The following is a 144,179-nucleotide window of genomic DNA, read 5'->3' as shown; positions in this document are numbered from 1 at the left end:
GTACGGTGCCCTCTGACATCAGAGCATGCCATAGTGCCCCTGACATCAGAGCATGGCCCAGTGCTCCCTGACATCAGAGTATGACCCAGTGCCCCTGACATCAGAGCATGGCACAGTAGTGCCTCCTTACATCAGAGAATGGCACAGTAGTGTCCCCTGACATCAGAGCATGGCACAGTGCTCCTTATTTCACAGCTAAGTAGCTAACTGGACAAGAAATCAACTTGGCAGCTCCTGGAGGGGGGAGCAGATGGGGGGAGAGAGGGGAGGGAGATGGGGGACTTCTCACTCACCTGGCTGGTATCTGCAGGATCACACAGGGGAATCGGTGTAGCAGCCCCCCACGGATCTGCCAGCTGCTGTACATAAACTCCCCCACCCACATATCTCCTTTCTCAGGCCAAGGCTGCACACAAGGATTGCAGTGTGGGAGGGGCAGACACTGGGGATGGGGCTGGAGGAACCAGAGAGGATCGAGCACTCTCTCCTCTCCTGTTCATGAGGTGTGGAGGGGGGGACGGAGGAAGGGTGGATTTTTGCTGTCAAGAGCATTGTAAATGATTGAAATCTACCCTCTAGATTCGACCATGCTCCCCACAAGATGCTGCTTACCTCCTATCCTATGACAGCAGGAGAGGCACTGGAGGGCAGGCGGAGTGCAGCTGTATCACTCCATCGCCTACAGTAAGAGATCACTTGCCGGAACTATAGAGGCAACATCAGGAAACGCGGCCAGCTGTCAGCAGCTGCAGTTCTCATAGGGTGAGTCTAGGAGTATACATACCAATCAAAATTGTCTCACTGGCAGCACTGTCACTGCCAGTGAGTGTCCATTAGCAAACCTCACCAGAAAAAAGCCCTGGCTGGCACATGGGGGATTAGGGTGTTCTCAGGCACACCTAGCACACCCCGTGCGCACGCCTATGATCTAGGAGATATTTCATCAAAAAGCAAACAAAAAAGCTGTGTAAAATGTTTGCAGAATAAGTTTCTTAGAGGTAACACTACAGGTGTATATTATTATAGAAGTGGTGGGTTAAAGCAGTGCTACATCTAATATACATCTAAACATCTAATATATAAGATATATGTACTATATATACACATACAATGCCTTGAAAAGTATTCATACCCCTTGAAATTTTCCACATTGTCATGTTACAACCAAAAATTGTACATTTATTTTATTGGGATTTTATGTGATAGACCAACACAAAGTGGCACATAATTGTGAAGTGGAAGGAAAATGATAAATGGTTTTCAATTTTTTTTTACAAATGAATATCTGAAAAGTGTGGAGTGCATTTGTATTCAGCCCCCCTGAGTCAATACTTTGTAGAACCACCTTTTATTGCAATTACAGCTGCAAGTCTTTTTGGGGATGTCTCTATCAGCTTTGCACATCTAGAGTGTAAAATTTTTGCCCACTCGTCTTTGAAAAATAGTTCAAGCTCTGACAGATTGGATGGAGAGCGTCTGTGAACAGCAGTTTTCAAGTCTTGCCACAGATTCTCAATTGGATTTAGGTCTGGACTTTGACTGAGCCATTCTACCACATGCATATGCTTTGATCTAAACCATTCCATTGTAGCTCTGGCTGTATGTTTAGGATTGTGGTTTTGCTGGAAGGTAAACCTCTGCCCCAGTCTCAAGTCTTTTGCAGACCCTAACAGGTTTTATTCTAAGCTTGCCCTGTATTTGGTTCCATCCATCTTCCCATCAAGTCTCTGCTCTAATTTATCCCAAAGGTGTTCTGTCAGGTTGAGGTCAGGACTCTGTTGTGCAGACCAGTCAAGTTCCTCCACCCCAAACTCCCTCGTCCATGTCTTTATGGACCTTGCTTTGTGCACTGGTGTGCAAGTCATGTTGGAACGGGAAGGGGCCATCTCCAAACTGTTCCCGCAAAGTTGGGAACATGAAATTGTCCAAAATGTCTTGGTATGCTGATGCCTTAAGAGTTCCCTTCACTGGAACTAAGGGGCCAAGCCCAACCCTTGAAAAACAATCCCACACCATAATCCCCCCTCCACCAAATGATTTGGACCAGTGCACAAAGCAAGGTCCATAAAGACAAGGATGAGCGAGTTTGGGATGGAGGAACTTGACTGGCCTGCACAGAGTCCTGACCTCAACCCGATAGAACACCTTTGGGATGAATTAGAGTGGAGACTGTGAGCTGGGCATACAATCTGCACCGGATTGCACCAGCCATTGGCCACACATAAAGCGATCCACAAAAGAAGAAAAAAATAATTTGCCTGGACATTCCGGAGGAGTGGCTCTAGAATTAGGGCGAAGAGAAGGGGAGAAAGGGAACACCCCTGTCTCGTGCCATTCCGAATGGGAAACCTAGAAGAAAAAAAGCCGTCGTCCTTGACCTGTACACTGGGAGTTGACCTTGCACTGGGAGTTGGGTTACCTGTGCTCCCTCTCTGTGTGTTCTAACTGTATGGGGGATGGCTCAAGGGCCTGTACACTGCGATCTGTGGGCGCATGCTCACATTGGCCAGTGGTGGAGCCAATCAGCAGGTCCGGTGGACTTGATGGCTGCCGGCCACCTGCAAACATACCCTGCAGTGACAGAATGGGGATCTGCCTGTGGAAACAAGGCAAATCTCCGTTCTGACAGGGGAGATCACACAGATCCTGTCTTTCTGCTATGCAATAAGATGGATCTGCGTGTCGTCCCAGTGAGCCATTCCCCATACAGTTAGAACACACAGAGAGGGAGCACAGGTAACCCCCTGATCGCCCTGATGTTAACCCCTTCCCTGCCAGTGTCATTAGTACAATAAGAGTGCATATTTTTAGCACTGATTACTGTAGTAATGTCACTGGTTCCCAAAAAAGTGTCAAAATTTCCGTTAAGTGTCCAATCTGTCCACTGCAATGTCGCAGTCCCACTAAAAATCACTAGTAAAAAAGAAATAAATAATTAAAATGCCATAAATCTATCCCCTATTTGGTAGACGCGGTAACGTTTGCGCAAACCAATCAATATACGCTTATTGGGATTCTCTTTACCAAAAATTCGTACCAGAATACAAATTGGTCTAAATTGATTAATACATTTATCTTTTTTTTTTTTTTTTTTTAATTTGGAAATGTTTTACAGCAGAAAGTAAAAAATTTGGGTTTTTTTTGTCGCTCTTTTTTTGTTTTTAGCGTAAAAAATAAAAACTGCAGAGGTAATCAATTATCACCAAAAGAAAGCTCTATTTGTGGGGAAAAAAGGACATCAGTTTTGTTTGGGTACAGTGTTGCGTGACCGCGCAATTGTCAGTTAAAGCGACACAGTGCCGTATTGCAAAAAATGGCCTGGTCATTAAAGAGGTAAATGGTAAATCTTTCCGGGTCTGAAGTGGTTAAAGTTCATGTGCGCGTAAAGGCAGGTATCCCAATACTGTTGGTAGTATAGTGTACATAGGAATCTGTTCTCCTATGCCTATTCTGATATCTTTGGGGGTTCATCCAGGATTTTTGTTCAAGTAATGCGCAGCTGTGCAGCAGCTCCAGTCTTTAGTCTTTATGGTGAATCTCAGGAGGTTTACCTTTGTTATAGTAAAACTGTATCTAAGTGTGGGGGGGGGAAATTTAATTTGCACAATGTATTAATTTTTACATGCATTTAAAGTAATCAGTCTAATAAATGCATATATTATTTCCCAAGAAGCTATATTTTAATCTTCAGTATTTTTTTTTTGTTATATAGTATTATAGCAATTGTTATTTAGTTTGACGTGAATTAGCAACTACCATGGCTTTTAATTTTCTTCTGAAACGACTACATTATATGCTATATTGCAACTGAGATTAACTATGTAATTTGAAATAATATTGTTCCTGTTAGGATAATAATCATATTGTTGTGAACATTTGAATTATATTCTAAAATAAATGTCTGAGTATTATAACATTTTATAACAATGAATACGGTTAACCCATTTGTACTATTCTATATTGCCCTGGCTGTAAATTGTGCAAGGCCTAAATGAAACAATCCAAGATTAAATATGTTTAAACAGTGTGGTTCTGGTAGTAGTTGTGTAATAGAATAAAATATATTCCCATAATCATGATGTTATCTTTTTTCTTATCTCTAAAACATACTGGTGGTGGGGTTCACACAGTATCCTATAGACTCCATTGGTGTCATGATGATGTTATGGTGGCAACAAGATTATAGTTAGCAGATAAGTTACTTTTTTTTTAATTGTTAACGGGTGGGATAAAAGTTAAGATTTTATTTTTGAAATAGAAATTTGCTTTAAAAAATCTCTATGGTTAAAATGTAAAATCACTTGACCTCCTGAAGATTTACCCCTTTCATGACCAGGCCATTTTTGCAATGCGGCACTGTGTTACTTTAACTGACAATTGCACGGTCATGCAACGCTGTACCCAAATAAAATGTGTGTCCTTTTTTTCCCACAAATAGAGCTTTCTTTTGGTGGTATTTGATCACCTCTGCATTTTTTATTTTTGTGCTATAAACAAAAAAGACAGACAATTTTGAAAAACAAACAATATTTTTTACTTTCTGCTATAAAACCTATCCAATAAAAAAAAAAAAAAATTTCTTCATAAATTTAGGCCAATATATATTCTGCTACATATGTTTGGTAAAAAAAAATCCCAAAAAGCGTATATTGATTGGTTATAGTTAAAGTTATAGTATCTATAAACTATGGGATATTTTTATTTATTTTTTTACTAGCAATGGCAGCGATCAGCGACTTTGCAATATTGCAGCAGACATTCTTACACTAACTGACACTTTTGACATTTTTTGGGGACCGGTGACACTAATACAGTGATTAGTGCTAAAAATATGCACTGTCACTGTACTCATGACAGTGACTGAGAAGGGGTTAACATGAGGGGCACTCAAAGGATTAACTGTGTGCCTAGCCAATGTTTTACTATACTGTGGAAAGTGCTTTTACTAGGGGAAGAGATGGAATTTATTCCCTGTTTTGCAAGGACACAAACTTCAAGGGCATCGAGGACCCGCCACCCACCGATCGGCTTTCTTCTGTGTGCAAACTGATAAAGGACGGACTTAAAGCAGTTAAAAATTGATAGTAAACAGCAGCGGAAAAGCAGCAAAACATGCAGGGAATCCAGGAAGTTATGGAAAGAGATGGCCAGCAGACAATCACAAAATGAGAGGCGTTTATATTGCTATTATAATGCTGATGTTATTAAATGAAAGTTTGTGCTGTGACCATAGATTTCCTTTAAGTTTCCAATGTGAATTGGATGTGGGTTTTCTGGCATCCACTTCACATGACAGGAGATTGTGACCGGCTCTCTATGGAGCCGGTTCACATATCTCTGTTGCAGCTGGAGAGCGCCTTGCGCAGTAGTCCTGTGTGTCTTTGGCTCCGTTTCAGGGCTGAATTCAGGCAAAAATTCTGCCCTGATTCGTCCCTGAAATGGAGAACAGGGACGCATCGGTCCTCTGCTGTGACCTGCATCCATCGGAGGTGTGAACCCAACCTTCAAAGGCTGATACATCCACTAATATTAATTACCAAGTGCTGAACTGAGAATTTGAACAATTCCAACCTAACACCAGTCTTCTTCTATGTTAGTCATACACTACATTGATAGGCAGTAACGCACTTAGCCAAACACTTGATAATTTCAGCACCTATCAGTCAGTAACTGTGGTGTTGACACAAACCAGTCAAAGCTACTATGATAGTAACCATCTGCTATGATAGTAAACATCTAATGGAAACTTTTTCATCAGTAGGACAGCCATAGTTACTGTAGGCTTCTATTCAACTGAGCCTAATGCCCCGTACACACGGTCGGACTTTGTTCGGACATTCCGACAACAAAATCCTAGGATTTTTTCCGACGGATGTTGGCTCAAACTTGTCTTGCATACACACGGTCACACAAAGTTGTCGGAAAATCCGATCATTCTGAACGCGGTGACGTAAAACACGTACGTCGGGACTATAAACGGGGCAGTGGCCAATAGCTTTCATCTGTTTATTCATTCTGAGCATGCGTGGCACTTTGTCCGTCGGATTTGTGTACACACAATCGGAATTTCCAACAACGGATTTTGTTGTCGGAAAATTTTATATCCTGCTCTCAAACTTTGTGTGTCGGAAAATCCAATGGAAAATGTCCGATGGAGCCCACACACGGTCGGAATTTCCGACAACATGCTCCGATCGGACATTTTCCATCGGAAAATCCGACCGTGTATACGGGGCATTACTCTGTAGATGTCTTGAACAAATTCTCTTATTCCAGTTAATGTTCTTCTTTGAGAATGGCAGCAATGCAAAAACAGTCTCATGGACTAATGGCAGCCTTAGTGCAGCACCCTTTAGCTTTACAGCTCAGCATGGCTCTCCCTGAATTGACACACACATCGCTAACAGCTTGGTCAAGCTGAGCTTAATCAATAGTTCTTGCAGGGATAAACTAGACATGATCCATGGGATTGGGAAGCCCTCCCACCCTGCTCATGACAGTTCCTTGTGAAAGCAGCCTCAGTTCACATTTTGTAATTAATGGGTTTTTACCACAAGGACTTGCTGGCTTTACCTTAGAATTAATATTTAAAGTGGTTGTAAACCTTTTACAACTACTTTAACCTACAGGTAAGCCTAGATCAAGGTTTACCTGTAGGTGCTTGAAATATCTCCCAGACCTGCACGGTCTAGGAAATATTTGCAAAGAGCCGTAGGGCGATTTCTTCTGCGCATGCGCCAGAGTTAGAAAGGGCATGCTGTGCCGTTTGTAGCTCAATTCATTTCGTTAAAAATGGCTCCCGCACGCATGCACGGGAGTGACGTCTCACGACGTCACGCGACACCGGCCAGTCACAAAGCCGGAGTTTGCGGCCACGGAAGGAAGAGGGGTGAAGAATGGACGCTCGCTACTAGCGAGGAAGACGGGGACATCACAGACTTCTCCTGCAGGTAAGTGTCACATAATGGGCTACTATGTGATGCATAGTAGCCCATTATGCTTTACCTTTGCAGGGAAACAAAGAGGAAGTAACACCCATCAGGGTTTACTTTCTCTTTAAGAAACCATGGAGCCACATACAGTAGCTCCTATCATACTCTCTTCTAGACAACATAACCAATTTATCAGTCACCATGTTACAAATTTTTTATATATATACTGTACATAAGAAAAACAAAAGTCCCAAATTACATTATTACATTAAAGCGTAATAAAATATCTAGTTTTAAAGGTTTTTTCCATCACCATTCTATCTGTAATCCATTCATGGAAACCGGCTGAATAAAATTTTAAATGTCAACATGCAGGATACGAATAGAATGTTTTGGTATGTTTCAGCTCAACTCATCTTCAACTGCTCAGCACTGTCCATGAAAATAGAAACAATTTAATTCGCCTGCTCAGATGCATGAGGAACTGGGTAATTCTGACAGATGCACCACTTGAATATCACCAAAGGCAATTGTTAACTCAGGCAAACATTCATTGTGGATTTTATTTCAGAACTAGAAATGTACTCATCATGTCACGACTCTGCCACTTCTATGTGGTTTTTGGACACCACCGTATGATGCAGCCAACAGAACACATTAATGTTGCATTCTTTCATTTGTTATGTCTTAAAAACATAATCATAAATGTAAACTACATTGTCCTAACATTATACAATACAGTATATCCTAGGCGCTCACACTACTCCTTTTCCAGAGGCAGAATCCAATATTACAATTTATATTTTCACAGAAAAGCTTATAAAGCTTTCTAGATTTCTTCCCATATTTTTAGAAAACATGAGACGTTTGGTTTTGTTTGTGACATGCAGCCTGTTCTATATTAGCCTCTTAGGTTGAAGGAACAATGGACAACAGTACAAGCATTTAGAATGTAGAATATGAACATTTATAAGGCTGCAAAATCATTGTTTTTACCAAATGATGCTGTTGTATTAACCACTTTAGCTCCGGAAGATTTGGCTGCTCAATGACCAGGCCATTTTTTGCGATACGGCACTGCGTCGCTTTAACTGACAATTGCACAGTCGTGCAACGCTGTACCCACACAAAATTTTTTGTTCTCACAAATAGAGCTTTCTTTTGGTAGTATTTGATCACCTCTGCAGTTTTTCATTTTTGCGCTATAAACAAAAGAAGAGCAACAATTTTGAAAAAAACACAATGGGGGTTATTTACAAAAGGCAAATCCACTTTGCACTACAAGTGCAAAGAGCACTTGAAATTGCACTAAAAGTGCACTTGGAAGTGCAGTCGCTGTAGATCCAAGGGGTACATGCAAGGAAGATAAAAGACAGCATTTTAGTCTGCACATGATTGGATGATAAAATCGGCAGAGCTTCCCCTCATTTCAGATCTATCCCTCAGATTTACAGAGACTGCACTTCCAAGTGCACTTTCAGTGCAATTTCAAGTGCACTTTGCAAAAGTGCAAAGTGGATTTGCCTTTCATAAATAACCTTCAATATCTGCCCCTAGTGACCAAAAGGCGAAGCGACGTAAGGTAACGTTATTTCGCCCAGCCGTGCCATTCTGCCACAGTAAAACTGCGGTGGCTGGTCGGCAACCAGTTAAGGGGAAAAAAAAAGAGCTATAAGAAGCTTCTGCCTATGTTTTAGGTGGTTACAGTATCTCACAAAAGTGAGTACACCGCTCACATTTTTGTAAATATTTTATTATATCTTTTCATGTGACAACACTGAAGAAATGATAATTTGCTACAATGTAAAGTAGTGAGTGTATAGCTTGTATAACAGTGTAAATTTTCTGTTCCCTCTGAACAACTCAACACACAGCCATTAATGTCTAAACCGCTGGCAATAAAAGTGAGTACACTCCTAAGTGAAAATGTCCAAATTGAGCCCAATTAGCCATTTTCCCTACCCGGTGTCATGTGACTCGTTAGTGTTACGAGGTCTCAGGTATGTTAAATTTGGTGTTATCGCTCTCACTCTCTCATACTGGTCACTGGAAGTTCAACATGGTACCTCATGCAAAGAACTCTGAGGATCTGAAAAAAAAGAATTGTTGCTCTATTTAAAGATGGCCTAGGCTCTAAAAACATTGCCAAGACCCTGAAACTGAGCTGCAGCATGGTGGCCAAGACCATACTGCAGTTTAACAGGACAGATTCCACTCAGAACAATCTTCGCCATAATCAACCAAAGAAGTTGAGTGCATGTGCTCAACGTCATATCCAGAGGTTGTCTTTGGCAAATAGACGTATGAGTGCTGCAAGCATTGCTGCAGAGGTTGAAGGGGTGGAAGGTCAGCCTGTCAGTGCTCAGACCATACACCGCACACTGCATGAAATTGGTTTGCATGGCTGTTGTCCCAGAAGGAAGCCTCTTCTAAAGATGATGCACAAGAAAGCCCGCAAACAGTTTGCTGAAGACAAGCAGACTAATGCCCCGTACACACGATCAGACATTGATTGGACATTCCGACAACAAAATCCATGGATTTTTTCGGATGGATGTTGGCTCAAACTTGTCTTGCATACACACGGTCACACAAATATTGTCGGAAATTCCAAACGTCAAAAACACGGTGACGTACAACACTTACGAAGAACTGAGAAATATGAAGTTCAATAGCCAGTGTGGCTCTGCTTGATTCTGAGCATGAGTGGCACTTTGTTCGTCGCAATTGTGTACACACAATCGGAATTTACGCAAACGGATTTTGTTGTCAGAAAATTCAAGAACCAGATCTCAAATTTTGTGCAACGGAAATTCCGATGCAAACTGTCCAATGGAGCCTACACACGGTCGGAATTTCTGACAACAAGCTCCGATCACACATTTTGTGCTGGAAAGTCCGACTGTCTGTACGCGGCATAAGGACATGGATTACTGGAACCATGTCCTGTGGTCTGATGAGACCAAGATAAACGTATTTGGTACAGTTGAGCAGTACAAAGACAAGTGTGTCTTGTCTACAGTCAAGCATGGTGGTGGGAGTGTCATGGTCTGGGGCTGCATGAGTGCTGCCAGCACTGGGGAGCTACAGTTAATTGAGGGGACGATGAATGCCAACATGTACTGTGACATACTGAAGCAGAGCATGATCCCCTCCCTTCGGAGACTGGGCCGCAGGGCAGTATTCCAACATGATAATGACCCCAAACACACCTCCAAGATGACCACTGCCTTGCTAAAGAAGCTGAGAGTAAAGGAGATAGACTGCCTAAGCATGTCTCCAGACCTAAACCCTATTGAGCATCTGTGGGGAATCCTCAAACAGAAGGTGGAGGAGCGTATGGTCTCTAACATCCACTAACTCTGTGATGTCGTCATTGAGGAGTGGAAGAGGACTCCAGTGGCAACCTGTGAAGCTCTGGTTAACTCCATGCCCAAGAGGGTTAAGGCAGTGCTAAAAAATAATGGTGATCACACAAAATATTGACACTTTGGGCCCAATTTGGACATTTTCACTTAGGGGTGTACTCACTTTTTTTGCCAGCAGTTTAGACATTAATGGCTGTATGTTGAGTTATTTTGAGGGGACAGCAAATTTATACTGTTATACAAGCTGTACACTCACTACTTTACATTGTAGCAAAGTGTCATTTCTTCAGTGTTTTTTACATGAAAAGATATAATAAAATATTTAAAAAATGTGAGGGGTATACTCACTTTTGTGAGATACTGTATCTGCTGAATATTATCATTGTTGGATTGACAACAAAATTTTAAATATGCAGTGATAAATCAACAGCAGCAGCTATAGAGAGCCTAAAGGGTTATTAAAAATTAAATTCATAGATATTGCACTATGAAGTAGTAGTAGAACTACAGATCCATGGACATTGTAACCCTTATGACTATCTTTGTCTCTTAGATACAGTGAGGGGAAAAAAGTATTTGATCCACTGCTGATTTTATATGTTTTGCCCACTGACAAAAAAACGATCAGTCTATAATTTTAATGGTAGGTTCATTTTAACAGTAAGAGATGGAATAACAACAAAAATATCCAGAAAAATGCATTTCAAAAAAGTTATAAATTGATTTGCATTTTAATGAGTGAAATTAGTATTTGATCCCCTATCAATCAGAAAGATTTCTGTCTCCCAGGTGTCTTCTATACAGTTAACGAGCAGAAATTAGGAGCACTCTCTTAAAGGGAGTGCTCCTAATCTCAGCTTGTTACCTGTATTAAAGACACCTGTCCACCGAAGCAATCAATCAGATTCCAATCTCTCCACCATGTCCAAGACCAAAGAGCTGTCCAAGGATGTCAGGGACAAGACTGTAGACCTACATAAGGCTGAAATGGGCTACGAGACCATTGTCAAGCAGCTTGGTGAGAGGATGACAACAGTTGGTGCGATCATTCGCAAATATTAAATAACTGTCACTTTCTCTCGGTCTGGGGCTCCATGCCAGATCTCACCTTGTGGAGTTTCAATGATCATGAGAGGAGAGACTTGTCAATGATCTCAAGGCAGCTGGGACCATAGTCACCAAGAAAACAATTGATAAAACACTACGTCATGAAGGACTAAAATCCTTCAGCGCCGCAAGGTCTCCCTGCTCAAGAAAGCACATATAAAGGCCTGTCTGAAGTTTTCTAATAAACATCTGAATTATTCAAAGGAGAACTGGGTGAAAGTGTTGTGGTCAGATGAGACCAAAATTGAACTCAATTGAAAATTGAGGAATGCTGCCTATGAACACCATCCCCACCATCAAACATGGAGGTGGAAACATTATGCCTTGGGGGTGTTTTGCTGCTAAGGGGACAGGACAACTTCACCGCATCAAAGGGACGATGGACGGGGCCATGTACCATCAATTCTTGGGCGAGAACCTCCTTCCCTCAGCCAGGGCATTGAAGATGGGTCGTGGATGGGTATTCCGGCATGACAATGACCCAAAACACACGGCCAAGGCAACAAAGGAGTCGCTGAAGAAGAAGCGCATTAAGATCCGACTCCTGGAGTTGCCTGGCCAGTCTCCAAACTTTCATCCCGTAGAAAATATGTGGAGGGAGCTGAAGTTTTTACCTTTTGTTATAGTAAATGGAGAAATTATCTGGGGTGTACAGAATAAACAAAGTTTATGCTTCCCAGATCAAGATTTCCTGCATATATATTTACTTGCATGTACACATACAGTATACCATTTAAAATTGACATGCTTTTATGTGCCTTTAAATATTCTATAAACAAATGTATGTCATTGCCATTGTGAATGAGGCCTAATCTCCATTATTATACATGTGTTTGTATATGTATGTAATTTTATGTTATTTACAAAGAATTGCTAAAGACTTTTTCCTTTACATTTTTATTTATTGAAAGTGTATGTCCAGTCAGAACTTTTAAGTTCTGGGAAGGATTTCAGTGACAATGGTTTCACCAGACATAAAATTAATGAAAGTTTGCAACAGGGGTATGGGCAGCTATATAAAAAAAAACCTCCTACTAAAACATAGCATTTTGTCTGTATTGCTGTTGGAGATTTTTCCTCTCCTCCTATGTGGCGAAATCATCGCCAGCAGGGCAGTAAGCAAGGTGAAATCTGAAAATTTAGAGACCCCAATAGCAGGAAAAAAACAAAAGGAGTTCTAAAATTGAAAAAAATGTTTAATCTGGACATCCAATGTAATAGAGGTTTGGCGAAAGCATGTCTATTTTGTCCAAATTAAAGTTTCCATTTTAAATAGTAGGCCTATTGCCCACTGCTCATGTAATGATTATACTCTGAGTGATATTCAGAGTGAACTAGCAGAGATAACTGCATGTACCGCCATCACATGGGTAAGCAAGAGAGTAAAACACAATACAATGTTGGGACAACTGTAAGAAGGATGCATGCAGTTTAGTCATACCGAAGAGAACCAGATCCACTACTATTCTGTCTTGATACAGCGTTAGTAAAATGCAGGGATATGGTGTTTTTAAGCTGTTTATTGCATATGTACAGTGCCTTGAAAAAGTATTCATACTCTTTGAAATCAATGGGCAGTGCCGCCGAAGCGCCCGCTGGTGGGGGTTAAAAGCATCCTGCTAGCACCCGAAAAGCACACAAAAACAAGGGTAAAGCACCGCTAAGACTAGCGACACTTTACCATCGGCGCTTTACCGCCAACACCCCCTGCACTGGCGGGGCTCTTAATGAAATGTGAGCTGACACACACAGCTCTGCATTCAGTAGCCTCTCTTGTGCCCCTATTAGCCGGAAGAGGAAAAACAATTAATGCACAGTTACAACAGCCAATGGAAGAGATTGTACTGAACTGCAGGTAGAGCTGCAATGGATTCTGGGACATGCAGTTCACACACAAAAATGGCCTCATAGACTGGTATACATGGAGAAATACAAATCCCAGCAGGCTTTCCTAACAGGAAAGTAAAAGACTCCATTTTTTGTCCTGAGGTAAAGTTCAGTCAGCCATGAGGTAGTAAAGAGACCAGACCTGAGGGAGAGGTGCTGTCTCTCAGATGATCTCCCCATGCGATTCAGGCCTCCACCGCGAGTTGGGATGTCCAGCCTGAGAGAGGTGGATCCTAGGTGACTATTGAGGCGCATCTCCACCAACGGTAAACCGTTCCAGTGTGGGCAGACCGGTCAGGTCGCCATGAAAGCCTGCCTGTTCCAGGACGTTCGCTTGGGCCCTGATCGCTGGATTTGGTGAGAGGGCATTTCTGCCCATCTGCAGGGAACAGAGACACTGCACTACAGAAAGAGTTATTTGAACATGGTATACAAACATCATTGCTGGTAGTCATCTTGCTGACACTTGTAGTACTACAGGGATAAAGGGATAAGGCTATCCATTTCTGAGACAATGTATACAGACACCATTGTCCTCTCACCTTGCAGAACAAAATCCTATCTGTTTCACTTGATAATCTGAGCCAGTTATATTGTTTGCCCTGCCACCCAGGAGTTAAAGTGCACCAACGAAAGTGGCTAGCTGAAGACACCAAAGCTTATCTTTGCTTCAAAAAGGACTCAAGCTGTTGGGGCTATACGGATCCGTACATACATATTCAAGGCTCTGCATATGTATTGGGTGTGTGGGACAGTTTATCTATAAAGTTAAGCCATTATTTGCTGACTTGAATAGGTGTGTAAAATTGGGACTGTGGTGTCAGGGGACAGTAGATAGAGGCCCGACACAAAGGGAGTCATTCCTCTGCTCTTCTCCTGCTTGGACTCATAGAGCCAACCTGAGTAGAGGTAACCACTAGAGGTAGAGGTAAATCTAAATTTGAAGTGCCATATTGTGCTTTATTTACTATTAAAGTGTGCCTCTGTTCTTGGGGACATTCTCAGGTTTGGAATCCCCTGCAAGCAGCTTGAATATAGGATTGAGCGCTCTGATACTCTTAAATCTTGGTTACTGATCTCTAGTTGATCACTTGACTATATACTGTTACTGTTTGTTATTCTTCCACAGAAATACTGCAGTAAAGACAATTTCTGTGTTTTATTATAACGTTTGTGTTTTTCATTGGCCATTGCACTTACACTATTGCCAGATGTGCCAGAGGGGGCTGAGGTTATTATTAGGTTTGAGAGGCAGAGTGACGGACTGAACATACAAAAGCAGCTCCTTCGGGGGTATCACTACACAGTCTTTTTCGGTATGTCTCTACCAGCTTTGCACATCTAGAGAGTGAAAGTTTTGCCCATTCTTCTTTGCAAAATAGCTCAAGCTCTGTCAGATTGGATGGAGAGCGTCTGAACAGTAATTTTCAAGTCTTGCCACAGATTCTCAATTAAATTTAGATCTGGACTTTGACTGGGTCATTCTAACACATGAATTTGCTTTGATCTAAACCATTCTATTGTAGCTTTGGCTGTATGTTTAGGGTCGTTGTCCTGCTGGAAGGGAAAACTCCGCCCCAGTCTCATGTCTTTTGCAGACTCTAACAGGTTTTCTTCTAAGATTACCCTGTATTTGGCTCCATCCATCTTCCCATCAACTCTGACCAGCTTCCCTGTTGCTTTTGAAGAAAAGAATTCCCACAACATGATGCTGCCACCACCATGTTTCATGGTGGGGATGGTGTGTTCAGGGTGATGTGCAATGTTAATTTTCTGCCACACTTAGGGCACTTTCACACTGGGGCATTGGGGACCTCGGCAATAAAGCGCCGCTATTTTTATCAGCGCTTTACCCCCGCTAGCGGCTGAAAAGGGGTTCAAAGCGCAGCTGCAGCGGCATTTTGCCAGCGCTACCCATTAATTTCAATTGCCAGGGGCTATTTAGGAGCAGTAAATACACCACTCCTAAAGCGCCTCAAAGATTCTGCTTGCAGGACTTTTTTTAGCCTCCTGAGTTTAGCCCTCAGGCTTTCCTACTAGAGTGACAGGAGAGGTGCTTTACAGATGCTTTGCAGGTGCTATTTTTAGCGCTATAGCGCCTGTAAATCGTCTCAGTGTGAAAGTAGCCATAGTGTTTTTCTTTTAGGCCAAAATGTCCAACTTTGGTCTCATCTGACCAGAGCACCTTCTTCCACATGTTTTTTGTGCCATCCACATGGCTTCTCCCAAACTGCAAAAGGGACTTATGGCTTTCTTTCAACAATGGCTTTCTTCTTGCCACACTTCCATAAAGGCCAGATTTGTGGAGTGCATGACTAATAGTTGTCCTCTAAACAGATTCTCCCACTTGAGCTGTGGATCTCTGCAGCTCCTCCAGAGTTACCATGGACCTCTTGGCTGCTTCTCTGATCAATGCTCCCCTTGCACGGTCTGTCAGTTTAGGTGGACTGCCACGCCATTTTCCTTCCACTTCACAATTATGTGCCACTTTGTGTTGGTCTATCACATGAAATCCCAATAAAATACATTTACATTTTTGGTTGTAACATGACAAAATGTGGAAAAATTCAAGGGGTATAAATACTTTTTCAAGGTACGGTATTTGATGTGTGTTACTGTATATCAACAATGTAATCCTGCTGAGCCTAAAGGATAGCTTGTTTGCAAGATGTGCTTTGATTGATTACACCCTTTTTCCCAGCTGCAGGAACACTAGGAGGCAATGTTGAGGTAACATTTTGCATTACATTGTTAAGTAAACATATGCTAAGCTTACATTTGCAATGACTAACTATATGGGCTAATTGCTAGTTTTTACCATTATCTGTATTTTCAGAGTGAGATCTTCTTAATTGGATAATTAGTGTTCACAGCAATATTCTTCTTCGATCTATGTTTTTTTTTTTGTTTTGTTTTTTCGCACACAAGGAAAACAGTAGATTATAAAAAATAATAATAATTATAGACTTTCATATTAATTGGTCCTGAAAATAGAATGTGACTATTTTCTACAGTATTTAATGCACCAAAATAAAAGTGGAAATATAATACCTAAAAATCATTATTTTACTTATTTATTAAAGTGGAACTTTACCCATAACAACTTGATAAAAAAAATGTCATAAGAAAAGAGAAGGGGGGTTCAACAAGGACCCCCCTGAGCGGACTTTAGAGGCACAAAAAACCTGAGAAAGCATAATCAAAATAACAATATAATCAATTGTATTCAATATAAATACATACAATACAAAGACATTGACAAAAGATAATAAAAAATCATCTATATAAAAAAATATACATGATACAGGCCCCGATGTGTGGACAATGTCTTTGTATTGTATGTATTTATATTGAATTAAATGGATTATATTGTTATTTTGATTATGCTTTCTCAGGTTTGTTGTGCCTCTAAAGTCCACTCAGGGGGTCCTTTTTGAACCCCCTTCTCTTTTCTTATGACATACAATTTATACGGATGTGGCCATAGGAGTGTCCCTTTTTCTCTATTTTTTTGTCTTGATAAAAAAAATGTTCTTCAGCAAGGAACATATGGTACATACCACATTAATAAACTATGCTGCCAAATTTAGTGTGTGCTGTAAATTGCCTCCAGCATTGCTCCTGTTAATTCTTACTGGAGGCTGCCATTTTGCTGAAGCCCAGAGCCCCTGAACAGCAGAAAATCTTTAGGCTGTCATCAGATCGGCCTCTTTAAATTCGGCACAGTGTCTGAAAATAGAGAGCAACTGAGCATGTGCAGAGCAGGGTGAGGCCGTGTATTACTGGATTTTAAACAGTATAGGTACTTCTTTTTAATGCTTTACATAGCTATACCTGCAAAATTGGCCAGCCTGAAGTGATCTGGCAGGACTTCATTTTCTGACTAAAGGTCCACTTTAAGTATTAAGTGAGCAGGTGTAGCGCTGAATTTATTCCACTGCATTCTTTCACTAATATGTTTTTAAAAATAAAGTATTCCAGCTGCCAAGTGCCCGGTGACCCCAATCAGCCCTAGAAGGCCAAAAAGTGAGACTCTAAAAAGATAGGATTCAGAAAAATATTGTGCTATTTTCTTTCTTTTTTTTGTTTTGCAGCTGTTAACACATACATATTAATGTATATAGGTCATCTGTGCTTTTTCATTGCCAGGCTGAGTGATTTGTCCTTTCCTGTCTTCCTTCAAAATGACACATATTTCTAAACATTTAGCACTTCACTTTGAATATTTTAAAATGCTTCAAAGCCATTATCATAGCAAGTCTCATAAAGAATCAGTCTTTGAATCTATATGTCTAGTGGAGCAGGTTGTATCATTACTAAATAAAAACAAGTATATAGTCTATGTTATAATGTGACAAAAAAAATCAGTTTATTCTAAATTGATTGCACTAATCATTTACAAAATTTTAAATATATTTGTTAAGAAGCCTGATAATTTATAATCTATTTTGTCACCAATTTGTGACAAAACCTCACAACTCTATTTTGTATTATTAAAGTGATTGTAAAGGATCCTTTTTTATTTTTTTTAGATAACAAGCATATCATACTTACCTCCACTGTGCAGCTCATTTTGCACAGAGTGACCCTGAACATCCTCTGCTTGGGTCCCCCGGCGGCTCTCGTGGCTCCTCCCTGCATCAGATGACACCCTAGGAGAAGCGTTCTCCCAAGGGGGTTACCTTGCGGGACCGCTCCCGAGTTCAGCATTTGCATGCAGAGACACGAATGTCGTACTCGGGCCCGCCCCTGGCGCCTACGTCATTGGATTTGATTGACAGCAGCAGGAGCCAATGGCTGTGCTGCTATCAATCTATCCAATCAAGAGCCAGGACCCCGTGGAGAGAGGGACAGTGCTTCCCCATCAAGGAGATGAAGGGGCTCAGATAAGTAAAACAAGGGGGCTGGGAGGATGCATTAAGGTGAAAAAACACGAGGGTTTACAACCCCTTTAAGAGGCATTGTTCCTTCTAATATTTAGTACAGCTAACAAATATGAATATTTGCATAGATCATATAGACCATATCCTATGCTGGCAGCCAACTGTCAATATACTATGTAATAAACCAAATAAAACATGTAATGATTTTCAACTGCATCCAGGAGGGTCATACCTAAAATAATGAATTTATTTTACAATGCAACCTTTAAACCTGTTTTTCCAGAAACGGAGGGCCGTTTCTTCACAGCGCATGTGCTGATAACATCATAGACGCACTACAAGGTAAATATCTCCTAAACGGCGCACATTTAGGAGATTTACTGTACCTATAGGTAAGCCTTATTATAGGCTTACCTATAGGTACAACTTCTGCATTGGGGGTTTACAACCACTTTAAATGACCTGATTGAGATCTGTATGTGGTGTTATCCAATAGTACAATTTTCATTGACACTGTCAGCATCACTTTGTTTTGGCAGCACATATTTTGGATGTATAATTGATTTTCTTTTTTTTTTTAACTTTCACGTTTTAACTTGGTTTAAATATGTCAGAAGCACTCACTTCAAGGTAGTTATGGTTTTGGTTTATCAAGTGCTAAAAGTCCTGAATTGACTGGTAAGAGTAGCAGCCTCAATAGAATGAAAATCTAAAGCACTCAATTTAGCAGTTTAGAGACACATCAGTACATTTAGGACTGTCTGTTTGTGTGTGTCAGCTACAACTAGTTGCTGTTTAGCTGCTATGTCACTCTTGCAGTGTTTTTTATTTTGTTTAGTTTTTTTTTAATTTCCTTTATTTGAGGTTTATTAGTGTTTCCAAGGTTTTTCTTTTTTTTTTTGAGAGAGAGAGATATATTTTATTATATTTTTCTACACCTTTTTTTTTCATTCCAAAGTGCTCAATGTACACTTGTCACTAACTAAGGCAAAGCTGTATGTTATTGCATAAAATAAGACTCTCTGTGTAGTCACAGTAGGGGAGAAGCTAGTAGTGATTACAATAGCAGTATCTCAGCCTCGAGCTGCCCAGAGCCAGAGGTATTTCTGAGGATACCTATGTAAACTACCTTCATACACAAGTTACTGTGCACAGAAAAATGTGAGTGTTTTGTTTTATTTTATTATAACTTTAATAAAAACTTTTTTTTTTTTTTTTTTTTAAGGACTATAGGATCCCTGTATGTTTTGTTCTGAATCTTTAAAAAACAAAAGTTGTCTCAAGGGCCTGTCAGGAAGGCTCTGTCAGAAAACAGAATAATAGCAGCAGTCAAATAACTGTTCCCCAAATCTCTGGAAGAAGAGATGTGCTAGCGCAAGCTAATGCATATGCGCATGCGCAGATGAATCAATATGTGCTGGAATGCGAACAAATGTGCATGGCACATCTCGTGACAGATAAGGGCACCAAATGAGCTATTTAAGCTGGGTCAGCACCCAGGATCAGTGCTGTCTCATCTACAGCATTCTGTGATTGTCCTGTTCCCTGTTACCTGCATCTTCTCTTGAAATACTGACCCGGCTTGTTCCTTACTGTTCCTGTTCTTCATCTGCATTCACCCGGGCTTGTTCTTTGACCATTCTCCTGCCTCTGTATCTGTACTTGATCTGATTGTTCCGTGTATGACCCGGATTGTCTGACTCTGCTTATGTTTCAATCTATTCGGAGCTACCAAGTTGCTAGCACCTGTCCATCTGCCACTGGGATCTGCTCTATGCCTAAAGTACCAGCCTTTTCCTGCCCTCGGGAGATCCGTTGCCATCTGGCGTACCACTCGACCAGCAGCAAGCACATCTACCGGCACTTGTGTGACTCTGCACTCCTGCGCCACCTGTATACTCTACCAGGGGCCCCGAGTCAGAGGTGTAAGAGAGGCCTTCCTCTGCATAGACCAGGCTCTACCCATCAGGTACATGTCAGGGACTTTACACTTGATTATTATCACAGTATTACTTTATGGTTGCACGGAGCTCTCAGTACAAAACATCTTTATCGCTTTTAAGCCCATTTCACACGAGGCAAATCAGTTTTGACGGACTCCGCTTGCTTCACTAAGCAGGCGGATGACAGGTTCGTCTCGGCTCACTTTACAGAGATGGACCTGTCAGAATCCCAATCTCCTCTATGGGGAGATCGGATGAAAAGGAACATCTTTTTTTTTTTGTCCATTTTCATCCGGTACGGCCCGCTGGACGGATGGCGAACGTATAGACATATGTCTGTTTACAGTGGATTTTGTCGGATCGGATGTCAGCGGATACATATCTGCTGGTATCCACCTCGCCATAGAGCACAATAAGTGGCCTAATCGGGTATGCCTGAAAAACCGACAGGCCTACACGATCGGTCCGTTTGTGTGAAAGAGGCCTAAGACCAATTATCCCATTTATTATGGGATGCAGGAGGTGGATTCTAACTCCTAAAAAGAATTGTCATCAAATAATGTTTAGCAAGGTTAAAGGAAAGTGCAGCGCTAATGAATGAAAAATAAATGTACAACTGTTATGAATACAGAATACTAAATACAAATCTCCATAAGTGAAATATGGGGACCACAGAGGTCCTAATGTGGAGAAAAAAACATGTATATGTTTCAGTGAAGTGAATAACAGTTTGTTTAGATCATAGAAGTGTGGCAAAAAATATGTGACAAATAAATTGATAGAAGATCCACCACCAGTATCACCAATCTCTTACCGAATAGTTTGAACTCAAATAGGTGTACACCTAATGAGTCAATCAAGCTTATATGAAGTACCCGAGATGATTCAGGTTCAGAGTGAAGATACAGCCTTTCAGGGCAATGGATATCAGCAGGTAGGATATTAGAGGGCAGACAGCCCAACCATTAGTATATAAAAAGAAGAAAGAAGGCACATAGCGTAATTCTGTATGGAATGGATAAAAATTTAATAAGCAAATAAGAGAACTTCACTCACTTTTTTCAAGGTATAAAAGCGCTAGTAGGACAGCAACAGTGGAATCAGCATAGCAGGGATGCCTGAAACACCCCCTGGAGGCTGTACTGTATCTTCACTCTGAACCTGAATCATCTCGGGTACTTCATCATTAGGTGTACACCTATTTGAGTTAAATCTATTCGGTAAGCGATTGGTGATACTGGTGGTGGATCTTCTATCAATTTATTTGTCACATATTTTTTGCCACACTTCTATGAACCAAACGGACTGTTATTCACTTCACTGGAACATACATATGATTTTTTCTCCACATTAGGACCTCTGTGGTCCCCATATTTCACTTATGGACATTTGTATTTAGTATTCTGTATTCATAACAGTTGAACATTTATTTTTCATTCATTAGTGCTGCACTTTCCTTTAACCTTGTTACACTTTTGCAATTGAATCACTGCTGTGCTGGCTGCTTTATTTTGTATGTTTTGACAGCGCGGTATATGTTTGTATAGTTCAAATAATGTTTAGTCTCTACTAAATGGTCATTTCATCCTGTGAAATATTGTGTTTGTTAACAGACTGTAACATGTACTCACAGGAAAATATGGATGCATTTATAAATCCTGCCTGAAGGGAGGTTTTGCTGAAAGTATCATAAATGCCTCAGCCATATTATCTCACTCCCTAAGCTTTTTTGAATGGACAGGGGCTGGCTCAGTGACACAGTCTAGAACACAGGTGTCAAATTAGCAGCCCTCCAGCTGTTGCAGAACTACAAATCCCAGGCATTGCAAGGCTGACAGTTACAAGCATGACTCCCACAGGCAGAGGCGTGATGGGACTTGTAGTTCCACGCAGCTGGAGGGTCACCAATTTGACGCCCCTGCTCTAGTAGGTCCAAAAAAGATGCTGCAATTCAACGGCGCTCTCAATTCTTTTTGAGGGCCCAGTGACTCTGGTACACCAGCATGGGCATGTGCAATGTTAAATTGAGATCTGCTGGATCACAGAGATACATCAAAACCTTGTTATATACTCTTTTCTTCAATTTATTTTATTGTTGCCATTGATTGTCTATTTTTGTTATATCTTTTTCCTGTAAATATTTTTCCTGCTGCAATTCGCTGGAGCTCCCAGTTATCTCTGAGGGCCCAGTAACCCAGGTACACCAGCTTAGACATGTGCTGCATTAAATTGAACTCTGCTGGATCACAGAGATCAGTCAAAACCTTGGTAAATACTTTTTTTTATTCTCATATTTTTTTGTTGCCATTGACTGTCCATTTCTGTAATATATTTCTCTGTAAATATTTTTTCTGCATCATTTTTCTCATTACATAGTTACATAGTTAGTCTGTTTGAAAAAAAAAAAAAAGTCCATCTAGTTCAACAAATTAAACCAATAAAAGGGAAAAAAATCCTAAGAAAAAAAAATCATACAATCCTATATACATAATCCAATAACGCAGTTGATCCAGAGGAAAGCAAAAAGCCCCAATAAAGCATGATTGAATTTGCTCCAGCAGGGGAAAAAAATTACTTCCTGATCTCCTGAGAGGCAATTAGATGTTTCCTGGATAAACTTAGATATCCAATTATATTATGTACATTTAGGAAAGAATCCAGGCCTTTTTTAAAGCGATCTACTGAGCTGGCCAGAACCAGCTCTTTAGGGAGTCTATTCCACATTTTCACATCTCTTATGCCCTGTACACACGGTCAGATTTTCGGACTGAAAATGTGCAATCGGAGCTTGTTGTCGGAAATTCCGTCTGTGTGTGGGCTCCATCGGACTTTTTCCATCGGATTTTCAGACACACAAAGTTAGAGAGCAGGCTATAAAATTTTCCCACAACAAAATCCGATCGCGTCAATTCCGACCGTGTGTGGACAATTCCGACGCACAAAGTGCCACGCATGCTCAGAATAAATTCCGAGACGGAACTGCTCAGTCTGGTAAAATTAGCGTTCGGAATGGATATAGCACTTTCGTCATGCTGCATTGTTTTAAAATGTTTAATGCAGCACACTCTGTTCTTCTTTATAATGCTAGAAGAATGAAGTAGTTTTGCTGCTCATATTCACACAGAGTTCTCACAAACTTCTTTCTTTATTATTTCTCGTGATTTCATCAATATAATATTTTTATTTGTCACATCTACCGAAAAAACATTATTTTTTGGACGTTTTTATATTAAATATGTTTTTTTTTTATTTTTTTAAAGCCTGATCTTGTGTTTTATTTTTCATTTTATTTTTTTTTTTACTCCAGAATAGTTTTGGGTGTGTTTTGTGTGTCAACTTACCACAACACCATTATTATCTTGTATTATTGAATCTCAAGGAAATTGTTTGGTGTCTCTTGTTAATTTGACATTGTATTTTTGAAATGTACCTGCCTCCTCACAAACAAACTGTCCTTTTTGGAAGGAAAACACACATAGGCGAGTATAATAAAACAAACCAAAAATTTATTAAGGGCTCATAACCAAACAAAGAGGGAGGCAATGCTGGAGAAACAGCAGAAATTGGCAAAGCCTTTGGCCCCCAGGGCACACATCAATTATTTCCAGGCAAAATTGGTGGCCTGAGGAGTCCATATATAAGGGAGTACAATCTGGTCCAGAAGTCCAAGAGATCATGAACAGCAGCAGATGACATGTATGTCCCCAGGCTGTGGTCATACAAGAGCCTGCATCTTTTGTCAGACCAGACTGAACCCAGGTCATAACTCTCTGGTCTTCCTTCCACACTTCCTTCCACACTGTGTCTGTGGTGGTGGAGTTGTGGAAGGAGGAGGAGGAGGAGGATGCAACTCATTCAGGTGGGTATTGGGTGTGATTTCTCCCCTCAACCCCTTATTTAATGTTTGATAAATGAGTTCCTCACACATGAGGTGTTGGCCCTCCTGCATGCCCTGCAGTTTGGTGGCAGCCATGCAGGCAAAGGCCTCTTCAGGAGTGGGGGTGGCTCTCAGGGACGCAGAAGCCTCCTGAATCAGCCTGAGTGCTGAATCCTGCACGTTACTCCCCTTTCTGGGTCTTTTGTTTGGAAGGCGTAGGGGAGGGACCTGCGAATCTGTCAGGCTCCTACTGGGCCCTGCCTTCTCCTGGCTGCCACTTAGCCCCGCCTCCTCCTGTTTGCTACTAACCCCCGCCTCCTCCTGTGTGTCACATTCCACAGCCTCCTCCTGTGTGCCACATTCCACAGCCTCCCCCTGGCTGAGGTCTTCCTGTGTATGAAAAAGGGACATAGGGGGTTATTTAAAATCCACTTTGCACTGCAAGTGCAGTTGAAAGTGCATTGAAAGTGCACTTGGAAGTGCAGTTGCTGTAGATCCGAGGGGGACATGCAAGAAAAATAAAAAACAGCATTTTAGCTTGCACATGATTGGATGATAAAATCAGCAGAGCTTCCACTCATTTCAGATCTACCCCTTAGATTCAGAGCGACTGTACTTCCAAGTGCACTTGCAGTGTAAAGTGGATTTGCCTTTCGTAAATAACCCCCATAGTTTTAGTTTTTTCTTCATCAGTCATACACAATTTTCATCTCATGACTGTTGCAAATTGAATGTTAACAAATATAACAGACTATCATTCTGAGCCCAGCATTTTTCATTCTTGTCCCAATTATTTTTGCCCACTACTGTCTATTGATATGTAAAACACTTTATTAAATCAGCAATTAGTGATCAATAATAACATCTAGGAAACATCATTAATTTCTTGACCAGAAATCTGTAGATCAATGCTATACCTGGCTCCAGCTGGGCTCCACCACTTCTTCCTGGCTGGAACTCCCAGGTTGGACATCGGAAGCCTCAGCTGGGGTGGAAGATAGGGTGGAAGGAAGGGTGGAAGTAAGAGTGGAGAGTGATTCCCTGACTTCAGTCTGCTCTGACAGAAATCGCAGTCTCTCATAGTACCACAGCCTGGGGACATAAACGTCATCTGCTGCAGCTCCTGATCTCTGGGAATCCTGGACCTTCTTGCACTCCCTAAGATAAGTGCTCCTCAGGCCACGAATTTTGGCTTTTAAATAGGGGATGGTTGCCGTGGGGACCACCGGCTTCACCAACTCCAGCAGTTTCTCCAGCGCTGCCTCCCTCTTTTGTTTATGATTATACTGTGGATGTTTCACCTCCCACAGACAGGGCAGCTCCCTGTATTTGTCTATGAACAGGGGGAGGAAGTTGTGGTCATTGAAGCCATCCATTTTATCTGCAATACACAAGACAAACCTTAATGTCAGGCTAAAGTTTCCTAATCTTGTCCCAATATAGGCCTCAATCTATAAGCAGTATAGGCCCAAGTTTAAATGTTACCTTCGTTATCACGATCAGCACTTCCTATACTCCTTCCTCCACTCACAGATCGTACGTACGACGAATGCGTGTTACGCTTTATATACACTGCGCATGCGTGAAACTCTGCCCGCCCCTGACGTTCTTTCTAGTCTATTCCCCACCCCTTCTCTTTAGGCGCAGTGGGGAAGAGCACATGACGGAGACAGAGCAGGTACGTGCTAATTACAGCAACGAGGAGGAGGAGGAAAGCCCGGAGCCAGAAATGTCACGATCCCGGAGGAGACGATTTAAGGCCTCAAATATGGCCTTTGTTGAGATGGCGGAGATGGTCGACAAACTGAAGAGGGCCGACTATGATGGGAAGTATGGACCTTACCCAAACCCCAATGTCAGAAAGGCCAAGATCATGGCGAAAGTTGTGAAGAGTCTGCACAGAAATTTTGGGGTACGTCGATCCAAGGATCAACTGAGGAAGCGGTGGTCGGACCTCAAATTAAGGGAGCACGATCAATATAGAAGGATCAGGAGAGTGCTTCAAAAAAGTAAGTAGTTGTCCTGTGTTTCTATTCTTTTTTTTATTACGTTCGTGCTGCTCCATGTGCTTTCCTTTACTGTTGTACAGTTTAAAATGTCAACTTTCATGTTCATGGACACATTATTCGTTCATAGGGAACATTGTTCGTTCGGCCTATAAAACACCATGTTTTGTCCAGATGCAGTTCAATACATTTTTTCTGGCCTACTTCTCTTAAAATAATTTTGGTGTCTAGATCGGTTTGTAACTATAATGAAATGCAAACTAGATTCTGTGTAAGGAGAGGACACTCAGCAGCTGTTTACACATCTGGACGCTGGAGCACTAGTGTGGGACACCAGAACACCCTTTTTATTAGGGGGCCCACACAGGTGCTCCAGTGTATACTATAGGGGTGTCTCCATCTTTGAAGCTTGTACAAAACAGGTAAGTATTCAAGCTTGACAAAGGTAAACAATATTTCTTCATCTTGGAACTCTGACAAAACAGACAATTGTACCCCACTTCCAAGCAATGTTTCATATTCCTATTTCTGCCATCAAATATCTGCGTGCTAAGTATACCTATTTTTTTTAACATAGGGGAGAAAAGACTCGGAGGACACCACTCATCAGAGGAGACAACAGACCCCCCACCTCATGAAGAAGTGGAAATGCCACAAAGCCAACCAGAGGAGGAGGAGGAGGAGGAGGGAGACATTATCGAAATTGTCACTACAACAGGTGAGTGTCTGCGACCAGAGGCTCAGGTAAGAGATGGATGCCTGCATATTTATAATACATGGTGTGTTTTTGTTTCTATATTTTTAGGTGATCGTGATGTTGTGGATGGAGGTCATTTGAGCAGTGAAAGTGCCCAGATTGTGATAGGGGAAATCATGGGGTGTAATAGGGACTTGGAAAACATCAAGCAAAACATCAATGATGTTCAAAACAAAATGAAGAACATCATTGATGTTTTAGGGAGAGTTTAAAACCCCTTGAAAACCCTAATTTTTTTGGCTTTTTTTCCCGAAAACTTTTTTCACATTTTTTAACATATTCTCGAAAAGTCAAATTTTGAAGATGCACACAGTGTGTCAACATGTGCTATCTGCCATCATGGGAGATCAATGTATGCGTTTTGGGGGTGCAACCCCTTTCTCAATAACAAAGTAGCTGAGAGGAAGGGGTTGCACCCACATAACACGTCCATTGATCCCCCATGATGGCAGCTAGCACATGTGGACATTTGTCAATTTTTGTGCATCTTCAAAATTTGGCTTTTCCAGGGGTGACTTCACCCCATCTGAACGCAATTTTAAACACAGTTTATAAATACTCATGTCTGATATTGTCTTCAATTTCTACAAAAGTTGAACTTTGTAAGTTCCAGATTTGTGTATTTCTTGTTGGTTTTAAACATGCCTGTTTTATCTTAAAAGGACATTTCTGCTTTTATTAATGTGACCTAAAAATTTGTCATACAACAAACATGTTAGTTTGTTTTTAAAACCTTTTATAAATGCACATGTGATTGTGCTTGTATTAAAAAGATTGATAATCAACAATGTGTGGCTTCTTCTTTCAATACTCATAAACATTTTTTCGAGGTAAAATTGGCGTTTTCAGTGACAATGGGTATTATTTCCTAAGGGCAAATCCACTTTGCACTACAAGCGCAGTTTCAGTGTAGTCTCAAGTGCACTTGTAGTGCAAAGTGTCTTTGCCTTTAGTAAATAACACCCAACAGTGCTTTTTAATTTTACACAATCATGCCATTTTCAGGACTCCCCAAATTGCAGTCATGGTCAGCTAAAAGAAACACAAGCAGTAAATGTAAGCAAATATTTGTTCAGTTTTAAAAATATTTTTATTTAAAAAATGTCTCAGACATTGTCTGGCATATTGATGGCCCCCCTACCTGAAAAGTATTCCATGTATTTTATATGGACCTCGCGGGCACTCAGGGGGGGGCAAGCCAGGACGGCCAGCTTCAAGCGCCATCAGGGTTGGTTCATTGAGATTAATTCCGGCTTCAGGCCTAACTGAGCAAGCATAGTTCACAGAATTTCTCCTTAAAAAGTTGTGGAGAACACAGGATGATGTGATTGAGTTTATACTGCGCCATGTGTATCGGTGTAAGAAATAGGCGGAACCGGCTGGCCATTATTCCAAATGTGTTCTCCATCACTCTTCTGGCTCTGGCCAGCCAGTAATTAAAAACCCTCTGGTCCGGGGTGAGGGTCCTCATAGGGAATGGCCGCATAAGATGGTCCCCCAGCACAAACGCTTCATCCACAAGGAAGACGAATGGGAGTCCTTCCACATTGTCTTCTGGAGGTGGCAAGTCCAAGCTGCCATTCTGGAGACGCCTGTAGAACTCCATGTGGGCAATGACTCCACCATCTGACATCCAGCCATTCTTCCCCACGTCCACATACAGGAACTCGTAAGTAGCCGACACCACCGCCAACATCACAATACTATTGAACCCCTTGTAGTTGTAATAGTATGACCCCGAGTTGGGTGGTTGGACGATGTGGACGTGTTTCCCATAAATTGCCCCTCCGCAGTTATGAAAGTCCCACCGCTGGGCAAAGTGGGAGGCCACAGTCTGCCATTCCTGTGGGTTGCAAAGAAACTGTGGAGTCAAACAAGAAAAAAAAATCATAATTTTGCACATAAACATGGAAAGTAGACACAAACATTCTTGGCCAATATCAGTATAACATTTATTTTAGGGAGTATTTAAAGACAAAGGTATAAGGTCCACCTATCAGATTCCTCCCCCCTCTCATGGGCCATTTTATACATTTTATGGGGGGGAGATGTTTTGGACAGGTAACCCTCTCCACTTCATTGAGAGATGAATGCCTAAATAATGTGTATTACTTTGGCCAGCCCCTCCTTACGTTACACTATTGGCAGCCCACTGGACAGGTAAGAAGTGTCATAATACAAAGCGATAAATACACACTGTACACATTTTAGCACATTTTTACATTCTGCTATTACCTATCAAGATAATAATAGCATACAAAAACTTTAAACAGTACCATTTGAAAGTATTTAGGCAGGCCCTTGCACTACATGCTTTGGGGAATTCATCTATAAATCTGACCACAAAAGAGGTGGGTATAGTGTGTATGGGTTTGGCAAAGTCAGCAGATAGAGGATTGGTATCAGCTGAGTTAGCAGTTGGGGGGGAGGGTTCCAAATGATTTTGGGACCCAAAAAAAAAAACCTTTGGCACTCTGCCTGAATTTAAAGCACACATCACAATTTTCAACATTTTAGGGGGTATTTAGGGTAAAGCACTACTATGGAGCTGACAAAATACATTGTTAAGTGACTACACTAGGTGAATATAGGCCCAGGAGAGCATGCTGGGGAGGTTAGTAAAGGCAAATATGTATGAGGGACAAAAAAAATTACATAAAAATCCAGCATGCATGAGGACAAAGGGGACATTCACAGCATATTACAATCATGGTAATTAGGGAATGAGGAAAGAAATACAATATATTATCAAACATTAAATACAATAAAATGTAATGTAAAAGGATAAAATTCTTACCCTAATATACTTCTTCTGCAGGACCTGGATGATGGCAGAACAGGTCTCCGGGATAATGATCCCCAGAGCCTGGGGGGAGATGCCTGTTGAGAACTTAAGGTCCTGCAGGCTTCTCCCCATCGCCAAGTACCACAGGGTGGCGACTAGCCTCTGCTCCGGAATGATGGCTTGCCTCATGCAGGTATCCTGCCTGCTGATATAGGGGGTCAGCAAAGCCAACAAACGGTGAAATACGGGGTCCGTCATCCTGAGAAAGTTCCTGAAATCGTCAGGATTATTCTCACGGATCTCACGGAGCAAAGGCATGTGGCAGAACTGGTCAGGCTGGAGCAACCAATTATTGGTCCATGAACTCCTCCCCACCCTGTTCATGGACTGGGCTTGTGTCAAAGTAAGAACCCCAACACCAAGCCCCCACACAGTATGAACTCTATAATGAGTACATATACGCAACATGGCTAGAAAACGGTTAGCTGCTCAGCACGCAGTAACAGAACGCACTGAAGAACAGCAAGGCCTGTGAAGAACGACCTGAAAATCAGTAACGAACAAACAAGAACACAATGACAAGTCAATGGTAACTCGCTGCACGCACTGAAGAACAGATACAAACCCACAAGCACAAACTGAACAGCATAAATACGATCTGAAAACCACGAGTCTGAAAAAGCGCAAATCGTCTCTCACCAAACTTTTACTAACACGAGATTAGCAAAAGGAGCCCAAAGGGTGCCGCGCTTAGTACTGAACTGCCCTTTTATAGTCTCGACGTACGTGGTGTACGTCACCGCGTTCTTGGTGGTCGGAAATTCCGACAACTTTGTGCACCGTGTGTATGCAAAACAAGTTTGAGCCAACATCCGTTGGAAAAAATTCATGGATTTTGTTGTCGGAATGTCCGATCAATGTCTGACCGTGTGTACGGTGCATTAGTGTGAAGAAACCTTTCCATATTTGGAGAATAAATCTCTTTTCCTATAGACGTAAAGAGTGCCCGCTTGTACTTTGTGATTACCTTAAAGTGAATAACTCAACACCAAGTTCACTAGATGGACCACTTATGTATTTATACATGTTGATCATATCCCCCCCCTAATCTCCTCTTCTCAGGAGAGAATAAATTCAGTTCCTCTAATCATTCCTCCATGACTCTTATTAGTTAGGTTGCCCTTCTCTGCACTTTCTCCAGTTCCCTGATATCCTTGTTGTGAACTGGTGCCCAAAACGTATACTATTATCTCCAAATGCTCTTAAATCAGAACTTCAAGAATGATTGCTCCTTAAGAACTATACCATATTTTTAACTTATGTCATATAGCTCCCTGGGGTGACAGCAAGTATAACAGACATTTCTTAGAAGCCAGAATAGCTACGGCAGATACTGTGAATGGTGATATTGATTTCATCTAATGGATGTAGTGAGGTTCTGAAAAGAAAAGGAAACTCTAAAACCGACTGTCAGCAACAACTTCCTAAAAAAAAGGGAAAATACTCCAGTGAACAGATAAAATGTGGTTAAGGTGTTGTCAGGTAAAAAGTCAGTCAGTAGCAGTTTACTTTTACATACCTGCCAGAGCCCTCAAGCCCTACAATAATCTTTCCCATGCACTTTGTCAGCAGCACTCTCTGTTTTTCCTATCATAGATGAAGCACATTGTCAATTTGTTTGCCGTGACCTCACTGTTTTATGGTGAAGGAGCTGCTATTCCAACAGCACCCTTCTAAGCCAGTTGACCAAAGTTCAAAGGCCAGGCAGTGTAATATTTAACTTGGACACCAACCTTCAAACATGTAGGGTTCACCTCAACCCAATGGTAGCAGCAAAAGCCAAACCTCATCCCTACTCTCATCTTTTTTTCCAGGCAATTGTTAGTTTGTGAAATGCACTCTTTTACACACGCCACGTGGTTATGCATGTACAGATTTATTTTAACTATTTTGGCTGTTTTTTACAAATGCTTTGGTTGTATTTGCAAACAACTATGCATTAGGAGACACTAATAAAGGACTAGGGTCCATTCACACAACAACACCATGTGCTTCAGTGCACACATTTTTGTCTTTTGGTGCATGTTGTGTAAGGCAACTCATTATATTTTTTTGAATAGCTGTCATTGCACTACAATGCACAAAAGAGTACATCTTGCATTGCACCACAATGTACAGAGCATTTGTATCTGTGCATTCTGGTAAGCTGTAGCACAAGTGTGCTTCTGCACATTGTACAGCATGTGTGTATTAGAGTACAATTAACAATGAACAGTGATGGCCAATACATTATCATTATGTGTATTTTAAAACATGTTGTGGCGTGAATGAGCCCTTATGTATGAAACATATTCAGCATGAGTCGGAGCGTAAGTCAAAATGAAGGAAGAATTTTTCATATAGCTCAAAGCAACTAAATGGATCTTTTTTCTTATCTTCCACTGGAAAAAAGGAAGGTAACATCTAAAGGTTGTTATGGAATTAGCATAAAAATCTGTCAGATACAGTTTTTTCAGTGATGCAACTCTGAGGTAACCCCTCACATTTTTGTTGCATGCTTGGGTGCATAGCATTCTTTAAAATCCTTCTGACATACACTCTCACAGACAAACAATAGCACAGCTTGATATAAAATGGCATTCCTATTATGATACTGTACAATGCCGACTGAGTATAATGATCAGTAGGCTGCTACAATTGTTCTTTACGAGTCTTCAACCCATAAGGACATCTTCATTTTACGGATTGCTAAGAGGATCTAAAATTATGTTAATTGTACTGGACTGTAAACACACCATCTTATGAAAAGCTTCATTTAGATGTGCGCTTGAGGGGGAAGTAAATATGCGCAGTTGAGCTGTGTTTTTGCCACCAGCCAACCCCTCCCTCAAAGCTGCAATAAGCAGCAGATGGGGTGTTACGCAACACATTCAGGTAAACTGGGAAGAGCTGCAAACACCCTGCATTCACTTGCAATGCACACCATTGCACATTGTTTGTTGGCAAAAACGGGTTTAAAACGGGTAGTAAGGAAGTGTCACTTTCCCACTGCCTGTTAGTAGCCTCTGAAGCACAACCTGAATGCAGCTCATTCTTCAGATGAAGGTAGATTTGTATGCACATCTAATGCCCCGTACACACGGTCGGACTTTGTTCGGACATTCCGACAACAAAATCCTAGGATTTTTTCCGACGGATGTTGGCTCAAACTTGTTTTGCCTACACACGGTCGCACAAAGTTGTCGGAATTTCCGATCGCCAACAACGCGGTGACGTACACCACGTACGACGAGACTAGAAAAGGAAGGTTCAGAACCAAGCGCGGCACCCTTTGGGCTCCTTTTGCTAATCTCGTGTTAGTAAAAGTTTGGTGAGAGACGATTCGCGCTTTTTCAGACTCGTGGCTTTCAGATCGTTTTCTGCCGTTCAGTTTGTGCTTGTGGGTTTGAATCTGCTCTTCAGTGCGTGCAGTCAGTTCGTATCGGAGTTTTCTGTGCGCTCGTTGCTGTTTTTCAGGTCGCTTTTCACAGGCCTTGCTGTTCTTCAGTGCGTTCTGTTACTTCGTTCTGAGCAGCCGACCGTTTTCTAGCCATGTTTCGTATGCGTACTCCTCGTAGAGTTCGTGCTGTGCGGGGGCTTGGTGTTGGGGTCCTGACCTTGACACAAGTCCAGTCCATGAACAGGGTGGGGAGGAGTTCATGGACCAAGAATTGGTTGCTTCAGCGTGACCAGTTCTCTCATATGCCTTTGCTCCGTGAGATCCGTGACAATAATCCTGATGATTTCAGGAACTTTCTCAGGATGACGGACCCCGTGTTTCACCGTCTGTTGGCTTCGCTGACCCCCTATATCAGCAGGCAGGATACCTGCATGAGGCAAGCCATCACTCCAGAGCAGAGGTTGGTCGCTACCTTGCGGTATTTGGCCACAGGGAGAAGTCTGCAGGACTTAAAGTTCTCGACAGGCATCTCCCCCCAGGCTCTGGGTATCATCATCCCAGAGACCTGTTCTGCCATCATACAGGTCCTGCAGAAGGAGTATATGAAGGTAAGATTTTTATCCTTTTATATCACATTTTATTGTATTGAATGTTTGATAATATATTGTATTTCTTCCCTCATTCCCTAATTACCATGATTGTAATATGCTGTGAATGTCCCCTTTGTCCTCATGCATGCTGGATTGTTATGTAATTATTATGTTAGGTCCTTCATACATATTTGCCCTTCAATAACCTCTCCAGCATGGTGTCTCCTGCCCTATATTCACCTCATGTAGTCACTTAACAATGTATTTTATCACCTCTATAGTAGTGCTTTACCCCAAACACCCCCTAAAATGTTTGGAAATGTGATTTTTGATTTCAATTCAGGCAGCGTGCCAGAGGGGTTTTTTTGTGGTGTCCCCCAATTTTTTTTAACCCTCCCTCCCCCAACTGCTAAGTCAGCTGATCCCAATTCTCTATCCTCAATCATCTATCTGCTGACTTTGCCAAACCCATACACACTATACCCATCTCTTTACTGGTCAGATGTATGGATGAATTCCCCAAAGCATGTAGTGCAAGGGCCTGCCTGTATACTTTCCAATGGTACTGTTTAAAGTTTTGTTATTCTATTATTATCTTGATAGGTAATAGCAGAATGTCCAAATGTCCTCAAATGTGTACTGTGTGTATTTATATCTTTGTATTATGACACTTCTTACCTGTCCAGTGGGCTGCCAATAGTGTAACTAAGGAGGGGCTGTTACAAGTAATACCCTGTATTTAGGCATTCATCTCTCAATGAAGTGAAGAGGGTTACCTGTCCAAGAGTTCCCCCCCCTATAATGTTAGAAATGGCCCATGAGAGGGGGGAGGGGGAATATGATAGGTGTACCTTATACTTTGGCCTTGTTAAATTCCCCTTAGTAAATGCTATCTGGAGGTTGCCCCATAATGTTTGTGTCTAATCTGCTTGCCATGTATCTTAGAAAAAATAGTAATGTTTATTGTTTTTTCCTCAACAGTTTCCTTCAACGCCACAGGAATGGCAGACTGTGGCCTCCCACTTTGCCCAGCGGTGGGACTTTCCTAACTGCGGAGGGGCAATTGATGGGAAACACGTCCACATCGTCCCACCACCCAACTCGGGGTCGTACTATTATAATTACAAAGGGTTTAATAGTATAGTGATGTTGGCGGTGGTGTCGGCAAATTACGAGTTCTTGTATGTGGACGTGGGGAAAAATGGCCGGATGTCCAATGGTGGAGTGATCACCCAGACGGAGTTCTACAGGCGTCTCCAGAATGGTAGCTTGGACTTGCCAGCTCCAGAGGACAATGTTGAAGGTCTCCCATTTGTGTTCGTTGCTGATGAAGCATTTGCGCTGGGGGACCACCTGATGCGGCCATTCCCGATGAGGACCCTCACCCCGGAACAGAGGGTTTTTAATTACCGGCTGGCCAGAGCCCGAAGAGTGGTGGAGAACACATTTGGAATCCTGACCAGCCGGTTCCGATTATTTCTGACACCCATCCATATGGCGGAGTATAAACTGAACCATATAATACTTGCCTGCTGTGTTCTCCATAATTTTTTAAGAAAACATTCAGCCAACTATGCTGGCTCAGTTGGGCCTGAGGCCGGAATCCCTAATCCATCAACACTGACGGCGCTTGAAAATGGCCGTCCTGGCTTGCCCTCCCTGAATGCCCGTGATGTCCGGTTACGCTACCTGGAGTTCTTTGCGGGTAGGGGGGCTATCAATATGCCAGACAATCTGTGACACCTTTTTCATATAAAAAACAACCAAAAGAAATTCTTTGTGGACATTTACTGCTTGTGTTTGTTTTAGCTGACCCTGACAGAAATGTGTTGAGTGCAGAAAATGTTGTGATTGGGTAACCTTATAAAAAACAGTGTTGGCTGGTATTTCTTAAATGCCAAAACACATTTCACTACAAGTGCACTTGCAACTGCACTGAACCTGCACTTGTAGTGCAAAGTGTATTTGCCCTTAGGAAATAACCCCCATTTTTGCATAAAACAGCAATTACATCACCCCAAAAGTGTTGTAGTGTTGAGACAATAATCCACACATTCTTGAGTAAGGCACTTTTTTATACCTGCACAATCACATGTGCATTTCCCAAAGGTTTTTAAAACAAACCAACATGTTTGTTGTATAACAATGTTTGCAGTAGCATTCTCAAAAATCGAAATATACATTTCAGATAAAACAGGCCTGTGTAAAACCAACAAGAAAGCCAAAAAACTTGAACTTACAAAGTTCACATATGGTAAAACCTGAAGGCTATATCAGACATGAGTATTTAGGAACTGTGTTTGATATAGCGTTCAGATGGGGGGAAATCACCCCTGGAAAAGCCAAATTTGGAAGATGCACACCAATTTACGAATGTCAACATGTGCTATCTGCCATCAGGGGGGATCAAGGGACGTGTTTTGGGGGAGCAAGCCCTTCCTCAATGCGACTTTATAATTGAGGAAGGGGTTGCAGCCCCAAAACGCGTCCATTGATCTCCCGTGATGGCAGATAGCACATGTTGGCACACTGTGTGCATCCTCCAAATTTGGCTTTTCTAAACATTGTAAACATTTTCGTAAAATAAAACAGGTGATTTTGTGGGGTTTAAATTCGCCCCAAAACATCAATGATGTTATTATTTTTTTTAATAACATCACTGATTTGTTGCTGGATGTTTTGCAATTGGAGATTACACCCCGTGATCTCCCCGATGAGTATCTGGGCACTTTCAGATGTAAAGCGTTCTGGATCACGATCACCTAAAAAGAGATAAAGAACAAAAAAAAAGGTCTCAAAAATCTGCCAACATCCATCTCTTTTACCTGAGCCTGTGGTCGCAGACACTCACCTGTTGTGGTGCCAATCTCCACCACATCTTCTTCTTCCTCCTGCTCAGCTTCTTGGGTTGGTATTTCCCCTTCTTCCAGAGGGGGGGGCTCTGGTCTCCTGGGATGAGGGGTGTCCTCCGAGTCTTTTCTCCCCTATGTAAAACAAAAATGGTATACTTAGCACACAGATATTTGATGGCAGAACTAGAAATAGGAAACATTGCTTGGAAGTGGGGTACAATTGTCTATTTTAGCCGAGTTCCAAGATGTATCTTTTTTAGTGTCCTTTGTCAAGCTGCAATACTTTACCTGTTTGGTACAAGCTTCACAGATGGAGACCCCCCTATAGTATACACTGGAGCACCTGTGTGGCCCCCCTAATAAAAATGGTGTTCTTGTGTCCCACACTAGTGCTCCAGTGTCCAGATGTGAAAACAGCTGCTCAGTGTCCTCTCCTTACACACAATCTAGTTTGCATTTCATTCTAGTAACAAATCCATCTACACAAACAAATATTTGGCATCCAAGTAGGCCCCCAAAAATGTGTGAAAATGCATATGGCCTAAACAATGGTGTTCTAGAGGCCGAAAGAAAAATGTTTGATACGAACGAATAATGGGCCCATGAACATTAAAGTTGACCTTTTTAAACGTTACAATTAATAAAAGCATATGGAGCAGAACGAACGGAATAAAGACAGAAAGAATAGGAACACAGTACAACTACTTACTTTTTTGCAGCACTCTCCGGATCTTTCGGTACTGCTCTGGCTCTCTCAACTTCAGGTCCGACCACCGCTTCCTGAGCTGATCTTTTGATCTTCGTACCCCGAAATTCCTCTCAAGACTCCTGACCACTTTCGCCATGATCTTGGCCTTTTGGATGTTGGGGTTGGGGTAAGGCCCATATTTTCCGTCATAGTCGGACTTCTTCATGATGTCGACCATCTCCAACATCTCCCCAAACGACATATTTGTGGCCTTAAAACGTCTCCTTCTGGATCAGGACGTGCCTGGATCCGGGATTTCCTCCTCCTCCTCCTCGTTGCTAGAATTAGCACGCACCTGCTGTAACTCCGCCATGTGCTCTTCACCCACTGCGCCAAACGAAAAGGGGCGGGGAATACACTAGAAAGAAAGTCAGGGGCGGGCGGAGTTACACGCATGCGCAGTGTGTATAAAGCGTAACACGCGTGCGTATTACGTACGATCTGTGAGCGGAGGAAGGAGCATTGGACGCGACGATCGTAAGAACGAAGGTAAGAGACAAACTTGTGCCTATACTGCTTCTAGATTGAGGCCTATATTGTAACAAGATTAGGAGAGTTTTGTCTGACATTAGGCTTAGTCTTGTGTTGTGTCTTGCAGTGAACATGGATATCTTAATGAAAGATAATGACTTCATGTCAGTATTCATAGATATGCTAAGGGAGCTGCCCTGTCTATGGGAGATTAACCACCCCCATTTCAAGAACCAAGCAAAGAGGAAGGCAGCACTGGAGCAATTGTGTGAAATTGTGAAGCAGGTGATCCCCACGGCAGACATCACTTATTTAAAGATTTTCATTGGTGGCCTGAGGAGCACATATCTAAGGGAGCGCAAGAAAGTCCTGGATTCACAGAGATCCGGAGCAGCAGATGACATCTATGTCCCCAGGATGTTGTACTACGACAGGCTGCATTTTCTGGCAGGCCAGACTGAACCCAGGCCATCCCTCTCCAGTCTTCCTTCCACGCTTCCTTCCCCCCCGGCTGAGGCTTCTGACGCCCAACCTGGGCCTTCCAGGCCACATGTGGAGGAGCCCAGATTGAGCCAGGTATAGCATTCCTCTAAATATTTCTGCTTGTCCAATCAATGATGTTAACTAGATGTTAGTTGGGAGTACTAATTTAGGATTGTGATTGATGAAGCAAAAACTAAAACCATGTCCCTTTTTCATACACAGGAAAGTCTCAGCCAGGAGGTGGCCGGGCCGAGCCAGCTGGCTGATATCAAGGTCCCTCCACCCCCCCTGAAAAGAGAAAGTGGCAGTAGGACGAGTACCCTAGAGGAGGCGGCTATAGCAATCTTTTGGAGGGCTACAGAGGTCCTGGGGGCACCCCACACCATGCAGGAGAACATTGCTGCCTTCATAGCCTATAAAATGCAGAGGATGGAGGAGGGCCAAAAAGTCTTGTGTGAGGCCCTCATATCGGAGGCTCTGGAGAAAGGTATGAGGGGCCAAATTACACCTCACACACATCTTTTGGATGGTCCTCCTCCTGCAGGTCCTCCTCCTCCTCCTCCCTCTCCTCCAGGTCCTCCCAGTCCTCCTCCAGGTCCTCCCAGTCCTCCTCCTCCTGCAGGTCCTCCTCCTCCTCCAGGTCCTACTCCTCCTCCTGCCACATCCCCAACTGCACAGCCACAGCCCGGAATGAAGCGTGAAAGGAAGACCAGAAAGTGAGGACCCTGGATCCAGTCTGGTCGGCCAAAAAATGCAGCCTCTTGTGGTACCACAGCCTGGGGACACAGATGTCATCTGCTGCTATCCGAGTCTCTGTGAATCCCGGACCAGACTGCACTCCCTTACATATGGACTCCTCAGGCCACCAATTTTGATGTTGAAGAATTGATGTCTGCCGTGGGGGTCCCAGGCTTCGCTAATTTCTCATGTTGATCCAGTGTTGCCTTCCTCTTTGTTTGGTTCTGATCCCTTAATAAAGGGTTTTTGTTTTGAATTATACTCTCCTATGTGTTTTACTTCAAAAATGACAGTTGGTTTGTGAGGATTCAGGTACATTTCAAATATACAATGTGAAATGAACAAGGGACACCAACACCAAACAATCTCCTGGAGATTAAATAATAAAAGATATCAATGGTGTTGGGGTAACTTGACACACAAAACACACACAAAAATATTCGGGAGTAAAAATAAAAATAACATTGAACAAAGATCAGCCTTGGAAAAAATCCAAACATTAAAGAAAAAAAAAGGCTTAAAATCCAAAATAAAAAAAAATGTAAAAATATAAAACTGTCAGATGTGACAACTAATAACAATATATTCAGGGAATCCCAGTAAAAAAAACACAAATAAAAGTTTGTGAGAAGTGTGTGTGAATATGAGCAGCAAAACGACTTAATTCTTGTCACATTATAAAGAAGAAGAGAGTGCGCTGTATTAAACCATTTTTAACATTGTAGCGTGACGAAAATGCTGTATCCATTGCGAACGCTAAGTTTACCAGAACGAGCTGTCCCGTGTCGGAATTTCTTCTGAGCATGCGTGGCACTTTGTGCGTCGGAACAGGCCACACAGGGTCGGAATTGACGCGATCGGATTTTGTTGTCGGAAAATTTTATCTCCTGCTCTCCAACTTTGTGTGTCGGAAAATCCGATGGAAAATGTCCGATGGAGCCCACACACAGTCGGAATTTCCGACAACATGCTCCGATCGGACAATGTCCATCGGAAAATCCGACCGTGTGTACGGAGGGCATCATTCTACCATAAAAGTTTTTTTGTTTTTTTCTGATATTGTAAATCATTTGTACAGCTGAAAAAAAAATTGTTGCTGTGCAAAAGGAATCTTCTGAAAAGTTTCCAAACACTTAAGAGAAATACAATGTAACACAATTATTGTTACATTGTATTTACTGTTTCATTCATATGCAAATTTAATTGGTTGTTTCTTCTTAACCCTTTATTAATTAGCCCTAGTAAAGTCATTCCACCCTTCAACTTTTAAGTATTATTCATATGCAATAATACAGCTGTTGATTGCTTTTCATTTTTATTTTTTAATCATAAATATTTTACCTTTTTTGCTTGTAAATTTATTTTGTGTCACATTAAAAAAAAAAAAAAAAAAGGTGTGAACCGAATTCAAACTTCTAATAAGGTAAAAGAATGAATAGTGGTGCTAACGTGATACTAATAAACTGTAATGCCGCGTACACACGGTCGGACTTTTCGTCTACAAAAGTCCGACAGCCTGTCCGACAGACTTCCGGCGGACTTTCGGCGGACTTGCAGCAGACTTTCTAACGAACGGACTTGCCTACACACGACCACACAAAAGTCCGACGGATTCGTACGTGATGACGTACACCGGACTAAAATAAGGAAGTTCATAGCCAGTAGCCAATAGCTGCCCTAGCATGGGTTTTTGTCCGTCGGACTAGCACACAGACGAGCGGATTTCGGGGTCCGTCGTAGTTACGACGTAAAGATTTGAAGCATGTTTCAAATCTAAAGTCCGTCGGATTTGAGGCTGAAAAAGTCTGCTGAAAGTCCGGAGAAGCCCACACACGATCGGATTACCAGCCAGCTTTAGTCCGTCGGCGTCCGTTGGACTTTTGTAGACGAAAAGTCCGACCGTGTGTACGCGGCATAAGTGAAAAAATGAATAAAGTATTACTAATGATGTGACCCTATGATCAATACCATAGTGTAATGAATGTTAAACATAGAGAAAATGTGTAAATGCATTCAAAACCTAAATAAAGTGACTAAACAAAAAAAAAACACCCTGTGACAAGTGTGAACTTCATATATCACTCCTGAAAAAAATTAAAATATATGATGCATAAAAAAAGCCCATATTCAGTGTGAACGAAAGTCCAAATAGTGATAAGATCTTCAGTATGAGAAAAGAAGTGATTCTTGTAATCATCCACCACACCTCAGTGCCGTGATTCCACTCCCCTCAAAGAAACGTACTTACCAGCTGCTATAGCGTCACACTCTCGTGTTTGGCCAGAATCACCTCAACCCACTCAAATGGGGGTTAAAATCAGATCTCCAATATCCAATGGTGTGTATTTCAAGCACTCTCCATGAAGTAATTGCTCCACATGGGAATGAAAAAAAAAAAAAAAGTGCTCCAATAGTGTGATACCATTCAGGCAAAAAGGCAAATCACATCAAGGCAATCCATGCAGTGGTTAGAACATTTAACTACGGTCGCGGCGGACCCAGGGAGTATGAAGATGAATGCTGGTGATACTCTCACCCGCTCCTAGAACCGATCCTCTGCTTCCCAATGCACCGTGTCTCGTCACACCCTCTTACGTCACACGTGCTAGATTGCCGTATAGCCATGCCGCAACATGTTTCTTCACTAGAACTTAATCATGGGATCGGCTATCCAGGACAGCAATCATTCCTTTATTCGTTTTGTGTTTCAAGTGGGCAGACACAAATCGCGCAATAATACAGCTGTTGATTGCTTTTAATTTTTATTTTTTAACCATAAATATTTTACCTTTTTTGCTTGTAAATTTATTTTGTGTCACATTAAAAAAAAAAAAAAACACATTCACAATTTAAAAAAAAAAAAAAAACTTGAATTTGTAAATAAGGTTGCCATGCTTTTTACAGGAATCAAAATTTTATTGTCATTATAAATGGGACATACACAAATATGTTGGACCTTATGCTGTAAAGGTCATGTCTTGCTTAATGCATTTCAAAAGCTAGTCAAGTGATCTGTTAGTCACATGACCAACCAGCTCTCTCTGTTGGCAGACAAAACATCACCGCACAGCCTACATTTTGTGAATGGGCTGTACAATGTTGATTGTGTTGTGTTTAACCTAGGGGGGTATAAAAAAGTGCTGAATAACTCCAAAAGACAAAATGACAAGTTCACCTTAACCCAAACTCAAAAAACAAAAACCTGGCAAGTGTAGTTGGATGTGTAAATGATATAAGTACAACAAAAGAATGCTGTTAAATGAACCAGTAGAGTTTGGTAATATAATACAGAAGCAAACATAGAAGAGAACAGCACAAATTGTGTTCACTATTGCATAATTTTGTTAATTTCCTTATAAGTTTGCTTGCTGTATGTTCAATTGCCATGAGTTAATTTGCATTGCTTTCTTCTATGTTTGTTTCTTGTTTCACCCAAGCTTGGTGACTCTCCAAGGAATGTACTGTGATTACCTAAATTTTTTAAACATTTAATCTGCTCATTTGCCTAATGCAACACTAATAAGCATATCAAATTGAAATTTATACTTTTGGAACTTTGCATATAAAATCCTTTTTTCTTCAACCTAGAAACCTTAACTGACTAAATGGCAATATTGTTATTTACATTAAATAAAGAGACAATCATTGTCTCTTTAAACCAACAGAAGAGCTAAACTGCATTGTGATAAGGAAAACACCTTTACAGGTTTCAGTTCAAGGGTAAACTTTGGGAACACAAACCTGGACTCATTCTTTAAGAAGCAATTGCCCAGCATACAGTTATTATTTTAAAGAGTGTACGCTAGAGCAATACAATTTGTCAAAAGTGTCCAGCGTATATATTGATGCACACAAAAATGATGGTAGCAGTCAGTAATCGCATGGCCCACCAGTTCCAGTTATTCTAATTGGCATCTATAAAGACTGCTGGCTGAAGCTTGCATTGGAAAGAGGCAGTTGTGATAATGCAAACTGGACACCCCAAAACTCTGTGAGAAGACACAGGGCAGCCATGTTATTCAGAATTCATAAGTCAGCCATGACATTTTTTAGACTAGGAGACACAAGAGCCAGCTTACCCCACAGCCATGACCCCAGAACATGACTCAGAAATGCACAACTTTTCCAGCAGGGAAAAAAAAACATACTTATCCCTGACCTGTTAGTAGCAAATCTGTAAATTACTAACGGAATGCCTTAACAGGAGGTCTGGATTGGAACACTATAGTATATCAGGGTTTGCTTTTCATCTCAATGTCTGTTAACGATAAATAGCTAGAAATGTTACCCATTCCTCCTCGGAGAGGTAGATGGGATTAGCCCATTATAAAACTGTAAAACATTTCAGTTCTGTCACACTGTGGACTGTAGGGAAAATAAACCCATTAGGAATACGTGTAAGGCGTGTCATAAAATGCCTTACATAGAACTAATAAATATTGTAAAAGCCATTTAGGCCAGATAGATATCCTACCTGACCTGCAAAAGACCCCTTCTCCAATTCACAGTTTCAAAATCTACACATAATTCATAAAATCAGACATGACAAAGATACATTATTATTGATTATATACAGTGGGGACGGAAAGTATTCAGACCCCCTTACATTTTTCACTCTTTGTTATATTGCAGCCATTTGCTAAAATCATTTAAGTTCATTTTTTTCCTCATTAATGTACACACAGCACCTCATATTGACAGAAAAACACAGAATTGTTGACATGTTTGCAGATTTATTAAAAAAGAAAAACTGAAATATCACATGGTCCTAAGTATTCAGACCCTTTGCTGTGACACTCATATATTTAACTCAGGTGCTGTCCATTTCTTCTGATCATCCTTGAGATGGTTCTACACCTTCATTTGAGTCCAGCTGTGTTTGATTATACTCATTGGACTTGATTAGGAAAGCCACACACCTGTCTATATAAGATCTTACAGCTCACAGTGCATGTCAGAGCAAATGAGAATCATGAGGTCAAAGGAACTGCCTGAAGAGCTCAGAGACAGAATTGTGGCAAGGCACAGATCTGGCCAAGGTTACAAAAACATTTCTGCTGCACTTAAGGTTCTTAGGAGCACAGTGGCCTCCATAATTCTTAAATGGAAGATGTTTGGGATGACCAGAACCCTTCCTAGAGCTGGCCATCCGGCCAAACTGAGCTATCGCGGGAGAAGAGCCTTGGTGACAGAGGTAAAGAAGAACCAAAAGATCACTGTGGCTGAGCTCCAGAGATGCAGTCTGGAGAAGGGAGAAAGTTGTAGAAAGTCAACCATCACTGCAGCCCTGCACCAGTCGGGGCTTTATGGCAGAGTGGCCTGACGGAAGCCTGTCCTCAGTGCAAGACACATGAAAGCCCGCATGGAGTTTGCTAAAAAACACCTGAAGGACTCCAAGATGGTGAGCAATAAGATTCTCTGGTCTGATGAGACCAAGATAAAACTTTTTGGCCTTAATTCTAAGCGGTATGTATGGAGAAAACCAGGCACTGCTCATCACCTGTCCAATACAGGCCCAACAGTGAAGCATGGTGGTGGCAGCATCATGCTGTGGGGGTGTTTTTCAGCTGCAGGGACAGGATGACTGGTTGCAATCGAGGGAAAGATGAATGAGGCCAATTACAGGGATATCCTGGACGAAAACCTTCTCCAGAGTGCTCAGCACCTCAGACTGGGCCGAAGGTTTACCTTTCAACAAGACAATGACCCTAAGCACACAGCTAAAATAACGAAGGAGTGGCTTCACAACAACTCTGTGACTGTTCTTGAATGGCCCAGCTAGAGCCCTGACTTAAACCCAATTGAGCATCTCTGGAGAGACCTAAAAATGGCTGTCCACCAACTTTTACCATCCAACCTGACAGAACTGGAGAGGATCTGCAAGGAGGAATGGCAGAGGATCCCCAAATCCAGGTGTGAAAAACTTGTTGCATCTTTCCCAAAAAGACTCATGGCTGTATTAGATCAAAAGGGTGCTTCTACTAAATACTGAGCAAAGGGTCTGAATATTAAAGACCATGTGATATTTCAATTTTTCTTTTTAATAAATCTGCCACAGATTGTCAACAATTCTGTGTTTTTCTGTCAGTATGGGGTGCTGTGTGTATATTAATGAGGAAAAAAATGAACTTAAATGATTTTAGCAAATGGCTGCAATATAACAAAGAGTGAAAAATTTAAGGGGGTCTAAATACGTTCCTTCCCCACTGTATATGAATGTGGAAGAAAATATTGCACTGATGAAGATCACACATGACTAGGCTATTATATACAGGAGGCGGAATAGATGTCTTCCACTTCCTGGATGGCCTGCCTATTTGAGGCATATCATGTTAAGTATCTCTGGTATACTCAGAATATTAATATGTTTAGAAAACTGTATCTGACAGGGACAACCGAATGGTCATAAACACATCCTATCAGTTACTTCTCAGACCTTCTGAGTGGTCAGATCATTTTTGACCCCCCCCCCCCCCCCCCTCAGAAACAAGAAAAGAGGGACAGCATCAGAAGTCTAGAGCTCTCTTTTTTACCATTAAACAAGGAACATCAGCCAAGATTTATGAGAGCCACAGATCCATCTTATACTTATTGACTGGACTTTGCTGAGTTAAAGAACCAGGCCTTTTAGTATTTTCATTCTTAAACCCTTTTTGTTGTCTGTCGCGTTATTGTTTTTTCCTTTGTAATACCCTTTTTCTGTAAATATTCTTTTTGCATCTTTTCACCTGCTTACTTCATAAACATTATTTTTAAAATCGTAACATGATCTCTGCCTTCCTTTACCACTTCAATACCAGGCACTTTCGCCCCTTCCTGCCCAGGACAATTTTCAGCTTTTAGCACTGTCACACTTTGAATGACAATTGCGCGGTCATGTAACACTATACCCAAACAAAATTTTTATAATTTTCTTCCCACAAATAGAGCTTTCTTTTGGTGGTATTTGATCACCTCTGGGGTTTTCATTTTTTGATAAACAATCTACATTTTTGAAAAAAAAAAGGTTTATCTTAGTTTTTGTCAAAAAATATTGTTTTCCCCTTCACTGATCGGCACTAATGAGGCGGCACTGATGGGCACTGATGAGTTGGCACCGAAAAGGCACTGATAGGTGGCACTGATATGCAGCACTGATGGGCACCAATAGGCGGTACTGATATGCAGCACTGATGGGCACTGATAGGCGGCACTGATGGGCACTAATAGGCAGCACTGATGGGCACTGACGGGGCACTGATGGGCACTGACAGGCGGGTGTGATGGGCACTGACAGGCGACACTGATTGGCACTGATAAGTGGTACTGATTTGCACTGACAGGTGGTACTGATGGGCAGCACTGATGAGGTACTGATGTGTGACTGACACGCCGCACTCGCGATCGCCGGCATATTATCCTGCTGGACGTCATATGACACTCACTCAGGATAACAGAACCACTTCCTGGCCATCATTCTGCTATAGGCCAGGCGGGAAGTGGTTAGTCACTTGCCCTCTGGAAGGTTTATCCCCTTCATGACCAGGCCATTTTTTGCAAAAAGGTACTGTGTTACTTTAACTGATAATTGCGCGGTTGTGCAATGCTGTACCCAAATAAAATGTATTTCCTTTTTTCCCACAAATAGAGCTTTCTTTTGGTTTGTATTTGATCACATCTGCCATTTTTATTTTTTGAGCTATAAACAAAAAAGACCAACAATTTTGAAAAAAAAAAACAATATTTTTTTACTTTCTGCTATAAAACACATCCAATAAAAAATGTAAAAATCTAATTTCTTCATCAATTTTGGCCAATATGTATTCTGCTGTATATTTTTGGTAAAAAAAAATCCCAATAAGCATATATTGATTGGTTTGTGCAAAAGTTATAGCATCTACAAACTATGGGATATTTTTATGGAATTTTTATTATTTATTTTTTTTTACTAGTAATGGCAGCGTTCAGTGACTTATATCGGGACTGCAACATTGCAGTGGACAAATTGGACACCAAGTGACACTTTTGGGGACCAGTGATACCAATACAGTGATCAGTGCTAAAAATTTACAGTGTTACTGTACTGATGACACCGGCAGGGAATGGGTTAACATCAGGGGCGATCAAAGAGTTAAATATGTTCCTAGGGAGTGTTTGTTAACTGTGTGGGGGATATGCTTTAACTGTGGGAAGACAGAGATTTGTGTTCCTGCTAGCAGAAACACAGGATCTCTGTCTTCACTACTAACAGAATGACGATGTGCCTTGTTTACATAGGCAGACCGCAGTTTTGTCTCTGTCGGGAATGATCGGCATGTCCCCACAGACATTGGGTCCACCGAACCCATATATTGACTCCTGCTGTGTCTAATCACAGCGGGAGCGGGTTGCCATGCGCACCGCAGACCTGGAAGTGCAGAATCACATACCTGTACGTGATTCTTCGCAGAGGAGCCAACGTCCCGCAGTAAATGTACGTGACGCAGTCAACAGGCTAAAGAATCCTTGTCTCTTTGAAGAGCGCTACTGCACTGTAAATTTCTGGAATATTCCTGTCTGTGGTAACAGTGTGCATTACAGATATTTATTAAAAGGCATAATTGGTATTGTGAATATTGATATTCATGTTGATATTTGTATCTGGAGTAAAGAATAAACTGCATAGTTAACAAAACCCAGGGGTGATCACTCTTAAGCCCCATACACACTTTTAGATTTTCTGCAGATTTTTGTCTTCAGATTTACCAAAACCATATAATGTGAGATCAAACCTTAAGGCACATATCGGCCGCATCCGTTGCACAGCAAGGGTCCAGTGTATGCTGGTTCACCTTTTCAGGTCCCATTTCAGTCCGAATTTTGGGCTGAATTCGGACCAAAAAAAATGCACACGTTTTTCCTGCAAAACGCACCAGACTTGCTGCGGAAATGTGTGACCCGGCTCCATAGAGAGCCGGTCACAATCTCCTGCTATGCCAATTGGATGCAGGGTAGTGGATAGTGACGTACTAGACGTACTACGAGCCGATAAAGAGGAAGTTGTCATGCGTCACCCTTTGGGCTCCTTCTGCTAATTTTGTGTTAGTAGAAGTTTGGCGAGTGTTGCTTCGTGCTTTTCAGTTTGTGTCTGTCAGTACTTTTCTGAACGGCCGTTTGTCAACCAGCCATGTTGCGGAATCAGAGGAGAGAACATGCTATTATTGGGCTTAGAGTTATTGCTTTGACCCAAGTCCAGTCCAGGAACAGGAGGAGGAGGAGTTCTTGGACCAAAAATTGGTTGCTTAATCATGACCAATTCTGTCATATGCCATTGCTGGGGGAGCTCCAGGAGAATAATCCTAATGATTTTAGGAATTGTCTCCGGATGACAGACCCCTGCTTTCACCAACTCTTGGCAATGTTTATATATTCTATATTAAGAAGCAGGACACACGCGTGAGGCGTGCCATTACTCCAGAGCAAAGGCTAATAGCCACCTTGTGGTACTTAGCAATGGGGAGAAGTCTCCAGGACCTCAAGTTTACCACTGGGATCTTCCCCAGGCTCTGGGACTCATTATTCCAGAGACCTGTTCAGCCATTTTTCAAGTGCTGCAGAAGGACTATATTAGTGTAAGTTTTTTCCTTTAACATCACATTCTATGTGTTTAATGTTTGCTAATGTATTGTATTCATCTTATTCCATAATTAGCAATATTGTAATATGGTATGAATGTCCTCTTTGTCCTAATGCATGCTGTAATCTTTATCTTTTTGGCCTATATGTATATTTTCCTTCATTAACTTCCCCAGCATGCTATTCTGGGCCCATACCCACCTACCCTAGTAACTTAACAATGTTTATTGTCAGCTACATTTTTGGACTTACCCTAAACACCCCCTAAAATGTGTCCAAATGTTATTGTTGTCCTCAAATTCATGCAAAGTCCAATAAGCCATTTTTTGGTGGCCCAAACTCATTTGGAACCCCCCCAAATGCAAAGTCACCAGATACAAGTACTCTATCTGCTGACTTTGCAAAACCCATACACGCTATCCCTCTTTTGTGGTCACATTTCTTGATGAATTTACCAAAGCATTTAGTGCAAGGACCTGCCTGATTACCTTCAAATTGTAAAGTAGAATATTTTTTGTCTCCTATTATCTTGATAGGTAATTTCATTTATGAATGTCAAAATGTGCTTCAATTTGGACAGTGTGTATCCATGTTTTTAGATTATGACACTTCTTACCTGTCCACTGGGCTGGCAATAGTGTAAGTAAGGAGGAGCTGGCCAAAGCCTCACACATTATTTATGCAAACAGCTCTCATGGAAGTGGAGAGGATTACCTGTCCAAAACATCTGCCCATTACCTCCCCCCACCATAACATTTTTAGAATAGGCCACCAGAGGGGGTGAGGAATCAGATAAGTTGACCTTACACTTTTGTCACTAAATACTCCTTTAAGTTTTATACTTATGTTGGCCAAGAATGTTTGTGTCAAATCTGCTTGGAATGTTATGTGCAGAAGTAGTCATTTCTTTTTGCTTTTTTTACTCTACAGTTTCCTTCCAACCCACAGCAATGGCAGGACGTTGCAGCCCAGTTCCAGCATCAGCGGGACTTTCCCAACTGTGGTGTGCTATTGATGGAAAACATGCCTGGATTGTCCCACCACCCAGCTCGGGCTCATATTATTTCAACTACAAGGGCTTTTGCAGTACAGTCCTGCTAGCTGTAGTGTCTGCCACGTATGAGTTCTTGTTTCTGGATGTTGGGAAGAACGGCCACAGCTCTGATGGAGGAGTCATAATGCAGACAGAGTCCTACAAGTGGCTCCAGAATGGCACCTTAAACTTGCCACCTGCTGAGGACAATGTTGAGGGCCTCAATTTTGTTTTTGTTGCAGATGAGGCCTTTGTTCTGGGGGAACAGTTTCCTAGGAGGAACCTCATCCCAGAGCAGGGAATCTACAATTACAGGCTCTCTCGTGCCAGAAGGGTGGTTGAAAACACTTTTGGCATCCTCACAATTTGTGGGCATCTTCAATTTTTGGCTTTGCGATTCTTCAAAACACAGAAAGATTACAATTAACATTACTTAGGGCAGAGTTTCCCAACTCTCCTTCTCAAGATGCATTCCCAGGTCATGTTTTCTATATTTTTTGATTTTGGCACAGGAGATGCTGTCATTTTCTAGGTTAGTAATTCACACAGCCGTTTTTATACTGCGAAAAATACATAAAGCAGAACCTACTGGTGCATCTAGAGAAGTGGAGTGGAGAAACACTGACCTCAGACACTAAAGCCTAGGTTCACATTGGAGCAATTTGTCATGCGATTTGAGAGATTAAATCGCATGAGAAGTCGCAGCCTATTGGAGGCAATGGCACTGTTCCAATCGGTGTGACACTGATTTTGCAAAAGTATTTCCTGCACTACTTTTGCCGATTTCAGGTGCGACTCCAATAGACATCTGTGCATGAAGCCACACAAATGTCTATCAAGTAGCACCTTAATTGGGCTGACCTTGCTACTTAGAAATCGTGCTGCTTCAAGTGAAGTAGTGCAATTTCAAAAGTAGCATCAATGTGAAGCAGGGCTTAAAAGTCCTAAAAACATAAATATGAAAAGTGCAAACAGGAGTCAACAAGTTGAACAAGAAACCAACATCCTGGTTGAGCTGACCACACTCACTTTCCTCTAAAAAAAACACAATACACCATTCATTAAACCACCCCAAGTCACATGTGTTTCTAGCATTCATTTTGCTGCATTAGTTGACCAACCTTGCACTTGGTCTGATGACAATGTTTGATCCTGACTAGTGGATTCCACCATGCTGCACTGTGTTTTTTTTCAGTGAAAAATGCATTGAAAAGGGAAGGTGATGTCATTTTACAGAGAGCAAACACTGGACAAGTGCCAACATTGAAAAAGTCCTGCAGTTGCCCCCACCCCTCTTGTCTCCTATGGGATAGGGTATATATGATGATCATTCTAACAGACGGTGACTCTGTGTGACTGTGATCCCCGGGGCCTCTCCTCTACCCATGCCTACACTGGCAAGGCTGCATTAATGGGCACTGATGAGCCAGGCAGCAACCAGAAAGTGTTCTTTACCTCTTAAGTTCCTGCTTAAGCCCATGGTCTTTGGCCCACCTAGCATTGGTGGCTAAATGAGTGGTTTGGAAGTTGTCACTTACATTTTTGGGGGGAAGATGGCCTTGTTGGGGCCAGAGCGAGGGTAGCCTCCCTTCGTCCCCTATTCTGGCTTGTCTGTAGCCTCATTTTTTTCTGCCTCCCTGTTGAAAGAAGAGAAAAAAAAGTTTAAAAAATAAATACATGGCAAAATTTATAAGATTTAAAAAAATGTGCATATCTGCTTTATATTTAACTTCATCTTTAAAATACAAATTCAGACAAAGATTAGAGAAAACATTATCTCAAATTTATCGAGACTTACTTGGAGAAAGCACATATACAGACAGCTAATTTACACATATACATATTGGTTAGATACAAATATTGCTTACTTTTTTTTGATTATGTGATGGATGGACTCCATCTGATCTTGGTCGCGGTGCTTTAGATCAGACCATCGCTTTCCAATTTTGGTCCTTTGTTCGTTGCACTGAAGCTTCTACTTGCAAAACGGCGATGACCGTCTCCAAAATGAGATCCTTTCGGGTGTTGGGCCTTTCGTAGTTGCGCAGATTTCCAGTCGTAGTCGTGCTTCTCAAGGATGCACATCTCCACCATCTCATCCTTGCTCATGGGGGTTGCTTTGTGCCTCCTATAAGCCTCCCCACGACTGCGGGGCTGCCTAGAATTTGCAGAATCTGCCATGTTGTCCCTCCCGAATGTTCCGCCATGTGTGTCACATGCAGAAGAGAGCTGGTTATGCCCCAGCTTCATGATGCACTGAGAGCGGAGAGAGCGGAGTTTCACGCATGGGTAGTGTATATAAAGCCATAACGAACGGTCGATGTAACGGCTGTAGAAACAATCTAGGAGTGGAGGATGAACAATTGCCATCACCATCACGCGAAAGGAGCCAGAAAACGAAGGTACAAATGGAAATTGGGGTATATGTGGTTAGTGGCCTATACTGCTTAGATTGAGGCCTATATTGGGAGTAATTTATGAGTTATGCCAGACATTATGTTTTATCTTGTGTTCTGTCTTGCAGGCATCTGATCATTTATCATGGTTAATAAATTTACATCGCCAGATTTTTTGCCATGCTTCATTGACCTGTCCTGGGAGCTGCCCTGTCTGTGGAAGGTCAAAAGTCGAGACTACTCAAATAAAATCTTGAGAAAGGCAGCGTTGGAAAAACTCTGAGTTGATCAAACCAGTGCAACCCTAGGCAGACATTGTGTATATCAAGAACAAAATCTCCAATCTGAGCAGTACCTTTAAAAGAGAGCTCAAGAAGGTCCAGGACTCAGAGATCTGGAGCATCAGCTGATGATATCTATGTCCCCAGGCTGTGGTATTACCACAGCCTGCGGTTTTTGACCAACCAGAACGAACCCAGGCCATCGCTGTCAATGCTCCTTTTCACATCGGCTGAGGCCACAGCTCCTGAGGTACACCCTGGTCCTTCTACACAGGATGAAGATGTGGAGGAGCCCAGCTTGACCCAGGTATAGCATTGTTGAACATATTTGTATCCAAAAATACAATGATGATAACTGGACGTTATTGTTCAAATATTTTTGCCTTAACAAAGTGGTTTCCATATCAATAGAAAGTAGTGCCCAAAAATGATTTGTACAAGAACGAAAAATGCTGGGGTCAGAATGATAGTCTTTTCCATTTGTCCACATTCAATTTGCAACAGTCAGGAGATCAAAATTGTGTGTGATTGATGACCAAAAACAAAAACCAAAACTAAAACTAATTATGTCCCATTTTCATCCACAGGAAAGTGGCAGTCAGGAGGAGCCCGTGGCCAACAGCCACACTGAGTCCCAAATCCCTCCCCTGCGCCCACCCGCTAAAAGGGCCAGGAAGAGCAGTAACCTGGATGAGGCCATAGCTGCCTTCCTCAGCCAGGCCACTAGTGCCATCAGAATGGACCCAGATGCAGCTGAGGCATTTGGGTGTCTGACGGCAAATAAGTTAAGGGAGATGGATGTGGATCAAAGGAGAATGTGTGAGGAACTCATGATGCAGCTCCTCAACAAGGGGGGGGGGCAAATTACATGAAAAACCCACATTTCTGATTTTGATACCCCACCTCCACAGCCACCACAGCAACCCCACCCACCACAGCAACCCCACCTACCACAGCAGCATGGCAGACAGTGGCAATTCCAGCCACAAGACCCCAACAAGGCCGCTAGGCTGGGGATTTTCAGACCTTCAATTACTAATTTTCTTTTTTTTTTTTTTTTTAATTATGATTTTATTTGTTATACTTTATTTATTTTTGTATGCATAGAATGCACTTTTTGGTTAAGTTAGATTTGTATGTCAGATAGCATGTTTAATTTATTTTATTTAAGTTTTTGAATAATGCACAATAAAAATCAATTATGTAGAATAATACTTGGCTATGTGTTTTACTTCAAATGACAGTTTGGGAGTAAGCAGTTACATTTTAAATGTAAATCAACATAAAATACTGTGCTGAACTAAAACTAAACAAAATAAAAATGAAATAAAAAAGAAAAGAAAAAAGCAGCCACTAAAAGTGAGAAACACACATAAGATAAATAGAAAAAATGTAGCAGTGCTAAAAAAAGAACCAAAAAAAACTGTACATTGATAAGCAAAATTAACCAGTATCAGTGAATATATTACCATCCAGAAAAAAATTAATACTTGAATATAGGAGGTAAGAGTCCAAGATATAAATCCAAAATGAAATGAATCAATTAAGGAATAAATATAAAATGTCTATAATATGAGGTAGAACTCTTCTGCCCCGTACACACGGTCGGACATTGATCGGACATTCCAACAACAAAATCCATGGATTTTTTCCGACGGATGTTGGCTCAAACTTGTCTTGCACACACACGGTCACACAAAGTTGTCGGAAAATCCGATCGTTCTGACGTAAAACACGTACGTCGGGACTATAAACGGGGCAATAGCCAATAGCTTTCGTCTCTTAATTTATTCTGAGCATGCGTGGCACTTTGTCCGTCGGATTTGTCTACACACGATCGGAATTTAAAGGATCGGATTTTGTTGTCGGAAAATTTTATAGCATGCTCTCAAACTTTGTGTGTCGGAAATTCCGATGGAAAAAGTCTGATGGAGCCCACACACGGTCGGAATTTCCATAAACAAGCCCCGATCGCACATATTCCGTCGGAATGTCCGACCGTGTGTGCAGGGCATTCCACAGTGAATTCAGTTTAAATCCTTAAACGAGTGAACATACAAGATGAATAACTGTGACAATTCCACAGGCCGAGTGTGAACACCACATAAAATGCATGCTTACCATGGTGAGTTCCTCTCTTCTGGATTATATCTGACCACTTTGTTGGAACCTTCCTGACAGGGTATTCATACTGTCTGGTTGGCTATATCCCTCGGATCATTTTGAGGTATTATTTTCTACCCTGGGATAAAGACCCTGACCGGAGGCACCGATTTCCAATCTGGGACAAAGGCCCTGACCGGGTTATTGGTCACAAGCCTACTTAGCTTGCCACATTGTAAGCGTACATTTTACGTGGTGTTCACACTCGGGCTGTGGTGGTGGAGTTGTCACAATTATTCATCTTGTATGTTCACTCGTTTAAGGATTTAAACTGAATTCACAGTGGAAGAGTTCTATCTCATATTAATAGTTAATTTTGCTTATCAATGTACTGTTTTTTTGGTACATTTAAAAAGTACAATGTAAAATTAACACGGGACACCAACATAGTTGTATCTTTGATCTAAAAACTATGGGATAATGGTGCTGTGGTAACTTGACCAAAAAAAAAATGAATAATAATAATAATAATAATATTATTATTCTTGATATCACTAGGAAAAAAAAAAGCTGTTTTAAATACGTTTGGCAGAACTCCGTCAGTATCACCAGCAAAGCTGCTTCATTATTGTCCCATTAAAGAAGAAGAGAATGTGCACTGCATTTCTAGATTTCATAATTTGCCGTTAATTCTCCATTACGAATGCTAGTTTACAAGACCAACCACTTCCGGCTCGTCCTTCCTTCCGAGCATGTGTGTTTTGACTTTTATCTGATGGACTTGTGTACACACGATCCGAAAATCTGACAACAGACGTTTGTCCTTGGAAAATTTATAAGCCTGCCATCCAACATTTGTCCGCGGAAAATCCGACAACAATTGTCCAATGGAGCATACAAACGGTCGGATTTTAGGCCAACAGTCTGTCATCACACAATTCCTGGTGGAAAATCCAATCGTGTGTACGAGGCTTAAGAGTTTAAATTTGTATGCAATCAGGCAGGCCCTTGCACTACATGGTTTTGGTAAATCTGAAGACAAAAATCTGCAGAAAATCGAATAGTGTGTATGGGGTCCAAGTCTGTTGGCACTTAGATTGTGCTCCAGTGAGCTGGAAAATCTTTGTGCAGGGTGAGGCTAAGAGTGTCATTGCTGTGTGAGTTTGAACAGCCATTTGTCACAAGTTGGTAAAGGTGGCCGGGGTCTGATGCCGTGTCCGTCACAGCAATTGGGCATGTTAGAAAAAGCTTTGCTGATGACTTTTGTATTCCCCTTTGAGTGCTGAAGGAAGTGTATATTGTGTGCTTCCCTGCCTCTCTCTATAGACATGTGTTTATGAAAGCTCTGTACTTTTCAGATTCCCAATACTGCCTTCAAATATCTATGACAGCTCCTACATTTCCTTCATATACTATTCTTTACAAAACTCATGGGGTTCTTGCTACAAGGTGCAAGCCCCTTAGAATAGGAGATTTAAAGCAGTAGTACAAGTGAGTATTTAGTAAGTTTGCAAATGTGAGCAATTGTAAACAATTTAAAGCGGTAGTAAACTCAGCCATATACATTTTTAAACTCCACGTAGCCAGTACACAAAAGCATTGTACATCATTCTGGATCATTATTTATCCCCCTCCGTTTAGTCCTGTTCAACAACATAATTTCTGTTTCATGCTTCCCATCCAAAGCCGGCTCCATATTAGCGGCTGTCTTCTGCATCTACACTGTGGTTTACTTCCGCCCTTCCTTTCAGAACTCTCGCACATGCGCATTGAATATTAATATTGAAGGGGGATGTACTCTCGCAGGATTGTGGGAATGCAATGAGACTGGAAGACGCAGGCACAGCATTGGAGGCACAGGCTGGAAAGAACCCACCTCACACAGATCATGCCGTTAATGGCTGCTAGTATAGTATGCGCATGTCCGGGTGACATCATTAAAGAGGACATTGCTCGATAAATGGAGAACAGCAAAGGTTAGGCAGAATATAAAAAGAGAAGCATGTATATTGTCTCAAAGTGATTTAAATGTAGGAAAGTCGCAATGCAGAGTTTACTACCTCTTTAAAAAGGTTTACCAGGGCACATATGTTCTATTAGAACAAAAACAAATGAAGCAAAAGAACTATACTGCCCCGTACACACGGTCGGATTTTCCGATGGACAATGTCCGATCGGAGCGTGTTGTCGGAAATTCCGACCGTGTGTGGGCGCCATCGGACATTTTCCATCGGATTTTCCGACACACAAAGTTGGACAGCAGGAGATAAAATTTTCCGACAACAAAATCCGATCGCGTCAATTCCGACCGTGTGTGGCCTGTTCCGACGCACAAAGTGCCACGCGTGCTCAGAATAAATTCCGACACGGGACAGCTCGTTCTGGTAAACTTAGCGTTCGCAATGGATACAGCACTTTCGTCACGCTGCAATGTAAAAAATGGTTTAATACAGCGCACTCTCTTCTTCTTTATAATGTGACAAGAATGAAGTAGTTTTGCTGCTCATATTCACACACACTTCTCACAAAGTTTTATTTGTGTTTTTTTAGTGGGATTCCCTGAATATATTGTTATTAGTTGTCACATCTGACAGTTTTATATATTTTTTTTTTTTTTTTGATTTTAAACCTTTTTTTTTCTTTAATGTTTGGATTTTTTCCAAGGCTGATCTTTGTTCAATGTTATTTTTATTTTTACTCCAGAATATTTTTGTGTGTGTTTTGTGTGTCAAGTTACCCCAACACCATTGATATCTTTTATTATTTAATCTCAAGGAGATTGTTGTTGGTGACCCTTGTTCATTTCACATTGTATATTAGAAATGTACCTGAATCCTCACAAACCAACTGTCATTTTTGAAGTAAAACACATAGGAGAGTATAATTCAAAACAAAAATCCTTTATTAAGGGATCAGAACCAAACAAAGAGGAAGGCAACACTGGATCAACAGCAGAAATTAGTGAAGCCTGGGACCCCCACGGCAGACATCAATTCTTAAACATCAAAATTGGTGGCCTGAGGAGTCCATATGTAAGGGAGTGCAGTCTGGTCCGGGATTCACAGAGACTCGGATAGCAGCAGATGACATCTGTGTCCGCAGGCTGTGGTACCACAAGAGGCTGCATCTTTTGGCCGACCAGACTGGATCCAGGGCAATCACTCTCTGGTCTTCCTTTCACACTTCCTTCCGGGCTGTGGCTGTGCAGTTGGAGATGTGGCAGGAGGAGGAGTAGGACCTGGAGGAGGAGTAGGACCTGCAGGAGGAGGAGGACCATCCCAAAGCTGTGTGTGAGGTGTAATTTGGCCCCTCATACCTTTCGCCAGAGCCTCAGATATGAGGGCCTCACACATGGCTTTTTGGCCCTCCTCCATCCTCTGCATTTTATATGCTATGAATGCAGCAATGTTCTCCTGCCTGGTGTGTGGTGCTCCCAGGACCTCTGTAGCCCTCCAAAAGAATCTGATAGCCGCCTCCTCTAGGGTACTCCTCCTACTGCCACTTTCTGTTTCCAGGGGGGATGGAGGGACCTGCAGATCAGCCAGCCGTCTCGGCCCGGCCACCTCCTGGCTGAGACTTCCCGGTGTATGAAAAAGGGACATAGTTGTAATGTTTTGCATCATCAATCACAATCCTTAATTAGTACTCCCAACTAACATATAGTTCACATCACTGATTGGACAAGCAGAAATATTTAGAGGAATGCTATACCTGGCTCAATCTGGGCTCCTCCACATGTGGCCTGGAAGGCCCAGGTTGGGCGTCAGAAGCCTCAGCCGGGGGGAAGGAAGCGTGGAAGGAAGACTGGAGAGGGATGGCCTGGGTTCAGTCTGGCCTGCCAGAAAGTGCAGCCTGTCGTAGTACAACATCCTGGGGACATAGATGTCACCTGCTGCTCCGGATCTCTGCGAATCAAGGACTTTATTGCGCTCCCTCAGATATGTGCTCCTCAGGCCACCAATGAAAATCTTTAAAAAAGTGATGTCTGCCGTGGGGATCACCTGCTTCACAATTTCACACAATTGCTCCAGTGCTGCCTTCCTCTTTGCTTGGTTCTTGTAATGGGGGTGTTTAATCTCCCACAGACAGGGCACCTCCCTTAGCATCTCTATGAAGACTGAAATGAAGTCCTTATCTTTCAGTACCATATCCATGTTCACTGCAAGACACAACACAAGACAAAGCCTAATGTCACACAAAACTCTCCTAATCTTGTTACAATATAGGCCTCAATCTAGAAGCAGTATAGGCCCAAGTTTGTCTCTTACCTTCGTTCTTACGATCGCCGCATCCAATGCTCCTTCCTCCGCTCACAGATCAAACGTAATACGCACGCGTGTTACGCTTTATATACACTGCGCATGCGTGTAACTCCGCCCGCCCCTGACGTTCTTTCTAGTGTATTCCCCGCCCCTTTTCGTTCGGCGCAGTGGGGGAAAAGCATGATGGCGGACATACAGCAGGTGCGGGCTAATTGTAGCAACGAGGAGGAGGAAAGGGCGGATCCAGGCACGTCCCGATCCAGAAGGAGACGTTTTAAGGCCACAAATATGTCGTTTGTGGGAGATGTTGGAGATGGTCGACATCATGAGGAAGTCCGACTATGACGGAAAATATGGGCCTTACCCCAACCCGAACATCCGAAAGGCCAAGATCATGGCGAAAGTGGTCAGGAGTCTAGAGCGGAATTTCGGGGTACGAAGGTCTAAAGATCAGCTTAGGAAGCGGTGGTCGGACCTGAAGTTGAGAGAGCCAGAGCAGTACCGAAAGATCCGGAGAGTGCTGCAAAAAAGTAAGTAGTTGTGCTGTGTTCCTATTCTTTCTGTCTTTATTATGTTCGTTCTGCTCCATATGCTTTTATTAGTTGTAACGTTTCAAAAGGTCAACTTTAATGTTCATGGGCACATTATTCGTTCGTATCAAACATTTTTCTTTCGGCCTCTAGAACACCATTGTTTAGGCCATATGCATTTTCACACATTTTTGGGGGCCTACTTGGATGCCAAATATTTAGATGGGTTTGTTACTAGAATGAAATGCAAACTAGATTGTGTGTAAGGAGAGGACACTGAGCAGCTGTTTTCACATCTGGACACTGGAGCACTAGTGTGGGACACAAGAACACCATTTTTATTAGGGGGGGCCACACAGGTGCTCCAGTGTATACTATAGGGGGGGTTACATCTGTGAAGCTTGTACCAAACAGGTAAAGTATTGCAGCTTGACAAAGGGCAATAAAAAATATACACCTTGGAACTCTGCTAAAATAGACAATTGTACCCCACTTCCGAGCAATGTTTCCTATTTCTATAGTTCTGCCATCAAATATCTGTGTGCTAAGTATACCATTTTTGTTTTACATAGGGGATAAAAGACTCGGAGGACACCCCTCATCCCAGGAGACCAGAGACCCCCCCCCTCTGGAAGAAGGGGAAATACCCCCAACCCAGGAAGCTGAGCAGGAGGAAGAAGAAGATGTGGTGGAGATTGGCACCACAACAGGTGAGTGTCTGCGACCACAGACTCAGGTAAAAGAGATGGCTGGTGGCAGATTTTTGAGACCTTTTTTTTTGTTCTTTATCTCTTTTTAGGTGATCGTGATCCAGAATGCTTTACATCTGAAAGTGCCCAGATACTGATCGGGGAGATCATGGGGTGTAATCTCCAATTGCAAAACATCCAGCAACAAATCAGTGATGTTATTAAAAAAAATAATAACATCATTGATGTTTTGGGGCGAATTTAAACCCCACAAAATCACCTGTTTTATCGTACCAAAATTTTTTAAATGTTTAGAAAAGCCAAATTTGGAGGATGCACACAGTCTGCCATCACGGGATATCAATGGACGCGTTTTGGGGGTGCAACCCCTTCCTCAATTATAAAGTAGCGTTGAGGAAGGGCTTGCTCCCCCCAAACACGTCCCTTGATCCCCCCTGATGGCAGATAGCACATGTTGACATTCGTAAGTTGGTGTGCATCTTCCAAATTTGGCTTTTCCAGGGGTGATTTCCCCCCATCTGAACGCTATATCAAACCCAGTTCCTAAATACTGATGTCTGATATAGCCTTCAGGTTTTACCTAATGTGAACTTTGTAAGTTCAAGTTTTTTGGCTTTCTTGTTGGTTTTACACAGGCCTGTTTTATCTGAAATGGATATTTTGATTTTTCATAATGCTACTGCAAACATTGTTATACAACAAACATGTTGGTTTGTTTTAAAAACCTTTGGGAAATGCACATGTGATTGTGCACGTATAAAAAAGTGCCTTACTCAAGAATGTGTGGATTATTGTCTCAACACTACAACACTTTTGGGGTGATGTAATTGCTGTTTTATGCAAAAATGGGGGTTATTTCCTAAGGGCAAATCCTCTTTGCACTACAAGTGCAGGTTCAGCGCAGTTGCAAGTGCACTTGTAGTGAAATGTGTTTTTGCATTTAGGAAGTACCAGCCAACACTGTTTTTTATAAGGTTACCCAATCACGACATTTTCTGCACTCAACACATTTCTGTCAGGGTCAGCTAAAACAAACACAAGCAGTAAATGTCCACCAAGAATTTCTTTTGGTTGTTTTTTATTTGAAAAAGGTGTCACAGATTGTCTGGCATATTGATAGCCCCCCTACCCGCAAAGAACTCCAGGTAGCGTAACCGGACATCACGGGCATTCAGGGAGGGCAAGCCAGGGCGGCCACTTTCAAGCGCCGTCAGTGTTGATGGATTAGGGATTCCGGCCTCAGGCCCAACTGAGCCAGCATAGTTGGCTGAATGTTTTCTTAAAAAATTATGGAGAACACAGCAGGCAAGTATTATATGGTTCAGTTTATACTCCGCCATATGGATGGGTGTCAGAAATAATCGGAACCGGCTGGCCAGGATTCCAAATGTGTTCTCCACCACTCTTCGGGCTCTGACCAGCCGGTAATTAAAAACCCTCTGTTCCGGGGTGAGGGTCCTCATCGGGAATGGCCGCGTCAGGTGGTCCCCCAGCGCAAATGCTTCATCAGCAACAAACACAAATGGGAGACCTTCAACATTGTCCTCTGGAGGTGGCAAGTCCAAGCTGCCATTCTGGAGACGCCTGTAGAACTCCGTCTGGGCGATCACTCCCCCATCGGACATCCGGCCATTCTTCCCCACAACCACATACAAGAACTCGTAATTAGCCGACACCACCGCCAACATCACTATACTATTAAACCCCTTGTAATTATAATAGTACGACCCCAAGTTGGGTGGTGGGACGATGTGGACGTGTTTCCCATCAATTGCCCCTCAGCAGTTAGGAAAGTCCCACCGCTGGGCAAAGTGGGAGGCCACAGTCTGCCATTCCTGTGGCGTTGAAGGAAACTGTTGAGGAAAAAAAATAAACCTTACTATTTTTTCACAGAAACATGGCAAGCAGATTAGACACAAACATTATGGGGCAACCTCCAGATAGCATTTACTAAGGGGAATTTAACAAGGCCAAAGTATAAGGTACACCTATCATATTCCCCCTCCCCCCCTCTCATGGGCCATTTCTAACATTATGGGGGGGGAACTCTTGGACAGGTAACCCTCTTCACTTCATTGAGAGATGAATGCCTAAATACAGGGTATTACTTGGAACAGCCCCTCCTTAGTTACACTATTGGCAGACCACTGGACAGGTAAGAAGTGTCATAATACAAAGATATAAATACACACTGTACACATTTGAGGACATTTGAACATTCTGCTATTACCTATCAAGATAATAATAGGATACAAAAACTTTAAACAGTACCATTGGAAAGTATACAGGCAGGCCCTTGCACTACATGCTTTGGGGAATTCATCCCTAAATCTGACCAGTAAAGAGGTGGGTATAGTGTGTATGGGTTTGGCAAAGTCAGCAGATAGATGATTGAGGATAGATAGAGAATTGGGATCAGCTGACTTAGCAGTTGGGGGGGGAGGGTTAAAAAAAATTTGGGGACACCACAAAAAAAGTCTCTGGCACTTTGCCTGAATTTAAATAAAAAATAACATTTCCAAACATTTTAGGGGGTGTTTGGGGTAAAGCACTACTATGGAACTGATAAAATACATTGTTAAGTGACTACATGAGGTGGATATAGGCCAGGAGACACCATGCTGGGGAGGTTATTGAAGGGCAAATATGTATGAAGGACATAAAATAATAATTACCTAAAAATCCAGCATGCATGAGGACAAAAGGGACATTCACAGCATATTACAATCATGGTAATTAGGGAATGAGGGAAGAAATACAATATATTATCAAACATTAAATACAATAAAATGGGATATAAAAGGATAAAAATCTTACCTTCATATACTCCTTCTGCAGGACCTGGATGATGGCAGAACAGGTCTCTGGGATAATGATCCCCAGAGCCTGGGGGGAGATGCCTGTCGAGAACTTCAAGTCCTGCAGACTTCTCCCTGTGGCCAAATACCGCAGGGTAGCGACCAACCTCTGCTCCGGAGTGATGACTTGCCTCATGCAGGTATCCTGCCTGCTGATATAGGGGGTCAGCAAAGCCAACAAACGGTGAAACACGGGGTCCGTCATCCTGAGAAAGTTCCTGAAATCATCAGGATTATTCTCACGGATCTCACGGAGCAAAGGCATATGACAGAACTGGTCACGCTGAAGCAACCAATTCTTGGTCCATGAACTCCTCCCCACCCTGTTCATGGACTGGACTTGTGTCAAGGTCAGGACCCCAACACCAAGCCCCCGCACAGCACGAACTCTACGAGGAGTACGCATACGAAACATGGCTAGAAAACGGTCGGCTGCTCAGAAAGAAGTAACAGAACGCACTGAAGAACAGCAAGGCCTGTGAAGAGCGACCTGAAAAACAGCAACGAGCAGGCAAGATCACACAGAAAACTCCGATACGAACTGACTGCACGCACTGAAGAGCAGATACAAAGCCACGAGTCTGAAAAAGCGCGAATCGTCTCTCACCAAACTTTTACTAACACGAGATTAGCAAAAGGAGCCCAAAGGGTGCCGCGCTTGGTTCTGAACCGGCCTTTTCTAGTCTCGTCGTACGTGGTGTACGTCACCGCGTTCTTGGCGATCGGAAATTCCGACAACTTTGTGCGACCGTGTGTAGGCAAAACAAGTTTGAGCCAACATCCGTCGGAAAAAATCCTAGGATTTTGTTGTCGGAATGTCCGAACAAAGTCTGACCGTGTGTACGGGGCATACAACTTTGTTTAATCCCAATTCTTTTCCATATACACACGTACATGCTTACATATAATCAATTAGCAAATTACCAGATTAATCTTTAATAATACATTGTTCAAAATGTTAACCCATCCTAATTCAACTAAGCAGGCAATATTCAAATCATATTTGTTTCTGAAAGATACTAGAGTGTATACTAAAAGAATTGGTGTACTACATGCATACATGCATATGTGCTGAAAAGAAACATACTGAGAGTACAGTGAACAGAAGGGGTGAATTCATCACTCTGCTGCTGTTTCTTCCCTGTTTATTCAGCACTAGGAACCAGTTGGGTATGTTGCATACCCATGTACTGACAAGTAACGTGGCAACAGGAGGACAGAGCAGTGTGAAGTGAACTACTGCTGCTCTTCCACTGTCCAATCACAGTCTAGGGGCAGCAAGGTGATCTAGATTTATTGCTTAGCTGCCTCAGTTAGGCCACTGGCCTGGCTGTACAGTTTAGCAAGGTTCTATTAATATATGGACTACATAGACAGATGGTTTAGTAGGTAAAAATGTTACATATATTATTTTAACTGTAGCTAATTGGCTAGAATTCATCTTCATCAAAAGAATATGAAATTGTGATTTCAGCTGACCACAGAATAGCTTTCCACTTTGCAACAGAGCATTTTAAATGAGCTTTGGCCCAGAGAAGACAGTGGTGTTTCTGGATCATGTTCAGATATGGCTTCTTCTTTATATAATAGAGCTTTAAGTTTCATTTTTCTATGGCACAGCAAACTGTGTTCATAGACAGTGATTTTTGAAAGTATTCCTGAGCCTATGCAGTGATGTCCATCACAGAATCATGCCTGTTTTTAATGCAGGGCCGTCTGAGAGCCTGAAAATCACAGGCATCTAATATTATGTCTAGACCTTGTGCTCTTGTGCACAGTTTTCTTCGGATTCTCAGAATCCTTTGATTATATTATGTACTGTAGACAATGATATACTTGTAGATAAATTAGATATTAATGACCTTCTCACAATAGTCTTGAGAGGATATATGCAAGTATATTGTATTCATGTTCTGAATCTGTTGCAAGGCATTCAAGAAATAAAAAACACAGAGATGTAGCACAGGTATTTACATATACATGACCAGAATGTCTGTATAGTCCTTAATGAAAGGCTCCTAATAACCCATGAAAAAATCTTGGAGAGTAATAACCTATCCTACAGTGCCTTGTATGAATTAGTGAATACAGCTAGTGCAAATGTAAGACAAAACAGAAGCACATGGGAAAGGGTTAATCTTAAAGCAAATTTAATCAATTATAAAAAAAAAATAATATTCACTTGCATGTTCAAAATCCAAAGTAAAGCATAGCAACCAGAAGAGCTGAAGCCCGGCAATCCCCACTTTGCTGTCAAAGGCAGACGTGGGGGAGGATGATCACTAGGGAATAGAAGGCAATGCATTTCAGGGACACGCCCCCTTTCTCAAGCCTTACAACTAGAGCCTGGCATGCAAGAATTGAACTATGAAAGGTATATTTAAGTGTGCAAAAGTACTTATCTCCATGAGAGATCTTACAACATGTAAACAAATATGATTTGGAGACGGTCTGAATTAGGAGGAGTTTACATCTGATCACATGTATTATTAAATTCTGTCTTTATCTGGTAATTTGCTATATTATTATTTTTTCTTTTTCTTTTTACATGGAAGCATGGACTTGTGATGATTAATTCACTGCTCTCCAGGTAAAAAAGGTAAAAGATTAAAATTATTTTTGCAGCATATGTGGTGACATGACACATTACTGAAGTTGGGTCCAGGACAAGGTAGCTCATCTCCTCATTACCAGAGATAATTATCCCATTTATCACCAGTTTTAGTCTTTGCTTCTCTGTTTGCCTATAAACATTTGCCTGTATACCCATAATCCGTATAAAAAGTTGTTTTTTTTATTATTTACTGGTATGAAGAGCCAAACCAGTGGAAAGCGAGTCTAGAGAATTATATGCTGTGTAATGGTGTATTAAATAAAATCTCTGTTTTCTCCAACCTTTAGCTAGAGGAATTCTAAATAATTATGGGAACTCAGGCTTGCTTTATACAGTAGATATCAGTATATATAAGAACTGAGCAACACATGGATTAATCATCTATGCTAAATATAAGTTGTTTTTTTAAATGGACATATTTATAGAAGCAGTAAGTGTACACTGAAAGGCTCTAAAAATAAAAATCTTGACAGTATTGAAAACATCTTGCTGGGCGCCTATACAAGCCATATCTCATTTTTTCAATTAATGTATGAGGATGCACAAATGCTAAAAATATTTACTGTAGATCGCGATGTATGTTTGCCTAGCAGGACCATGCATCAATATGGGCAGGCAGTGACTCAAAATATGTATTTGCCTGGCAGGCAAAACACATTACAGCCAGAAAACTTGTTTGTGCATTTTTCCAGAAGGCAGGGCATCAGCATATTCATCTTTCTGGCATTAAAAGCATCGAGATACATCATTCACATAAAAATGTACCTGTGGCTGATAGTTCACTACAATATACAGCATGCATGTAAGTCATGTTTGGTTTCCAAACTGGGACATTAGGACATAAACATTGCCTATATTTTTTTATTATTTGCTTAAAATCTGCACGCACAGCTCTGTGAGCCAAAGCGCTTACTCTTCCTTTGCCTTCCACCCTCATGTTTCCATACAAAATTTCAACTCAAGAGAGATTGTCTCAAAAGGAAAGCGACTGATGTGGTCTTTTAAAAAAAGAAAAAAAAAAAAAAAGAAAAAAAAAAAACACTTTCTTTTATTTGTTTATTTTTGCATTACCACCGGGAACAGAACTGTTATCTATTGAGGGAACCTTTTCTTTTATGAGTCCTATTAATTTGCACATAATTTAATGGTGCCCAGCAACTAATAGATTTTACTAACACGTTGAATATGCTGCAACTTTTATCCCATTTAACATGCACGTATGGGGAATAAACATACAGATAAATGTACAGACTCTCAATGTATTTTAACCTGTAGATAGCTACTGTGATAGATGTGAAGTGCATGTGAGAATTACACAATTTCTATTGTTTACTGCCTGATTCACAATCATACATCTGCAGAGTTCTTTGCAGTGTTGTGGATGCCTCTTGTATGTAAATTGTCACAGAACAAAGCACTGACAATGGTACAAGTGCAATATACCATAATGGAATTGGCTATGCTTCACATCAACTATAAATGTGCATGAAAGATCTGCCATGCAACACCTAATATTACAGGAACATCGCTGTAATTGCAAAAGTTTAATATTGGAATAGGACAATTGCTCTTCCTGTTGGCTTCAAAATGGATAGTAAAGTCTGCTGTCAATATAGCAACCCATTCCAGTGACTCAACATAAGAACTACATCTATTTAAGGTAAACCTGTGGTGCCATTGACAAATGGACAAATCCAGACAGCTTTTTAATTGAGGTAGATTTATGGTACTGTGCGGTACAATGGTTGCAGCAACTCTATAACAGGGGATATCCTTTATTAGCAGTAATAAGAGTTTTATTCATATTTGAGGAGGAACAACTGGGCTGTTATGCATTATCCCAGGTTATTGAACATTTGTCAACATTGAATATCTGGAGATGAAAAAAAGCATGGCTTTTTTTTACTTCATTGATACTTATACATGTTTGCTTGATATGTTACATACAGACTCATTTTTCACCAGATCTGCTAAGAATAGTCCTGGTAAATGCCAGGTGCCTAGAACTCTACCTGCTGGCTGGAAACAGTAAATGTTAAATATTTGCAATTTCAATTTTTACTCTTATCTGACCAAATGAAGACAAATAACTTTGTTATTCTTTTAGACATAAGCATAACAAATAATGAAAATCTATATACAAAAATACTATACATTCCCTTTTAAGTAAAGCCCCCCTCATTGGGCATCACAAGACCTTTGTTGAAGTTTGATGCCTATTGCCTAACCATGCTCAAAAATCATAGTCTACTTTGACACAATCAGACAAAAAAATAATACATAAAAATGTTCTGTTTCTCATTTCATGTTTCTGAAGGTGTGAAAACAATGTGTTATTATTTATTTTTTACATGTGACATTTGCACCAATTATCCTTCAAATGAAAATATTCAATGAAATGTTTATTAACACACATCTGCAGTCTAATTTATATTCTTTTACAAATGCAAGTATGGTTATTTTCTTGGTGAGAAACATAATAGAGAAACCCATGCAGATAAAATAAGGAGCACACAATAATTCAAATGTATAGTTCACTCAATGAATGTCCTCTCTTTCAACAAGAGGCAATTTTTAAGTGCCATAATTACCTGTGACTATGCGTTCCTTTTATATACACATAAAGATTGACAGCAATAACTATAGTGCTAGCTGAAATGATTGCACTCATTGTACATGACAAATGAAATATAACCAATGTCATTATTTTACAGTATGGAGTATTGTATATGTACGATGCATTGAAACAGATCAGTATGAATGATTTATTTTTGTATGAAAAACTGCTTTATATAAAAGATAATATGGAAGTGTTATTGTTAAAAAAAAAAAATATCTGCTGTATATTGGGAATCTGTTGCTTTTCTGGAGATTTATACAGTTTGGTTCAAAAATTAAACAAATCCATTGAGTTCAACCAATGAAGAAATTAGTACATAAATCAAAAACCCGCATATACTGAACCCTAAACCCTCAGTTGATTCAGAGGAATACGAAATCCCCTATAAAGCATAATTTAATGTATTCTACCAGGGGAAAAAATAATTAATGATCTCTAAGGCAATTTCCAGAGGCAGCAGTTAAACCTATTTTCATCCAGACCTAAATAGTGCCCCTTTGCTGACTAGAACTATCTCTTCAGGAACCCAAGGAAGTCTTTTGCAGATTCCCACACCACTTACTGTGAAAGAGCATTTGCAGAGGCAGTAGTTAAACCTATTTGCCTCCAGACTTAAATAGTGACCCTTTTCCTTTGCAATGACCTTAAAGTAATCAACTTTGCACCAAGTTCATTATATGGATCATTTATGTTTTTAGGTGATCATATCCCCTTCTCATGACGGAATACATTCTGTTACATGAATATTTCCTCATAGCTGAGGTTCTGCATGCCTTTTTTCATTTTATTTGTCCTTTGCTGTACTTTCTCCAGTTCCACAAAATCCTTTTTGTGAACTGGTGTCCAAAAAGACATATTTCAGATGAGGTCTTACTAGAAGTTGCCCAATCAAATGGTAAATTCAGGTCTGCTTGTAGAGATACATCTTTTGGGGATTTTTTTCCACTTCATAATTTTGTATAATCTGAAAAGACATAAATTATACTTTTAAGCTAAAACTCTGTATGATTCTTTAATTACTATTATCTGAATATGGGCTTTAAGAAAGTTATCTACCCATTTACAGACCCAATTTTGTAAGCCTATATACCTTTACTTACAAATGATAAATTTTTGGGGAAATCCATTAATGTTTTAGTAAAGTCTAAGGGGCTGATTTTCGTTTTTCAAATTTGGCAAATGTCTGATTCTTGGTGCAAGTGTAACAAATAATATCTGTTTGTGATATATGTGTAATAGTTTAGGTAATGCTTTTACTGGGGGAATATAACAACCACTAAATCTCAGTCTTAAGAGAAAATAGCTTAAGAACATTTGACCATGAGAATTAAGAGGCTAAGAACATTCAACCAACAGGGAACATATTGTGAGGGAGACTTCTGCACCGTGTGCAGTCTATGGAGAATCTTGTGTAAACGGCCGAATGTACCTCTAGTTGCAGAGCAAAGCAAAACATTTAGCAGTGATATTATTACCACTACTAAATGTGACTGTTTCCTCCTGGTTGTTAGGGATCCGGTATGAAAAAAAAAAAAAGGGGGGGGTGACTGAAGCAGCCCCTGGATAGCCAACAAAAGGGAGAAGCTGCAACGTTATGTGATCAATTACAAAAAACTTTATTGAAAAAATTCCATCAAAGTAAAAAAAGAGGGGGATCCCACATATGTGGAGCATCGCCACACAGGTGGGGTCCATACCTCCGCGATATCTGAGAGATATGCAGGCAAATGACAATGATCAGACAGTATATATAAAACAACGTTGAATTGTTAAAAATAAACGCTGGTGGTACACTACTCCCCCCCAGTCCCCGTGTGGAAAACGCTGACTATGCTTGGAAGCTAGGTAATGGATGGAATGGAAAAGAGTGCTCCTGAGTAAGCTATGCAACTAAATAATATCCCGAATCACATCTGGGAATAAACGTGTCCTAACATGGGCTTAATGGTAATGACGTATACCCAAACTGATCCCGATCGGGATATAAAAAAGCATAAAAAGGTGCTGCCGAGAAGATAGAAACAGTGGAAAAATCACAATGATGATCCTGCCAGTGCGGGCAGGAAACTGCTGTATAGGTATTATGAATTCCTGAAAAGATGAAACAAGAAGAAAATGTCCACCTGGGTTGTCAGAGTCCCTGTTATTTATCCCAATACCTGGCTGAAAGTGTGCATGCCCTAGTCAGGGCTTGGCAAAACACATGAACGTGCTGTAATAAGCTTAGATGGGATATGTAGATACAGTGTTGCTGACTGTCTTGGGATAATAAAAATCTCATCATGATGGTCCTGCCAGAATGAGCCTGGAGTCAGAGCACAATCGTATAGTGAATTTGAACATGATAGTTCCCTTTTGAGGGATAGGTGAAGTTGTGCCGTTCAGACAAGGTTAGCTAAATACTGACAGTCTTAAATACCTGGTAGCATGAAGCTTATCACTGTATCCTACAGGTCACTGAACCGCTAAAGATTCTGAGCAGAATAAATAAGCATAGAGGCATACAAAAGAGGATAAAGCCAGTCCAAGTCAAATTCTCACCCATCCTATTGTTGTAAAGATCCAGCGGCAGCTCTGCTCCACGATTCAGGCCTGTATGAGTCCGGTTAGCCGAGATGGACACATGTCCAGATGTGTTTCAGGAAGTCGGCCGTATATTCTGGGAAGCACAGATACCAAAAGCATCCGGGATTGTTAGGGATCCAGCACCCACCGATGTCCTACCAATGATAAAATTGGTTATCTGTATGTAAGGCAAGTTGTGAGAATTCCCCAGCTCTGACATATGTTGTTGCAATTCAGGGTTAACCTGTTCTAAGGTTTCTGGTCTGGTATTGAAAGAAGAAATTCCTTGTTTGACCCCAGCAAGATCATTTTCATAGGCTGATTCCATGCAAACATTATATACATTACATCAAAGTCTACTTTGGTAAGAATTAATACCTACACATCTTTGTTAGGTAGCTCTTTGAGAAGGGCCCCAGTATCTCTTTCTGCCTGCTGCCAGGCAGCCAACATTTGGCAGTGATGACTGGCATAAAACCTGAGTTGTGGGAAAAGGAGGTTCCGAGGGCCAGAAGCCGAGAGTGTCCTCTGCCATGGTCCAAGTAGTAGAAAGCACCCAGGTCCCATGAGGGGCATGTTCATAGAGCACCTGAGAGATCTTCTGTCATTAGGAAGAGCTTTAGCAGAGCAAGGAGGAAAGTTTTTTTTTTTTTACCCAAGTATGACCCAGGCTGCAGCGTAGAGGGAGACTGGGCATTGGCATGTGTGTTCATTGTGTGACCTAGAGATATAGATCACACAATATCTTTAGCTAATAATTGCTCAAGTCTTGAAGGAGAAGAAGCTTTGTGTGGTGGTGAGTCTGGCAGGGGCAGTGATAAACCAGGGGAGCTCACAATTGCTGCAGTGTTGTGGTCTGACATAGTGGGTGCTGAGAGAATTGCCTTCTGTGATAAAAGCTGTCAGTTTGCTAATTTTGTTGTGCCTCCTAAGAGCTGTTTGCCCCAGAAGTCCATCATGAAGATCCACTAACTCTTGCGAAAATTCTCTCTGGGTCCCAGGTTTCGATGGATGGCTGACAAGGGAGCTGCACACTGGTGTGGCGCTTCTCGAGTAGCAGACTGCAGGTCCAGATGCTGCCATGCTGTATCAAATAGACACTGGAAAGCAGCCTTAGAGGTAGACTACAGACCCCTATATTTGCTTTGTTTAGCCATGGAGGTAACAGAGCAAGAAGAGAGGGTGTTTAACCACTTCAATACCAAGGACGTCATATGACGTCCTTGGCTTTGAGCAGGTATATCTGAATGATGCCTGTAGTTACAGACATCATTCAGATATTGCTGGTTTCAGCCGGCGAATTTCTACACCATAGGAATGATCATAGCGGCCGTTCCGCCGCTTGATCATTCCTATGGGAGGCGAGAAGGGACGTCCCCCCCCTCCCGCCGCCCTCCGGTGCCTGCTCCGACTCACCGTTACGATCGGTGAGGCGGAGAGTGGATCCGCTGGCGCCGGATGTAGATCATAGAGATTTCCGGCGGACCAGATGGTCCCCGGAGTCTCTATGATCGTCGGAGGCCGGGCGTGATGTTATGACGTCCCGTCCGGCCTCTCCATTAAAAAAAACGGCGCCGCTTCCAAAAGATCGTTTTATTTTTTTTTTATTTCAGGCTTCCCAGCCTAGTGGTGAGATATGGGGTCTTATTGACCCCATATCTCACTATTAAGAGCACCTGACATGTCATATTGCTATTACAAGGGATGTTTACATTCCTTGTAATAGGAATAAAAGTGATCAATTTTTTTTTTTCAAAAAAGTGTCAAAATAAAAAAAATAAAATATAATTAACAATAAAAAAAAAAAAAATTTTTTAAAGCGCCGCTGTCCCCGTGTGCACGCACGCAGAAGCAAACGCATACGTAAGTCCCGCCCACATATGAAAACGGTGTTCAAACCATACATGTGAGGTATCGCCGCGAACGTTGGAGCAAGAGCAATCATTTTGGCCCTAGACCTCCTCTGTAACTCAAAACATGTAACCAGTAAAAAAATTTCAAGCGTCGCCTATGGGGATTTTTAAGTACTGAACATTGGCACCATTCCACGAGCGTGTGCAATTTTGAAGCGTGACATGTTAGGTATCTATTTACTCGGCGTAACTTCATCTTTCACAAAATGCAAAAACATTGGGCTAACTTTACTGTTTTGTTTTTTTTTAAACACAAAACAGTTTTTTTTCCCAAAAAAACACGTTCGAAAAATTCCTGCGCAAATACTGTGTGAGATAAAAAGTTGCAACAACCGCCATTGTATTCTCTAGGGTCTTTGCTAAAAAACATATATAATGTTTGGGGGTTCTATGTAATTTTCTAGCAAAAAAATGTTGATTTTTACATGTAGGAGCAAAGTGTCAGAATTGGCCCGGTATTGAAGCGGCTAGCCTAGGAGCTAACCTGCATGTAAAGCAAGTTAATTCAGCAGAGTAAGCACCTTACTAACATAAAAGAATCACAATGTTAGGCACCTACACAATGTGTTGTTTTCAGTCAGTATAAGTTATTTAGAGAAAATTAGTAATGCTCAATCACTGTGCGACACTATCAAGCAGAAATACTCACATACAGTATTTGCAGTAAGCAAATATGGGTGCTCTACCCTCCTTGTACATATGCTTATATGGATGAAAACTAGACATACTGTTGACACAAGCTTGTAATATGTTAACTATATATACACATTCAATTACATTATACAAAAAATAAATAAATATACATTATATTGATCACAAGCATATACAAAAACCCTTTTAAAAGACTTCAGGTTTAATTTTAAATTTGTGATTTACTTCTGATCAGGTAAAGTGTACCAAAGTCTATGGTACATTAGTGCTCAAAAAGGCAAATGTAATTCAGAATTCATGTACTTTGAATAGCCACTTGTTTTAGAAATAACTGCAGTGTTAAGGCATGCTGCCTCTAGGGATTTAGCTGGGTCTCTAGCCTTTCTAATAGCATCTTTGACATTTCCTTAATTATTCTTTCTTTCTTTATTTCACATAACTTTGCTTCACTTTTTTTGCAGTCTATACTTGTAAAATGAACCCTGGAGACTGTCGTTGTGCGTTTATTCTTAAAATACTAGTGAGGCCAATTCATTGGATTTAACACTGTCTGAGACACCTGTAGTTAGTAGTCATCTCAAGACTTTTCCCTGACTTTCTGTATGCTTTTTTTAACATTCAGTTAGACAATCAGAAAGGTGTAAAAATAGCAGCCTTCATATTTATAGTAGATTTATGAGAAAATTCTAATAAAGGTACCAAGTTGCAGTTGATGAGAAAGCATACAACCAATTCCACTTATTGCAACAATACCTTCTCTTGACTGTTGACGGTCTTTAGTTGACATTGAAGTAACAAGTGGAAATCAGAGCATTAGTTTGAAAATGAAATACTGTTAGCAATACTGCATTATGTGTGCAATGCCTTAAGTACACGTACATGTGTATGTGTGAAATGCCTTAAGTGCATGTACATGTATACAATGTAGTAACTAACCCAGCCCTCAAAATTTGCACTCACCTACTCGCATTTGGCGAGTAAACAAATGAGGAGGGCGAGTAATGACAGGGTTGTGCTGTCCCAGGAATGTATAGCCAGTGCCCCCCCGTCGCACACAGCCCCGCAGCGAGGCCATTTCAATACATACACAGTCAGCCACCTAGGACTGCCCCCATCCACCTCCTGCCATCCCCGCCCAGGCTCGCAGAGCGTGCTGTTCAATAGGCATGAAAGAGCCGCCTGGGACCGCCCCTCTCCACCTCCGTTCTGCTGCACATCCCCACCCAGGCACACAGACCGTGCACTTCACGAATGTGGACCACCACATTCCACAGCCTCCTCCTGTGTACCACATTCCAGAGCCTCCTCCTGGCTGAGGTCTTCCTGTGTATGAAAAAGGGACATAGTTTTAGTTTTTTCTTCATCAGTCACACACAATTTTCACCTCATGACTGTTGCAAATTGAATGTTAACAAATATAACAGACTATCCTTCTGAGCCCAGCATTTTTCATTCTTGTCCCAATTATTTTTGCCCACTACTCTCTATTGATATGTAAAAAATTGTATTAAATCAGCAATTAGTGATCAATAATAACATCTAGTAAAGATCATTTCTTTATTGACCAGAAATCTATAGAACAATGCTATACCTGGCTCAAGCTGGGCTCCTCCACTTCTTCCTGGCTGGAAGTCCCAGGTTGGACATCGGAAGCCTCAGCTGAGGTGGAAGGAAGAGTGGAAGGAAGGGTTGAGTGGGATTCCCTGACTCCAGTCTGGTCTGACAGAAATTGCAGTCTCTCATAGTACCACAGCCTGGGGACATAAACGTCATCTGCTGCAGCTCCTGATCTCTGGTAATCAGTGACCTTCTTGCGCTCCCTAAGATAAGTGCTCCTCAGGCCACCAATTTTGGCTTTTAAATAGGGGATAGTTACTGTGGGGATCACCGGCTTCACCAACTCCAGCAGTTTCTCCAGCGCTGTCTGCCTCTTTTGTTTGTGACAGGTGAAACATCCACATTATAATCATAGACAGGGCAGCTCCTTGTACTTGTCTATGAACAGGGGGAGGAAGTTGTGGTCATTGAAGCCATCCATTTTATCTGCAAGACATAACACAAGACAAACCCTAATGTCAGGCAAAACTCTCCTAATCTTGTTACAATATAGGCCTCAATCTAGAAGCAGTATAGGCCCAAGTTTAGATCTTACATTCGCTATCATGATCGGCGCCTCCGATACTCCTTCCTCTGCTCACAGATCATACGTACTATTCACCCGTGTTATGCTTTATACACACTGCGCATGAGTGTAACTCCGCCTGCCCCTGACGTTCTTTCTAGTCTATTCCCCGCCCCTTTTCGTTCGGTACAGTGGGGGAAGAGCACATGGCGGAGACACAGCAGGTGTGTGCTAATTACAGCAACGAGGAGGAGGAAGGCCCGGAGCCTGAAATGTCTGGATCCAGAAGTAGAAGATTTAAGGCATTGAATATGTGCTTTGGGGAGATGTTGGAGATGGTCGACATCCTGAAGAAGAACGACTATGACGGGAAGTATGGACCTTACCTCAACCCCAATGTCAGAAAGGCCAAGATCATGGCGAAAGTGGTCAAGAGTCTGCACCGGAATTTTGGGGTACGACGATCGAAAGATCAGCTCAGGAAGCGGTGGTCGGACCTGAAATTAAGAGAGCATGAGCAGTACCGAAAGATCCGGAGAGTGCTGCAAAAAAGTAAGTAGCTGTCCTGTGTTCCTATTCTTTATGTTTATTATGTTTGTGCTGCTCCATGTGCTTTTCTTAACTGTTATCCAGTTTCAAAAGGCAACTTTCATGTTCATGGGCACAATATTCGTTCGTATAAAACATTGTTCGTTCGGCCTAGAAAACACCATTGTTTTGGCTATATGCATTTGCCCACATTTTTTAGGGCCTACTTGTCTGAAACTAATTTGGTTGTGTAGATGTGTTTGTTACTAGAATGAAATGCAAACTAGATTTTGTGTAAGGAGAGGACACTCAGCAGCTGGTTACACATCTGGACGCTGGAGCACTAGTGTGGGACACAAGAACACCCTTTTTATTAGGGGGCCCACACAGGTGCTCCAATGTATACTATAGGGGTGTCTCCATCTGTGAACCTTGTACAAAACAGGTAACGTATTGAAGCTTGACAAAGGACACTAAAAATTCTACATCTTGGAACTCTGCCAAAATAGACAATTGTACCCCACTTCCAAGCAATGTTTCATATTTATAGTTCTGCCATCAAATATCTGTGTGCTAAGTATACCAATTTTTTTTTACATAGGGGAGAAAAGACACGGAGGACACCCCTCATCCGAGGAGACCACAGACCCCCCACCTCTGGAAGAAGGGGAAATCCACCCAAGACAAGCAGAGCAGGAGGAGGAAGACATGGTGAAAATTGGCACCACAAAAGGTGAGTGTCTGCGACCACAGGCTCAAGTAAGAAATGGATGCCGGCATATTTATAATACATGGTGTTGTTTGGTTTCTATCTTTTTAGGTGATCGTGATGTTGTGGATCCAGATCCTTTCACCTCAGAAAGTGCACAGATCCTGATCGGGGAGATTATGGGGTGTAATAGGGACTTGGAAAACATCAATGATGTTCTTCAGAAAATGAAGAACATCATTGATGTTTTAGGGAGAGTTTAAAACCCCTCCAAATCCCTTTGTTTTTTTGTGTGCTACAAATTTGAGAAAAGCCACATTTTGAAGATGCACACAGTGTGTCAACATGTGCTATCTGCCATCACGGGAGATCAATGGACGTGTTTTGGGGGTGCAACCCCTTCCTCAATAATAAAGTAGCTGTGAGGAAGGGGTTGCGCCCCCCAAACACGTCCCTTTATCCCCCGTGATGGCAGGTAGCACATGTTGACATTCGTAAATTTGTGTGCATCTTCAAAATTTGGCTTTTCCTGGGGTGACTTCACCCCATCTGAACGCAATATCAAACACAGTTTGTAAATACTCATGTCTGATATTGCCTTCAAGTTCTACCAAATGTGAACTTTTTAAGTTCAAGATTTGTGTCTTTCTTGTTGGTTTTAAACATGCCTGTTTTATCTTAAATGGACATTTCTACTTTTTCTAATGTGACCCCAAAAATTGTTATACAACAAACATGTTGGTTTGTTTTAAAAACCTTTTCTAAATGCACATGTGATTGTGCTGGTATTAAAATGATTGTTAATCAAGAATGTGTGGATTATTGTCTCAACGCTACAACACTTTTGTGGTGCTCTAATTGGTGTTTTCTGTGACAATGGGTGTTATTTCCTAAGGGCAAATCCACTTTGCATTACAAGTGCAGTTTCAAGTGCACTTGTAGTGCAAAGTGTCTTTGCCTTTAGTAAATAACACCCAACAGTGCTTTGTAAGGTTACACAATCACGCCATTTTCAGGACTCACCACATTTCTGTCAGGGTCAGCTAAAACAAACACAAGCAGTAAATGTCACCAAAGATTTGAGTAGTTTTTTTTTTTAATTTGAAAAAGGTTTTAGACATTGTCTGGCATATTAATAGCCCCCCTACCCGCAAAGAATTCAAGGTATCTTAGCCGGACATCACGGGCACTCAGGGGGGGCAAGCCAGGACGGCCACTTTCAAGCGCCGTCAGGGTTGGTTCATTTGGAATTCCAGCCTCAGGCCCAACTGAGCCAGCATAGTTGGCAGAATGTTGCCGTAAAAAGTTGTGTAGAACACAGCATGCCAGGATAATATGATTCAGTTTGTACTCCGCCATGTGTATGGGGGTAAGAAATAGGCGGAACCGGCTGGCCATGATTCCAAACGTGTTCTCCACCACTCTTCTGGCTCTGGCCAGCCGGTAATTAAAAACCCTCTGGTCTGGGGTGAGGGTCCTCATCGGGAATGGCCACATAAGATGGTCCCCCAGCGCAAATGCTTCATCCGCAACAAAGACAAATGGGAGTCCTTCCACATTGTCTTCTGGAGGTGGCAAGTCCAAGCTGCCATTCTGGAGACACCTGTAGAACTCCGTCTGGGTGATGACTCCTCCATCGGACATACGGCCATTCTTCCCCACGTCCACACACAGGAACTCATAAGTAGCCGATACCACCGCCAACATCACAATACTATTGAACCCCTTATAATTATAATAGTACGACCCCGAGTTGGGTGGTGGGACGATGTGGACGTGTTTCCCATCAATTGCCCCTCAGCAGTTAGGAAAGTCCCACCGGTGGGGAAAGTGGGAGGTCACAGTCTGCCATTCCTGTGGCGTGGAAGGAAACTGTGGAGTCAAACCAAAAAAAAACAATTATTCATTTTGCACATAAACAAGGAAAGCAGATTAGACACAAACATTCTTGGCCAACATCAAGATAACATTTAATTGAGGGAGTTTTTAAAGACCAAAGTATAAGGTACACCTATCAGATTCCCCCCTCCCATGGGCCATTTCTAACATTATAGGGGGGGAGCTCTTGGACAGGTAACCCTCTCCACTTCATTGAGAGATGAATGCCTAAATAATGGGTATTGCTTTGAACAGTCCCTCCTTAGTTGCACTATTGGCAGCCCACTGGACAGGTAAGAAGTATCATAATACAAAGATATAAATACACATTGTACACATTTGAGCACATTTGGACATTCTGCTATTACCTATCAAGATAATAATAGGATACAAAAACTTTAAACAGTACCATTTGAAAGTATACAGGCAGGCCCTTGCACTACATGCTTTGGGGAATTCATCCATAAATCTAACAAAAGAGATGGGTATAGTGTGTATGGGTTTGGCAAAGTCAGCAGATAGATGATTGAGGATAGATAGAGAATTGGTATCAGCTGACTTAGCAGTTGGGGGAGGGAGGGTTAAAAATGATTTGGGGACACCCAAAAAAAGCCTCTGGTACTCTGCCTGAATTTAAAGCACAAATCACATTTATAAACATTTTAGGGGGTATTTAGGGTAAAGCACTACTATGGAGCTGATAAAATACATTGTTAAGTGACTACATGAGGTGAATATAGGGGCAGGAGACCATGCTGGGGAGGTAAGTGAAGGCAAATATGTATGAAGGACAAAAAAAATAATTACATAAAAATCCAGCATGCATGAGGACAAAGGGGACATTCACAGCATATTACAATCATGGTAATTAGGGAATGAGGAAAGAAATACAATATATTATCAAACATTATATACAATAAAATGTGATGTTAACCACTTCAGCCCCGGAAGGTTTTACCCCCTTCCTGACCAGAGCATTTTTTACAATTCGGCACTGCGTCGCTTTAACTGCTAATTGCGCGGTCATGCAATGCTGTACCCAAACGAAATTTCCGTCCTTTTCTTCCCACAAATAGAGCTTTCTTTTGATGGTATTTGATCACCTCTGCCGTTTTTATTTTTTGCGCTATAAACGGAAAAAGACCGAAAATTTTGAAAAAAAATGATATTTTCTACTTTTTGTTATAAAAAAAATCCAATAAACTCAATTTTAGTCATACATTTAGGCCAAAATGTATTCGGCCACATGTCTTTGGTAAAAAAATGTCAATAAGCGTATATTTATTGGTTTGCACAAAAGTTATAGCGTCTACAAACTAGGGTACATTTTCTGGAATTTACACAGCTTTTATTTTATGACTGCCTATGTCATTTCATGAGGTGCTAAAATGGCAGGGCAGTACAAAACCCCCCCAAATGACCCCATTTTGGAAAGTAGACACCCCAAGGAAATTGTTGAGAGGCATGTTGAACCCATTGAATATTTATTTTTTTTGTCCCAAGTGATTGAATAATGACAAAAAAAAAAAAAAATTACAAAAAGTTGTCACTAAATGATATATTGCTCACACAGGCCATGCGCATATGTGGAATTGCACCCCAAAATACATTTAGCTGCTTCTCCTGAGTATGTGTGGGACTTTTTGGGAGCCTAGCCGCGTACGGGGCCCCGAAAACCAAGCACCGCCTTCAGGATTTCTAAGGGCATACATTTTTGATTTCACTCCTTACTACCCCCCCAAATGACCCCATTTTGGAAAGTAGACACCCCAAGCTATTTGCTGAGAGGCATGTTGAGTCCATGGCATATTTTATATTTTGACACAAGTTGCGGGAAAGTGACAATTTTTTTTTTTTGCACAAAGTTGTCACAAAATGATATATTGCTCAAACATGCCATGGGCATATGTGGAATTACACCCCAAAATACATTCTGCTGCTTCTCCCGAGTACGGGGATACCACATGTGTGGGACTTTTTGGGAGCCTAGCCGCGTACGGGGCCCCGAAAACCAAGCACCGCCTTCAGGATTTCTAAGGGCATAAATTTTTGATTTCACTCCTCACTACCTATCACAGTTTTGAAGGCCATAAAATGCCAAGATGGCACAAAACCCCCCCAAATGACACCATTTTGGAAAGTAGACACCCCAAGCTATTTGCTGAGAGGCATGGTGAGTATTTTGCAGCTCTCATTTGTTTTTGAAAATGAAGACAGACAAGAAAAACATATTTTTTTTTCTTTTTTCAAAAGTTTGTGACAAAAAGTGAGGTCTGCAAAGGACTCACTATACCTCTCAGCAAATAGCTTTGGGTGTCTATTTTCCAAAATGGGGTCATTTGGGGGGGGTTTGTGCCATCTAGGCATTCCATGGCCTCCGAAACTGTGATAGGCAGTGAAGAGTGAAATCAAAAATTTACGCCCTTAGAAAGCCTGAAGGCGGTGCTTGGTTTTCGGGGTCCCGTACGCGGCTAGGCTCCCAAAAAGTCCCACACATGTGGTATCCCCATACTCAGGAGAAGCAACAGGATGCATTTTGGGGTGTAATTTCACATATTCCCATGGCATGTTTGAGCAATATATCATTTAGTGACAACTTTGTGCAAAAAAAAAAAAAAATTGTCTTTTTCCCGCAACTTGTGTCACAATATAAAATATTCCATGGACTCAACATGACTCTCAGCAAATAGCTTGGGGTGTCTACTTTCCAAAATGGGGTCATTTGGGGGGGTTTTGAACTGTCCTGACATTTTATGCACAACATTTAGAAGCTTATGTCACACATCACCCACTCTTCTAACCACTTGAAGACAAAGCCCTTTCTGACACTTTTTTTTGCAAGAAAATTACTTTGAACCCCCAAACATTATATTTTTTTTTAAAGCAAATGCCCTACAGATGAAAATGGTGGGTGTTTCATTTTTTTTTTTTTTCACACAGTATTTGCGCAGCGATTTTTCAAACGCATTTTTTGGGGAAAAAACACACTTTTTAAAATTTTAATGCACTAAAACACACTATATTGCCCAAATGTTTGATGAAATAAAAAAGATGATCTTAGGCCGAGTACATGGATACCAAACATGACATGCTTTAAAATTGCGCACAAACGTGCAGTGGCGACAACTAAATACATTTTTAAAAGCCTTTAAAAGCCTTTACAGGTTACCACTTTAGATTTACAGAGGAGGTCTACTGCTAAAATTACTGCCCTCGATCTGACCTTCGTGGTGATACCTCACATGCATGGGGCAATTGCTGTTTACATTTGACGCCAGACCGACGCTTGTGTTCGCCTTTGCGCGAGAGCAGGGGTGCTTTTTCTTTTTTTTTTTTTTCTTTATTAATTTTTTGATTTTTTTATCTTATTTTTAAACTGTTCCTTTCATTTTTATTTTTTTTTTATCATTTTTGTTATCTCAGGGAATGTAAATATCCCCTATGATAGCAATAGGTAGTGACAGGTACTCTTTTCTGAAAAAATTGGGGTCTATTAGACCCTAGATCTCTCCTCTGCCCTCAAAGCATCTGACCACACCAAGATCGGTGTGATAAAATGCTTTCCCAATTTCCCAATGGCGCTGTTTACATCCGGCGAAATCTAAGTCATGAAATGCTCGTAGCTTCCGGTTTCTTAGGCCATAGAGATGATTGGAGCCATTCTGGTCTCTGATCAGCTCTATGGTCAGCTGGCCGAATCACCAGCTGCATTCTCAGGTTCCCTGTTGGGACAGGAGAGCCAGAGAAAAACATGGAAGACGGTGGGGGGGGGGGAATCCTTCCCACTGCTTGTAAAAGCAGTCTAGAGGCTAATTAGCCGCTAGGATTGCTTTTACATGAAAGCCGACCGCTGGCTGAAAAGAATGATACCAAGATGATACCTAAACCTGCAGGCATCATTCTGGTATAACCACTCAAAGTCCAGCAACATACCAGTACGTTGCTGGTCCTTGTATTGTAAACTTTTTTTTCATGCAGCCTGTGAGTTGAACGAAAAAAAGATATTGATCGGTGGGTATGCCCACCATTAGAATACCTCCCTTCATCCGCCCACTTCTAATTATGGGCATACATGCACCATTTATATATGCCGAAGCATGGGGGCATCCTCCCGCAAAAGGCAGGAGCAAATTGCTCCTCCACCCACTGCTGCCCCCACGCATATATGCTGAAGTATGTAACTGTGGTGGTGAAATCACCTCCGACAGCACTGGAGTCACGGCTTTATATATCGTGGGAGCAAACTCTGTTGCTGTCAAGATAAATAAATCTGCTCTGCAGCTGAATGGCGTACCTGAAAACAAAAAAGTGGTTAACAATAAAAAAACAAAGTATAAAAAAATTGCATACCTATAAAGCAAACATGATAAAAACATAACAATAAAACATTGCAGTATAGAATACAATAAAAAAAGAGCAGAACAATAGAGAGAGAATAGAGAGATAGAACAATAAAACGACAACTATTTTTGGTTTTTTTATTTTATTTTTTTTTTGTATTTTTATTTTTTTATTTTTTAGTAACTTTAACTTTTAACTGTAACTGTACCAGGTTTGGGTCTCTCAAAATGCGATGGCATCTTGGGAGACCCTGTGTTAGTGTGCCTAGTCTGTGCAGTGCTGAACCCTACGCTAATACTCCACTAGTGTATGGTAGCGTTCAAAACATTAACCAATGCATAGACCAGGATTGTCAGGAGGGACAACAATACCGGGTGTCACGCCTAAATCCGCGCTTGCTGCAGACACGACATCTTTTTTGGGGGGCTCGTTGGGTAGGGGTACCCTGGAGGACATAAGGAAAATGCCTCCCATGCAGCCGGCTTACTGCATTTGGATTGGGAAGGTGAGGTGGAGCACCATCTGGAAACAGAAGGGCTCTGACGATCTCTTCCTGGAATTTAAGGAAGGATCCAGTCCGTCCTGAAGCTCTGTATAGCACATGAGCATTCAGCAAAGCCAATTGAAATAAATAAACAGACACTTTTTTGTACCAGCATCTGGCCTTACGGGCAACTAGGTATGGCGCCAACAACTGGTCGTTGAGGTCCACTCCTCCCATATTAAGGTTGTATTCGTGGACACAGAGGGGTTTCTCCACAACACCAGTCGCCGTAGTAATTTGGGTCGTCGTGTCTGCATGAAGGGAGGCAAGAACGAAAACATTCTTATTGTCCCTCCACTTCATAGCGAGCAAATTATTATACTTCAAGCAGGCTCTCTCCCCCAGCCTAAGATGGGACTCTACAAGCCGCTGGGGAAAGCCCCGGCGATTAGGTCGCACGGTGCCACATGCTCCAATCTGATGATCAAACAAGTGACTAAAAAGTGGCACGCTCGTATAATAATTGTCCACGTACAAGTGGTACCCCTTTCCGAATAAGGGTGACACCAAGTCCCACACTATCTTGCCAGCGCTTCCTATGTAGTCAGGGCAGTTTATCGGCTCTACGTGACTATCTTTTCCCTCGTAAACCATAAATCTACATGTATAGCCTAGTGGCCCTGTCACAGAGCTTATACATCTTGACCCCGTATCTGGCACGCTTGCTGGGAAGGTACTGTTTGAATGACAAGCGGCCAGAAAATGTAATCAGGGACTCATCAACGCAGACAACTTGATGGGGAGTAAACAAGTCTGTAAAACACTGGTTGAAGTGGTTTACGAGGGGCCGAATTTTGTAGAGCCGATCGTATGCAGGGTCTTCACGAGGACGACAGAGTTCATTGTCGTTGAAGTGCATGAACCGCAAAATCTGCTCGTATCGTGCCCTGGTCATGGAGGCAGAGAACACGGGCATATGGTGAATTGGGTCAGTGGACCAATATGACCGCAACTCACTCTTTTTGGTTATGCCCATGAGGAGGGAAAGGCCCAGAAAGATCTTAAATTCGGAGACCGTAATTGGTCTCCAATCTCTGGCAAGGGAGGACTGGGGAATAGTGGCGATGTGTTGACCAGCGTACAAATTGCTTTGGTCCACAATAGATCTATAGAGATCTTCGGTGAAAACAGCGAATAAAAATCCAGTGGCGTAAAGTCAACTGTTTCCACCTGAATTCCGGGTTGGCCAGTGAAAGGGGGAAGTACGGGTGCTGCAGAAGTGGTGGGTTCCCAATTCGGATTGGCGAATGCAGCAGGAAGGGCACTATGGGCAGGACGGGCCTGTGTTCGTCTTCTTCTTGGTGGCAGCGGGACACTACTTGTGCTTGCCACCTCGCCAGCTTGAACTGCACTTATGGGACTCGTCACGTCACCACGTGATACTGCAGTGCTGGATGTACGACCAGGGTGTACTAGGCCGCTGGTGCTTGCCAGTTCACCAGAAGGAGTAGCGGCACTAGTACTTCTCTGCTCCATACGAGAGCCCTGCGGTTCTTGCACTTCAAGGACAGAAGAAGTTCGGGGTCTGGTACGCCTGACCCTAGCAGGGACCACAACTCCGTCGTCAGAGCTATCTGTCATGGAGCCGCTGTCCTCTACAGGTTCGTATTCTGAGCCTGAACTTGACAGATGAGTGACTTCCTCTTCACTATCTGTCATACTCAGAAACGTGTAGGCCTCTTCACTAGTGTACCTTCGATTTGCCATTTTGGCCTCTAAATTTAGGGGTACACTAGTGAGACTCACAGGCAAAAAAGCTCCTGACTGTTAGCGACTGATTCAAAACGCTACCAAAAAACTGTTAGCGATCGCAGGGATCAGGCCTGACTCTGCGAACGCTGCAGTTATGTGTGCTTAGTGCTTTGTAAGTGTCAGTTATCGATCGATACTGCACTTGGGTGGGCTGGGCTGGGCCGAGGGGCAAAACGCAGGTGCTAGCAGGTATCTGGGCTGATCCCGCTTACACTGTGTTTCAGGGAACCCTAAACTGCTGGGGAGTATAGATCTGATCGGATCAGATATCGATCCGTTCAGATACTATAGCACTAAGGGAGGTGTATGCTGCGTGCGTGGGTTTTAGCGGTACTGGCGCTAACCTGACGCTGCCTGGGGCGACGCAGACCTTATCAGATCCTAAAAACTTAACTTATATCACCGCCGGGCAATTAGGGGGTTAAACCTTTATAAGGTAATAAACGGCGGGTGCCCTAAAACTATAATAAACTATAATAAAACTGTAATAAACTACAAAAAACAAACTAGCTAACCAGCGTCACCCGTAACACTTATACGGTGATCGCTGGTGAAAGGGTTAACTAGGGGGCAATCAAGGGGTTAAAACCTTTAGCAGGTAGTATATGGGGGTCCCTGTCGCTATAAAACACTGACAGCGAACCTATATACTTACCTCCCTAACTAGCGTCACCTGTGTCACTAATACAGCGATCAGAAAAACGATCGCTTAGCGACACTGGCGACGGGGGGTAATCAAGGGGTTAACTTTTATTAGGGGGGGTTAGGGGGGTACCCTGGACCTAAAGGGGGGTACCCTAGACCTAAAGGGGGCTAACCTAACTGCCCTAACACTTGTAACTGACACAAACTGACACCAATGCAAAAAAAAAAAAACTGCTATTGGTGTCAGAGTGACAGGGGGTACAGGGGGGTGATCGGGGGTGAAAAGTGTGCCTGCGTGTTCTACTGTAAGTGTAGTGTTGGTGCACTTACTTGGATGTCTTCTCTCCTCTGCGCCGGGACGAAAAGACCGGCTCGAGGAGGGATGACATCACTTCCTTTCCCACTGTTTACATTACAGAGGGAAAGGAAGCGTTTTCATTCGCCGGGAGCGATCGGGAGGGGGTGGCCAACAATGGATGGCTTCCCCTCTCACCTCTCATCGCCCGCGAACGAGAGCCGACCGCCTATGGCACCGGGGGGGGTCCAAACGGACCCCCCACCCGCGGGAGGCAGATCACGTACGGGTACGTGATTCTGCCTGCCCGTGCCATTCTGCCGCAGTATATATGCGTTAGGCGGTCGGCAAGTGGTTAAAGGATAAAAATCTTACCTTAATATACTCCTTCTGCAGGACCTGGATGATGGCAGAACAGGTCTCTGGGATAATGATCCCCAGAGCCTGGGGGGAGATGCCTGTCGAGAACTTCAAGTCCTGTAGGCTTCTCACCCTCGCCAAGTACCGCAGGGTGGCGACGAGCCTCTGCTCCGGAGTGATGGCTTGCCTCATGCAGGTATCCTACCTGATAATATAGGGGGTCAGCAAAGCCAACAAACGGTGAAATATGGGGTCCGTCATCCGGAGAAAGTTCCTGAAATCATCAGGATTATTCTCACGAATCTCACAGAGCAAAGGCATGTGACAGAACTGGTCACGCTGGAGCAACCAATTCTTGGTCCATGAACTCCTCCCCACCCTGTTCATGGACTGGACTTGTGTCAAGGTAAGGACCCCAACACCAAGCCCCCGCACAGCATGAACTCTACGAGGAGTACGTATACGCAATATGGCTAGAAAACGGTCGGCTGCTCAGAAGGAAGTAACAGAACACACTGAAGAACAGCAAGGCCTGTGAAGAGCGACCTGAAAAACAGTAACGAACGAACAAGAACACAAATGACAGAGTCACGCGTAGCTTGCTGCACGCACTGAAGAGCAGATACAAACCCACAAGTACAAACTGAACAGCAGAAAACGATCTGAAAACCACGAGTCTGAAAAAGCGCGAATTGTCTCTCACCAAACTTTTACTAACACGAGATTAGCAAAAGGAGCCCAAAGGGTGCCGTGCTTGGTTCTGAATTGGCCTTTTCTAGTCTTGTCATACGTGGTGTACGTCATCGCGTTCTTGGCGAGCGGAAATTCTGACAACTTTGTGTGACCATGTGTACGCAAAACAAGTTTGAACCAACATCCGCCGGAAAAAATCCATGGATTTTGTTGTCGGAATGTCCGATCGTTTGTACGGGGCATAAGGGCCCATTCACACCTGAGCGTTTTGTAGCTTGAAGCCTAAAGAAAACGCTTGAGGGGAAAAAATCCATTATTCTCTATGGAGATGGTTCACATCTCCACTCCAAGTCGCCTGAAGCCCTACGCCTGAAGCTCAAACAAGTTCTGGACCCTTTTTTGTCGTGCGAATCGGGCAGATTTGGGCGTTTTTTGGAGCAGGAAGCAGATGACAAAATCTAATAACAAAGCAACAAATGATGAAACAGATGACCATTTTTCCTATTGGCTAATTAAAAAAATGCCAAAGCTCAAAAATGCCAGACAACGCTGCATGGAAACGCGCAAATATGCCCGAAACAATGCGCAACAAAACGCTGGAAGGAACGCTCAAAAACGCTACGCTCAGGTGTGAATGCAGCCTTAAGGCCCGGCTAGTAGGTCAGGACTTGAAATGTTGAGCACTGAACTAACCAATTTCAACTTTCATCAGTTTTTTTGTAGAAAAAAAAAATAATATTTTTGATTGATTATTATGTGTTAGTGCACTGTGCACAATGCTCTTTACCTGATTAAAGTGGACTTAATCCCAAATCATTCTAAACTGTCAATGTGTGCTATGTTGCATTGTGTTCATATTCCCTTTGGCACTTTTCTAAAGATTGCAAAAAAACTGGTTGAACACGCTGATCACAGTCCCTCCCTACTTGCCTGTGTCACTGCTGAAGCCTGAGATTGTATAGACCAGTCATTACCAAATCTACTGAGCATGCTCCAGTTTCAGCTGTTCATTTCCTCTTTTTTTTTTTTATCTGTGCAGCCCATGTGAGTGTAAAGTTACACATGTGGGCATATACGCAATGGTAAATGACACTCCCCTCACTCCCTCGTCCTTCATGCCCTCCTATTGTTAAACACTAAGGGTGACTGATGGAGGTTTCACCTTAGCCCATGCACACCATAGACACAGGCTGGAGGGCATGACACAGCCAGTGATTGACAGAACCCCCTCCAGATATATGTGTGAACAAAGTGATAGCTACTGTCAGTCAGTTCAAACTCCACCTACACCATGTTACTGCAAAAGAAAAAAAAATGCTTTCAAATATAAAAGTTGTGATAAGCTTTAAAACACTTTGTTAACGTTTTTTTTAATTCTCTGTTCTGAAAGCCATATTTTATGTCATGTGACACATGGCACAGCACCAATCAGTGTCTGGACATCCTCCGCTGCTATAGAGCATAACTAAGTAGAGCACTAGAATCTGCTCTCTCAGACCTTTCCCTGAGGATAGCAAAGACCTGGAAAATGTTGTGTGACCACTGAACAGCAATGATAAAAAAAAAAAGATACTCAGATGCTTTTTATATTAAAATGAAATACATTGACATGATAGTTATACGTAAATAAAAGGGATAATGGCAATTAAACATTATATGTTTAGTATCACTTTAAAAAAATTAGTAAGTGTTAAAGTCAGTAAATACCTAAAATGGAATAAAATGTGTATGATGCAATGTAGAAATCAAGGTGATTTCTTTTTGTTTCCACTGAAGTCACTTTAAGTATACGTCACATTCTGCTAACATACCATTTCTATTTAAATAAAAAACAAAATAGCATATAATTAACAGAGAAGATCACATGAATGATTTGCTTCTCATTTTATATGTGCAATGACATTTTTTCTTTAAAAATCAACTATTTAAATACTTACACTTAAATAAGAGTAAACCTTTCATTTTTCATTATTGTACAAGTGGTTACAATCACTTGATGAATCAGAGTAAATTGCTTGGCAGAACATGAGGAAGCTGGAAAATGGTGTCAATCTCAAGGAGGATGTTGGCATGCTAATGATTTCAAAATAAGTCAAGATTTAACTATTTGCTAGCATGTGATCTAAATGAACTAACACTCCTACGGCTTGTCAACAGGAGTGACAGTTTCTACTCCAGGTCTACACATATTCTGAAGTATCACAGTTTAAAGGGGTCTGTGGTGTTTGTCTGGGTTAGATTTATTACAGGTACTTATATAGCACCATCAATTTATGCAATTTTAGCACTCTACATATATATTACATTCATACAGTCCCTGCCCTCTAAGAGCTTACAATATAAGGTCCTTAACCACTTACCCACTGGGCATTTATTATACCCCCTTCCTAACCAGGCCAATTTATAGCTTTCAGTGCTCTCGCACTTTGAATGGCAATTACTCAGTCATGCAACACTGTCCTTTTTTGTCCTTTTTTTCCCACACAAAGAGAGCTTTCCTTTGATGGCATTTATTTCCCACTGGGTTTTTAATTTTTTGCACTATAAATAAAATAATTTGTAAAATTAGTAATTTTTCTTCATAAATTTTGACCAAAATTTATACTGCTATATTTCTTTAGTAAAAAATAACCCAAATCAGTGTATATTATTTGGCCTTTGTGAAGTTTATAGAGTCTACAAGCTATGGTGCCAATCATTGAAAATTGATCACACCTGATTCAATCTGATGTACTGACGGCCTATCTCATTTCTAGGAATGGGCAAATGCTTCGGCCCGAGCATAAGTTCGGGCCGAACTTTGGTTGTTAGGATGTTCTGCAAACACCGAACGATATGCGGTGTTTGGGGCAAATTCGAAAGCCACCGGAACACCTTTAAAGTCTATGGGACACTAACATGAAAAATCAAAAGTGCTAATTTTAAAGGCTTATATGCAAGTTATTGTCATAAAAAATGTTTGGGGACCTAGGGTCTTGTCCCAGGGGACATGTATCAATGCAAAAAAAATTTTTTAAATATGACATTTTTTCGGGAGCAGTGATTATTTTTAATGCTTGAAGTGAAACAATAAAAATGAAATGTTCCTTTAAATATCATGCCTGGGGGGGTGTCTATAGTATGCCTGTAAAGTGGCACATTTTCCCCATGTTTAGAACAGTACCACAGCAAAATAACATTTCTAAAAGGAAAAATTGTCATTAAAAACTGATCGCAGCTGTAATGAATTGTCGGGTCTCGGCAATATAGATAAAACTCATTGAAAAAAAAAGAGCATGGGTTGCCCCTTAGTCCATTACCAGGCTCTTTGGGTCCGGTATAAATATTAAGGGAACCCCGAACCAAGAATCCCGGTGGCGTCAGAGAAGCCTTTAAAATTAGCACTTTTGATTTTACATGTTAGTGTCCCATTGACTAACGGTGTTCATGTGTTCTTCCAAATTTTTTGCCTGTTCGGTATGTTCTGGTGTGAACTGAACTGGGTGGTGTTTGGCTCATCCCTACTCATTAGTTGAGACACTCTCTTTTTGGAAAGTAGACATTCCAAGGTATTTCATAAGAGGCATGGTGAGTTTTTTGAAGTTGTAACTTTTTCCCACAATTCTTTGCAAATTGAAGATTTTTTTTCCCCCCACAAAATTTTCAAATTAACAGGTTATTTCTCTCATATGGCATATGCATTCTTGCAACTACACCCAAAAACCCATTCTGCTACTCATCCTGAGTATGGCAATATCACACGTATGAGACTTTTTCACAGCCTAGCCACCTACAGAGGTGCACATTTAATTTCCTTACTACCTATCACACTTTTGAAGGCCCAAGAGCACCAGGACAATAGAAACGCCCACAAAATTACCCCATTTTGGAAAGTAAACACCACAACATATATTCTATGAGGCATAATGAGTCTTTTGAACATGGTATTTTTTTTAGACAAGTTTTTAGAAAATGTGGAAAGAAAATAAAAAAATTTTCCTGATGAGGATCCACTGATCGTGCAGGATCGTGCCAGCTTGTGTTGCTTCAGTGTTTCTCTCTCCTCACACTGATACAGCGTGTGAGGAGAAGAGAGACATTGACACCGCAGCAGAGCGAGCTGAAATGGCAATGAGGCCGGTTTGCTGACAAGGGAGATCATGTGGTAAAGGGCTGATGTCACTGGCCCTTTACCCCGCTCCATGATGACTGGGTCCTGCGGACCCAGCCATCATGGACACTTCTGTGCACATGCCCCAGGGGGAGAGCGAGAAGCACGAGTACAGGAGGCTGTCATATGATGACCTCCCAGAACTAGCTGGTTGTGCTGTAGCCATCAATCGGCTATAACGCGTTTGGCAAGTGGTAAACTCACATTCATACATACACATAATAGGGCCAATTTAGACAGGATCCAATTAAACTACCAGCATGTCTTTGGAGTGTGGGAGGAAACCAGAGTACCCAGAGGAAACCCACACAGGCACAGGGAGAACATGCAAACTCCATGCAGGTAGTGCCATGGTTGGGATTTGAACCGATGACCCTAGTGCTGTTAGACAGAAGTGCTAAACTTAGCCACTGTGCTTTTTATCACTATACCCTTCACATATAGAAAACAATGTTTTTAAAATAAAAACCCGTTTGATGAGAATATATTTTTTTTATGCAGACTTTATAGCATGTTTGTATGTGTTTTGTTTTCTATACATGAGCTATTTCAGGGTAGTTGCTAAAATCAATCAAATGGTCTGTCTTTACCGTAACCATGTGTTCAGTCCCAGTGTTCAAAAGAGAATTTCTATAGATTTGCAGTCTTACACCAAAGATAAAACTCTCAGTGCAATAATGTTTGTCAAGAATGTCTGTCTAGTAAAGTGATTGTAAAGCCTGATTTTTTTCTCTTAAGATAATAAACATTTTATACTTACCTGCTCTGTGCAATGGTATTGTACAGAGCATCCCCGAACCTCCTCTTCTCAGGTCCCCCTCCGGGAAATACCAATTAAAAAACAATGTTGTAATGTAATATAATATTATATTACAAACTGGATTGTAGTGTTCAATTTATGTAGCAATAACAGAAAAAGTGTCATTTGACCCCTTCCCACTTGGCCTGTAGCAGATTGTGGAACATTTGTCCTTCTGAGTGGGCATCATATGACATACCTGATGACTGGTCAGTGTACCAGCTCACTGTCGGTACCATGTGACCGATCATAGCAGGTCACATGGCAGTTGTGAACAATAGATGCTTTTCTTTCATGCTATCCATTGTGTACAATTGTGTTGATAGCTGTGATTGGTCAATGTAATCACATGGTACAGACAGGGCCAATCACAGCCCATCTGTACCATAGGATTAGCTTTAACCAAACACAGGTTATCCCAACAAAACAAACTTAATGAATCTGTTTAATTCAGTAAAATGCTTGCTTATAGAAATGTAATTCACTGCTATAAGCAATCATAATGTGTAAAAATAAAAAACACTTTTCCAGAGTAGTACAATGTTAGTATGGTAACATTATATTGCTATGGTCACAGTGTGTTAAAAAAAAATTAAAAAGATAAATATTTTAAAAAAATTTTTTAAATGTGAAAAATAAATTATTGCAAAAATGATAACTTCAAAAAAACTCACCATGCCTTTTACTAATTGCCTTGGACTGTCTTTTCCAAAAAGGACCATTTGGGGGATATTTGTACTGTCCTGACATTTTTGGGCTTCAAGAAATGGGATAGGCGAACGTCAGTACATCAGGATTGATCAATTTCAGATATATACCATACTTTGTGGACTCTATAACTTTCCTATAGACTAAATAATATAAATTTATTAAGAACAATTATTTATTTGCAAAATGTTATAACAGAAACTAAGAAAAAATTGACAGTTACTTACCGGTAACTATTTTTCTAGGATATCTTCCAGGACGGCACACCTGAGAGATGAGAGGCTCCTCCCTACAGGAAACACAATCAATTGACAGCTGTTTTAAGTCCCCACCCTTCCCTATGATCCTCAGTTTGTAGAGAAGTAACTCCTGAACCTGGTTCACAAGGGAAATCATTCCTCATAGGCACTTACCTTCTAGTGTTCTACAATTTTCCCTCCTCCAATGTGCGGGAAGTAGGCCTGCAGTCCTGAAAGATATCCTAGAAAAACAGTTACCGGTAAGTAACTGTCAATTATCTCTAGTCATCTTCCAGGACGGCACACCTGAGAGGATAATCAAGTACCTCAGGCCTACCTTAGGGTGGGACCACTGCAAGACCCTCTTGGCGAACCTCGGTTCTGCAGTGAGTTTTACCTCCACTCCATATGCTTGATGAAGGTATCTTAGCTGGATCATGCGGCTGATCTGCAGGTCTACTCCACCGATGTCCCTGCTTTCTCCGCTTCGGATGTAGGATCTAGGTGGAGTGGGCTCCTAAAGATGGAATCAGAAAACATGTTAAACTTGTAGGTTAGCAATGTTGCCTGTCTCACACATCTAACAACCATGGCCTATTGTGCCTGTAGGTGCTACTTAGAACCCCTAAAGATTAATCAGAGACCTGTGTTGTAAGACAAGGACACTACATTGATCACTAAGAGGGCCTGTCTTAACACTATCCTGTTCAGGGAATTAAAACTGCCAAAAAAGGTAGGCCCCTAACAGACAACCTTTTTTGTTCATTTTTATCTTTACGTCAGCAAAGAAGGGAAGCCTACTTAAGAGTAATAGATTAACAGAAGCTTGATCCCTGGGTTTAACCACTTTAAGACCAGCCTCGTTTTGGATTTTAGGTGTTTACATGTTTAAAACAGATTTTTCTGCTAGAAAATTACTTAGAACCCCCAAACATTATATATGGTTTTTCTTCTAACACCCTAGAGAATACAATGGCGGTCATTGCAATACTTTTTTTTGCACCGTATTTGCGCAGCGGTCTTATAAGCGCACTTTTTTTGGGAAAAATTCACTTTTTTGAATAAAAAAATAAAACAGTAAAGTTATCCCAATTTTTTTTATATTGTGAAATATAATTTTACGCCGAGTAAATTGATACCCAACATGTCATGCTTGAAAATTGCGCCCGCTCGTGGAATGGCGTCAAACTTTTACCCTCAAAAATCTCCATAGGCGACGTTTAAAAAATTCTACAGGTTGCATATTTTGCGCTACAGAGGAGGTCTAGGGCTAGAATTATTGCTCTCGCTCTACCGGTCACGGCGATACCTCACATGCGTGGTTTGACAACCGTTTTCATATGCGGGCGCTACTCACGTATGCGTTCGCTTCTGCGCGCAAGCTCGTCGGGACAGGGGGGTTTTAAAAATTTTTTTTTTATTTTTGTTATTTATTTTATAATATTTTATTTATTTTTACACTTTTTAAAAAAAAAAAAAAAATTGTGTCACTTTTATTTCTATTACAAGGAATGTAAACATCCCTTGTAATAGAAAAAAGCATGGCAGGACCTCTTAAATATGAGATCTGGGGTCAAAAAGACCTCAGATCTCATATTTACACTAAAATGCAATAAAAAAAAAAAAAAAAAAGTCATTTAGAAAAATATGCCTTTAAGAGGCGTGGACGGAAGTGACGTTTTGACGTCGCTTCCGCCCAGCAGTGTCATGGAGACGAGTGAGCGCCATCTTGGCCTCACTCGTCTCTATACACACCATGGCAGAGGACGCGATCGCCTCCGCCGCTACCGACGGCTCCGGTAAGCGGCGGAGGGCACCGGATCGCGGCGGGAGGGGGGGCCCCTCTCCCGCCACCGATAAAAGTGATCTTGCGGCGAATCCGCCGCAGGGACCACTTTTATCTGAAAGCCGGCTGCCGCACGAAAACGGGGATACCGGGGTTATGGCAGCTAGCTGCTGCCATAACAACGATATCCCCGTTCAAACTTAGGACGTACATAGTCATGCAGCGGTCAGGAAGTGGTTAAGGCATGCCCAATTTGTGGCTTTACTTATGCCTGAGTGCCTACTTCAGGAGAATAAAGCCCATAGCTGGAGTAGAACACTCATACTGCTACATATAGTTCTGCTAGAAGGGCGAAATGAAGGCCATGCACCGAGCCGTAACCTATTTGGTCGGGTATACATCTTTATACTTCATCTTCAGGCCATAATACTCCTCTGAACAGAACTTCCCAAGTTCTTACTAAACCGGGTGATTCTTTATCGCCTTCCTCCAATGTCCTATAACCCTACTGAGCTTCAACCCTAGGAAATGGTTCCGGCATCCCTGAATGTAAGGGGCTGAGGCTTTCTGACATGTGACGTCTGCAGCCTGAACTCCTGGCCCCTCCATGGAAAAGAGGGCTGAAATACAAAGGGGATACATGCATTATTAATATCACAAATTAAAAAAGGATCATAGATTGTGGGCACAGCACAATAGATTTAGACAGAAAGGACACAAGCATAGACAATAATGTTGTGTATCTGAGTGTGGCTAGTTAAACCAACATATCAAGTATGGGAGAGACCCAAATCTGAACCTCAATGTAGACAAACAGTCCTCACAGTATGGTTTTCTGAGGTGCGGCCAATATGTAAAAACATTAAGACACACGCAAACCCTAAATGCTGCGTGTTTCTGAAAATGCAGCTAGCTAGGTCAAAACTGATATAAATACAGAAAGGACAGGAACCCTCTTTACGGTGGTGTTTTACTGATGTACAGCAAAACAAGGCCATAAATATAAGACAGAAAGACCCAAACTTCTATGTTGCATATTTCTGACGAACCACTAAATACAGTTATAAGATCAATATGAACACGGAAAAAAACACCAACTCCCATGTTGTGCATTTCTGCTGTACCACAGGGTAAAATAATATGGAACACAAGACAATATCTTTTCTGTTATGCAGTTCTGTATGTAGTGCAGTCACATAGAACCAACACAGAAATTACACAAGCAACCTGCAGCATTGTGTTATTCTGAAGTGCAGTAAGGTAAGGCAATCTGAAACAGAAAGCATCAACAAGCTTAAATGTTGAGTATTTCTGCTGTGCAGCAACATAAAAACAGAAAAAACAGACAGCCTTCCCAGCTGCGATCTTTCTGGTGTACTGCAAAGTAAGGGAATAACTCAATGATGTCTATTCCTGTTGTGTAGCAAAACCTCAACCAGAAGGGACAAATAAGCTTAGGGCTCTCACACCCGTGCGACCTAACCTGCAACCTGGGACCGCAAAAACGCAAGAGAAAAGTCATACACTATGGCTTCCAATGGGTACTATTCGTGTCTGTGCAACTCCAGGTCGCAGCGCCTCCAAGCAGTCCCTGCTTTCTGGATCCACAGACCTCAAGATTACAGAAGGCCGCAGGGAAACTTGCAATTTTCAGGTCGAACAAGCGAGGGGTCCCCAATGCTGTATCTCCCTGGAGGAGTGCAGCCAACAACCCCCCTGCTGTGTATCCCTAAGAAGCAGCAAAGTAGAACAATGAGAAACAGAAAAGACACCCCTCACTGCTGTGCCTTTCTGATATGCAGCCGATAAGGCAGTAAATATAGGATATACAGGACACAAACAATCTTCAATCTTTGTGTATGTCTGATATGTATCAATATACCAATACTGAGCCGAGATGCCACCATCCCCAATGTGTCTCCCTGCTGAGGCAGCAAAAACAAATCAGAAAAGGACAAGCAACCTTCACTACTGTGTCCTTTCTGATATGCAGCCAATAAGGCAGTATATGTAAGACATAAAGGACAGACAACCTTCAATCTTGTATATGTCTGATGTGCAACAATATAACAATTCTGAGTAGAGATAGCACATCCATATTGAAATGATTTGGCATGCGACTCAACATGTCAAATCGCATGCCTAAAATCATCAGCCATTGCCGTTAATAGCACTGTCGGCACAACGACACTTTGCGGTGCTGCACCGATTACCAAAGGCAGTATAAGTACTACCCCTGGCCCAGGTTCAATTTGTATTTCTGCTATGTGGCCCAACAATTCAGGACCATCAATCTTCACTACTACCTTTCTGATAAGCAACCAATAAGGCAGTAATACAGGACACAAAAACCCCAGACAGACCTCAATCTTGTGTATGTCTGATGTGCAGCAAAATAACAAATATGAGCAGAGATGTCACAAGACTCACTGATGTGCATTTCCGCCATGCGGCACAAAACCAGAAAGTACAGACCACCTTCCCTGTTGTATTTTTCTGATCTGTAGCCAAATAAAGCAGTACCTTTAGGATATAAAGGACAACAAACAAGCTTCAGTGCAGTGCATTTCTGATGTACAGCAATATACCCCTTGTGAGCAGAGATGTCACAAATCTTAATGTGCATTTCTGCTGTGCCACAAAACATCCCAGCAAGGACAAACCTTCACTACTGAGGTCTGCTGGTGTGCAACCAAGAAGGAGTCATGGTGTATCCCTTTATGAAATAACCAAACAGGGCAATTTGATCCATAGGCATAGCCTGGGCTGTAGATACTAACCTTTCACCACAAGTGAAGGAACAAATCCTAAAATGGTTGGACACCTTACTATAGTAGCTGTTGTTCTACCTTACCTCCGTAGACTGAGCAAACGCTAGCCAGCTCATACACAAGTGGGGCTGATCAGCAACTAAAGTCTCAATGAGCCCAGCCCTAGAGACCAATTTAAGACAGCCTCTAGAAGAGGTGGTCACCAATTTAGCCTGGAGGTAAATAGTCACCTGCAGGCCCTAAAAAAGCAATCATGTAGCTGTCAAGCTCTTGCATATGTTTGCACAGAAAATCCTTAATTAAAGGATATAGGAAGTGATTTATGGTAAATCGCCTTTAGATCTGCCACTGAGTGGACTGTAGCCCAAACCAACAAAAAGGTTTTTCTTACCTCCTGCACTATAATATAACCACAATGTAAAGGTGGAGTGGGAGGTTGGAGCTTATGAAAAGTTACCCATAGCAAGCAACCCCCAAAAGGAGGATCTGTCACAAGGGAACCCCTACTGTGCCACAGAGAAGCTTGGTCCCTGCCACATCGTTGAAAGTTAGGTCAGCTTTTAAGCATCTTGGAGCAACTTCAGATTCCTAGCAGCTGGGCTAATAGGGCCAGATAACCTAGTGCACCTGCTGACCAGGGGAGCTTACTCCTGAATCCTTCAACCATTGCACAATTAATAACTTGTTCAGTGGTATACTTGGCCTGTAAGGAACTCTTTGTATCTACCAGGTCCCCCCCTTCGCTATATTCACCCCTACTAATGTACTACAACCAGACATGTAGGGAGAGGCTGGCAGCCTACTGTTGTGATAACCACAGTGTCTCGGCTGTAAGAGGGAGCTGTGGCTGGTGGTTTTAGCAGTAGTTTCTGGGCTATTTATTATGCAGACCCCAGGTCTTGCCCTGCCTCACTCAGTATATACACGGGGAAGGGGGAGAAATGCCTTACCTACCTCTTTCCCATCTGAGGTGGTTTAGGCACACTCGCTCCTCTGCACAACTTGTCCACCATACAGCATCTCTGATGTAAGAGGGAGCTGTGGCTGGTGTTTTTAACAGAAGCTTCTGGGCTATTTGAATCCAGACCCCAGGGAAGATTATCTCAAATGCCCAGAAACCATCTGGTTGGAATTGGGGATTTTGCAGCTAAATTCCTAAGGTAAAGGAAAGTACTCACTGTCGCTGTCATATTCCCCTTTTGCCACAGCCACCGGGCTTGCTTTTCCATCCTTATGGTCCACACGCAAGGAGGATAGCCGCCAAAGTGCCCCCCCCCCCAACTGCTGTCCCCGTAGGGAGCTGCAAGGTTAGATGCACTGTACCAGTCAGTATATACACATGGGGGGGGCAATGCCTTACGTTCCTCATTCCCATCTGAGGTGGTTTAGTCAGACATCGTAGTGAACTGGTGCCTCCTCGCCTAGCGAAAGGAGGATGTGTGCGCCTGCTCCTGCTGACTCTCAGCCTTCCCTCCTGGGTAAGAACGCGGGTGCTTGTCATTCGGGCGGTGCCCTCCCCAGCAGCCCACGTGAGGTACCAGGGGCCCAGAAGTCGGGGGGACATGCTCCCCATGGAAAGAACCGACGGCCAGCACCAACGTCTGAACGGACACCCGGACAGGTAAGGGGGGCAGGATAATGGCCCCTGAAGTTCTGAGTACACCACTGTACCCAGGGTCCTTCAGCTCTCAGGGGGGGCTCTTCCAATTGCTGCCCCCCCTGAGAAAAAGATAGGGAGACCCCCCAGGAAGGACAAGAATATCCTACCGGACCCAGAGGCTTCCCAAGCTTGTGGTCTGGCTCCCAGGGGAAGACCACCAGCCCCAGGCTTCGGGTCATTTAGAACAAAAACAAAAACGGTTTCGCTGTGTAGGGAGAAACACAATCAAAAACTGAGGATCAAGGGGAAGGGTGGGGACTTAAAACAGCTGTCGATAAATTGTGTTTTCTGTAGGGAGGAGCCTCTCATCTCTCAGGTGTGCCGTCCTGGAAGATGACTAGAGAAATGCAATTCTTTTCAAAAATGTTGGCTTTTTTCATTTCTTTAGCAAAAAATAAAAAAAACCCAGTGATGATTAAATAACACCAAAAGAAAGCTCTAGTTGTGCGAACAAAATGATAAAAATTTAGTTTGGGTACAGTGTTATATGACCTCGCAATTGTCATTCAAAGTGTGACAGCGCTGAAAGCTGAGAATTGGCCTGGGCAGGAAGAGGGTAAAAGTGCCCGGTAATGAAGTTGTTAAGATATGTTTAAGACAGGGACAGCTCCAGGCATTTTTTTTCAGGGATGCTGTGCTGGCACTGGCATTATAAATGGGGGGGCTCAGTCTTAGTGCCCTGAATCTTATGTTATGATAGTAACAGATAAAACATAAATAGAAGTGCTTAAAATGAGAGGCAATGTTGCACAGAAACTATGCACAGTGTTACAAGTACAGTGCAATGCACAGCCATATGTACCAGTGTCCCTTACACTGCTGGTCAGTAGTTTTAAAAGTATTAGGAGCGACACATTGAAGGAATTGAGAAGAAAAATGTGGTGCACTAGGTGGGTCATCTGCTGCCTACTTTGAAGGGAAAATGCAGTCTTGGGGGGGGTATGGCTTTTTTTTTTACCATTCTTGGTTTTGATGGTCTAGTTTGATCCTTAATAGGGATGGACCGAACACCCCCCTGTTCGGTTCGCATCCAGAACATGCGAACAGGCAAAAAATTTGTTTGAACACACGAACACCGTTAAAGTCTATGGGACACAAACATGAAAAATCAAAAGTGCTAATTTTAAAGGTTAATATGCAAGTTATTGTCATAAAAAGTGTTTGGGGACCTGGGTCCTGCCCCAGGGGACATGTATCATTGCAAAAAAGTTTTAAAAACTAAAGTTTTTTCGGGAGCAGTGATTTTAATAATGCTTAAAGTGAAACAATAAAAGTGAAATATTCCATTAAATTTCGTACCTGGGGTGTCTATAGTATGCCTGTAAAGTAGCGCATGTTTCCCATGTTTATAACAGTCCGAGAGCAAAATGACATTTCTAAAGGATAAAAAATTCATTTAAAAGTACTCCGCGTCAAAATTAAAAAAAAAAAAAAAATGGCGTGGGGTTCCCCCAAAAATCCACATCAGGGCCTTATACGAGCATGCAACCTGGCAGGCCACAGGAAAAGAGGGGGGGACGAGAGAGCGCCCCCCCCTGAACTGTACCAGGCCACATGCCCTCAACATGGGGAGGATGTCCCCATGTTGATGGGGACAAGAGCCTCATCCCCACAACCCTTGCCCAGTTGTTGTGGGGGTCTGCGGGCGAGAGCTTATCTGAATCTGGAAGCCCTCTTTAACAAAGGGGACACCCAGATGCCACCCACCATGTGAATTGGTAAGGGGTACACTGTACCCCTACCATTTCACAAAAAGAAAGTGTCAAAATGTTAAAAAAAAACCACAGGAGACGGCTTGGGACAAGTCCTTTATTAAAAATAAAAAAATAAAAAATAAAAAGAGATTCCAGTTATGTAATCCAATAAATCCATGCTCCTACTCCAGCGATGTAATCCAATTCTCGATCTCCAGCGATGGATGATCTTCAGCGACTCCAGAGAGGAGCACGCACAGGATCCTGCCTCCACCGGAGGCACCCAGCCAATGACGTGACGCTAGCTTGACCGCTCTTATGTAGCTGAGGGAGGACCACCTGTCACGTGACCCCGTCCCTCTCTGACAAGGGGAAACGCCAGGGTTTTCCAGTCAGGTGTACAGGTAACCCCGTCCCCCTCTGATGCAATGGGAATCCTGCTAATGCCATTATCCTAGTGGACAGTGAAAAGTCTTTTTCTGATACTGCCAGACCTGAAGAGGCCACTGTCTGACCTTCTAGAGAAGGGCCACTTCCATGGCCTTTCGGAATTGGTTCCTCCAGATGTGCGGTAGTCACTGGATCTCAGGAATTGAGGACCTGACAAAGACTTGACTACTGCTCAATCCCTTATCTTATATTACTTGCAGCCATCTTAATCTTTGTAGCCAGGAGCAGAGGATTATATCCTTAAATTCTGAGCTTTCTCATGTTCTAGTAAACCTAGAGCTTGCTGTATGTTCCCCTGGTTTCCACAAGGTTTCAAACAATAGTGGTGAGACCCCCCCCCCATGAGCCTTCCTAACGTGGTCTCCCAGTTGCTAGGTCCAACGTGGCTGAATTTGGACACACTTGGCTCCGCTGGGTAAGGTCTGAGATTTCAGGAAGAATAGAATAGGAGGTTCTTGGGCCAAAGAATGTACTTCGAGGATACCACAGCCTGTAAGGCCACCAGATCATTATTGCCCTTATCCCAGCTGTATGATTATGGATGGTTGAACTAGATGGACTTCTGTCTTTTCAACCTGCCTAACTATGCACTATGATCCTGATGAGGAGCTTGAAGATCACTGAGTCTGGTGGCTATATAGCATAACCTATCGACCCAGCTAGATGTTAGTAGATCCACTGCTTCCCTTTCTGGAAAGCTCCTCTTGCAGGAATAACTGCCCTTCCTGACCATTAAGTTTACTGCCAAGTTGAGATACATTGAACTGCTTGTTGGTCTACGCAGTCACCCTTGACATCCAAGGCTTTGTATTTTACCATATCTGGCAGGAAGTTCTGGGAAGCCAGAACACAGAGCAATGAGATGAGAAAGGTTTTACTGTTGGCAAACCTGAATGGGAGATACCTCGTTATGATGATAGGCGATTACCTATTGCCGTCTGTTTGGAGCATAACTGAGGCCTCCTAGGCTGTGTTGCCCAAACGACTTCCCCACTTGGGAATCACTGTAACCTCAATGTTAGACACTTCGTCCTCAATTGGCCTATGTCATTGACCTTGAGCTAGGAGGTCACTGAGGTGAATACTAAGAAAGTGAATAGACTTTGATGATTGGTATGCCTGGAAGTTGATAAGATTAACTATCATTTGCCACCATCAACGGGACTAGTCCCATATGTGGGGTAATCTTCCCTGGAATAGGAAGCAAATCTTTCATTACCTTAGAAGGACAGTTTATGATGTTCTCAACCTTCCAGTTCCAACCGACTGCATGGATTGCTGCAGACTACTTCTCGACAATTTGACACCATGGGATACAAACAGATGGGATAGAGCTAGGACTTGCCTCTATATAAGACCCAATACTGTCACACTCCATGAGAGCAACTCTACGTATTCTCCTGAACGTCTAAAATGTCATTATTATAATGAGATTAGTTGGCCTTCCCTCTAAATCAGGGTTTTGCCAGGACATGGAGGATGTTGAGCCACCCACAGCTGTTCGCATAAGGAACCTGCAGCTCTTGCCTCTGCAAGATGGCCACAACTGGAAGCAACGTTGAGTATGTGGAAACGTCAAAAGGTTGTTGAACAAACCCAAAGTGAAACTCTCAGAAGCCTGGGCATACCGAAGTGCGTATGTACACATCAGCTAGATCCAGAGAAACTGTAGCTGCTTTATCTGATGGTTTGAGTGATTGTTCTTAATGACTCCATATGACTTTTTTTTTTTTTATTCTGATCCTTCGTTCCATATCTTGCCTAAATCTGCTTTCCGACTAAGAACAATGGACCATTGGTTCCTGTTGGACAAGATTTGGTAACATTTGCTTAAAGCCTTGATATCTCTAAAGAACCAAAATGGTATTAGAGGAGTTGAAAGAGTGAAAAGAAATTCTACTGACTTTCTTACTGCACAAAGTACAACTTGCCAGCACACCAGGAATCTTCCGTGTTGCCCTAAGGTTTTTGTTGCAGACAGATTACATCACAAAGACAAGTGCTGCACAGGCCCCACTGATCCTGAGCCTCCTGCCCAAATTTGCATTAATTTCTTCAATTTAACACCTACTGGGCACATTTGAGTGAAAAGGAACTTTGCTGCTCCTCGAGAGGAGCAGACTTGTGCTTAGGCGATTACGGTTCTTCCAATCTCTTCTCTAGCTCTTCTCAGGCCCTCTCACCACTCTTTGTTCTGGGCCTAGGTGACTAGTCTAAGGGATTAGTCCCTGATCTGGAAATCACTGATTCAATCTTACATCACATTCCATTCGACTTAGAAGAGGTATACGTAGTCAGTGGGTTAAGCCATAGGGCTTGACTACCCTCACAGAATAGGAGGAGGAACAGCCTGCTGTCTCTGGTTGTACTGCCTCGCTGGTCACTCCAATTTCACTGATGGATCAAGCACCACAGAGTCGTGTTACTGGCCAAGTTTGCCTTCAACTCATCTGCTGAGAACCAAATAGCCTTGGCTACTGAAGTGAACCCCAACGCAGGCCACACCATATTTCCTAAAGGTAGTATAAACCTTCATTTCAATCCATATTGCTGTTCCCATGCCTCTGCGAAGACTATTGTATCATCCGCTGGCACTTCTGGGTAGTCTGATGAAGATTACTTGGCTTGGCTAACTGCCTCTGCAGTAAAAGTTGGGCTTTACAGAGTTGATCTTGCATCCTCTGTTAGCATGAAGACACATCTGGCCAATCTGATGAATGCTTATTGGCCTGCTGTTTTTGAGGCAGGAGGTACCCTTTAAACAAACTCAGCTGTTTGATTAGCTTAGTACCCGAGCGTTAGCGACTAGAGATCCACCCAGTCAGTTTGCACATGAGTGAACACATTTGCCTTTATATGTTTTGCTGCCACCTGATATGCAACTTGGCATAGTATATTGGCGGGCACGTCAGTTAACCACACTCCCCATTCTGCCCAGGATGGTCCTTATTGTGATTTCCTTTAGTCTGCCCCTTCTGGCAGTACTTTGAATGTATGGCAGTTTTTAGAGCCAAACAGGACCTGTCACTGTTGGATGAACAAGTTGCCACTTTTCTTTTGGGGAGTGGTGCTGGTATCTAAGGGCTGGGAGAGTTTTACAATCCATACTGCCCATGCACTCTTTTTATTTTATTTTATTTTTTTATAGCATACCTACCCGACCCTCACCTTATTGATCGTGGCTGGTCTCTGGGTAAGCTTATGGCTCAAGATATGAGCTGCAGGCTTGTGGTTATAATAAATACTTGGAAGTACTGGCTAGGTCATAGCCTTAATATAATTTAAGTGGCCATCCACACACCCATTTGCAGACATTGAAGCAGCAAATGGACCTGTATGCTTGTGAGCAAGGGTTAAACTCTTAGACAGGAGCAATTACAGATAGTAGTGTAATAAACCGATTACTTAAAGCACTGTAACTTAAAGTGGATGTAAACCCGAAAAAAAAATTTTATGTCATAATGTAGAGTATAAGATTTCCTATCATTTGAGCCCAGTTTTGCCACAAAGAGTTAATCCATCTCTGAGCAATCTTCTTTTATTGTTCAGTGAGATAAATCTTGACAAACAGAGAAAAACTTTGTTAAATCCTCCCCCTTTCTGTGAGTGACAGGTGATTTACATATCTCGTGCACTAGCCTAAGACACATGCATTATTTTTTAATTCCCTCCCACCCCTTTCTTCTGCTGTACTGCCAGGATTGGATGTTCCACACCTCAGCATAATTGGGCATGCTAAAGTCATGTGGTTACTTTCCTGTCTTTTTACTGGATGTTAGAGATCATAGCAGAAGTTCAGTGTAAGAAATACACAGGAGAAAAATGCATGTTGACAAGGGGAGTGTAGAGGTGGCCGGGGAGTGTACTGACATCATGACTCCACCCACCGAGCTCCAGACAACAGACCCACCCACAGAATATGCAGTTTTTCAGCTCTCATAACAGACAGAGGGGAGACATTTGACAGGTAAAGATACATGCAGGAGGCATGTATATCCTTATAGATAACCCCTATGGCAGTAGTTTAGAAAGTATGACATTGGGTTTACATCCACTTTAAGCAGAACACTGAGTTTTTTCATGCTGGCATTAGACATAATAGGTTAATGCATAGCAATCATTAAACACATTGCACCCAAAAGCAAACCTTAAACGCATAGCAGCAACATAAATGCATAGCAATGACATCCATACTGAAGCATCACTCTGTCATAAGCAGCGCAATGAAGGGTTAATATACCTGGCAGGATCACCTACACTAGGCAACTGCCCTATAAAAGGTTAAAAACAGCAAATCCAAGCATTAGAGCATTGACACAGTGATCTCAATCTGTAAAATCAGGCATTGCTGATTTAATAGGAAAGACTAAACTTTGCAGCAAACACCTGTATATCAGTTCATGCATTAGTAGTCCTACAGACAGACAAACAAAACCTGTGAAGCAAATGAAACAGACTGAACTATACACAGCTATTTAACCTACTTTGGCAGCTTGTATATTAACAGCATAATGATTCAGACACACCATGATAGCCCATGGAAAGCTTACCTGCTGTGTGCAGCAACCCTCCCTGACTGGCTCTAAGGGGGATGGGAGAGGCTCAATTCCTGAATAGGTGGCCACCAATCCATTCCCAGGCAGCCGCCTGGGGCTCCCGGCCGCTACTACAGTAGGCCAGCAGTTACCCCTAACATCATCTTGCTGCTCCCTGCCAACTGAAAGTGCAGTCCAGCCACAGGAAGCAGACAAGGAGCCATCTTGGAAGGGGGCAGCCCTGACAACAACATTCCAACATCTTTGCAAGGAAAACCAACATACCCAAAGCTAGACTTACAAAAATGTGTGTGGGGGGCCACAACTCACCAGGGAGGAGAGACAGGATCAGTCCCAATCCAACCACAAGGCAGAACAGTTTTACCTGCATCCAGAGACCAGTATCCCAGCCCTCCAGTATCTGGACCTGGGGGGGGTCTCCCTCGTATGGAAGTTTTACAACCGAACAGAGGTGCTTCGACACAGGAAAGAGGCTGAACCTGTACGGCTGATCAGATGAATCCGGCAAGGTGAGGGCAAAATAAAAAATATCTTCTTTGATTCATAGCTATACCCAGTTGAGCATTTGAGGAAAAAAAAGAGAATGCCGTCTGGGAGAGGCAACTCATTTATATATAGTATAACCAGTCCTGATTGGGCAAGAGGTGGAGCCTATCCTATTCGTGTATGCTGTCATGCTTGAGAAACCTGACAATAAAAACCTTTAATAAAAGGATTGAAACAGAAAAAAATTAAAGGGTCCTAGATTGTTACAAAGGCATATATGTTGATCTGGACACAAATTATGCTAAAATTATTAATTCACCAGAAATATTGAAAGTTAGATTTTTGACCTGTTAATCTTTGTATTAAAAAGATTTATTCAGAATATGCAAAGTGTTCTAATTTATAAAAAAAATATCTGATTTTAACATTTTGCTGTCTCTATGTACAGTACGGTGCAAACGTTTTAGGCAAATGTGTAAAAAAAAAAATGCTGTAAAGTAAGAATGCTTTCAAAAATGTATATTTTTATTAATTTAAAAAATGCAAAATGAGAGAACAGAAGGATATAAATTAAATTCATATTTTAATACCCTTTGGCTTTAAAACAGAATCAATTCTTTTAAGTACACTTGCACATCGTTTTGAAGGAAATCAGCAATGGTCAGCAATATGTTTACTTTTCTAATTTGTTTTCAAATTCGTTTTGAATTCAATTCAAATTTGATTTGAATTCGAAGAAAATTGAAATTTAGTTATAATTTATTTTGGATTCATTTAAATTTGTTCCTATTGTGATAAAGAAATTCAGATACATCCCAATTTTTGAATATTGAAACAGTCCTCCGAATTTCGATTAGGAACGAAACAAAATGCACATGTCTAGTGCCTCAATACAACTATAAGAAAGCTCTATTTGTGTGAAAAAAAAGATAAATATGTCATTTGTGTGCAGTGTTGGTATGGAAATGGTTGAACAGAGAACTAACACTAAGTCATCCTTAAAGAAGAACCTCACTGAAACAGTTGGGAACTACTTAGCAATGGTGGGACAAAAAGCACTTTTGGTTAGGCATGTGTAACATACTGTACAATGTACAACAGATACGTGCAGAGAGTAGGACTGTGTATTGTACAGCATACCGTATACAGTGCAGGGGTTAGGAATGTGTAGCGTACAACATAGCATAAACAGTGCAGAGGTCAGGACTGTGTAATGTAAAACATAGCATATACAATGCAGAGGTCAGAACTGTGTAATGTACAACATAGTGTATACTGTACAGAGGTAAAGACTGTGTAATGTACAACATAACTTCCAGTGCAATAGTCAGGACTGTGTAATGTTCAACAGTAGTTGCAGTACACACAGAGACTGTCAGAGGAATGTGCTTGCTGCTAATATAGCTTCTATCACCCTAAGGCAGGACACTCTCTAGAGCTGTTGGACCCTGGCATGCCATGGGGGGTGCTAGAATAATTTTGGGGGATGCAATAGCACACCCATGCACCCCCAGGGCATTGCCACTGGTTAAAAATATAGTTTATCTGCATGTCAATGTACCTAAATTAATTAATGCATTCTGTCAAAGCACAATTACTGGGCAGACTACGCCACTAGAAAAACCATATCTCCACTTTTTCTAGACAAAGCCACATGTTATGATAGGAAATAAGATAGACCAAGAGTATGCCATCTTTCTCTCACGAGACCATTCCCCATTGCCAATGTATTATTAGAAAATGTAAAACGGTTATGTCAATCTGATCAGTAATCAGGCCCCCCAGCATTGGGGACATAAGTTAGTAGCCATGACTATTCATCTAACCTGTATTAACAGGCATATCCAAATGTACTTCTTGTTTCAGGACACCTTTACCCTGAGAAGATGATCAGCCAGGGACAGCCCAATTCCAGAAATGTTATAGACCATTAAAATTGAGGGAGGGGGGTGACAATACTTCTAAATTACCTTTTTCCATTAGGGCTAGTTTACACTTGCTTCAAAAGATGGCTTTGGACAAGCTTAGTTAAAGCTCTCTGAACGCCAGTCAAAGCTCCTGTCAATCAACAAAAGGGCTAGGTTACAGTCCTGTTCACACCTTGCATTTGCTGTGCTTTGCTTCGGCTTTGATTAAAAAATGATACCCCATGTCGCTTTAGTAGTGCTTCAAAGTGTCTTCAAAGTCTCCATAGAAGTCTATGGCAAAGTCTGCTTGACCCACCTCCTGCTTTTGAGAGACTTTAATTCAGCTTTAGCTTTGTTTTGGGGAAATTGCAGGTATGAGATATCAACACACACACACACACACACACAGGGCATCTGCCAAGCTTCATTTAAGCTTCAAAAAAGCACCACCGAAGCATCATCAAAGCACCACCAAAGCATCACAGAAGCATCAAAAATACATCAAAAAAGCATGTTGAAGTGGTAGGCGCTTTAATGTGTGTTGAATTTGAAGCAAGTGTAAGGGCTCATTTACACTTGCTTCGGCTTTAACACACATTAACGGATAATTTACACTTGCTTCAAAACAAGGCTTCAGACAGGCTCTGTTAAAGCTCTCTGAATGCTAGTCAAAGCCCCTGTCACTAAATAAAATAGTTGGCTTACAGTCCTGTTTACACCTGCTTTTGCTTTGCTTCGGCTTCACTTCAAAAATTATACCCCATGTAGCGTCAATGGTGCTTCAAAGTTACCTTCAAAGCCTGCATAGAAGTTTATGGGAAAAGCTTGCTTGAAGCCCCACTGAAGCCCCACGAAGCCTCACCGAAGCTTCATCAAAGCCTTATTGAAACCTCTGCCGAAGCCTCACTGAAGCACCAAGCAAGCTGTAAACAGGACTGTAAGCTAACCATTTTATTTAGGGACAGGGGCTTTGACTGGTGTTCAATGAACTTTAACAAAGCATGTCTGAAGCCATGTTTTGAAGCAAGTGTAAACTAGCCCTAAATGAGCCCTAACAGTAGCGTTGATAAGTAACAATGTAAACAATAGCTTACATAGAAGCCTGATTATAATGTGTATAGAGACTTATACTGCATCATAGATTAGATTTAGAATGTGATTTATAAAAAAGTTATGGCAAATGTTATCTAGATATTATATTTTAGAGATCTAAAGTTTTTGAGTGGGTAAAACAACAAGGTATTTGGGAAGACTCAGCTTTTAATCAAACTCTGGGCAGATGGCAGTATTAACAAACAATTGCTTTAATCATATACTATATAACTATTAAGAATATCATTACGGCAAATAATCTTCTTATATTAATAGCTATTATACCATTCATCCTATCATGTGCAAACCAGTTAGTAGAATTAATTTTCAAATTGCAATCATTTTCAAGCTGTTATTTTCTTAACGGTCCATTTGTTTTTCTTGCATATTATGATGACATAATATGTTTCCAGTGTATTAAATTCCTTTCTCTTTTAATGAAATACAGTGATAGCCTCCATAATGTTTTATCTCTCTGTGTGGCTTGTAGCAAGAGATTTAAATATGCAGAGGAAACAAGCAACCTCCTAAGTAATTTTGTCATTATTGTCAGAGGCCTTCAGCAAACTATTAAATAGAAAGATGAGAATTAAATAGTAGGAGCGGATGAAGAGACTCATGGCTTCACGGTGATTTAAGAAATTAATAACAAACAAAGCTTTTGTGCACTTGCAGCCGACAATGGTGCGAAAATGTGGCCTTGTCAGCTGTAAATACTATTTTAACTATAACAATTTATTTTCTGTATTTGTGAGCAAATACCATCCTTCTTAAAGTCTTCCACCTTTCAGAAACTGAAATATTGAGGGTAATTTATGTAATAATTTAGGATAATGTAAAACATGCATAAAGAATATATGCTTAGTATTACCAAAACCGTGTTGGCCATACTTCTCTTCGGGGGTCACAGGAGTGCACTTACTTTAGCCACTCCAGGCTCTGGAAAGATTCCAACCATATTTTCAGGATCCACCCAGGTGCCTGATTCACAGCTGACTCCAGATCTTAGCGTTTGGTTGAGGGCTGAAGCCAGCTGCACCTGTCCCTCTCCAGCCTGGCGCCCAAGTGAGCGCTGGAGGGGCAAAGCAGAGAGCGGTGCCTGACAGTCACTGCTCTCCACTCCAAGAAGACAGAGAACAGAGTGCTCAGCGGTCATGAGATCACTCAGTTCTCAGTCTTAAAACTGACATGGGACAGCTGTAGAGGTGAGTATGTATGTTAGTTTTTTCTATAACCCCAAACTTCTTCTTTAATGTTAAGGTCTATGAGAAGTATTTTCTCATGAAAAGAATATGTTTGCATAGAAACTGGGCAAAAAGTTCTCAAGGATTAAATTCCTTAATAGCAGCAGTATCATCCTGTAGCCTATAAGTGTATTTTAAAACCAGGCCCCAGTGTTGTTACTAGGGTTGGTGTCACATGGTGTGGTAAAACATGGTGTCAACCCCCCCCCCCCGACACCATACTGTATGTTATATACGCTGGTCTGTATATGATGTACAGCACAGTGTCAGGATACAGACTGGTCTGTAAATAATGTACAATATGGTGTCAGGGTACAGACTGGACTGCAAATGATGTATAGTACAGTATCAGTGTATAGATTGGTCTGTATATAATGTACAGCATGGTGTCAGTGTACAGACTGATCTGTATATGATGTACAGTACGTGTCAGGGTACATACTGGTCTGCATATAATGTACAGTATGGTGTCAGGGTACAGACTGGTCTGTATATGATGTACAGTATGGTGTCAGGGTACAGACTGGTCTGTATATAATGTACAGTATGGTGTCAGGGTACAGACTGGTCTGTATATAATGTACAGTATGATGTCATGGTACAGACTGGTCTGTTTATGATGTATAGTACGATGTCAGTGTGAAGACTGGTCTGTATATAATGTACAGTACTGTGTCAGTGTACAGTCTGATCTGTATATGATGTACAGTATGGTGTCAGGGTACAGACTGGTCTGTATATAATCTACAGTATGGTGTCAGGGTACAGCCTGGTCTGTATATAATCTGCAGTATGGTGTCAGGGTACAGGCTGGACTGTATATATTGTACAGTATGGTGTCAGGGTACAGACTGAACATTATATGTACACTGTTCTGTACATAATATACAGACTAGCTTGTACACGGACACTGTACATTATATACAGACCATTCTGTACACAGTAACTGTACTGTATCTGTATATAATGAGAAGAGAGATGTGAGAGAGATGTGAGAGAGATGTGAGAGAGATGTGAGAGAGATGTGAGAGAGATGTGAGAGAGATGTGAGAGAGAGAGAAAAGGAGTTGGCGGAGGGAGAGGAGGCAAAGATAGAGAAAGTAAGGTGAGAGAGAGGAGAAAAAGTGAGAGAATGGGAAGAAAAAAAAGGGGGAGGACGAGAGGGGTGGGGGAGATGAGAGGGGAGAAAGAGAGAAAAGGGAGAGGAGGGATAGCGAGAGAGGAAGGGATGAGGGGAGAGAAAAAGGGGGAGAAAACGAGAGAGCAAAAGGGTAGAAAGAGCGGAGGGAGTAGAAAGAGAGAGAGAGCGAGAGAGAGAAGGGAGATGGAGGAAGAAATAAAAGGGGGGCAAAGGAGGGGAGTGAGGAGGGTGAGAGGGAGGAAGAAAAAAAGATGGACCGAAGAAAAGGGGAGAGACTGTGGGGGGGGGGGCAGGGGGAGAGAGAGAGTTAGAAGAGAAAGAGATTGGAGAAAGATAGAGGGAGAAATAGGGGGGGTGAGAGAAAAGAGGGAGAAAGAGAAAGAGCAAGGGGGGAAGAGAGAGAGAGAGAAAGAGCGAGCGGGGAAGAGAGAGAGAGCGAGAGAGAGAGAAAGAGCAAGGGGGGAAGAGAGAGAGAGAGAGAGAGAGAGAGAGAGAGAGAGAGAGAGAGAGAGAGAGAGAGAGAGAGCGCGAGGGGGGAAGAGAGAGAGAGAGAGCGAGGGGGGAAGAGAGAGAGAGAGCGCGAGGGGGGAAGAGAGAGAGAGAAAGAGCGAGCGGGGAAGAGAGAGAGAGCGAGAGAGAGAGAGAAAGAGCAAGGGGGGAAGAGAGAGAGAGAGAGAGAGAGAGAGAGAGGGGGAAGAGAGAGAGAGAGAGAGAGCACGAGGGGGGAGAGAGAGAGAGAGAGAGAGAGAGAGAGAGAGAGAGAGAGAGAGAGAGAGAGAGAAAGAGCGAGAGAGAGAAAGAGCGAGGGGGGCGAGAGAGAGAGAGAGAGAGAGAGAGAGCGCGAGCGGGAAGAGAGAGAGAGAGAGAGAGAGAGAGAGAGAGAGAGAGAGAGAGAGAGAGAGAGAGAGCGCGAGGGGGGAAGAGAGAGAGAGAAAGAGCAAGGGGGAAGAGAGAGGGAGAGAGGGAGAGGGAGAGAGGGAGAGGGAGAGAGAGAGAAAAGAAGAGAGAGAGAGAGGAAAAGAGGAGGTGGGGGGAGAAAGGAGGAAGAAAGAGGAGAGAGAGTTTGGAGGGTAGAGGAGGAAGTGAGAAGGGGAGCAGGGTTCTGGGAGGGTGAGATCTGAGGGGGGGGACTCTCCCTGTTCACACTGGTCTGCATGATTAACCATTTACAGACCAGATTTTTCCCCTAAATAACTAGACCATTTTTTGCAATATGGCACTGCCTCGCTTTAACTGACAATTGTGCGGTCGTGCGATATTGTACCCAAACATGTCCTTTTTTACCCACAAATAGAGATCTCTTTTGGTGTTATTTGATCACCTCTGCAGTTTTTATTTTTTGCACTATAAACAAAAAAAGTGACAATTTAAAAAAAAAAAAACCTATATTTTTAACTTTTTGATATAATAAATATCCAAAAAATGTAAAGAAATTAATTTCTTCATCAGTTTATATTCTTTTACATATTTTTGGTAAGAAAAAAATCACAATAAGTGTATATTGATTGGTTTGCGCAAAAGTTATAGCGTCTACAAAATAGGTGATAGATTTATGGCATTTTTTTTTGTTTTACTAGTAATGGCAGGGATCTGCGATTCTTTGTGGGACTGCAACATTGCGGCAGACAGATCGGACTCTTTTGACACTTTTTATGGGACCATTGACATTTATACAGCAATCAGTGCTATAAAAATGCACTGATTACTGTGTAAATGTGACTGTCAGGGAAGGGGTTAAATGTGTTCCCTCATGTGTGTTTCCAACTGTGGGGGGATGGGACTGACTGGAGGAGGAGACATATCTCTGTTCCTAATCACTAGGAACAGCAGATCTGTCTCTCCTCCCCTGTCAGAACTGAGATCTGCCTGTTTTGATACCCCGTTCTTGCTCTCGTGCCTGCGATCATGGGCGGCCTGCAGAAATCGCGGCCACCGGCTACGCGCATTGGGTCCCCCGCCTCTGGCAGCGCGCACGCACCTGCTATCGCCCTTAAAGGTGCCGACGTACACCTACGGCGATTTGCGGGAACGAGCCAACCTGCAGCAGTATAATGACGGCGGCTGGTTGGCAAGTGGTTAACTGAGTAGGACTGAATTCTAGCTGCCTGTGATCCATTCAATCCTGCCCAGAAGCAGCACGGCTAGCTTTCTGAACAGGCTGTGTATGAAGGTGTTTCCTGTTTAAATAATGCTGTGATCTGTGAGGTGGGACTTGGGAGGTTTGGACTCTTCCTGTAGGTGTGACTAGGCAGGATTGAACATTAATTAGGATGTATTCAATCCCACCCACCATCAGAGCTGTGAAGGAAGTTCCATCATTTGCAGAATCTGAATAGCTACAAAGGGGTATGTTATAGAATCTAGCTGCTGCAGGATGTGGCTGTGGAAGGGACAGAGTCTATCAGCAGGATATACAGAGTATTACATGATACAAATCAACAACTAAATCCAGAATATCAAGGTATCTGCAGACAACTGAGCAACACGGTACAGAGGTATGATCTATGCTGGGATTGTTGATTCAATTCAGTTCTAGTGAAAAGAAAGGTGGAGTTCAGCTTTAAGGCTGATTGACTGAGGGAATTGAAAATCTTCTATCACATAATCAAGTACAATTATCTAATTATGTAAAAAATTAATTTCTGTTCACCTTAATTACCCAATCATATGCATATGCTTTTCACATGATTGAATACCTATAGTGAATTTTCACCTGAATTTTAGTGAAGATTTTCAACGCTGTTAGTAAATCTGCTCTAGCACATTAAAACATCTTAAATTAGATCATAATTACTAAGGATCAATTCATTCCAACACCATCCTTGATTGGCTCTTTAGCTTAATCTGTGATCAGCAATGTCCTCCAGACACTGTGATCACAGAGCGCACTGCCCACGCCCCACAGCGGGCGTGCAGTGTGCGTGATCACGAGAGGTTGTCCAGAGCTAGCCGTCCATGCTGTAGCCATCACTTGGCTATAGCACAGTCGGCAAGTGGTTAAGAACTCTTATCTTGGGAAGGTACGCACTGAGCAGCCTACTGTAGATATTTAAGAAAAAATTTTGCTGAATGTATGATATACTGTTGGACTGTATCTGCCAGTATGTTTGTGTAAAGCTTTGTTAACAGTGTCTTGCCTGGTCTGAGGTTATTCAAGGGGGTGCATGGAGGTACATGGCATATCGGAAGAAAAGGGCCTGTAAAGCACAAAGGGGATAAAGAATAAGGATAGAAGAGCACAAATAAGGATTAACTCATCAGGAGAGCTGGAGAAAGTGTGTAGATGGTACGGGTAATCATGGCGGGAATATAATAGCAGCCAGACAGTGAAGAGAGGTACCAGGCTTGGGTGACAGTTTCTCTGGTAGTGAGGGGGTCAGGTGTTCTGGCTCCCTCCCTAGCGGTCAGTTCCCAAAAGCAATCAGGACCGAACCCGCAGTACAGAGACCTAATTAACCTAGCCATACAGTACAGGAGAATTGGAAAGGTTCATTAAGTGCATGCATAATGTGTGTATACTGTATACACACTTCGAGAAGCCCATGTTTCGGCAAGTACCTTCGCTTGGCCGTTAGAGTTCACTACGAGTTCATCATGCCGACTGTGACCTCTTCACAAACTCCGGGCATTTCCCGGGATATTGGGTCCAGTAGGGGACGACTTGCGGGAGCAAGGACTTTTGGTGAGCCTTGTTTGAGCAACAGACTGGCGCAAAGACTTCCAGGTTCTGGGAAAAGCGTCCTAGTACTGACTCTGATCGAGTCAGGAGGAGTCCTCATCTAGAGACCAACTAGTCTCATTACAACAATGACCTATCAGGAAGCAGTTCTGAATCTCTGAAAAAATACAATAAAGTTACCCTCAGAGAGAGCAACAGTATAAGTATCTCACTTGAACAAATAGCTCTTTTCCATTGGTTGCATCCCATGGTCGCAAGAGGGATAAAGTAACCTGTAGTAACCCAGGTGGTCCAAAGGGCACAAGGGAAGGTTGACAACTGTATTAACTGGTTTTTCGTAGTAAGGAAAGAATTACTTCCTGCACCAGGAACAGTGAATCCACAGAGGAAACAAGTCCCTTTTGAGGAGGTAGCTAAGCTAACCTTTCAGCGTATCAGCTATTAGGCATATCGATCATCGCAAGTTGTTATTCGTCGGGTCGATTCATGCCGATGAAGGACAAGGTGTCCAAAAGTCAGAGTTGCAGTGGTCACAGACTGAAGTCTTTCCGAAATGCAACAAAAAGAGCCTCAACTATGCTTCAAAGACTCAGCAAAATGGGGAAGGCCTATCTTCGCTGTCAAGAATAAATGCAGAACTAGTTAACTTCTGTCAGAGGTATCTCCCAGTCAGCTTTACCAGCCCATTAGGTAGGGTTTCTAGAACTTACTGCCAGACGGCGTAAGGTACAAAGGCCGCTGGATGACAAATGGATAGTCTCCAAAACAACAAGCCAATCAAGGGATCGGCAACAAGTAAAGGCTATCAAGATATTGGTCTGACAATAACCTGGGTAGCTGTAAGAGAACTATTAGTTCCCATTCAGTACGCGCGCACACGGACGGGTGCAGAGGCCTGTGCGCATCAATGCGCGTGCGTGACGGACGTCGTGCACACGCAGGAGTGCGCCCATAGCGCCAGTTGGCACCAGCCGGCCTATTTAAAGAAGCGCTCTGCCCTCAGACCGGTGCTGTTTCTGCTCTGACTACCGGTTTCTGTTCCTGGCTTCCCATTGGACTCTATGCCTGCTGCCTTGCACTGCACTGCTCGCCTGTTACCAGACCCGGCTATCCATGTGACTTCCCTTCTGCCTGCTGCCTTGTGCCCCGCTGCCCGCCTGTTACCGAACCTGGCTACCCTTGAGACTCTGCTCCTGCCTCTGGCGTTTCTCCTCGTCATCCTGCAAGTGCCTGCAATCACAGTCCTGCAACCTGCTGTGACTTCCTGCTGCATGTATTCCAGGGACTTTACATCACCTAACGTTCCAGCACCACAGTTCCTGCGGAGTGCCTCCTTAAGCCCAGCTGATCCTTGGCGCAAAACCGCTTATCCCGAGCTGACGGTTTCTCTGCTCATCCAAGATCGCATCCTCCACCACAAATCTCCGGGTCCGCAGCTGCAGGCACTAGTGTCCCTCTTGGTCCTCGGCTCCAGCTGTTCCACTCCCAGCGGGACCTGGACGACTGGAGATACAAGAGAGGCCGACCTCGTCATTTCAGTCTCCAACTAGGTACGTGACAGTACCAGTCAGCCAGTAATGGAGTCTGAAAGGGAGGTCTCTCTTCTGTCAACCTTCTGCCGGACTGTTACCGTACTTTCTCATGCGGTACAAGGGTTGCATAAGGACTTTGTTCAACTCCACGACCAACTACAGTCAATATCCAGTCCGGTCTCCACCTCCAAGTCTACAAGAGTCATGGATTCTGCTGCACGAATCACAACTTGTAACCATGTGGGACTTTCTTACCCTCTTGAGCCTAGAGTACTTTTACCCAAGCGCTTTTCTGGCGACCGTAAAGGATTCAGAACTTTTCAGAATGCCTGTGAGCTTTATTTTTCTCTACTACCCCGCACGTTTTCTACCGAAGAAGTGAAGGTAGGCTTCCTCATCTCCTTGCTGCCAGGAGAACCCCAGGTCTGGGCTCACCAACTCCGGGAGCAACATGATCCTGTCTTGGCTTCTGCAAGTTCCTTTTTTGCCGCTATGGCCCAACTGTATGCTGATCCGTTCCGTCAACAGACTGCCGAAACCACCTTAAGTCATCTGCAACAGGGCCCCAGGCCTATGGAGGATTATGTTTCGGACTTCCGATTATGGAGCGCTGATACCAAATGGAATAGTGCTGCACTACGTTTTGAGTTTTGTCTCGGCCTGTCAGAGGCTATAAAGGATGAACTGGCCAGGGTGGATGCACCCACCTCCTTGGATGACTTGATTCATCTCTGCATTCTGATTGATCACCGCCTGCGTAAAAGACAGGCCGAGAGAACCAGAAACCTTAATTTGTTACCAGGGCTGGTGCAAGGATTTTTGACACCCTAGGTGAAACCTAATTTTGCCGCCCCCCTTAGACCCACCCCTGACTCCACCCCCTTTGCCCTGCCAATGTAGACCCCACCTTTTTAATGAAGTGCCCATCAAATGCAGCTTACCAGCACCCATTAATGCAGCCTTACCAGTACCCATCAATGCAGCCTCACCAGCCCCCATCAAAGCAGCCTACCAGCGCCCATCAAATGCAGCCTCACCAGCCACCCATTAAAGCAGCCTACCAGTGCCCATCAATGCAGCCTCACCAGCCACCTATTAAAGCAGCCTACCAGTGCCCATCAATGCAGCCTCACCAGCGCCCATCAAATGCAGCCTCACCAGCGCCCATCAAATGCAGCCTCACCAGCGCCCATCAAATGCAGCCTCACCAGCGCCCATCAAATGCAGCCTCACCAGCGCCCATTACCGCAGCCTCACCAGCGCCCATCAAATGCAACCTCACAAGCAACCCATTAAAGCAGCCTACCAGCGTCCATCAATGCAGCCTACCAGCGCCCATCAATGCAGCCTACCAGCGCCCATCAATGCAGCCTCACCATCGTCCATCAATTGCAGCCTCACCAGCGCCCATTAAATGCAGCCTCACCAGGGCCCATCAATGCAGCCTCACCAGCGCCCATCAAAGGCAGCCATACCAGAGCCAATTAATGCAGCCTACCAGTGCCTATCAATGAATATTTGCTTGCTTCCATTCATTCGGGAGTTGGGACACAGACACAATCCTCCACCATTGCTGCGCCTCTGACACTATGTGCGAATGAGGCGGCGGCTGTCTGCTCAGACTTAGTTGCTTACTGCAGAGAGAAGAGAGTGGGAACACCAGTGGCCGGGCGCCCTAGGGAGCAGTGCGCCCTAGGCAGCTGCCTAGTTTGCCTAGTGGTAGCACTGGCCCTGTATGTTACCTGCACAGCCCAAGGCCCAGTTACCTCCTTCCTCTGCAACTATGCCTAAAGACACAGCCAATGTTAAGAGGGTCGCACACACCAGCTTCCCGAGACCTCCTCTGTCCAAACAGGAGCGATCTCGTCGTCACCAGCTCAAACTCTGCCTTTACTGTGGCGATGAAGGACATTTTCTGCAATGTTGTCCCCAAAGACACCTTAGGAGATCATCTTCTCAATCTCATACAGTTGCATCCCTAAACCCTGGGCAGAACCACACCTTGCTGCCAATCTCTCTTCAGTATGCAGGAAAGACTCTCACAGTTTCTGCTATAGTGGACTCAGGGGCCTGTAGCTGTTTTGTGGACTCTTTTTTCGCAACTATGCATGAACTACCTTTATGTACCAAGAAAAACAGCTTTTTGGTTCACCTAGCTGATGGTACGGGCATTAAATCTGGACCTGTTACGCTAGAGACTGTACCTATTCCCTGTTCTACCACTTCTGGACATCGGGAGCTCCTTCTTCTTGATGTCATCACATCCCCACTTTTTCCTGTTATTCTTGGGAAACCCTGGCTGAGGGCGCATAATCCTCTCGTCAATTGGTCATCTGGAGAAGTGTCTTTTGCCTCTGACTATTGCGAGGAGTACTGCTTCCCTCTTATACCCAGTTCCGGAGAGCCACTCCTCTGCATCAGTGCAGATTCTCAGACTGTTAAACTTGTGCCGTCTGTTTATCATGAATACCTGGATGTTTTCAACAAGAAGAATGCTGATACTCTCCCCCCTCACAGACCGTATGACTGCCCTATTGAACTTTTGCCAGGCGCTGAAATTCCCTTTGGCAGAATCTTTCCTCTCTCTGAGCTTTAACTGGAGGAACTTCGAAAGTACATTAAGGAAAACCTTGATACGGGCTTTATCTGGCCTTCCTCTTTCCCCGCTGGAGCGGGAATTTTGTTTTTGTTGAAAAAAAGGATCACTCACTCCAGCCTTGTGTTGATTACAGGGACTTAAATAAAGTAACGATTAAAAACCGATACAACCTGCCACTCATCCCTGAACTGTTTCAGAGACTGCGAGAAGCATGTGTTTTCTCTAAATTGGATCTAAAAGGAGCATATAACCTGATCAGAATTAAGGAAGGACATGAATGGAAGACGGCCTTTAGGTCTCGTTTTGGGCACTTTGAATATGTAGTGATGCCCTTCGGACTCTGTAACGCACCAGCTACCTTCCAGCATTTTGTGAATGATGTTTTTTGGGACTTCCTTTATGTATTTACTATTGTCTACCTGGATGACGTACTAATCTTCTCCTCCTCCCTTGAATCACATCGAGTCCATGTTAAAAAGGTATTAGATAGACTAAGGAAACATCACCTTTATGCCAAAGCTGAAAAGTGTGAGTTCGAGAGACTTACTATCCAGTTCCTGGGCCTCATTATTTCCGCAGATGGGATTGCCATGGACCCACAAAAAGTATCTTCAGTACTCGACTGGCCGGCTCCCACTGATAAAAAGTCTGTGCAGCGACTCGTGGGATTTTCTAATTTTTACAGGAAGTTTATCAAGAACTTCTCAGGTATCATATCCCCTATTACACAATTAACCAGATCATGCTCAACTTTCACATGGACTGTAGAAGCTCAAGCTGCTTTTGAGAGATCAAAAAGCCTTTTCACATCTGCACCCATTTTGAGACACCCTGACCCCACTTTGCCTTATGTTCTCGAGGTTGATGCGGGAGCCATACCGTCTCAGCGACAAGGGATAAAATCCTTACTTCACCCTGTCGCCTTCTTTTCCAGAAAACTAAGTGCCTCAGAAAGGAACTATGACGTGGGTGATCGGGAGTTACTGGCTATCAAATCTGCTTTGGAAGAATGGCGCTATCTTCTTGAAGGAGCAGCACATCCCATTCTTGTGTTTACCGACCACAAGAACCTTGAATATTTAAAAGCAGCCAAGAGATTAAGACCCCGCCAGGCCAGATGGGCCCTCTTTTTTGCAAGGTTCTGCTTCCATATTACCTATCAGCCCGGATCCAAGAATGGGAAGCCTGACGCCCTTTCTCATATGTTCCAAGACAATGAGGTTCCCTCTGAGCCTGATACCATTCTACCAGCTAAAAATGTTCTTCTGTTACAGATGGACCTCATTCCTCAAAGCAGTGAGAGCAGAGCAGTTACGGTCAGCAGTGCTTTACATGTGTCACGACCATCCCTTGGCAGGTCATTTTGGAGCACATAAGACATCAAATCTGGTCCTTCGCTCCTTCTGCTGGCCAAACCTGGTGCAAGATTGCAGGGACTATATTAAGTCCTGCACATCGTGTCTTTGGAACAAGACTGATAGAGCCAAAAATTGGGGTCTATTGGAACCCCTTCCTGTCCCTGATAGATTATGGACCATGATTGCCATGGACTTTATTGTTGAACTACCCCCATCAGAAGGCTTCACCACCATTTTTGTGATTGTGGATCGATTGTCCAAAATGGCCCACTTTGTGTCCCTGAAAGGCACCCCTTCTGCTGCAGAGATTGCCTCTTCTTTTATCAAGGAAGTTGTACGCCTTCACGGTATTCCTGCTAACATTACCTCTGACCGTGGGGTACAATTCACTTCCCGATTTTGGAAATCCTTATGTGAAGCTTTGGGCATTAAACACTGTTTGTCATCTGCATACCATCCACAGACTAACGGTCAAACAGAGAGGACAAACCAGACCCTGGAGCAGTATTTGCGTTGCTTTTCTTCATTTGCACAAGACGACTGGGCCTCTCTGTTGCCATTAGCGGAGTTTGCATACAATAACTCTATACACTCTGCAATCAAACAAACTCCCTTTTTTGCAAACTATGGGTTTCACCCATCTTTTTTGCATGATGTTCCCCAAGAATCTTCAGTTCCGGCAGTACAAGATCGTTTAGACTTCTGGAGGTCCAACAACCAACTCCTACAAGAAACCATCACCAAGTCCCAGGAAAATAATAAGAGGTTCTATGACAGGAAGAGAAGGGGTAACCTGGACCTTAAACCAGGAGATAAGGTATGGCTTTCCACCACGAACCTAAAGTTGGCCTGTCCCTCTAAAAAACTTGGACCAAGGTATATTGGCCCATCCTCAGTAAAGAAGAGGATTAATACTGTTGCCTTCGAGCTCAACCTACTGGCAAGTTTGAAGATTCACACCGGTATTTCACGTATCTCTCTTAAAACGATCCGTGGCTGATCACTTCCCTGATCGAGAACCTGAGATTCCTCCACCCTGGCTTGTTGAAGGTAACGAAGAGTTTGAGGTTGAGGCTGTTATGGACTGCAGGAAGAGAAGGGGCCAGACCCAGTTTTTAATTAAATGGAAGGGCTATGGTCCTGAAGATAATTTGTGGGAACCCTCTTCTAATGTACATGCTCCTCAATTGATTCAGGCTTATCTTCAGCTTCACCCGGAAAAGAGATCCCTAGTGGGCATCCGGAGGCTGCCCGTAAGGGGGGGCCAATGTAACTATTAGTTCCCGTTCGGTGCGCGCATGCACATGGATGGCTGCAGATGCCTGTGCGCAATGGACGGCGTGCACGCGCAGAACGCGCCCATAGCGCCAGTTGGCCTATTTAAAGAAGTGCTCTGCCCTCAGACCGGTGCTGACTGGTCTTCGGCTGTACCCTGGTACCTGAACCCTGCTACTACCTGCTTGTTACCTGTTGATGAACCTGGCTTGCCTTGACCCTGCTTCTGGATCCTGTTTCTGCTCTGGCTACCGGTTTCTGATCCTGGCTTCCCATTGGACTCTGTTTATGCCTGCTGCCTTTCACTGCACTGCTCGCCTGTTACCAGACCCGGCTATCCATGTGACTTCGCATCTGCCTGCTGCCTTGTACCCTGCTGCCTGCCTGTTACCGAACCTGGCTACCCTTGAGACTCTGCTTCTGCCTCTGGCATTTCTCCTCGTCATCCTGCAAGTGCCTGCAATCTGCTGCGACTTCCTGCTGCAAGTATTCCAGGGACTTTACATCACCTAACGTTCCAGCACTACAGTTCCTGCGGAGTGCCTCCTTAAGCCCAGCTGATCCTTGGCGCAGCACCGCTTATCCTGATCTGACGGTTTCTCTGCTCATCCAAGATCGCATCCTCCAGGTCCGCAGCTGCAGGCACTCATGTCCCTCCTGGTCCATGGCTCCCGCTGTTCCACTCTCAGCAGGACCTGGACTGGAGATACAAGAGAGGCCGACCTTGTCATTTCAGTCTCCAACCAGGTACGTGACAGTGGCTTCCCAGAGGTGGAAGCAGAGAAACTAATCACAGCCAGCTGGGCATGCAGACTGGCCAATATGTATATTGAACAAACCTAACAGTCTCCAGGATCCTTATCTGGATTCATAGCCGTTCAGTGGTGATAACAATAATGGCCCTGTGGCTTGCAGGCCATGATATACGCGGGTACAATATCATCCTATTCTCTTTACAGAGGTCCAACACCTCATACAGCGTGGCCAACGGTATCTTCCAAATCCATACAAGTTATATCTAGATGCTTGAGACCAAGAAGTGGAGGTCTCACCTTTTAGTGTTTAAAATCCTATGGAGGTCAGAACGCCTACTCCAGACTTCAAGTACATTAGATACGAGAAAAACCTACAGAATTTAAAGGATGGAATTCTGTTTCTTGCTGTAAGGATTGAATTGTATACAAGTAAGCCTAGAGATGGCATTAAAGGATACATGAAACTCAGTCGTGTCCTCACCCTCTGGGATCCAGTAACGGTTGCATATCGTGGCAACCAATGCCGAAAGAACTGGGCAGATTATTCTTTCCCCCATGGGGTCTTCCAAATGGTGTGAGACACATGGTCTCACTCTCCATCCAGAAGGATAAAACATCCCCAACATGGCCAGTAACACGGAATAAGTATTCTGTATGGCAAATAGGTCTAGAAGGATCTCAGACATCCAAGTGTCAAGCCATAAACTACCTTGTTGCTGAAATTATCAGGCAAAATGGCTCTAGTCTCTTCCAACACTATACAAAGGTTAGTGTCTTTGCAACCTGGGTTAGAACATCATCCTTCTGGCATATCCAAACTAAACTGTTTGAAGTACCACAAACATTGAAAATAGATGCAAGGTTGAAGATGATAGACATAGAATTGGCCCTTCTTCAAGAAGCAAAACAATAGGCTCGTCAGGCCTAAGAACATCAGAAGACAAGCACTGTCCAATAAAGACAATCGCAGGAGGCAGATCAAGTCAGTCAAAGGGCTTAGATGGCTAGGACAAATCTATCACATAAGGGCAGAGACCGCTCTTCCAAACTACGCATCCATAGGTGGAACTCTAAAGGAGTCCCTCCAGATTTAATATGTAAACTAAGACCTGGTCTACATTCAATACGCTGGAGGTCCATTCTTATGGACCAGCAGCCTTAACTATAATACATCTCAGTCGTTAGTGGCGATAGATCTAATCCTCAAACACTCCAACAGTGCCCACCCTTATCGTCTGGTGATTTGGTACAACCCATACGTATATGGTGTCATGCTGTGTCAGGAATGAGGAAAATGTAATACTTACCTAACGGTAATTTTCCTTTCCTGATGCAAGCATGACAGCATATAGGGGTCCCTCCCGTAAAAAAAAAAAAAATAAATAAAATATATATATATATAAAATGTAAATAAAATGAAAAAACAAAAAAGGCCTCGCAGTGATACTAAATTACGAGAATACTGGAGGTAGGGAGGAGACCTAATCTTATAGTATAACCAGTCCTGTGATAGGGCAGGGGGCGGAGCCTACCCATACGTATATGCTGTCATGCTTGCATCAGGAAAGGAAAATTACCGTTAGGTAAGTATAAAATTTTCCTCAGTGATTGCAGTATTCTAGTCTGCATCTCCCCCAAGGTAATACATAAAACCTGGCCTGTTAGTGGGCCCTGAGGACAGGAGTTGAGGATCACTGTTCTACACTGACAATTGAAGCAAAAGAACACAGTATAGCACACTAAATAACTAATAGCACTGAACAGAGTCCTGTTCTATCTCTCTCCACGCCGAAATCACACTGAAAATAGCTGCCAAAGAATACTTTTATACTGCGGGGCGGGAATGAGCCATGATTGGATAAAGTCACGATGACAGTGTCCAATCATGACTCTCACTGCTTCAGCCAATCAGGGCTTGCAATACACTGTTCTGCTCCGCAATGCATTGTGGTCGGTTCGGGGGGCCGAACAAACGGTCAAACGACCCATGGTCGAACAACTGAACAAAGAAAGTTCGTCCTGAACTTATGCTCTGGCTGAACCGTTCGCCCATCCCTATTAGTGAACACATACAAGAGATAGGTACCCTGCACGTGCATGGCGAGTAGGCCACGTTCACACATCTGTTTTCATTTTTTTTTTTTAAATAAACCCCTACATATAGAAAAAGAATTGTTTGCTAGCTATTATATTAACAAATCAAAGGCATTATGAGGCATTGATCTTAAAAAAATATTCGGTGTAGTGTAAGTATTGCTGGAAAAATATATAATTCAACTAGGACAACCACATTAAATAAAACAAGGTCAAGAGAGCACAATAAATCACATATTGTATATTTCTCAAACAGGTTAGCTGGAATTATTGATTTGTGTGATGGAATGTCAATTTCATGTTACTTATTATTGATGTTTGGATGACGTTATTGATCAACCCAAAAGCCATATAATAATGAGAAATAAACTATTACAAGACAGCAAAATGTAACATTAATTAGAAAGTCTAAGGCTAGGTTTCCACTAGTGCGTCCCCAAAGTCGCGCGATTTTTTACCGCGATTTTACCGCGACTTTTTACCGCGATTTGAAGCAATGCCTGTATCTATAGACCTCAAGTCGCATCAAAGTGGGACCAAAGTAGTGCAGGGACTACTTTGAAGTCGCTGCGACTTGAAGTCGCACAGATATGAACGGTACTCATTGGAAATCATGGGAAACAATTTGTCATGCGACTTTTCAGTCCCAAGTCGCATGAAAAGTCGCACTAGTGGAAACAGAGCCTAATACACTTATGTTAGCTTAGAAAATATATGTGTCAGATGACTGTACACTATGGTTAAGGAACCCGAAGCATATTTCTACTTTCGCAGTCAAATTTGGGGAAACGCCTAAAAACATATCCAAAATAAAAAAAGAAAAAGAAAAGTTTTACCTTTTTTAGTTGTGTCTCAGGAGTCAGTATCATGGCTGACTGCAAGGATTTTTGAACAATGATGGAGTCAGCCCATCCCAAGCCTGTCCTCATTAACATACAATGCAAAAAGTCCAGCCTCTACAACTTTAACCCTTTGCTACTACAGAGAGTGTTTAAATGTAATTACAATTGATAATATAAAACTGCCTGCACAGTGCAGACAGGATTAATTATGACAAACACAGCTGCCCAATCCCCTCATAAACAAACAACACTACCTAGGGTTTTTCCTTGCTGGAGGGTAAAACGTAAGCTACAATTTTTATATATATTTTTTATTGCTATGTGAACGGGCATAGGTAACAAATACGTGGTATCCCAATTAGGCTGCAAAAGTGGAAATATACTTTAACCACTTGACCACTGGGCACTTAAACCCCCTTCCTAACCAGATCAATTTTCAGCTGTCGGTGCTCTCACACTGAATGACAATTACTCAGTCATGCAACACTGTACCCAAATGAAATGTTTGTCCTCTTTTTCACACAAATAGAGCTTTCTTTTGGTGGTATTTAATCACCGCTGGGTTTTTTATTTTTTGCACTATAAATCAAAAAAGACTGAAAATTCTTTGTTTCTGTTAAAATTTATTGCAGAGTATTGGCGAGTATTGGCGAGTATTGGCAAGTATTGGCAGAGTACTGCAGAGTATTGGCATAGTACTGCAGAGTATTGCACAGTATTGCAGAGTATGGGCACTGATCAGCGCTGTGGGCACTACAGATCCAGCCCACAGCAATGCTGCAAAAGATCTCTCCCCCCTCTCCCCTCGCACTGTACAGAGAGGGGAGGGAGGAACCGGTGACATGACGCCGGTTTGTTTACAAGTGATCGCTCCGTCATTTGACGGAGCGATCACGTGGTAAACGGCCACTATCAGTGGCCGTTTACCGTGATCCCTGATGATCCGGCGGTCACGGATGTTTCCGGGTGCGTGCCCCAAGGGGCGCGCGGAAGCAAGATTCTGGGAGGATGTCCGTGGACGCCCACCCAGAATAAGCCAACCGCGCTGTAGCCGTCTTTTGGCTATGGCCCGGTCGGCAAGTGGTTAAAGGATTTCACCTTTGTAGCATGTTATATGTTACACCCGTATTTAGGGTGTAACATGTAACATTTTACTATATCGCACCTGCCCCTGACTGAATGAACTGCAATGCTTTACAAAAAAATGATAAATGGATATTTGTTTTACCTGTAAAATGCTGTGCATTTTTTTTATATATCTTACAAAAGGTGAATTTATCCTTTTAGAATAAGCACCATTAAAGCGGAGTTCCACCCAAAAAATAAGTGCATGCCACATTTGGCATGTCATTTTTTTGGGGGAGGAGCAGGTACCCTGTTTTTACAGGCACTCAGCTCCTACTTCCTCCCTTGGCTCTGCGACCCCAGAAGGAAGATCACCTCTCCCCCCACCCTCCCTGCAATCTTCTGTAATCTTCTGAGACACGTCATAGGTCCCAGAAGATTGCCCGGCAAATCACTGTAGGACAGGTGAGTGTCTGATTATTAAAAGTCAGCAGCTACACTTTTTGTAGCTGCTGACTTTTAAATGGGTGGAACTCCGCTTTAAGTAATAACTGTACAAAAACTACATAACAATACCATTGTTTATAACAACAATCATCACAGTGGTAATTCAGACTAAAATGGTTTCACATAATAGTTAAGTAAATGCAATCACCAATGAAAGGAATCACTATTTGGAAGGTACAGAATATCCCTGTAAAAAATACACAAAACTAGTATTCACCTGTTTCATTAAGAGAGAAAACCAACTGAGATCTGTTCAGAAATGTATGCAGATTTCAACAGCATATCTAAATCCATATTCTTTTGTTGTTGATTTGGATAGGGAATATTTAAAACCTCTGTCATAGCTTTACACCTAGAATTGAAAGGAAATTTATCCAAAGTGAGGGTAAGCATATCCTAAACAATTATCAGTAAAATATGAGTTCCTATTGAAAGATTTCCTATTGGAAGCTGCTTGGTTTCCGAGACCTGTGTCGATGTGGTTGCCCTCCTGCATAGGGGATAGACATGTGCAATTTGTTTTGTTCTGAATTCGTTTTTCATCAAAATTCAGCATATTCGTTAATTCGGAAACATCCAAATTAATGAAAAATCATTTAACAAATTTTTCCGAAAACACATTTTTGAAAAGAATGAAAATTCGAAAGAACAAATTCCAAAATTCGAAAATCCAAAAATTCGAAAGAACGAAAATCTAAAATTCAAAAATCTGAAAAATCGAAAGAACAAAAATCCGAAAATTTGAAAGAACGAAAATCCAAAAATAAGAACGAAAATCTGAAAATTCAAAAATCCAAAAGAACAAAAACATTTGGATAATTTCTATCATAATCAAATTTCTAAGTTTATTAACCATTATTATAGTTTTTTTTTATTATTATTATCATTAATAATAATAAAAACTATAAAAATAGCTATAAACTATTACATTTTTCTTTCAGTGTTAGTGAATGTAACGAATTATTAACCATTATAATTTTTTTATTATTATTATTTATTAATAGTAAAAAATAATAATAAAAACTATAATAATAGTTATAAACTAATAAATTATAGGTATTGGAATCCCCTTTCAAATTTGTCTGCCTGTTAGTGAACGTGACGAATACGAATTTGTCCGAATTTGCGAATTGTCAGAATAACGAATACCGCATCTATACGAATAGAACGTACCAAATTCTATTTTTTTTCTGAATTTTCGAAATAATGAATTCGTATCATAGCGAATGATCTGAAAAATGAAAAGAAAAAACGAGTAAAACAAAAACGAAAATAAAAAGTTTTTTTTTCGGCCATGCACATGTATAATAGGGGATCACTTGCTTGCTTTGAACATCATTCAGAGAACACTCTGCATTTTCTTGGTAAAGGGGCCATTCTAAGAACACTTTGCATTTTCTTGGCACAGGGATCATTCAGAGAACACTTTGCATTTTCTCAACGAATGCAAAGTATTCTTTGATTGGATAAGGTGGAGATTATGACATTACTGCCACACCCCTCCACCTCATCATATTAGAGTATGTTTTGGGTTTCATTGAGAAAATACAAAGTATTCTCTGAATAGTGCCTGTGCCAAGCAAGTAACCCCTACTACTGCTGAGTGGTGCCTTATGCCCCGTACACACGGTCGGACTTTGTTCGGACATTCCGACAACAAAATCCTAGGATTTTTTCTGACGGATGTTGGCTCAAACTTGTCTTGCATACACACGGTCACACAAAGTTGTCGGAAAATCCGATCGTTCTGAACGCGGTGACGTAAAACACGTACGTCGGGACTATAAACAGGGCAGTGGCCAATAGCTTTCATCTCTTTATTTATTCTGAGCATGCCTGGCACTTTGTCCGTCGGATTTGTGTACACACGATCGGAATTTCCGACAACGGATTTTGTTGTCGGAAAATTTTATCTCCTGCTCTCAAACTTTGTGTGTCGGAAAATCCGATGGAAAATGTCCGATGGAGCCCACACATGGTCGGAATTTCCGACAACACGCTCCAATCGGACATTTTCCATTGGAAAATCCGACCGCGTACGTACGGAGCATTAGACTGATTTCCAATGTACAAGGGGATAAACCTGGTATGGAACATGCATGCTTATGTAGGGATCTGCTTCCCTCTACTGTTAGCTGCTAATATCACAGTCATATGATTTATTATTAGTCTAAGTTGGTGAAGTAAAATTAGAAAAATATATACATAAAACTATTTTTCAGAAATAAAAAAATTATAATTGGCATGTGCGTATGTATTAACCCCCTTTGTTATGAAGCCCATAAAAAGCTCTGGTGCAACCAATTACCTTCAGAAGTCACATAAGTAGGAAAATGATGTTCATCTGTGTGCAATCTAATGCCCCGTACACACGGTCGGATTTTCCGATGGAAAATGTCCGATCGGAGCGTGTTGTCGGAAATTCCGACCGTCTGTGGGCTCCATTGGACATTTTCCATCGGATTTTCCGACACACAAAGTTGGAAAGCAGGAGATAAAATTTTCCGACAACAAAATCCGATCGCGTCAATTCCGACCGCGTGTGGCCTGTTCCGACGCACAAAGTGCCACGCATGCTCAGAAGAAATTCCAAGACGGAACAGCTCGTTCTGGTAAACTTAGCGTTCGCAATAGATACAGCACTTTCGTCACACTGCAATGTTAAAAATGGTTTAATACAGCGCAATCTCTTCTTCTTTATAATGTGACGCACACTTCTCACAAACTTATTTCGTTACTATTTATCGTGATTCCCTCAATATATTTTGATTTCTCACATCTGACAACATATTTTTGTATATTTTTTATATATTTTTTGGCTTTAATGTAGATTCTTTTTTTGTGTTTGTATTTTTTTTTTTGTTTTTTGGGCGATTTTGATTTGTACTCCCGAAAATGTTTGTGTGTGTTTTTTGTGTCAAGTTCCCACAACACCATTGATATGTTGTTCTATTTAATCTGTAGGAGATTGTTTGGTGTTGTTGTCCCTTGTTAATTTCACATTGTACTTTAGAAATGTACCTGAATCGTCACCAACAAACTGTCCTTTTTGGATGAAAACACACACAGGAGAGTAGAATTTACCTAAAAAATTTTATTAAGGGGTCACAACTAAACAAAGAGGGAGGCAACGCTGGAGAAACTGCAGAAGTGGGTGAAGCCTTGGACCCCCAGGGCAGACATCAATAATTTGAAAGCCAAATTGGTGGCCTGAGGAGTCCTTATCTAAGGGAGGGCAGTCTGGTCCAGAAGTCCCAGAGATCCGGAAAGCAGAAGATGACATCTGTGTCCCCAGGCTGTGGTCATACGAGAGACTACAGCTTCTGTCAGACCAGACTGAACCCAGGGCCATCACTCTTTGGTCTTCCTTCCACGCTTCCTTCCACGCGGTGGCTCTGGTGGTGGAGTTGTGGCATCAGGAGGAGGAGGAGGATGGCCCAACTCAATGACATCCGTCTTGGGTGTTAGTTCCCCACTCACCCCCTTACGTAGGACTTTGTACAGAAGGTCCTCACAGAGCCTGCGTTGACCCTCCTGCATGCCCTGCAATTTGGTGGCAGCCATGCAGGCAAAGGCCTCTTCAGGAGTTGGTAAGGCCGCTCTGAGGGACGCAGAAGCCTCCTGGATCAGCCTGAATGCTGAATCCTGCACGGGACTCGGAGTGGCCTTCCTGGCTCGTTTATATGGCAGGCGGAGGGGAGGGACCTGAGACTCAGTCAGGCTGCGACTGGTCCCAGGCTTCTCCTGGCTGACACTTAGCCCCGCCTCCTCCTGGCTGCCACTAATCCCCGCCTCCTCCTGACTGCCACATTCCACAACCTCCTCCTGGCTAAGGTCTTCCTGTGTATGAAAAAGGGACATAGTTTGAGTTTTTTATTCATCAATCACACACAATTTTCACCTCCTGACTGTTGCAAATTGAATGTTAACAAATATAACTGACTATCATTCTGAGCCCAGCATTTTTCATTCTTGTCCCAATTTTGGGTGCCCACTACTGTCTATTGATATGTAAAACACTTTCAATCAGCACTTAGTGATCAATACTAACATCTAGTAAACATCATTTATTTATTGACCAGAAATCAGTAGAACAATGCTATACCTGACTCCAGCTGGGCTCCTCCACTTCTTCCTAGCTGGAAGTCCCAGGTTGGATATCGGAAGCCTCAGCTGGGATGGAAGGAAGAGTGGAAGGAAGAGTGGAGCGGGATTCCCTGACTTCAGTGTGGTCTGACAGAAATCGCAGTCTCTCGTAGTACCACAGCCTGGGGACATAAACGTCATCTGCTGCAGCTCCTGATCTCTGGGAATCTGTGACCTTCTTGCGCTCCCTAAGATAAGTGCTCCTCAGGCCACCAATTTTGGCTTTTAAATAAGGGATGGTTGCTGTGGCGACCACCGGCTTCACCAACTCCAGCAGTTTCTCCAGCGCTGCCTGCCTCTTCTGTTTGTGATTATAGTGGGGGTGTCTCACTTGCCACAGACAGGGCAACTCCATGTATTTGTCAATGAACAGGGGCAGGAAATTGTGGTCATTAAACCCATCCATTTTCTCTGCAAGACACAACACAAGACAAACCCTAATGTCAGGCCAAACTCCCCTAATCTTGTTACAATATAGGCTTCCATTTCGAAGCAGTATAGGCGCAAGTTTAGATCTTACCTTCGTTATCACGATCGCCGTCTCCGATGCTTCTTCCTCCGCTCACAGATCGTACGTAATACGCACGTGTGTTACGCTTTATACACACTGCGCATGCGTATAACTCCGCCCGCCCCTGACGTTCTTTCTAGTCTATTCCCCGCCCTTTTTCGTTCGGCGCAGTGGGGGAAGAGCACATGGCGCATAGACAGCAGGTGCGTGCTAATTGTAGCAACGAGGAGGAGGGGGAGGAAAGGCCGGAGCCTGAAACGTCCCGATCCAGAAGGAGATTTAAGGACTCAAATATGTCCTTTGGGGAGATGTTGGAAATGGTGGACATCCTAAAGAAGTACGACTATGATGGAAAGTATGGGCCTTACCCCAACCCCAATGTCCGAAAGGCCAAGATCATGGCAAAAGTGGTCAGGAGTCTGCACCGGAATTTCGGGGTACGACGATCGAAAGATCAGCTCAGGAAGCGGTGGTCGGATCTCAAATTATGAGAACATGAGCAGTACAGAAAGATCCGGAGAGTGCTGCAAAAAAGTAAGTAGTTGTGCTGTGTTCCTATTCTTTTTGTGTTTATTACGTTCGTGCTGCTCCATGTGCTTTTAGGAACCGTTGTACAGTTTAAAATGGCAACTTTCATGTTCATGGGCACATTATTCGTTCGGATCAAACATTTTTCGTTCCAACTATAAAATACCATTGTTTAGGCCATATGCATTTGGCCACCATTTTGACGCCCTATACTTGTCTTCAAAGAATTGGGTTGTGTAGATGGCTTTGTTACTAGAATGAAATGCAAACTAGATTCTGTGTAAGGAGAGGACACTCAGCAGCTGTTTTCACATCTGGACACTGGAGCACTAGTGTGGGACAAAAGAACACCATTTTTATTAGGGGGCCACACAGGTGCTCCAGTGTATACTATAGGGGGGTCTCCATCTGTGAAGCTTGTACCAAACAGGTAAAGTATTGCAGCTTGACAAAGGACACTAAAAAAGCTACATCTTGGAACTCTGCTAAAATAGACAATTGTACCCCACTTCCAAGCAATGTTTCATCTTTATAGTTCTGCCATCAAATATCTGTGTGCTAATTATACCATTTTTGCTTTACATAGGGGAGAAAAGACTCGGAAGACACCCCTCATCCGAGGAGACCAGAGACCCCCCCCTCTGGAAGAAGGGGAAATCCCCCCAACACAAGCTGAGCAGGAGGAAGAAGATGTGGTGGAACTAGTCACCACAACAGGTGAGTGTCTGCAACCACAGGCTCAGATAAGAGATGAATGGCGGCATTTTTTTTAGACCTAATTTATTTTGGGGTTCCTCTCTTTTTAGGTGATCATGAGGTTGTGGATCCAGATCCTTTCACATCCGAAAGTGCCCAGGTCCTGATCGGGGAGATCATGGGGTGTAATTTACAATTGGAAATCATCAAGCAAAACATCAATGATGTTATTCCAAAAAATAAAAAAACCATTGATGTTTTGGGGCGAGTTTAAAGCCCCTCAAAATCACTTTCTTCTTTTGTGTGCTACAATGTGCTAAATGTTTTTGTGATTTTTCCCAAAGCCAAATTTTGAGGATGCACACAGTGTGTCAACATGTGCTATCTGCCATCACGGGAGATCAATGGACGCGTTTTGGGGGTGCAACCCCTTCCTCAATTATAAAGTAGCTGAGAGGAAGGGCTTGCTCCCCCAAAACACATCCTTTGATCCCCCGTGATGGCAGCTAGCACATGTTGACATTGGCAAAATTGTGTGCATCTTCCAAATTTGGCTTTTCCAGGGGTGATTTCCCCCCATCTGAACGCAATATCAAACACAGTTCCTAAATACTCATGTATGATATTGCCTTCAAGTTCTACCAAATGTGAACTTTGTAAGTTCAAGATTTGTGTCTTTCTTGTTGGTTTTACACATACCTGTTTTATGTAAAATGGACATTTTGAGTTTTGATAATGCCACTACAAAAATTGGTATACCACAAACATGTTGGGTTTTTTTCAAAACCTTTGGTAAATGCACATGTGATTGTGCAGGTATTAAAAAGATTGTTAATCAAGAATGTGTGGATTATTGTCTCAACGCTACAACACTTTTGGGGTGATGTAATTGCTGTTTTCATTGCAAATGGGGGTTATTTACTAAGGGCAAATCCTCTTGGCACTACAAGTGCAGTTTCAGTGCATTTGCAAGTGCACTTGTAGTAAAATGTGTTTTTGCATTTAGGAAATAACAGCCAACAGTGCTTTGTATAAAGTTACACAATCACGACATTTTTTGCACTCAAAACATTTCTGTCTGGGTCAGCTAAAACACACACAAGCAGTAAATGTCCACCAAGAATTTCTTTTTTTTTTTATTATAAAAAGGCTTCACAGATTGTCTGGCATATTGATAGCCCCCCTACCCGCAAAGAACTCCAGGTAGCGTAACCGGACATCACGGGCACTCAGGGAGGGCAAGCCAGGACGGCCACTTTCAAGCGCCGTCAGTGTGGTTTGATGTAGGATTCCTGCCTCAGGCCCAACTGAGCCAGCATAGTTGGCCGAATGTTTCCTTAAAAAGTTATGGAGAACACAGCACGCCAGTATAATATGGTTCAGTTTATACTCCGCCATATGGATGGGTGTCATAAATAGGCGGAACCGGCTGGCCAGGATTCCAAATGTGTTCTCCACCACTCTTCGGGCTCTGGCCAGCTGGTAATTAAAAACCCTCTGTTCAGGGGTGAGGGTCCTCATTGGGAATGGCCGCATCAGGTGGTCCCCCAGCGCAAACGCTTCACCAGCAACGATCACAAATGGGAGTCCTTCAACATTGTCCTCTGGAGCTGGCAAGTCCAAGCTGCCATTCTGGAGACGCCTGTAAAACTCCGTCTGGGCGATGACTCCACCATCGGACATCCGGCCATTCTTCCCCACGTCCACATACAAGAAGTCGTAATTAGCCGACACCACCACCAACATCACTATACTATTAAACCCCTTGTAATTATAATAGTACGACCCCGAGTTGGGTGGTGGGACGATGTGGACGTGTTTCCCATCAATTGCCCCTCCGCAGTTAGGAAAGTCCCACCGCTGGGCAAAGTGGGAGCCCACAGTCTGCCATTCCTGTGGCGTGGAAGGAAACTGTTGAGGAAAAAACAATAAACATTACTATTTTTACTCAGAAACATGGCAAGCAGATTATACACAAACATTATGGGGCAACCTCCAGATAGCATTTACTAAGGGGAATTTAACAAGGCCAAAGTATAAGGTACACCTATCATATTTCCCCTCCCCCCCTCTCATGGGCCATTTCTAACATTATAGGGGGTGTGTGGAAATCTTGGACAGGTAACCCTCTTCACTTCATTGAGAGATGAATGCCTAAATAATGGGTATTACTTTGAACAGACCCTCCTTAGTTACACTATTGGCAGACCACTGGACAGGTAAGAAGTGTCATAATACAAAGATATAAATACACATTGTACACATTTGAGGACATTTGGACATTCTGCTATTACCTATCAAGATAATAATAGGATACAAAAACTTTAAACAGTACCATTGGAAAGTATACAGGCAGGCCCTTGCACTACACGCTTTGGGGAATTCATCCATAAATCTGACCACAAAAGAGATGGGTATAGTGTGTATGGGTTTGGCAAAGTCAGCAGATAGATGATTGATAGAGAATTGGGATCAGCTGACTTAGCAGTTGGGGGAGGGAGGGTTACTAAAAATTTTTGGGGGACACCACAAAAAAAAAAAACTCTGGCACTCTGCCTGAATTTAAATCAAAAATAACATTTCCAAACATTTTAGGGGGTGTTTGGGGTAAAGCACTACTATGGAGCAGAAAAAATACATTGTTAAGTGACTACATGAGGTGAACATAGGGCAGGAGACACCATGCTGGGGAGGTTATTGAAGGGTAAATATGTATGAAGGACATAAAATAATAATTACATAAAAATCCAGCATGCATGAGAACAAAGGGGACATTCACAGCATATTACAATCATGGTAATTAGGGAATGAGGAAAGAAATACAATATATTAGCAGACATTCAATACAATAAAATGTGATAATAAAGGATAAAAATCTTACCTTCATATACTCCTTCTGCAGGACCTGGATGATGGCAGAACAGGTCATTGGGATAATGATCCCCAGAGCCTGGGGGGAGATGCCTGTCGAGAACTTCAAGTCCTGCAGGCTTCTCCCTGTCGCCAAATACCGCAGGGTAGCGACCAACCTCTGCTCCGGAGTGATGGCTTGCCTCATGCAGGTATCCTGCCTACTGATATAGAGGGTCAGCGAAGCCAACAAACGGTGAAACACGGGGTCCGTCATCCTGAGAAAGTTCCTGAAATCATCAGGATTATTCTCACGGATCTCACGGAGCAAAGGCATATGAGAGAACTGGTCACGCTGAAGCAACAAATTCTTGGTCCATGAACTCCTCCCCACCCTATTCATGGACTGGACTTGTGTCAAGGTCAGGACCCCAACACCAAGCCCCCGCACAGCACGAACTCTACGAGGAGTACGCATATGAAACATGGCTAGAAAACGGTCGGCTGTTCAGAACGAAGTAACAGAACGCACTGAAGAACAGCAAGGCCTGTGAAGAGCGACCTGAAAAACAGCAACGAGCGGACAAGATCGCACAGAGAACTCCAATACGAACTGACTGCACGCACTGAAGAGCAGATACAAACCCACAAGCACAAACTGAATGGCAGAAAACGATCTGAAAGCCACGAGTCTGAAAAAGCGCGAATCGTCTCTCACCAAACTTTTACTAACACGAGATTAGCAAAAGGAGCCCAAAGGGTGCCACGCTTGGTTCTGAACCGGCCATTTCTAGTCTCGTCATACGTGGTGTACGTGACCGCGTGGTTGGCGATCGGAAATTCCGACAACTTTGCGCGACCGTGTGTAGACAAAATAAGTTTGAGCCAACATCCGTCGGAAAAAATCCTAGGATTTTGTTGTCGGAATGTCCGAACAAAGTCCGGCCGTGTGTACGCCCCATAAGTGTCACATGATCTGTCATTACATATACACACCTTTTTGAAAGGCCCCAGAGGCTGCAACACCTAAGCAAGAGGCACCACTAAGCAAACACTGCCATGAAGACCAAGGAACTCTCAAAACAAGTAAGGGACAATGTTGTTGAGAAGTACAAGTCAGGGTTAGGTTATAAAAAAATATCCAAATCTTTGATGATCCCTAGGATCACCATCAAATCTATCATAACCAAATGGAAAAAACATGGCACAACAGAAAACCTGTCAAGAGACGGCCGCACACCAAAACTCATGGACGCAAGGAAGTCTTTAATCAGAGAGACAGCACAGAGACCTAAGGTAACCCTGGAGGAGCTGCAGAATTCCACAGCAGAGACTGGAGTATCTGTACATAGGACGACAATAAGCCGTACGCTTCATAGAGTTGGGCTTTATGGCCGAGTGGCCAGAAGAAAGCCATTACTTTCAGCAAAAAACAAAATGGCACGTTTTGAGTTTGCGAAAAGGCATGTGGGAGACTCCCAAAATGTATGGAGGAAGGTGCTCTGGTCTGATGAGACTAAAATTGAACTTTTTGCCCATCAAAGAAAACGCTATGTCTGGTGCAAACCCAACACATCTCATTACCCAAAGAACACCATGAAACGGTGGTGGCAACATCATGCTGTGGGGATGTTTTTCAGCAGTCGGGACTGGGAAACTGGTCAGAGTTGAGGGAAAGATGGATGGTGCTAAATACAGGGATATTCTTGAGCAAAACCTGTACCACTCTGTGTGTGATTTGAAGCTAGGATGGATGTTCACCTTCCAGCAGGACAATGACCCCAAACAAACTGCTAAAGCAACACTTGAGTGGTTTAAGGGGAAACATGTAAATGTGTTGGAATGTCCTAGTCAAAGCCAAGACCTCAATCCAAAAGAAAATCTGTGGTCAGACTTAAAGATTGCTGTTCACAAGCGTAAACCATCCAACTTGAAGGAGCTGGAGCAGTTTTGCAAGGAGGAATGGGCAAAAATCCCAGTGGTAAGATGTGGCAAGCTCATAGAGACTTATCCAAAGCGACTTGGAGCTGTGATAGTCGCAAAAGGTGGCTCTACAAAGTATTGACTTTAGCAGGGTGAATAGTTATGCACATTGACTTTTTCTGTTATTTGGTCCTATTTGTTGTTTGCTTCACAATAAAAAAAAATCTTTGTTGTGTGCATGTTCTGTAAATTAAATGATGCAAATCCTCAAATAATCCATGTTAATTCCAGGTTGTGAGGCAACAAAACACGAAAAATGCCAAGGGGGTGAATACTTTTACAAGGCACTGTATTATAGCGCTTCTTGCCTCTTGGAGACTGGCTTTGAAAAACTACAGAAGGAAGAAGTGTAAAGAGAGAAAGTCTCAGACACAATGTCTTGTGCATGCTGCTAAATCCAGACCAGAAAAGACTATTGTGCAAGTATTCCTATGTTCTAATAGTTTAACTCCAGCTGCCCATAGCTGCTTGAGTGTATTTCTGAATCCTTGTGACAGGCTATCTATTGTTGTTATCTCACATGCACAGTGCCCGATAACTAGGTCTGTGGTACTGTATGTGTGTAGTGATCATCTTCCAGTATATTAGTAGGTGAACCTGTTTATTGTAATAGAATTTATATACAGCTCCTGTTAATTTAGTTAACCCTGTCTCTTCTGTTCTGGAATTCTATAGCTAGTTTAACCACTTCCGGACCAGCCGCTGCAGTTTTACTATGGCAGGTTGGCTCGGCTGGGCAAATCGACGTTGCCTTATGTCGCTTTTCTTATTGGCCACTAGGGGCGCACGCACACGCGCCCGCAGAGTGTGCCCGGAGCCGATGCCCGCCAGGCACCCGCAATCGCTCGTGACAGAGCGAGAACTGGGATCTGTGTGTGTAAACACACAAATCCCAGTTTTTCAGTGGAGTAGAGGCAGATTGTGTGTTCATACTAAGTATGAACACCGATCTCTCTCTCCTCCTAGACAGTCCCATCCTCCCTACAGTTAGAATACAGTGAGGGAACACAGTTAACCCCTTGATCGCCCCCTAGTATTAACCCCTTCCCTTCCAGTGACAATTATACAGTAATCATTGCATTTTTATAGCACTGATCGCTGTATAATTGTATAATTGTCCCAAAAATGTGTCAAAAGTGTCCAATTTGTCCGCCGCAGTATCGCAGTCCCAATAAAAATTGCAGATCACCGCCATTACTAGTAAAAAAAATAATAATAATAAAATGCCACAAATCTATCCCCTATTTTGTAGACACTATAACTTTTGCGAAAACCAATCAATATACGCTTATTGCGATTTTTTTTTTTTTTTTTTACCAAAAATATGTAGAAGAATACATATCGACCTAAACTGAGGAAAAAAATTTTTTTTTTTTTTTTAAATGTGGGATATTTATTATAGCAAAAAGTAAAAGATAATGTGTTTTTTTTTCAAAATTGTCTTTTGTTTATAGTGCAAAAAATAAAAACCGCACAGGTGATCAAATACCACCAAAAGAAAGCTCTATTTATGGGAAAAAAAGGACGTCAATTTTTTTGGGGTACAGTGTCGCATAACCGCGCAATTGTCAATTAAAGCGACACAGTGCCGTATCGCAAAAAAATTGACTGGTCATTGAGCAGCCAAATCTTCCGGGGCTGAAGTGGTTAAAGTATAACTAAAGGCAGAACTTTTTTTTAGTTTTGGGTGGAGTGGAGAGAACTCCACCTGTTGTCTGTGCCCCCATTAGGCTCCATTCACACTAGCGCGTTTTTTGATGCATTTTGCATTTTGCAGAAATGCATGGGAATTTTTTAACATGGGTTCCTATGGAACATGTTCACATCAATGCTTTTTTGTATCTCTGCGTTTTTGGAAAGGGTCGGGGACTTTTTTTCATGCAAAAAGCAGCGTTTTGCATGTAATGGATTTCAATGGACAAGCATCAAAAACGCAAGTGCACCGTTTTTGCAGCGTTTTTGGTGCGTTTTTGGTGCGTTTTTGCCGGGTTTTTTTTTGTTTTTTTTGTTTTTTTTTTTTTTTTAAGACTGTAAAAAAAAATGAAAAAAAAAAAAAAAAAAGCAAAACGCAAATCACGGCAAAAACGCGGCAAAAATGCCGCAAAAACGCTACAAAAACGCTGCTCAAAAACGTGCCAAGCATGAAAAAAAAACCTCCAAAAACGCTCAAAAGCAACATGCATAGGTGTGAATCGAGCCTTAGGGAGAATCACCCTCTCTATTTCTCCTGTTTACCATTTATCATTGAAAGTTAAAGTAAAAAAAAATCCCAACTTTTGGGTTTCCCCCAGAAAAGTAATGAGGGGAAAGGGTCCAATGGGGACACTAGTTACTAATGTATCACATTCCCTTTACTCACCCCAAGGAATTACCTTAACCACTTAAGGACCGAGCCTCTTTCTGAGATGATGGTGTTGGTGTTAAAACAGTTTTTTTTTGCTAGGAAATTACTTAGAACCCCCAAACATTATATATTTTTTTTCTAACACCCTAGAGAATAAAATGGCAGTCATTGCAATCCTTTCCGTCACACCATAATTGCGCAGCGGTCTTACAAGCGCACTTTTTTTGGAAAAAATACACTTTTTTGAATTTAAAAATAAGACAACAGTAAAGTTAGCCCAATTTTTTTTATATCGTGAAAGATAATGTTACACTGAGTAAATTGATACCCAACATGTCACACTTCAAAATTGCACCCGCTTGTGGAGTGGCGACAAACTTTTACCCTTAAAAATCTCTATAGGCGATGTTTAAAAAATTCTACAGGTTTTTTTTATCCTGAAGCGATAAAAGTGATCTCGTAGGGAATCTACCGCAGAGACCACTTTTATCTGAAAGCGGACCACCCACTGAAGAAGAGGATACCGGCATTATGGCAGCTAGCTGCTGCCATAACAACGATATCCCTCTTCAAAGCACAGACGTATAACGATGTCGGGCGGTCCATAAGTGGTTAATTTGCAGGATTTCCTCTCAATTTCCGTTTGGCTATGAGACAAGAATTGAAGGAAAATCTCCCCAGTGGGACGCAGATGGCCAACAAAAAAAAACCCTGACAGGGGTTTTTACCCTCCTTTTCTAAAATGAAAAAAAAAACATTTTGCATATAGTTCTACTTTAGGGATGAGCCGAACACCCCCTGGTTCGGTTTGGGGCAGAACATGCGAACAGAACAAAAATTTGTGCGAACACACGAACCCCGTTAAAGTCTATCGGACTCGAACGTGAAAAATCAAAAGTGCTAATTTTAAAGACTAATATGCAAGTTATTGTCATAAAAAGTTTTGGGGACCCGGGTCCTGCCCCAGGGGACATGAATCAATGCAAAAAAAAGTTTTAAAAACTGACATTTTTTCGGGAGCAGTGATTTTAATAATGCTTAAAGTGAAACAATAAAAGTGAACTATTCCTTTAAATATCGTGCCTGGGTGGGGTGTCTATACTATGCCTGTAAAGTGGCGCATTTTTCCCGTGTTTAGAACAGTCGCTTCACAAAATGACATTTCTAAAGGAATAAAAGTCATTTAAAACTGCTTGCGGCTGTAATGTAATGTTGCTCCCCCCCCACCTCCCCAGCCCATTACCAGGCCCTTTGGGTCTGGTATGGATATTAAGGTGAACCCCGCACTTAAATTAAAATAAAAAAAAGGCGTGGGGCCCCCAGGCCCTATATAATCTGAACAGCAGCAGTATACAGGCGGTCCCCGGGTTACAAACAAGACAGGGACTGTAGGTTTGTTCTTAAGTTGAATCTGTTTGTAATTTGGAACAGGTTAATTTTGTAAGTGTAGCTCCAGCCAAAAAATCTATTTTTAAGCTTTTTGGATAACATAGGGAAGGGTTATCACCCCTGTAACAATTGTTTTGCTGTCTGTGTCCCTATTCAGAAGATTTCACCTCACTTTCTGTCCCAATGACAATTGGATTTGAAAAATTTTGGGTTATTAGGGAAACAAGGATTGGTGATAAAGCATCAGTGGGGAGACACCTTTTTCTTATATTAACTCTTACAGGAGAGCATTTCCCTTCCTAGGGGTAGATTTCATCTCACTTCCTGTTGTCGCCCTCCGTTTGTAAGTACCATGTTTCCCCGAAAATAAGACTGGGTCTTATATTAATTTTGGTTACAAAAAACACACTAGGGCTTATTTTCAGGGGATGTCTTATTTATTTATGGTATGTACATTAAACTACATTTATTCAAATACAGTCATGTCATCTCCTTCTGGAATATCATCATAACTCTCCAAACCCTGAATGCCGGCCTGAATTTCTTGCATCTTCATTTCCTTTTGAACCATTGGGCCTAATCTCTCATGTACAGCAATATAGCTCTCCTTAAATGAGTACTTCTTGTCCATGTAGCCTGCTCGTAGTGCTTTGGCAACACAGCTGTCAGTGATTTTATCCCATGAATTCCTCACCCATGTCACAACCTCTAGCAGTTCACAAAGTTTCCATGCTGATTTCTCTCCAATCAATTTTCAGTGTATTCATTGATTTCCGTGCGCAAATGGTCCTTGAATGGTTTGTTTATTGCAATATCAAGAGTCTGGAGATAAGCAGTCATTCCTGCGGGAAACATTATTTGATCTATTCTTCTCTCTGCAAGGAAGTTCTTCATGTCTTTTGCGCGGTGTGTGCTGGCTGAATCCCAGACTAGCAGAACTCTTTGGCCACCTCTCAAAACAAGTGGCAGCATTAAATCGATCCACTTTCTTATAACTGCTTGTGTGCACCAGGCTTTTTCGGTTTCAAGAACATAAATGCCTGAAACACGTTCAATCTCATCTTTCTTGCCCTTTGCGATGATTAGAGGTGTGGCTTTGTTTCCATCCAGACGAATTACCAAAACACAAGTAACACGTGCACTTTCATAACCAGTGGAGGGAACGTAGATTGAGGAGGCTCCCCTCTGATCAATTGTCGTTTGAGATCCTTGGTCCATACTGCAGTTTCATCCATTGCAATCATGTTGGAGAGTTGGTATTTAGAAAAGTCTATGCCATCAACAAAGAACTTGAATGCAAGTGCACATTTAACAACTTCAGTATCTTCCAGCTTGAACAGTGTTGTCCATCTTCTTAGAGACAGTTCATTTCGCTAAAGGAAGCCATCCAGCCAGTGGTGTGATGCTTTGAATTCTTCTGGGGATATTTCAAACTGTGGTGCCATTGCAAGGGCAGATGCTTGAATATCAGCCCTGTGCACAACCAAAGCCTTTGCTCTCTTGTCAGCAATCCATTCACAGATGATGTCTTCCAGCTCAAGATATAATGGCTGCTGACCTGATTCACACTCATCCGTGCTTCTTAACATTTCCCTCGTCCACCTTTTGGCTGAGGTTACCGTACTCTGCTCGCCATTTTCGGACCATTCGGAGATCTAACTTCATCTCTTTGCAGAAAGCGTTAAGATTCTTGCCGTCGCAGTCCTCCATGCTTCCTTTCTTGTACTCGAAGGAATAGCTCTTTCTTTTTGAACTCATCTTGTCTGGGGATCAAAATACCGTACTGTATTGATACTGTATACGCATAAAGTGCGCAAAAGGTCTCAAGTCTGACAGTCTTAAAGGAGTTGTTGCTTTAAAAAAAAAAAAAATCCTGTTCCTTTAAAGCATGATAGACAAGACAGTGTTTGTGCTGTGTCATTTATCCATCTCTAAAAACCTGTTAAAATCTAAAAATGTTGTCAGGTCAGGAGTCCGTTTTTTACATCATTATGAAATTATGTAATCTGTTTGTCCACAGTTTTATATAAAAGTACCTTTTTAAGCTCCTTCTTCTTTTCTGAGATCTCTGAGGAGATGAGGAAAGAGAAGAGCCGAGATTGTTGTGACGTCAGCCCTCTCCATGCACTAAAAAGGAGGGGCCGCAGACGTCAGCTCGAAGAGAGGAGGAAAAAGAAGAGCCGAGATCGCCGCTGACGTCAGTGCACTGAAGACGGAGGGGCCACCGATATCAGGTGGGAGGAGGGGAGGAAAGAGAAGAGCCGAGATCCCAGGTGACGTCAGCCCGCTCCGTGCACAGAAGAGGAAGGGGCAGCAGATGTCAGCCGGGAGGAGAGAAGAGGACCTAAGTCAGGTCAGCGGTGGGTGTAAACATGTTTTTTTATTAATACAGCAGCAAATGGAGACACTGGCCCATATTTACAAAACAAATTACAGGAATTTTAATGAGATTTACTAGGGCTTATTTTCGGGGTAGGGCT

Source organism: Aquarana catesbeiana, linkage group LG03 (genome assembly GCF_042186555.1).
Source record: "Aquarana catesbeiana isolate 2022-GZ linkage group LG03, ASM4218655v1, whole genome shotgun sequence".
Classification (NCBI taxonomy): Eukaryota; Metazoa; Chordata; class Amphibia; order Anura; family Ranidae; genus Aquarana; species Aquarana catesbeiana.
This window is presented reverse-complemented; position numbering follows the sequence as displayed.